The following is a 120,791-nucleotide window of genomic DNA, read 5'->3' as shown; positions in this document are numbered from 1 at the left end:
CTTAAATTCTTTTTTCAATAAAGGCTGTCTAATACCTTTTAAGACTTTATTATATAAATTATTATTTCTTCCTCCTAATATATATGTGTGTGTGTGTGTAAAAATATGTGTCAGTGAGGCAATTTGGCAAAGTACAAGCTGCCTATAAAGATTATTTCACACACTAGCATAACAAATTAAAATTATACAAAGCTAAAAAAATGTAATTAAACAAGCCCACACAAACATGAAACTAAACGAAGAGCCCAATTTCTGTGCAATAGTGCTCATTTTCACAGGTGCACACAAAAACGGAGCAAATGGGAAAATAACAGGCCATCAAGTCAAGGAATAAAGGTGCCCCAACAATTGTCCAATCACCATAAACTTTTAATGTTCCTCCCAACCTGCATCAGAGAGACGTTTACAATCACACATGGACAGCATATGGGTTTTGACCTTTAGGCCAGACGTGCATGTGCACATTTGCACCCAAACTGTGGCACATGTACCTATACTGTGGATGACGGAAGGCTTTCTGGAAACACTGCTCCAGCAGGGAAGCAGACCAGCGACATCATTTGCTAACAAATAAATCAAGTGTACAATGTGCATTAATTAGAAATTCATTAAAAATTCAGACTCACCGGCAGGTGTGCAAATAAAGGATTAGCGAGACAGCAATTACACCACATAAGAGTACCTTTTAATTGCAGCTCCTGGATTGATTTACAGAGGGAGACAATCAGGCTCTGTGCAAGATGCCTGATTGCTCATTTTCTAGAAAAATAATGAGGGAAAAGACCACATACACACACACACGTATCATCCCCAGCTGCAGCATTACCTCACACACACAGGCACACACAGACTGCACGTGTACTTACTGGAGATTTAAAGGTGAAATGTGTGTAATTAAAACTACAGGTGCCTTGTCTGTGCTACAGTGCATTTCCCTGGGCAGATAAAAACACAATATGCTGTATTTTGAATGGTGGCCCAAACCAGCATTAACCAGTACAAGCCAGAATTAGAAATCATGCTGGTCCAACCGGGTCCTTTAAGAAAATATGCTTCCACACAGTATTTAATGATTGCTGGCACAAAGCAATTATCAGTGCACATTACCATTTACTGTTAAATTTTAAACTATACTCAGTAACAAAAAAATAAAATAAAACCGTAAACTGTGGTTGCCAGAGTGTATATATATATATATATATATATATATATATATATATATATATATATATATATATATATATATATATATATATATAGGATTTGCTATTCATACCGTTTTCTCTTCATCAACATAATTATAATAATATTTTTCCCCCCTCAACTGTACATTACTTCCCGATATTCCCAGTTATGTCAAGTTTTAAGCAAAATGATCAAAACAGAGGAAGGCTTTCAACATCAAAGACACAAGTTATTAAAAGTGGTCAGACTGAGACTATGCACTCCATTGTAGAATATGTATAACATATGCTGTATATGAAGCTGACCTGCTTGTGCACCCCTGGGTGAAATTATTCCTGTAACACCCTTCCAAATGGACAGACTGCAGGAGAGGCAAAATAAATGCAGAAATACATAAACTTGCCCCCACAGCATTTTTCTTATTCTATGATCTCATTCTTAAATTAAACCAATTTGCCTAGAAATTGGTTTTAGGGTCTACACAGACTGTTTTGTACTCTAGCCCCTGCACACACACACACACACGCAGAAGAAATTTCAGTCACATTCCCTCCTCTCTCCCCCCTCTGCCTCGCTGCAAATCATGTTTGACTTTGAAGTGCTAATTTTGGAAGTTTAGCCAATTTTTATTTGCTGCTTTGAAATGTATCCTCTAAGCTGCTGCAGCAGCAATGAAATATACAGCCCCTCTACAATGAGGGATAAGTGACCAAAATGAGAAGCGCCTGTTTCTATCCCAGTACATTATATAACTGTGAATAATCTGCACGGTGCACTTTTCCCGCGCCATATGCCGGCTCAATTTATTTCTTCCAACATTAGCCGCTCTCCCTCGTTTTAGCCGTCCTCAGTCCATCTCCTATTTGAGCTAGATGGGTGCTATTTTGAATGCTGATGACACATTTGGGCAAAATACATGGCGAAAAGCAAACACGCATATAAAGTCAAGTTGTAGACGGCACATAGTCCCTTTGATGAGACCATACAGAGACAATACATTTTCAATCCTGTAGGACAAAGATCTGCTCAACCAGACGTCTCGAATCCAAATCCAATAATGAAAAGCTCATGAATAGCAGGGCCGTATCAGTGGACCCTCTACACAAACAATACAATGAAATTATCATTTTTCTATTCCAGTAAATGAGCTCAACAGAATAATATGATACAGCTGTAAATGGGAGACAATTTGTCTCAAAGCACAGGCTAAGACCCTTTGTTCGGAGGGGGCAGGGGACAGGTGAGGCCTATTTATTGGTGCACACTGGCTATGTATTCCAATCAGGCAAACGTCGGGACTGTTGTGGCGGGAAAATGTCATTATTGCAATCAGCCTTGGGTTAGAGAGGACTGCGCTGTATGGAAAGCAGTCAAGAACAATGAGAGAAGGCTTTGGTAATGGAGGAGCCTTGAATTCCACTTCATTTGCTGCTCTAATGGAAGCAGGGCTGACCCTAATCACAAACCCCTCTTTTATTTTCATCAGAAGACAACAGATTCGCAGAAAAGTTAAGCTCATACGGATAAATAAATATACTCGCACACGCGGACATACGCACACGCACGGACACCGGGCCAATAACAACGCAGCAGGCAAAAAGGTAAAAGAGAGAAAAGAAAGACCCCCCCACCCTCCTTCACCCCAAACACATCTCTGCTCTGCTATGGTTTTGGGCTTGGCAATAAATTGCTTTGGTAATCAGCTTTTTGAAAAGCTTATTTACTGCTTGTTCTCTGTTTATTGTGCTCCTCAGAATGAAATATAAAATTGGATTTCATTAGATGTGCAATTTTCTCTTTCTCGTAAAGAAAGGAAGAGAGAGAGAGAAAATCACCTTGTTGGATATAGAGAATGGATTCGGGGTGCACTGTATATATTACTGTTGATTAAGTTTCTCTCCGGGCTGACGTGGTCCTCTATTGCTCTAAGTACTGATACAAGCCAGAGTGCAATGTGAGCTCGGGCAGTTACAGTCAGATATTTCATCCGTTAATCCAGCAAAAGAGTCTTCGCCTAACGTCGGTGCCAAGATTGTGCGTCAGAACCGAACTGGCATTTCAGTTCAATACTTGAATTTGCCACTGGTGTAGCAAACAATATGGCAGCTGCTGTTCGAATTAAAATGAAGTGAAGGGAAGACTTGAATGATGGCTTGATAAAGCTTTGTTTGAAATAATGTGTAAAAGAGTTTAACTTGGCCTTAAAGGTTTACTATCTATATATATATATATATATATATATATATATATATATATATATATATATATATATATTACTAGGGCTGCACAATTAATCAAATGAATAATTGCTATTACAATTACGGATGGCAAAAATATGTAATGATTCAAAGCCGCAATTAATCATTCATAGTGCACTTATGTTATCCTGTGAGCTTAAGAGGTGTTTTTTCTTAGTTTATCTTCAGGGTTTTTCCATTGTTTCCATTTTAATTTTAGTATAACATTATTATATCATTCATATTTTTTTAGAAAGAAACAATGCAATGTATATTTGAGGCTTAATACTATAAAAAAAAGCAACAAAGGTTTTTCAGTTAGAGTGTTTTCATTTTATTTTTTGTTATAATCGTGCAGCTCTAGGCCCTACTGACACAGAATTATAGATAGAACGACAGATCAATAGGTAGAATGACAGATATACAGTAGATTGAACGATATACTATATGTAGACAAAAAAGATATTGATAGAATGATGTAGATAAAATGATATAATGCTACATAGAATGTCGGATATAGGCTAAGCAATAAATATAAAATAGACCATAGATATAGAAAGAACAATGGAAATAGAATGAAAGAGAGAGCAAAGAGCTATAAATATAGATAGAATGATAGAACGCTACAGGTATGTAGATTGACTGAACAAGAGATGATGGATGGATAGACAGAATAAGAGATGATCACAGACAGACTGCAAACAGACAGACAGACAGATAGATGTCATTCTGAATTAACTTCCTGTTGTGTGGCCACTTCAACGGAGTTTATCAATAAACCGTCATTCGTGAAACTGATCCCAGGTGTGGTATTTTCAGCCAAGTGTTTTTTATTGTAAACTGTTTGTAAATTATTTCTCAGCACTGGGGTCATGGCATGCCTCACTCCTGAGCCGGCTGTAATTGCATGTGTTGCTGCTGATTGAGTGAGCTTTGATGCAACATTCATTTAACCACAGCTGTACTTTGCTAATGCACAAACAGTGTACTCAATCACTGCAGTCCTGCAGCTCCTTAATAACACAAGCACTTCTGCTCTCTCCTGCCCTCTGGGGTCTTTAGTTTGTTGATGTTTTCGTCAATATCTGTTTCTATGAAAAAGAATAGCCACATCGTGTTCTGCAAGCTCCCTTTGATGTTGAGCCTTTGTGAACACACGCTACATCTGTGCCTTTAAGAAAACACATTGAAGATATAAAGTAGAAAACGACTGCAAAGCTGTAAACCACTCCTGTTGGTGCAACACAAACTAATGGAGTAGCCGTTTGACTTAACATATCAGCCAGACACACAGTAGACAGAGCTTATTAAGAAGTGCGAACAGTAAGATAGAGTGCAGAATTGAGCACAGGAACTGCATTTCACAGCACCATCCTTTTTAAAACAGCACCATCTGCAGGGTACACGCTGCCTCCAGGAGGGGAGACCGAGGTACAGGGCTCCATAGATCACACGAGATGTCCGGGGATCAGACACATTACTGTTGCATATGTGTCATTTCCATATAGTTGAGCTCAGGCAGCCTTGAACTATAAATCTACTTTATTGAGCTTTGCTGGAATCATGGGTGTGAGACATAAAGAAACCTAGCTCATCGCCACTCTGAATAAAGAGAAATTGTGGTTAGGGTACATTTGTGCGTGAGTGAGAAAAAAAAAAGAGAAAATAAGCAAAAGCAAGCATCTGTTTGCATATTAGCATGTCACACATATCAACATGTCCACTTTTTGACAACTGATGCTTGCATCACCCTGCTAAAATATTTGTATATATTAAGAATGATTTATAAAACTTTGTTGTTATCATTTTATTTGTAATCTGTGGTGTGAATAGGCCTTAAGTTGGTTGGAAACTGGTTTAAACTGGTCTTTCATCCTGGCAAAACTGGTGTAAGCTAGGCGCCTAGCTGGTGTCCCAGCTGAAAAGCGCATAAAACCGCTCTAAAACCAGCAAACAGACCAATTCGAACAGGCTTGGCAACCAGCCAAGACCAGAAGACCAGCTTAGGCTGGTTTAAGATGTTTTCTTCAACAGGGGGCTCCTCGCTCAGAATGACAGGGCCACCATGATGTTAACGTAGGGCAACGGGTCCAGACTCAAAAGCCCACACAGCTGCTGTTTTACAACATATCCATTTCTCTCCCTGCTCCAGGCCTCATGTCCACATTCATTACCCTCAATTTTATAATCCTTTAAACATACTTCATGGTGCTTTCGTGGAAATTTAATTACTTTTACAAGGTGACAAGTCTTTCCAAAGTAGTTTGATTACCTGGACAGCAATATACTGGAGTTGCAGGATAACAAAAACATGGTAGAAACATTGTAGCCATATGACGGACCGCAACAATACCTCTACATTAGCTCCCAATCAGGTCAGACAACTATGAACCAAACATACAAAGCAATAAGACACTTTTAAGAGTTTAAAAGGCATACTCCACTCAAAAAATACAAATTTTATAATTTACTCACCCTGTCCCAGATGTATAAGGCTTTCTTCTGTGGAATAGAGGCAGTGTGTAAATATGATTGTCACAACGTGAGGTGGTAATAATTTTTTACTGTGTGAAAATTTCAGGCAAAACTTTCAGACTCAGTGTGCAGTGGCCTTAAAAGTTGGTTGAGAGCAATGGTTTATAGTTTAAAAGTTTAAAATATTAGTATTTTTTTCTCATGATTGCAGCTGTTTGTTTTGCATGGTTTTTCTCACATAGATGGCTGATGTTTCTAAAAATATTCCTAAAAATCATGTCCATCTGAAGAAAAAATAAGTCATATACTTCTGGGATGGCATGAGGTTGAGTAAGTGACGAGATAATTGTTATTTTTGGGTGGCGTATACCTTTAAAACACTTTTAAAATTTTCTGAAAAAAATTGTAGATTCACCTCTCTTATTACTCAGAAGTCTCCAGATTTAAAAAAGGTTAATATGGAGGGTTTGTGAGATCTTTAAAGGAGTTGACATTTTCCTATTTTCCCTCAAAAATATGGTTCATCAAAAAAGCTCAACAAACCAGAGACGGAAAAGTCTGTTGACAGGCGTTTTTGCATTGATATTCTCGCCGTCAGTGAATTTTACAAGCTAATTATAAAATAATTTTTGCTTTGAAGCAGATACGCCTTTCATTTTTTTCTTACAGAGAGAGACGCACACGTAACGTGCATATCTTCTGTTTTTATATCCCTCAGGTACACGACTAACGGGCCTAAAATGAAATTCAAGCCATACATCTAGGGTAAGCAGCAGCAATGTTCTTCAATGAGAGCCAAGTCAAATGAGAAGCTGTCAGTCAGAGGGGGATAAGGAGGTTCAAAGGCTGCACGCTGCTGCAACTTTTACAATACAGTTTACCAAGCACTAACTACGCTTGGCACTTTTTGCATAAATGAAAGAAGTTTTTAACTGCGGGTCTTTTTTCTGTCGACAAATACCGAGGTACGTCGGGATCCAAATTAGATCTCGGTAGCATTGACATACTTTCCGCTCACAGGTACTGGATGCTTCATATATGATTAATTAATCGAGGCAGGCTGCCATCTGTGTTTTAACTGATTAAATAGTGCACAAAGTGGGATGCACCTTTTGATGTGATCCTTTGGGGAACCTGTGCAGGCTTTGTGTTTCTACCTTGATTAAGCACAATACTTCAGCATCTTCCTCAGCCAGTTCAAAGTCTCTTTAATTTGCCAAGAAAGGGCGCAGAGGCATTAGAGGTGCTTTCAAATCCTGCCCATCTCCATCGGCTCTGGTGGATTCCTTTTATGAGAGCATTTTTCACAAAGAACCAGGGTATTCTTTCACTCGCTCACGCATTCATTCACTCACTCACTCGCTCATTTGTTCCTTCAATTCCTTTTTTGAGCGGGGGCCTCCATCTGGCTGAGTATAAAAAATTGATTCCAGTAAAATCTCACCTGAGATCTGTAATGGGGAAAGGCTTTTAAAGGTCACACGTGTAATAAGTTCCGATGGTCTCACTCACTCAGATAATGGCTCTTTAGTCTATCTTGCATTGCTGCTGTCCTGAAATAATGGAGCAATCTGTGGACCATTCACTACAGTAGTGCTCGAGCTTTAAGGCAGCCAGGCGTACGAGTTAGCTTGTGCTTGGGAAGTAGTAACCCCAGGAGGAAGCAGAGCTCTGGCCCAACACCTCTGTTCCCTCTGCATAGCTATGCCTCACTGACATTCAGTGCCTTTACACAAGCTTCGTTCAGCACCCAGACACAGAGAACTGAATTAGGATAAAGGAGAGAGAAAAAAAGCTTCTGGTACAGAGCTAAATGATGAGCTCCCCGATAATTGTCCTCACTGCAAATTAATTAGCTTTCAATAGGCGCCCAGTATAGTCGTAAACCACGTTCATAATCGAATGGAAATTGCGCCCTGATTGCTCTAAAATAGAATCGCTGTGTGATGATATATTCCATTTTATGTTAATTATGAGGGATAAGCTACCATTCTTGATGAAGTCTGTAATTGAAATGTTAGCCCTAAATCCAAGTGTATTGCATTCATCCCCCTCCCTGGTACAAGGCAATGACAGAGCGACGACTGTGTCGCAATTCCAAATAATATACTTGGATCAAATCATTCACACAGTTACTGTTAAGCTCAATCAACAGAACTGAATGCGTATAACTGCGAAAAGAGTAAGACACTTAGAATGGATAATCCACAAACATTAAAAATGCCATAAAGTTCAGTTTTCAAAGTGAATGTTACTGATGTTTATTATTTTTTGAGCCATTAATTATTTAATCAGCAGCAATAACTTTTTCAATAATCTTCTCTTACTTGGATGTACGTCACAATATGAGTTTCATCTTGTCCCATAATATACAGTACACACAGTTTGAGTAGTCTAGTCACGACTTGTTAACATGATTTTAGCATGAATAGTATTTATTTTCTGTCATCTTTTCTTTATAAAGTTGCATACAATCTTTATATGTTTTTGCCATGACAACACTTAAAACCCTAAAATGACATTAAAAATGACAAAAACAAAAACAGCATAAAAATGTATGTTATAACCTGGGATATAACTTAGAATTTGGGTGCTTTTATAGAATTATAAGTTTCACATTTCCTTTAAATACTGGCCCATTTACTTATATTACTTATATAATATAAGTGCCACGGTCCAGCTTTAAATAAGAAAGAAAGAAAGAAAGAAAGAAAGAAAAGAAAGCTGAAGAATGTTGTGGCAATCAAATGATCCTACATATGCCGTTAACTGAGCATAACTGTACTAAATTTGAAATATTTTTCTTTAACACAAGGCCTTGGAACTGAATCTCTGCATTACTGTCCACTGATTGCATTAAACACATACCAGCTGCTTGAATCAATCCTAAAATTTATTTTAATATAGAATGTTGGTTCATAACTCATACATGGTGAATCATTTCCAGCGTCTAATATTAACCCAAAGGTTGTGCCAGAATGCCGTGGCGTGGTGAAATCAGGAATTTACTGGTCCCAGTAAAACATTTGGCAAGACATTCCTGAGTTCACGTTGCAAATTAGTGGTGGAACGTTCCAATGTCAGCCGACCAGCACAGAGAGCATGAAACTGCCTTATATAGCCTTATATTTGCCTTCAGTATACAGTCATGACCTCAGTCAGATTATGGATGTTTCTTTGAGAGAGCACCAGAGCCACAACAGACATCTTAAAAACAGAACAACACAGTCATTCATTCTGCGTAATGGGACAGAAAAGCCATGCTTTATCCGCATTTCCCCTACTGAGAGGAAATCTAAATTATAATCACAACTTTGAAGCCTACCATAACTACTCCATGTTCCCTATGAATATAGTGTATGATATTTGAAAGAGAGTATGTTTAGCAGACCCGCTTCAGATTACAGAATGCGAAGTACTGACAAAAGAGGGAAATGTATTGTAATTGACTGTTACCAAAGATTACTTTCTGTGAGACAACATGTAATGATTGCAGAACCACATCTGACTGCTGGGAGTTCTGTGGGGAAGAAAGCATCGCTTTTAGCATCACACATTCCCGCTGGCACGCCGCTCGAAAAACAATTATTGCACGTTGCTGTTTTGTCTCCAACTCTTGACTAGCCAAGGTGCAGCTTTGGTTGCTCTTCTTTCTAGATGCATGCTAAAAACTCTCTCCTTGCTCTGGCAATTACTGCCAAATTTTTAGACACCTCTTTCAAGTGATTTCACATCAACAGCAGACGCATGTCATCGCTCTCTCACCATCCGCTCCTCACCACCCAACACAAAGAACTATGACAAACTGTCAAGTACCAAGCAGCCTGCTACATGGAAATGAAGCAATTAAAATAATGCCACATTTCGGGTTTCTACTGAGGACCAGCATCTGGTGCTTAAAGCTTTGATTCTCCTATAGCTTGAGCCAAAATCATTTTTTTATTACTTTAGATAGAATGCAGGAATATATATTATGAATATATTAGTGGTGGAGATTTTTCTGTCTCTCTTTCTGTAGGTTCAGCGATATAACAGTATATAAGTGACTCTAGGGAGTTCGACGAATCTTTCATTCAACAGTACGGATTCATTCAAGAACAAAACAAATGGTGATCTTTATGAGTGAACCATTGAATCATTCACTTGAATGATTAATTCAAAAACACTCATTGATTCAGGAACTTACTTATAACTTATTTACATAACCAAGTGAAAGAAAAATACTTACATTTATTTGAAATACATTTCTTTAGTGATTATTAATTTACTTATACCACGGGGCAGTTGAATGCTTCAATCTGATTGGCTGACGAACATTCTGAGGTGTGCAATTATTTTCAGGGAAACGCACAGCTAACATACTTCCAGGCATCTCTGGAACTCTGCTTCACATCGTGGCTGCATCACCACTTCGGCTGTGCATTATTTTTCTAATAATTCAATGGCCCGGAGTCAATTATTCCTTACATATTGTGTTATGAAATATTCTGCAATTGTAATTGTGGTATACTTAAAGCCTGCTAAATTGGAAGAACTAATTTTGTGCTTAATGTAGGCCTACTTTAATTGTGCGGAAGTGGTGCTGAGGTCAAACTAAAGATATACTGAAGTATTTCTGATTGTGCTGAAATGGAACTATAGCAAGTAACCTTTTAAAGACTGGATATCTTGTATTTATTATACAGAGATCATACAATCCTTATTAATAGTGATATTAAAATACATTTTAGTCATAATATTAGGGATATTATGAATATCCCTTAAATAAAGTTTAATTATAATTGTATATATTTTACATATAACTTAAGTGATGTTTCAGTAAATAAATTTGAAGCATACTTAGTATGAAATAAAAGTATATTAATTAAATAAATTATGGCATTGGTTGTTTTACTAGAGAATATACACAAACAGTCTGCTGTTCAAAATATATTTTTTAAATAATAAAAAACAATACATATTTAATTCAACAAGGACATAAATGATTAATCAAATGTGAGAGACAAAATATTTATAATGTAACAAAAGATTCCTATTTAAAATAAATACTGCTCTTTTAAAAAGTTATATTCATCAAAGAATCCTGAAAAAATAAACGATCAGGGTTTCCACTGAACTTTTAAGCAGTACAACAATTTTCAATATTCATAAGAAGAAGAAATGTTTCTTGAACACCAAATCAGCATGTTAGAATCATTTCTGAAGGATCATGTGACACTGAAGACACTGAAAGTTGAGCTTTGCCACCACAGGAATGAATGTTTTAAAATATATGCAAATAAATAGAAAGCACGTATTTTCGATTGTAATCATTTTACTGTATTTTTGTTCAAATAAAGAGATCATTGGCAAGCATAAGAGACTTCTTTTATAAACATAAAAACTTAGGCCTATGTCTTTTTCTTTTAAGTTATGTGACATACAGCCAAGTATTGTGACCCATACTCAGAATTCGTGCTCTGCATTTAACCCATCCAAAGTGCACACACACAGCAGTGAACACACACAACCATGAACACACACCCGGAGCATTGGGCAGCCATTTATGCTGCAGTGCCCAGGGAGCAGTTGGAGGTTCAGTGCTTTCTCAAGGGCATCTCAGTCATGGTATTGCCGGCCCGAGACTCAAACCCACAAGCTTAGGGTTAGGAGTCAAACTCTAACCTTTAAGCCATGACTTAGAGGTTAGACAAAAAGGGAAGAATTTAAAGTTAAACATAATAGAAAAAAGAACTATAGAGTTAGACACTGATGGGAAAGATGAGGGCTACCACTGCATTTCAGTTCGAACAGAAGAGATGCTAGAAACCCTAATGTCTATGGAAATCGTGAACAATCAGAAAATATTTTTTTTAATCAGCATCTTCTATATGGTTGATTCATCAGAGTCCCCTTTTTTAGAGGAGACATGTGAAGCCACAGGGCTGGCTGCAGCAACTTCTCAGCCTTTTTGGTGACAGGTTTTATGAGCCTAATGCAGTTTGTGATGTATAGCATAATAACCTCTCTGACTGTAGGGCCCGGCTCCTAATATCAGCTGGCTTGTGTATCAGGCAAAATTATTGTAATGAGACCCTATTTCCATATAACAGCGAAATGAGTTCATTATTCTAAGTTATATTGGTGGAGTAACCGAAAGAAATTGATGCTTTTATTTGGGCGGAATTGGATTCTGGGCATAAATAGAATTAAGCAAAGTTGCAGATAGCAAAAAATGCAATAATAATTATATTGTAGTTATCAAAAGGTCATCACCGGCGGCCCCCCCTCCCTCGCACGTCCCTCCAATCTCTCACCACATATTTCAAACGGAGGTGTGCTTGTCAGAACGTCTGCGATTATTCCGGTCGCTATGCCCATACAGTTATTGAAATTCTGTCGCATGTCAGTTTTACCACAAAAAAAAAAAAAGCAATTGTTAGACTGTGTCCTTGCATCGAACACCATTTCAAACATCTTTGAAACACAAAACATTCGCGCGAGTATGCCATCCATCACCGACATGCCGACACGAGCGAGATTTGGTGGATTCCACAGAAGGCTCACCGTCCCCTTTTATCACCCATGTTGATCATTCGCATTCCTAATTGCGTTTATTTCTTTCAAGGTAACCTTTACAGCAACCCGGTGTGTGGCTGCAGCAGCACTATTCAAAGAGCCCGTCGAGAGCAGCGCTGCAGTGTATCCTCTTCATCAGCTGATTATGCTATCTATCAGCCACAGCTGTCAATGCTCATTTAAGAGCCCTGCCAGACCCTCCGAGTGATGCAGTCGAGTGTAACCCCGCTGATTGCTGTTTTGTAATCCAACACCTCACCCTGTTCCTTCCTGGAACAAACATTCTAGCCCCTTTAAATCTAAAAATTCATAGGCCTAAGCTCTGCCGCTGAGGTTGGGGGGCGTGGGGGGTAAAGCCTAATTACAAACACACTGCCATCGAAGAAAACATTGTTTTGTTGTTGTTGTTGTTGGGGAAAGAAACAAACTGAGTGGAGGAGAAGAGAGAGAGCGAGCGAGAGAGGAAAAAACGCAGGTCCAAATTCCATTCTGCATTGCCAAGGCACGCTTGGGATGCTGGCAGCTACAAAGATTCAATTATACAAAGTGCAAAAAATAATTAGAAAAAATAATGGCACTTAAAAAAAACAGGCCCCTCCAGAAATTGCGTAGAACAATAAATCTGTTAATTAGCTCATTAATATTCAATTGGGGTCAGTGGACTTAATGGAACCTTTTTCATGGGCCAAGGAAATGTTTAACACTCCGTTCTTCCTCTGCTGGCTCCTATTATCAACTACGCACAGGCGAGTCTTATCAGCGCTCCAGATGGTGGAGAACAATGCCGACCCATTATCGTCCCGCCGCAGCATGTGTGCCTTGTAACCGGTGTGTGGTTGAGACAGTGAAGTATAGATACTGAGGCATTTAGTGTAATTGATATGTGGTATATATCGTATTGTTTAGGCCCTGTTTGTTTGCTCCGCCGCTATTCCAGGCGAAAAGGGAAGGCGAAGATGGATTCTCGACGCTGCGGTTTCGGGGGTCTCTCTCTACAGGTCACAGATAACTTGTCAACACCGAGGCTGGTGTAAAATGCATCAAAGCTAAAACTCCTGGGCGCAGAAAAAAAAAAAAAAAGGGTGAAAACGCAGACAGAGTAAGGTTTTGTTTGTGCAAAACAGAGAAGCCGCTGTCAGCCATTAGACTGCGCTCAGCCTGATGTTTTATTCAACAAGTGTGATGAGGAAAGTTGTCTAGGCACAGATTGAGCTCCTCAGCGTTGTTGAACTGTTTTAAAGGCTATTATGAGCTTATTGTCTGCCTTCCTCTTAGTCAATCACATTGCGCACCAACGGCAAAAGGTCAAAGGAAACATAATAACAGTGCCGTAGTGACGTGAAGCATTTGAATGCTTCCAAAAGCGAGATTTTTCATACTCTCGGCTTATGAAAGCTCTCCTGATGTCTCCAGCATGGAGACAAATCTTTGAGAAAACGCAAGCTAAATGAATCAATAAAGGCCGAGAGCACAACCGGGTTAGGTGACACATATTAATAGCAACTGGTTATTGGTGTAGGACATAAAAAAGTCAGACTTTCGCATAGCTCAATAAACAGCTAATGTAGTAACAGAGAGCCTCGTTCATTATTTCTGATGTGAGAATATGAATTTTCTTATAAACACTGCAGCTCTCAGCTTGCGAGACTTTCAGTTAGCTCAATTTCTGAGTCAGGACAGAGAGCCGTTTTTATCATCGGCTCTTCAACTTGACACTAAAGAGAGAAGGCACAATCATCAAATCTTCTGTCTTGGCACCAGATAGTAGAGGCAGATAACTAGTCTTTGATGAGGTCACTTTCTGTGTCAGGTGCTCTGAACTCACGAGGACCTTCACTTCACTTTCACTTATTAAGAGCTGACAGACTCACAGCACTTGAAGTGTGTTTGCAGACACCTCTGTGATCCCATTTCATATTGAGCTGGGACTGTGAGCGCCTAATATTTGGTATTCTGTCATGTTTGATTAGACATGTAACCACCTTACACCACTAACTCTATTGCCATTACCTGAATGCATTGAATACAAAGGAACTGTTGTAACATGAGGTGAGTTTTCTTGACTAATTTTGACACATAACATTCTCACATGCTTCTTCTGGACTTCAGTTTATCAAAAACATCAATAGATAGAGAGCGCTACAATGCTGGAAATGGTTAAAAGTTGTGGGTGACGGAGAGGTCATGCTTTATACACAAAAAGAGCATTTTCTTGGCACTCAGTACATTTAAAAAGCCTTTCATGGCTATAAACAAGGCAATAAAAGGGGGTCTAGCAAAAGCTGTATCTGGAATAGTGTGCTATGATACTACTCTTAACATGTACAGTATGCCATTTAAAGATATGACAGAAATAATATTTCAAAACCAGCCTGAAAATAGGTGACACTGATAAATATCAACCCAATCACATGATCACCTTCCAAAGTCTTTGTAAGTAACTAAAGCTAAAACTAAATTTAGTTAAAACTATAAATCTTTTTTTAAATATTAATACAAAATAATAAACAATGATGAGAGCACATAACAAAGTAATGAAAGCTAATTCAAAATATTAACAGATACTATAATAGTATATAATATAATACTAAAATAGCATGGTCAATGTCTAAAATTGGTAAAAATCACCTGAATCATTTGTGGCTAACATGCACAAAAACACACTGTTTGCTCAATGTATTTCTATTATTGTTTCCCATTTAATTTGTTGTTTTAAATGGAGAGTTTTCCTATTTCTTTATCTTTTTTTAATTAACATGTTTCAAATGAAATGAGGGATGGGGTGGTGATCAGAATAGAATAACAATCATTTTGAACAGCACCACAATAAATTCTTGGCAAAAATGAAAGCACCCATGTCTTTAACTATACTTATTAACGGTTGGAATATTGCAAGACCACTACAAATGCACATAAACTGCAATGAAATTAAATAGAAATATAAATAATATATGAATTAAATCATTTGCAGGATCTTTAACTGTCTTTAAATTGAACTAAACTTAAAAAAAAAAGCATTCATCAAAAAAGCATCATAAATACATGAATGCATGTCCATTCCTGCCATGAGATTATAGTTGTCCTGTCGAGTGAATAAACTGTTTGCTCTGTAAGATTAGCATGACGCTCACTCTATTAACTTTCTCTCTCCTCCTTCCCTCACATGTGCAAGATAAATGTCAACCATAAGAAGACATGCCTCTCAAATCCCAAATGGGGTCTCACTTTTGAGAAAAACAAGGTGAAACATAAAAGCAACAACCACTTTACCTCTGTCTCAGCTTGAAGTAAAGACTTTATGGATTTTTCACTGAGATAAAAGCAGAAGCATTTTGTTCTAAGCATGCTTGTTTATTGACACCGTTCAGCATGCACAGTAAGATTATTTCAAACTGTATGATCTTTTTAGTCGCTTGTAAAATTTCAATTTTACTTTGCTTTATCTCTGTGGAGAATATCTATGAGGGTTGCGCGGAGGGTGAAGGACTTAGTGGAGATTTTCACTCACCCTTTTGCTCAGGCAGCTTAGTGAAATGAAATCCAAAAACAACAACAGGGAGTCAGTGGGCATGGCAGTGACCGGCAATGCTGAGGCTTCTCTGAGGAAGATTGAAGCAGCCTGCCATTTCTTTATAACTTAGATATGACGGAGAGATATCGCTCACAAACAAAATGTGTTCAAATTTAGAGTTAGCCCTGAAAAAAAAAAAAAAAAAAAGATTTGACCCAGTCTAGTGAATTAAAATCATATATATTCATTATAGTCATAATAATAATGAACTGGGTATTTGTTATTACGACATTTACCACTAAGTATTTTTTATTTTTTTAATTAAAAAAAAAACTTTTTTCACTAAAGTCACTACATCTGAAATTATTAAAACCATTGCTTTTGTAGAACTTATGTATTGTATGTATGCTTTCAAACACAACCTTTTATTTCGCATAAAGCACACCATGACAGATCTATATTATAGATTTAGATATGACAGTCTATAAGCTCTTTTGTAAAGAGCACCCTAATGAAATTTAAAAACGGCACAGGAAATAAAAATAACTTTGCAAAAACCTTCATTACTATTAAACAGACTTGTCTGCCACCATGTTTCCCCTTCCAACTACAAAACAATATATTTTATTTGTAATAATGTGAGTACACTTGGTCATTCATATGCTTGGAACTCATAAATAGAATATTTTCCTCTCCACTTTAAGTCTGAGTGCATCTCACAATCTGACTTATATCTAGCAATTGCAACTTTCATTCAAGATATCTTATTCATATTTCTTGAATAAAACACAGCCAGACAAGGCACCTCTGGTTGAGCTTATGGAGTGGATCTCATCATTAGATAAGAAGCTGTGTTTTCAGTCGCTCTTCTTCTCCTGGCTCACTTTCACCCCTCTGACAGCAGGGCCATTATCCAATCAATCAACCCTCTAGTGCTCCAACCACCTACATACACTCACGTTTAGGATCCAGACACAAGGGCGACCTCGAGAGCAGAGCTGTAGGCAAAAACGGAGACCCCCTCCTGCTGAGTGCAATTGGGATTTGAGAAAGTTAAACACTTCCCAAGCACAAATTCCAGCCTGGCCAGCATTGTAGAGATCCCATTCTCCTCACAGCACACTTCTGCCTAGCAGAGGTCATCTCCATCAGCAGCACTACTCTCAAACACACACTAATGTATACACTGAGTCCTCCTTGCTTCCCTGCTGGTGTGGTGGTCCTGAGCCCTCAAACACTGCTGTCAACACTTTCACAGCCGCCCTTGACTTTCACAGGACTTACAGATGCTGAAGGAGCTGAAGGACAGAAATGTCAAAATGAAAAGGTGACATCAGACAGAAAACATGAATGGCAGAGAAGGAATCCATGGAGATCTAAAGTAATTCCTTTGGAAATTATTATAATCAGAGGATTTGGGTGATTCCTGCTGCACAGCACATGAGGGTCACTTACATGAATTGTTCATGTCATAATCACTTCGTTTTAAAATCAGACTGAGATGGAAAACAAAGTACAGAAAGTCTGGTGGACAAGAATTGTAGTTGATGAAATAAGTTCAAAAAGTGCATATAAAAATCTCTTGTTTCTAAAAGTCAGGCAGATGCTGGCATGTTTTTCAGATTGAAGTGAGACAGTAGCTGGCTACCTTTACTGTGAAAATGTTAACCTTAACAAGTGGTTTATTGGATTAAGTGGATTATTTAGCCTTTTTGTCTTAAATTTGTTTATAAAAAAATGACCAAAGTCATTCAAGTCAAACTTTCCAAGCGATACATGCAAATCATAAATACACCAAAAATTACATTTATTAAAGTAAGTATTATTACCGCTGCCAAGTCTACAATGACAGATCTCATCATAATTGACTTATTATATCAATCAAGGCACAAGTTCATGCATTAAATCTTAATTGATTAACATCTTCAATGCATTTAAAAAAATACAAATTAAGATACTGGGTTGTGGACTGAGCTCAAAGCTGGTTTGAACTCCAGTGTAAGACTGGATATGATATGTGTCTTCATATAGTACATACTACATATAGCAACACACAAGAGACAAATGTAACAAAAAAAATGATTAATGGATTGGTATGCTTAAGTGTTTCACAGCCAAACTGCGATGAAGTCCTTGATGTTTTCTATAATACATGTAAACCCAGCTGTCACATTCACTTATTTCTTCATATACACTCAACTCATCTGAAAAGTTAATTTATGAATGAAGAGCCCTTGAGAAGAACACTGCAGGATCTTACAACAGGTTCCACATTTTATATTGAATTATCACAATAAGTTTGTACAATGCTTCTTATCAACATGTATAAAATGACGGGGTGTTGATGGCGCAGTGGATAAGACACATACATGTCTTTGGTGTGAGAGACCCGGGTTTGAATCCACTGTGAGACACCAATGTGTCCCTGAGCAAGACACTTAACCCCTAGTTGCTCCAGAGGCGTGTGACCTCTGACATAATTAGCAATTGTAAGTCGCTCTGGATAAAAGCATCAGCTAAATGAATAATGTAATGTAAACATCTAACACATGAAAAAAGAAAAGCATTATGCACTTTTTGCTAGCAAAGATATCAGCAACCAGTTAATTTGTCGTCATTTGATAGTGGACAGAAAAACACCTCACGCTATACTTTGACTTCCATTGTCCGCTAGCCTTAAGCTATCCCCACAGGCAATCTGATCAGGTCTTGCTATAACGTATCACTGTTAGCCCATCACGCCTACATGTGTACAAACCTGTGCTGCTCCAGCAGAAAAATCTACACAGGAAGGGGGTGGCATTACTAAAACAAAGAGAAGCCTGTTTACAAGTGCAAAAACAAGCACATTACATTCAAACAATGCCACATCAGCCCCAATCCCCCTGTCAAGCTCACTCTCCCCAGCACATGCCCCTGGGGGATCCCAGACCTTCCTTCATGTTCAAAGATTATCAGTTAATCCAAAATGTGCCTGAAACACAGCAGCGCAAAAAAAAAAAAAAAAAACACGGAGTGGGCCAAGAATCGGAGGAGGGCTCATGTGGAGACACAGGGTGTTTGGACTTTATTTATTTGTTGGCTTTCATATTAATCCATTGGAACAACACACCATTTTTTCTTTCCCCCATTTTGGGGGGGGGGGGATGTGTGTGTGTAAATGTTTCAGAACCATTAAACGAGAGATGAAAGTTTCAATGGATAGCATGCGAGAGTATTAATTGTAAAGGCCATTATTTGGTGTCCATGAGGCTGAATCAGCTTACCCACTCCATTCCCCCATTTGCATACAAAATGCTTTATTTTGGCAATCAATGAAAGTGCTCCACTGTATGTGTGGCTTATCACATGCTTGCAGGGAATGGATTCCTTCGCCATCTCGTTAAATTCTGTTGATGCAGAACAATTTGAAACATGGCACAGGCTGCAATGACATTTAAAGATGCCTCGGCTTAATTATATTTTGCAAACATTTGGGTTGTTTGTCCTCGGGGATAAAGTGTCTCCACTACAAAGTTAACTTGTTAATAATTGCGTGAAAAAGCGCTCTCTCCTTCTTTCGCTCTCTTTTTTTATGTGTTCTTTGTTTCTTCTTTTTTTATATGGAGCACTAATCATTATCACCTATTAAAGCTGGTTAAGACCATTCGAGGTGCCTGCTGTACACACAAGGGACACGCCGATGACATTCTGTCCTCTCATTTATTTAAACTAAGGGTTCAGATGTCTGGGATCCATCAGCACACAGTTGAAGCAAATAGTCAACTGAATCAGCTCTATATAAAATGTTCCTCTTATGTGGTTTGAATGTTTGTTTTGTATATGATTCACACACTCATCTGACTCATGCGGCAATTCACTTTATGTACGTTGTAAACTTTTAATGCCAAAGCACTCATGTCCTATTCTACATAAAATTAAACATTAAACAGTATGCATCAAGAAATACAGATTTTACATCAGAAAGCCATAAAGTGAGCTTTTATAAAACCATATATTCAAGATAAAATGACTCACTTTTAGCATTTGATTTACATTGCACATTAAAACTGCCTTTGGTTGCTCAGTCAGAAAAATCACTCACATTCTCAGGATAGTTTGTGCAACAAACAATTGTTTGAAATGTTGTGCTTACAGTAAAAATGATATTCCACAAAGACTCAAAAGTAAAGGAATAGCTCAGACAAGATATACAATCTTCACCTGTACAATAAGAGTTTATACTGACCACAGCTCCAAATCGTCAAAACAAAAGTAGACTGATGCTATGGCAGCTTTATCTTAAGGCCAAACTAAAATTTCAGTATTTCCATTTTTATAGTTTTGAACACCGATAAATTAAATGCCATCAATTATTTTATTGGCTACAAAATGGCTATCAGGCTTGATTACTGTGTTAGCTGCACTTGATATGAGGAGAGAGAGTCATTACAACACATCGACAAGTAATGGTAAGAACAAGTCAGCAAACTACTATAACACAGCAGCACAAACTTCCTAAGCATTATTTATAAAAACACAGCAACACATCTGCTGTCACTGTATCCTTTGAAATGTGTATGAGCGATACAAATAAGCAAATAAATATAAAAAAAAGAATCGCTAATACTTACTGATTTTGGCCTGTTGTATTAGCCACCAAAAATGATGTCACTTCCTAGATGATGATGTCATCAAGAACCCAACTTAAAATAAAATTTAGTTTTTTTATTGACAATACAATTTTCTATGAAACAAAAAGCAGTTAATATTGTGTAAATTTTAGAAAGAGTTTGAAAGAGTTTAACATTGTATCCATTATATTAAAGGATATTTATGATGGAAATTATGTGAAAATGCCATGAAATGATCATATTTTTGTTTAAATTCATGGAGTTTTTCAAAAAATGTTTACGTTCATGCTCTTCTGAAATAATGGGGTTGATTACCATTATATGTATAGGTAGGTTACTGTGTGATTATATTATGCTGATGTTATGCTTGTCATTTTTGTGCTGTACAGTGTAAAACTACATAAATATCTAATATAAAATGTATCTCAAGTCTGAATTCTGTTTCGTTTCTCCTAAACTAAATTCATGGCCAGGTATCCACTCCGAGTCAACCCATGTAAAAACAAACAGCTCTCTGTCACACTTGAAGAGTCCACATGTATTTGAAGCATTTACATTCTTCACAGTGAGGCATGTGTGTGCTTGTGATACTGACTCGCCTGTGGGTGGGTTTCTGCTAATATGCTTGTCTGTGTGTTTATGCACAAGTGTGTGTGTCCGGCATTTCAACCATGTGCAACTGAACCTGCAATTTCACAGCGCCTCTCTCGCTGTGCTGCAGTGTCGTGGTGGTGAGCCACCTTAAATAATGTCATTTCCCCCCTGCTGTTTGAGATCAAAGCTTCTATCAGCTAAACCTCTGCGCCTTCTCCACCCTCACAGTGGCCCTCTCCGCCTGCCCACACTCTCTCCACCACATACAGCGACCACAACAAAGATGCAATGCACTGGCAAACAACTCTAGATGTCAAACAAAGCCAATCAATTGCTTGTTTCCTGTGTGAAAACACATCGGTTATGGCTTACCTTTAAAACGATAGGTCGGGCACATGGAATTACCTTGCTGGAAGGAATTTGCACCACTGTTTTAATATACTGACATTTGTGCCATATATGTAGTTAGTCACTAACTGACATTGGCTTCATAAACAACAATTTCAATGCAAATGCAACACTGCTGCGGTAATTAGTATAATTGTTTTCTCCATGAATAATGTTTATAGTGTATGCAGGCATGTCCAAATATCGAAAATTCACAAGGGTGAAATAGGAGAGACCGGGGCTAAATGTCAAAATTTTTATTTTAATGTATGTTTATTAATGCCCTAAAGTCTTATATACACTACATTTCAAAGGTTAGGGGTGAGTAGGTTGTTTTCCGAAATTTAGATTTATACATCATCTGAAAGCTGAATAAATAAGCTTTCCACTGATGTACTGTATGGTTTATTAGTATCGGACAATATACAACTGTTTGAAAAATATAATGAAAATTAAAATTCTCCAAATGAATTCTTAGCAAAGCATATTACTAATCAAAAATTAAGGTTTGATACATTAACAGAAGGAAATGTAAAAAATATCTTCATGGAACATGATCTTTATTTAATATCCTAATTATTAGATAATTTTGAACCATGCTATGTTTTTTTTTTGGCTATTGTTAAAAATATACCCAAGCAACTCAAGACTGGTCATGTGGTCCAGGGTCACACATATACAGTACATAGATACATATATACACTGTACATATGTGTGCACGCACAAAACATACCAAACTATTGTTTTGTCCAACAAATATTGTGATTTTTACTGTGATTAATATCATTCTGCATGTGAACGGCTATACCAAAAAGGCTGAAGAGGACAGACTTTTACCTTTATAACTGTACCAGCTCGGTCCAAGCACTCTTTTGCCATCTTCAAGAAATGGATAAAGACCAACCTCTTTCATCTACACTTGACCCTCTAACACTGGCACTCTCTATTGTGTTTCCATTATATCTACTGGTTTTTATTTAATTCTCTAACTGTCACATCTGGTCAAGGAGGCAAACAGGCAGATTCAAACAAGCAGGTGAGTTTATCAAGGAAACTGAGGAGAACCTAAACTGAAGTGATCAATGAAAGCAGAGAAAGCAGTCTTATCTGAGCTGAAACTTCTAGTCCTTCAATAGATAGCAGAGGCTTCCAGGATCAACATGTAGGCAAGGGAATTTTTTATTTATTTATTTATAATTTTAAAAAACTTGCTTTGTGTACTATGTGTATGTGTTGGACTAACTTGTCAGCGCTTAAATATTGTTGCTCTTTTGTTGGTTTGCTTGTCCTCATTTATAAGTCTCTTCAGAAAAAATGAATCTACTAAATAATTAAAGTATGAGAGCATGGTTCCACCTTCCATTCATTTAATAAAATAAATGAAGCTGGCCTGAAGTGTATGCCAGTTGTTTTATTATGTTCACTTGTTTATCTGAGAGCTATGCAAAAATGTGATGCTTGGAGGATAACATTTAGAAAAAATTATTCTAATACAGTTTATAACTAGGTGTTTGAAAGCAATATACTGTACAAAACATTTGCCAAAAAATCCTTCATGCTTTTTGACCTTTGACCCCTTGAACTCTGGCTGAGTCAGGGGAGCAGCAGCGAGTAATGTGTTGTCTTGTGCTGGTAGGACATAAGTGCTCTCTGGCCGAGGTCCAAGCAGCTTTCCCACACTCACGCCGCAGCTACAGATCAGATTACTATTTACACTGCTTTTCAGCCTTAATCAGGACCCCCATCTGCTGCCTCTCTTCACCGCATAATACATCATCAACACATTCACAACACTGTCCAGTTATGCTTTACGTTTACGCACTCTCTCACACACACACACATGTCCAGCATCACTTCCCCATTCCACAGTATAAAGACAGGTTGAAGGTCTGGCAAGACTCAGATTATTAATCTACATTTGAGCATCCGTCTGATAATATCTCAGGACCCGATTATTCAAAGTCTCATATGTGGCGTCCTGCTCTCCTCGTGGTAAAAAATGCAGTATGACAACTGGCCAGTGTCTCAAGGCCTGGCTCACACATTAATCCAGCACATTCACTCACCATCACTGTCTCTCCTCCATGAATATAAAGGCCCCTGGATTTGTAACAGTATGTCCTTCACGACACTCAAAGCCAGCTTCATTCCCATCAATATTAAATAAAAATTAAAGCACACTCGATATATGGGAGTGTGCATTGATTTAATATTTCACCCCAGAAGTGAAAGAAGCCCTTGCTCCTGCACTCAACTTGCAATTTGGAAATAAATTGACTGATTTAGACAGAGCCAGAAAGAGAGAGAGCAAAAAAGGGTTCGATGCGAACCTGGTCCGCCAGCACAGAGTAAGGTGACATTGCACAACAAATCACTTGCATGAATATAGAGAAAGAAAACGATTGCTATTTCTGAAAGCAATTTTGTTTGGTGAAGGTGTGTTGATTGCCATGTATGTGAATCTATCGCTCACATGACAGGAAGGGGCACAAGCGTTTCATAAGAGTCAATGGCATATTTTGCTTTTAGCATAAACAATATGAGCACTAAGACTTTCATACAAAATCACACATAAAAAGGCAACGATCTGCACAGGCCTAGTGTGTTTCCATGAGGTGTCAGGCACAGTGCGACTGTGGCAGTGCATCCGTCGTACTTTAATTGAGCCTAATGAAGAATAATTAGGTAGTTAAAACGTTGATAACAGAGCAGCTCAGTAAACAGATAAAAGATGAGCTGGCCTAAAGGAAGAGTTTGATCACATGTGTACATTCACATTACATCGCCACCATGCCGAACTTAAGGACCAATTCACTTCTCAATTTTCTCCATTTCTTTGAAAACTGGAAATGTTTTTTCCACGTGCTCATTAAAACTCCATGTGCTCAAATTTAAAACTTTAATTAGGAATTATTGGAAATGCAAATGAATGTGAATAATTATTTAGCTTAGCAACAAGGTATTTTCACACCAAGGTAGACCATGATATGCGCTCAAAGGTTTCAGAGAGGACTGTGAATGGATTTTTTGTTTTATTTTGTTTTTTTAATACAGAAATGGTAATGGCTGTGTAGCCTTTTCATGACTGGTTCAATGTAAATAGTAGAAAAATACTCTGTATAGTGTCTTAAATATCCTATAAATACATTTTACTAAATGTATATAGAACATGGGTTAAGTCAGTTTATTTGTTTGACATACATTAACATTTAAAAATTACCATTATACAAAATAATTTAATAAAATGAACAATAATTTAATAATTCAGTAGTTCATGCACTATGCACAGAGATGCAATATGGTGACATTTAATGCATGACATTAACTCAAGAATGTTGCACTTTAGGTTTTAGGGCTACATTTTATATGGAATCAAATATAAAAATAGTTTTATTAATTCTTTAAATGTTATTGTTGTTTTATTACTTAAATCCTATGGAGACACAAGCTGTCCAAAACGTATACAAAAGTTCTGAGATTCGACTGTAGTGTAGTTGAGATCTCAATAAGCCTTTTAATGAGGCCTCGTGAACGCTATAATCACGACAGCACTGCCATCTACTGGACTAGTAGTTGAATAACAACAACAAGACGACGATCGCAATCATCATAAACATCATCATCAACAGCAAAATACATAATAATAACGATAGCCTATTAATATAAGTGCAGTTGTGATCCCAAACACTGTGTAATGTAAATTAGAAATGTATTATGGATATATGCTTTGTGTTCATGTAAAGGCACCGATAAAGTAAAAGACTAAATTATTTCATAAAACAGGTTAATAACAGGTCACGAATATGATTGATGATTCTGAGTGAGTTGATTTAATGTGTCGTCAGTGTAATGTCAGCAGGAAATCGGATTAATGTTTTCAGTCATTTCAGCTTCAGCGAATCAACTGGAAATTTCATAAAAGTGATGTTGTGATGTTGACGCTTGTCACCGTTTGTTCTACAACATCTCTTATGTCTGTCGTATTGATATGCCTGTTTCAACGTGTCAGAAGATCACCTTCATGACTTGCATCGTCCTCTGCATGTATTTATTCCTACCTAAATTAAAAACCTACATCAATTATTTTTACCCATGAGTGAAGAAAAATGTAATCCCTCGTTTATTGTTTCAATAATGTCAGTGCTGATTTGACCATCCCTGTGATCTCTGTTCTCAGGAATTGACTAGGAATGGCTCTTTTTAGTGCAAATCTCTTATTATATTTAATTATTTTCCTCCCCTTCTACACAGGCATTCATTATCTGAAGATCATGATCACTGGGACACAGACTCTCATTGCATCAAGCATTACAACCCAGAGGCCATTGTCCGAGCCAAAGGTGTTGGCAAGCCAAATCTCCTGGGCGAGGTCATCCCAGTCTATGGCTTTTACATCTTCCTTTATATAATCTACTTGTTCTTTAAAGTGAGTCTTATCAGAAGCTATTTGGAAAGCTGCTCTGTTCAGCACATCTCCTGTTATAATAATTTCCCTTGAGAAAATATCTAACAGGTGCTTTAATACATACAGAAATGTTCTAAAGTTTGGGCTTAATTTGATTTTTAATGTTGTTAAATTAAAAGTTTTAAAATACAGTAAAAACATTAATATTGTTAAATGTTATTACAATTTAAAATAACTGTTTTGTATTAAAACATTTTTTAAACATAATTGATTACTGTGATGCAAAGAATGATTTTATATATACTGTATGTGTGTGTGTGTGTGTGTGTGTGTGTGTGTGTGTGTGTGTGTGTGTGTGTGTGTGTGTGTGTGTGTGTGTGTGTGTGTGCACGCATATGTCTGCTTTCATCAACCACTGATGCTTACTTTGCTCTTTCAGCAGGACAAACCTCATCAACAAGGGTGCAGATTCCCTATACTATAGTCAGAATACACATTTGAAGAGATGGGTGAGTTTGCATAAACATCAACCCTAGTTGTACAACATTATATACCTAATAAAGATGCTTATCTTAATGACACCATATTTTAAAATTGTGACCTTTTTTGAAATCACATTTCTGTTTTACTGTTAGTGCATGCATTCTCTGCACTGCAGTATCTAAATCACATGCAACTCCAGATTACGATCCTGTGCAAGACCTGGCAAGCTTTTTTCTTTGCCTTTTGTTTGACACAGATTAGCAATCAAAAGTAATGTTTTATAAGCCTAGCCAGCTCCTGATACCAATTAACAGCATGTCTTTTGGATCAGTAGTAAGAGGTTTAGCTCTATTCATCAAATGGATGCCAAAGGGTGGAGGGAGCAACTGACAGAGCATCAGCATTGCCCTCAATCCCTGTACAGCATGTGTATAAAAAACTCAAACTTTGATTAAAATGAAACTACAAAGTGTGGCCTCCACGTTTCAATGAATTTGTAATATGATCTGAATCTAATATGATTCTTAACCTCATTCAGTTGTCTCCCTGACAGCTACTTGTCAGCTGGTGCAGATGCAAGCCAGAATGAGTGGAAAAAAAAACAGAGAAAAGTGGATATCTAAAGTTGTCCCCCCATTTGTCAGGTAATCAGATCATATTTCTCTCCTTACACCATCCAGTAACTTACTGATCAAAGAGCCCGTACATAATCTGCATTCTGCTTCAAATGGAATCCAAAAGGAAAAGTGCTAGTGCACAGCATTACATTTCCCAGTAAATGCATAAACTGCTAAAATGCATGTCTGGAATGCTATGCAAGTCGCTTTGGATAAAAGTATCTTCCAAATGCATAAATGTAAATATAAGGAAAGTTGTTTTCCTTTATATTCATATAACATAGATCCATTTTCCTCTAAGAAACTTCCTTTTCTGTTTTTTTTTTCTTTTAATGTAATTTGTAGACCAGTATTTGACCCTGCACAACTCCATTGGTGGTTTTCTTTAGTTAAGCTTTACTAGCTTTATTTTTTGTGACTCTGCATGCGTTTTAAATTTACTTTTAAAATAATGAGCAATAACAGAGGTTTTTTAATGTTTTGCAGCTTCATTATCATCAAGAAATGTATACGTGTTCTAGCAGTGGTTGCAATTTGTTACTTTTATGTAACAAATCACTGTTTCTGTTTTTCTCTTATAAATCACTGTTTCTGACTCACCGCTTGTTCTGACTTCAAGTCACGGAGGTGTGAGGAGAAAAGGCTCAAACAGTTGAAGGAGATCACCCAAATGATGTGGGAGAGACAGTTGTGAGAGGGAGCCTCATTGGAGTAGTAAGCCGAGGAGGCCCCTTACACTGCAGACTGGGAAGGTATACCTCAAGGCTTTGTCTTGGGCCCACTGCTATTTCAGTTTCTTGGTCCTTGAATTTAATTTTAGTTTCCCAAGACTATCCAGAGGAGACCTGCCCAGAGTTTGACATGCCCTCCCACACAGATTTCCTAGTGTTATACTTGAAGAACCAGACCAAGTCATACCCACAGCAGAGGAGCTTGCTGAGAGAATGGAGAAGGAAGGAGGAGGATTAGCCTGGGCCTGGGTCTGATGATGCCTGTCCTAATGAGGAGTTGAAAGAGGAGAATAATTTGGGTGAAAAAGAAGAGGATGACAAAGATGAAAATAAATATGAAGGGGAAGAAGAAGAGGAAGAGAATGAGGAAGATGAGGTTGAGATTGGAGAAGATCAGCCCTGTCTTCCTAAAAGTATTGATGAGGATGATGAGAAACTTGAGTTACCAGGTGAAAAAGTAGAGGAACAGAAACCAAGTAGGAGAAGACAACAAATCACTTTTAGCGATCACAGACATATCTTCCATTATCCAAAGGGTGGAGCTTTTGGCTGAAAGTATGAGGAAGAGGAGGAAAAAGAACACGAAGGAGAAGAAGAGGACGATGATGATGAAGGGAATGAAGAGGAAGAAAATGGTGATGATGAAGACTGTGAAGAAGACGAGGAGGAAGATCAATGTAATGAAGATGGGCCAGGTGAGAGAGAAGGAGGAGGACGATCCCCTAATGGAAGCGGAGAGCCTGGGATTCAATGATGAAGTGGGATGTGATTCTGAGAAACAGGAAGTAGACCTCATTGACTTGACTCATTGACGTACCAACCTGAGTTAACCATCATCTCAAACAAGTCAGAGTCTCCCAAAGCTCAAAGCTCTGGGACTCTTAGAATGTGTCATAAGAAAGAAAGGGTGAAGAAGTGACAAGCTTTTCAAAAACACAATAGTCTGTTCGAATACCCTCTAGTTCAAACATACCTTACTGTGAATCTTTCTTGCTTTGCTTATGGAAATGCTTTCTCTGTAACCATTTAGGCTTTTCTAAGATTTCATTAACATTTTTCCAAGAACAGCTAGAGAATATTTTGTTGAGTATGTTGTGTCAAAAACTGGTACTTGTAAGACCTCTTTTCCAAAGAAAATCTTTGCCAATAAAACATTTCTGAACAGAATTAGCTTTTTATGAACATTATTTAATGAGCACTGAATTACTTAATTACAAATGCAATGATTTCATCTAAAATATTTGGGATGCGAAAATTCACGTTCAGATTTATTTATTTTTTTTCATATCTTGAGTAATGTATACAAACACTGTATATTGACCAATGTACACATTTTACAAAACAGTGTGACATAACAGTTATACATTATCACTTCAACACGATTGGTGAGATTGTTTTTTTCTTTTTTTTTTCAAACAATAAAAAATAACGGTAAAACACATTAATTTTCAGTGTTTTTAACGCTTTAGAGCAAACCCAAAATGTTAGAGCATTACATAAAGTATAGAAAATGCTGGAATGGTTTCACAAGGCAGTTATTAACAAACTGTAATAACTTACACAGATTTCTTAGCAGTTTCGCTAAAGAATTTAATATATACTATTTTCTAAAAAAAAAAAAAACATAATATTAAAAATACTTTTCTGGGGAAAAAAATGCGTTTTAAAACGTAATGTTAAAAGTTAAAACTTATCTATGACGAATATAGTAACAAAAAAAGATAAGCCACTTGCATCAAACTTCATGCCTTTGTCTTGGATGAAGAAAAAACTAACATTCTAAATATTATTTTTAACTTAAAATGCAGTTTTGTGCGATTAATAATGTTCTGCATGATGGAAACAAACATACATTTTTCAAATTAAACCAAAGGGGCTCTCAGTAGGAAACAAAATTATGATAGATTAATTTCTTAAAAACACATTCATTCGACATTAACGTTATAGATTTTAGACAATTACAATATTAAGACTCGCTGTGACATTTGACAAATGAAAAAATAGTATAATAAAAATAAACTGCAAATCATGCTAATGCTCTGCATCTCCACAGAGCAGATCTAGTAAATCTGTGTGGCCATCTGAAGACTTTTACAACACTTTAATAGTTTGGCTTTAAGGTACAGCAGGATTTTGAATTAGGATTTTCCTTTAAGTCAGTCCCTACAAGTCAGGTCGTGACCGACAAATTGTGATCTCGCTTCAAGAGACCAATCTACTTCAAGTCTAAAATGAATGAGCCAATGGACATTGGCATGCAGTGATTGCATCCAGCTGCCGCTGATCACAGTTTGAACATAAAAATGCATACCAGCTTTTTGCTTCAGAGCTGAGCGCTAACATCATTCTGCTCCTACCAATTTTTTCATGGTGACGACGAGTTTAGCACACTCTAGGGAGTTTTTTGTGTTGGCGGACGGCGCTTCAACTGTGGTCATTCCTGTGTCAAGTGGGTTGCATACTTCAGGCTGTATTATGACCTGTCATGCTGCAAGAGGCAAATTCACCTGTGCATCTCAACATGTAAAAGAGCATTTCCTGAAAGAGCCTATTAGTCTAAAAGAGTACACGAGTACGTTTTTGTAAAGATGACAGGTCATCATTTAAAGATGTTTTTTCCCCTGTGTATTTCTGGATGCGTTCGTTACCTGGCACCGGGTGATGGCCACAATCACTGCCTCACATGTCTGGGAATTAAACATGCATAAGTAGCATTCTTGTATGAGTCATGTTACCATTGCAGGAAGATAACCATCGGGAACTGCGGACCAGGCTCTGTTACTTCCAGGGGAGCAGAGCTCTGTTGCCTCTGCCATGATCTAGGGTTCCTCCAGGCAGCAGCCTGGTGAGGACTACTTCTCAGGCGGTATGAGGGTTAAAGTGGTAGCAAACCCCTACTCACCCCACAACTCCTCCAGCACTTTGCAACCAGTTGAGCAGCCAAAGAACAAGCTGGGCCCTATTCGAAGAACGTACCTGCGGTATTCTTCGATGCTCCTCTCGACGACCGGATGTTGATTACTGCACCAGAGGGAGAGCTCTCTGGAGAGGAAGATTCAGCTGTGTTGCTGCCCTCCGGGATTGTGGCAATGCCTGAAATCAGTCCAGAGATGTTAGCTATGCTTTCACGGGCTGCCGAGAGGGTAGGGCTCAAGTGGCAACCTTCACTGTGTCCCCAGGCCTCGAGGTTGGACGATTGTTTTCTCTGGGTTGCTCGCACCGGTGCTCATCACCCCGCCTGGGTGCTTTTTTTTTTTCCTGGAGGTGCATGAGTAGCTCACTAGTCATGAACAGCATCTTTTACTGCCGGAAACTGGTTCTTCTTCCCTCACCACCCTCGACGGGGGTATAGCTAGGGGGTATATGCCGATCCCCCCGTTGGAACGGTCGGTAGCGATGCAGTTGCGACCTAAGACCCCACCCCTCCAGGCCCCCCTGTCAAACCTGGTAGTAAGCGGAAGATCACACGGCCCTGAGGCCACCCAGAGATGGAGGGAACTGCTCTTTGGAAGATGGTGACCGCACCACTCCCTCCCCTGTAGGAGGGCTGGGAGAAGGATCTTTTGTTTTGTTTTGCCCCACCGTTGGCTGCATAGTCAATGGCACCTGAATTCTCAACATCTCTTGGTCCCAGGAGGGCACAGAGAGTCACAAACGGATCAATACCGGACCACACTAATTCTCCTCTGTCACCAGCAGGCAGCAGCGGGCAATTTGAGAGCGTCAACAATGGCCCTACTCTTGCCCCCTCTGCCAAACAGTGGAACTAGGTGAGCATCGCACCGCACACTCAGAACCCTTTTCAGTCCAGTGTGGATGGGGTTTTACACTCAGTAATTCACCTTACCCAAGAAAGGCAGTGGGTAACTAACGTCTTGAACAAGGCCCTTCACCGGTTACTGTTCAAGATGTTGATGCAGAAACACATCTTCGGGTGCATCCTTCCATCCCAACTGCACTGGCATACCAATTGCCTAGAGTAGTTTGTTGTGGGCCTTTGCCTTGAACTGTCTCAAAGGGCGCTTACAAGGCAAACATGTTCTGGTCCTAACGGACAACAAAGTGACTTTTGTGTACATAAACCGATAAGATGGTCTTGTTGCTAGCCACATCTTCCTTTCCACCATCACTCTGGTGAGAGCACCTTGAAGTGGAATCTGTTGACGGAGTTGTGCTCTTCTCATTGACAAGACCCCTAGAAACGCCTGACCAAGGCTTTCCTTTTTGCAGCAAGGGTTAGAGCGAAGGCTGTCTCCCTCCACCCTTAAAGTCTATGTCACTGTGATTGCTGCTAACCATGACCCCTCGGAAGGTAAATCGGTAGGGAAGCATGACCTGTTCATCAGATTCCTTAAGGGGGCCAGACGGTTAAATCCTGCCTGACCCCCATCTTGGGACCTGTCTCTATTGCTCAAAGCACTACAAGAGGGGCCAATTTGAGCCTTTGGAATTAGTTGAGCTGAAGTTTCGATCAATAAAAACTCTATTCCTGCTTGCACTGAAATGCCATCTCTAAGCAGAGGATGGCCAACTGGATAGTGGATGCCATCACCCTGGTCTATCAGGCACAAGGTGTGCCCTGCCCGTTCAGATTGCGAGCTCACTTTACTAGAAGTGTTTCATCCTCCTGGGCGCTGGCTTGTGGCACCTTGCTGGCAGATATTTGTAAAGCTGCAGAATGGGCAACCCCCAACAAGTTCGCTAGATGGTACAGACTTCGCGTGGAGCCGGTTTCCTCCTGTGTTCTCACAGGATGAATCCATGAGATCCAGTAGAGGGCTGGGTTCCATATGCAGAGACCTAAGCGGATCCCATATGTGTTAAGTCCACAGTATAGCCCGTGTTTCCCCAGCAGACTCTCAGCCATTTTCTAAGAGGGTTACAATCACCTTTATTGTTCCATATACATCTAAACTGTTGTTCATATGTGTAAGTGCTTCTGAAACCTCCTTCGGGAAGGATGGGGCTTTCTCAAGTTCCTGTTCCAAGTGGAAAAGGTAAGTTTTCCCAGTGTTATCCAATATCACTGAGTGGGTAGTGCTAAGAACAAAGGTGAATGGTCTTCTTGTTGTGAGCCCCTGCCTACACCAAAAAGTGGCACAGGAGGCTCGCACAGGACAATGGAAGGGGCAGCATCCATGGCGCTTTGATAGGGATCCCAATTCATCAGTCATGACATGACTCATAGTGACTGACTGAAAGGGAACTTCTCGGTTACGTATGTAACCCTTGTTCCCTGAAGGAGGGAATGGAGATGTCACGCCACATCACCACAGCTGCTGAACTGTTGAGCGGCTGGGTTCCCAGTTTGCCTCCACAGCGAAAACCTGGTATGCTTTGCACCGGCTGCCTTTTTATGCTGATGCTGTGATCAGCAGCAGCTGGATGCAATCATCGCATTCCAATGTCCATTGGCTCTTTAAGTTTACATTCAAATTAGATTTGTCTCTCAAAGTGAGATCCCAATTTGTCGGTCATAATGTGACATCTCCATTCCCTCCTTCAGGGAACAAGGGTTACATACGTATCCAAGACTATTTATTTCTTATTAGATTGCCACACTGATAATACAACTTCCCTTATTTCCTTTTTTTCATTAATCAGCACTGTTTAGCAAAGACAGAAGTCTACAAGCTTCAGTACAGTTAAAGATGATGATTTGAGTTTTGTGTAAATTCCACTCTGACACTTTGTTTCATCCACATTTTCACAACTACCCTCATGCAGCAGATTTCATAGATGATTGAACAAACTGTGTTGCTCACTATGTTTACATGGACAGTTATAATCAAGCTTAAATAACTTTATCAAGTTCTAGTAGTCAAACTTTGCAACATCTAACCAGTTCAATTTGAATTGGACTGAAGTGTTTCCATGACAAATTATTAATGTAGCCAGAAATAGAAAAATGTAAAAGTGCATGTAAACCATGCTTAATCGCTTCATTGTAAATGTAGTTGACTCTGTTCTGGAAAATCAGCTACTCCACAAGCAGGCAACTAAAGCTGATCTTTCTGGTAAGCTACAACCCAGTATTCTGGAAATGTACAGGTTGTTTTCAAGAACAAAGACAGAAGCTTAAAATTACCTGTATGACAAACAACACTGGCTGAATAAAACAATGTAGCATCTTACCAACTTCAAGCATCACAAGTGTTTCATCCCAAGGCACGATATTTACAGCTTTCCACCATTAATCTTTGAATAAAGTGCTCAGTACATTCCCCTACACATGTAGTGGGTCAGTATGAGATGATAATGTACTTACCCTGATATTGACCCTTATTACACACTTCTTCCACCATGCAGGACTTCAGGTGCTATCACACTAGTGCTACTGGTGTGGACCTGTATATGGCAAACCATTAATTTTGGTTTGTTCAAGTGATATAAAAAGCATTTTTGGATCTCATGTTTTCTTAAATATGTATGTAAACCATCCAGGAGTACATAAAGTCATAAATAATTATATCTATTTTTTGTGGAATTGTCACACATTCATCAGTTGAATTTTAAGAAATTTGCACCAAAAGCTTGAATGTGAAGGTACCTTGGTCAAGCTTTGTGCTTGAAACACGGTGAATTATGGGGTAAGACAAGCAGCAGATGGTATGAAAATCTATAAATTCATAAATAGTGGTTAAATATGTCAGACTGTCATACTTCATACTGGCTTTGGAGTCCTTGTGAAGCATGATTTGATACGTTACATATTTAAGTGGCATGTTGAATGACACAAGTGACGTATAACTGAAGAAATGTCACATGTAAAAGTCATTTACAAAAGTCCATTAAATCAAATACCCAAACTGTTATATCACAGCTACATGTTATATTTCTTGTGAAATCTCATAATTGATAGGTTAGTGAACATTAATTCTTTTAGAATTATGACCATGGAAAAATTATTTTTGTTTTTAATCTTAGGGACAAAAATACTACTGTAAAATATCCTTCTTTTAACATTAGCAAAATGTTAGTTTTACCTTGACAATTAAGTAAAGAAAGCGAGTAGGAGATTTTTGACTGTTGACTCAAATGAATGCATCCTCTTCTTATTAATCTTCCAAGTTAGAGCTTTGAAGTCTTTGTGCTTTCCCCCAACTTTCTTTTTATAAAGCGGAAATGCCACTTTGCTCACGCACATTCACACAAGAAGACACAAACTCGATACGCATTCATGCCTCCAATGGAGCATCTTGAGAGAGGGACCCTGCTGCTTTGGAGTTCACTGCAGCCCTTTACTCAGTGATTGGGATTGTAAAGCAGTCTGTCTGGGTCCTTTCGAGCTTGTGGCTGGCAGAGAGAGATAGTTACTCACAGGCTAGCTTGCTGTCAAAACTGGACAGAGCAATAGCAAACGCCTGCAGGGCACACATGGGGTAGTTGTAGTCCATTGTGAAGACGTCCTCTGCAACACGACCAAACTGCATCACAATGTAATCCGCTGCATACATGAAATAGAAAATACAGGGATGAGAGTACAGACAAAACAAACTATTTCTAAAATAAAAATAGCATTTTTTTTCAGAACTAACACATTTTCTAGATCACTTTTTCTATTATTGCTAACCATCGGGTCTAAAGGTAATTTCACATAGATGTATGATGTCAGTAACCCTTGTGTTCAAGGGATATTTCAGTGAACAATGAAATTGTTTTCATCATTTACTACTTTCATCATCCTTATGTCATTGCTGTATGAGTTTCTCTCTTATGTTGAACATAAAAGAAGATATTTCAAATGATGCTGGTAATCAAAAAGCTAAAAGACCAAGAACACCAACAGTTTGATTTTTCAAGACTCTTTTTTCATATATATTTTTCTATATATATTTTCAACAGAATGAAACTTATACAGGCTGACATAGGTTATAGATTTACTTAAACAGTTAAATGATGACAAAAAAATTTATTTCTGGGTGAACTATTCCTGTCACACTAGCAGAATAACCAGTGGCTGTAGTTCCTCAAAATAACATGTTCCACAATGTTAACAATCAGATGTTTTTTACTCTATTTTAAACAATATATTAATTTGTTTATATATTTAAAGTTAACAGACTTTATTTACATTTAAAAGTGTTTTTATGTTTTATTTCTTTGAAATAAATTACACTTGTTTATATACACATTATTTAATGGACTAAATTAATAAAAATTAAAACTTTAATAATTGTAAAAAATAATTGAAATAAAAGCTAAAAATCTAATGTTATATATCCATTTAAATAACATTTTAAACCAATATATATTCCATTACAGATTGATTTTAATTTCTTAATTTTAAACATTGATATTGTTCCGAAATAAAAATTTTTCCTTGAATTCACAAGGCAAACCAAATACTACTCACGGTCATTGTCATGAATGATTTGAAAATTTTTGACAGATGCTTGGGTGACCCTGCCATGGAAGTTAAGCACATATGATTGCGTATCATCGTTCCACACAGGTGTCTTGTTGTGAAGCTCTATCACACTCTCAGTGCTTTTGTTCTGCCATCGAGCCAGTAGAGACTCATGGTCCTGCACAACAACAGACAGATGTGGGGGATTAGCTTTCCATTAGAGCAACATTTGTATATAAAATATAGGACAAGGGATATTCGTTGCCTCATATTAATGCTTTACATAAGACATACATTACCTAGTATTTTACTGCTCATGTATCACAAATTACACGTAAATTAACAAACTGAAAAGATTTATATAAAAAGTAGTTTAAAAACATCTATATGATATCATATGCACATTTGAACAGCTTCTTCTATATTATTTTGAGAACTACAATTACAATTTTGATATTCTAGCTAATTACAACCTATGTATGCACAAACAGGCCTGCATGCTGGATTTATGCTATCCTAAACAGTCTTGCACTCACATTTCGAGGCCTTATTGAGACTCTTTCATGGTCCATGTTCATTCCAGGAATAATGACACTCATCTTTCGCGGCCCCTTGAACCCTAAAACATTAGTTTCCTGCACAACAGAACACAAAAATCTGAATTACTCACACATCAACTTACTGAAGAGGAATTCTTAGAAACCATTCATCTACACAAGCATTTCATTTCCTGTTTTTCCTTCATCAGTGGTATTGCTATGTATAAAAACCACCAGCAGAGGTCAGGCTTGGCTCACGGTGCTAGTGGTTTTAAGAGGTAGTGCCCTTAGGGCTGGGTGCTGGCTCTGCTGGCCATTGACTGAGATCATGCCTACGAACTCACGTAGCAGATTGCGGCAAGCTCCTGTCGTAGATTCCCTGCTTCTAGGCTGGAGGTGGTCTTGACTGGGTTCACACCGCTGTCATATACCGTAAACTTGGTACCCATAAGGTTCGATCTGTGAGGATGACATTGGATAAAATGGAATATGTGCAAGCCATAGCTATTTCACACCAAAATCAAAAGAAGAAAAATGAATGAGTAGTAAAAATAAAAATGTAACACATATAATATAAAAAAATAGTCTTTAAATATGCTGTAATGAGATTCAGACATCAGCCTGCACACAGTTGCTCTCTCCTCATAATGAATGAAGACACTCCATTACACAGGCAATGAACCCAATTACAGTTTTAAATGGGTTCAGCAGTGCACACATGCACACAAACCCATTAAAGATCCCTCTAGAATGTTTAGAAAGAGACACATGCCTGTTGTCTGTAAGAACAGCACTGATTTACATTACACTTCCTTATGAAACACAGGACACAATGAATCATTTTTAAGTATACCTCAGTTTGCCAATAAAGCTCTCGCCGCCCCGTGATAGGTCAGTAGGGTCGATGGAGATGAGGTAATTGGATGTTTTGCTCTTCTTTCTCTTCCTCCCGGCTAAAAGGAAAACCTAATGTATAACAGAATTTAATTGGGTGCTGAACAGCTGCGAAAAAACGCATCAAAAACATCTAACAGAGATTGTGACATAAACAAACAATCAGAGACAGTGTTTCCATGTTTCCATAAACAACTATTATTAGAACACTAGTATTTTCACCAGCTAAAAAAATGGTTTGTAGTCAGCTATTTCTATATTTTGCTGTAGTGTCAGTAGGAAACATCAGTTGACATTTCCAAACATTCATTTTGCCATTAATTGTAAGAATCCGGTGAAATTTTTGTCTGACAACAGCCAGTGCTGCACACAGAGATTTGATCTCATCATCATCAGTGTGTCTGGAATGACATGAAGAAACAGAACAAACTGAGACAGACTCAAGCCAGAAGAACTGTGGCAATGTCTCCAAGATGCTTCAAGAAACCTACCTGCAAAGCTAAAGTACTGTTAAACGTTTTAGGTACCTGTGTAAAAATGCTGAAAAATTAGGATGCTGTCAAAAATAATGTGTTTTCTTTTTTCAATTAACCTCCAGTAACTAAATGAAATAAAATTTTGGTGTGACTATTGTTTGTGTTTAAAGCAGCTTTTGCCCTGTAGGGGCATAGTTTCCCAGGTAGCTTTGCAGGTACCGTATTTTCTGGACTGTAAGTCACACTTTTTTTCATAGTTTGGCTGGTCCTGCGACTTACAGTCAGGTGCGACTTATTTATCAAAATTAATTTGACATGAACCGAGAGAAATGAACCAATAGAAAACAATACCATCTCCAGCTGCTCAGTGCTCCTGTAGTCTACACTGAAAACACAGAGCGCCCTCTCGGAGACGGTAATGTTTTATCGTGGTTCTAAATAAATGCGACTTATAGTCCAGTGCGACTTATATATGTTTTTTCCCTCATCATGACGTATTTTTGGACTGATGCGACTTATACTCAGGTGCGACTTATAGTCCGAAAAATATGGTAGGTTTCTTGAAGCATCTTGGAGATGTTGCCATAGTTCATCTGGATTTTGTCCGTCTCAGTTTATACATGCTATGCTTCTTCATGTCACTCCAGACATGCTGACAACTGGCTGTTGTCAGATTAAAATCTCACTGCATTATTAATTATGTAAACTAAAATTTTCTCCTGACACACTACAGCAAAAGATAAAAATAACTGACTTAAAACCATTTTTTTTTTTTCAGTGTGTGTGTGTGTTTAATAGTTGTTTATGGGAATTATTGTTCATGGGAAAATATAACTTGGAAGTTGGCTATATGCTATATTTCCTATTCTATTTGGTAAATAAGATGGCTATAAGACATTGTTTTTAAAATATGATTTAAGAATAAGTCCTGATATTTTTAGGAAAAGCAGCAATATTATAATTAACTGTCATTTAGCTAAATCTCCCTTCGGGCTAAATGTGGCCCATTTCATCAGAATCAATCATTTCAAGCCTTTTGGCAAATTAAGAGGAATGGAGTGTCACTGATTGGGCTTGATTGCTAGGACACAACAATCATGACTTCCAAATAAACCAAAACTCTTTAGAAAAACTGGAAATAATCATTGTTTCGTTGTTCCTGACCTTCTTGCCATCCTCTCTCTCCAGATGGAGGTAGTAAGTGGGGTACATGCCCCTGTCCATGCCCTTCTTATCCCGTGTGATCCGGCATTTCACAGTCACCCCTTGTGGTGCGGGTCTGAGAATGAACTCCTCCAGGTCATCCACATCGATGGATGGCTCATTGGCCAATGGGGTGGAAGCTGAGGTCGCCTCCTGTCACATTGATTAGGCAGATAGAGATGGATCCCAGTCAATTATAAATTCACACGGAGGAAGAAATGTACATTTGTACATTATTGAAGATACACAATCATATTCATGTATATGTATTTTTATTTAAACCTGGAAAAAAAATATACATTTTGTAAAACAAAGTAACTGTAAAATGAGGTAAAAATGTAAAATATATAAATACAGAACCTTTTTGTTCATTAATTTATTTATTTTTTAGCCCTAAAAAGTCAAATCCAGGTACAATGTCAAGTGAGGGTAACTCCACTGTGCAGACGGTCAAATGTCCTTGCTTTTATTCAGTGATAGAAAATGTATAATAGAAGTATTTGAGCACTACTGTTTGGACCCAGAATAAATGAATCCAATGTCACTGTGGTCTCAAATGTAAGCAGCTGCGATTAAAACTGAAATGGTAAAGAGCAACAAAGCAGCCCAGTGACGTTAATAGGGTCAGACTCAAGATACATCGATGAGCCACTACACAGCCAAATAAATATACAGCTAGATTTAGACTCCATGACTATAGTTTACTGGAATAACTTGGAGAACTAACAGATAACATGTACAAGGTTTTTTTTTTCATGCAAAAGTGAAGATTATGAGATAAAGATATAAGTGGTAGATTTTAGTTTAATGCATTTCTCTTTGCATTTTTTTTTCTGCAGTGTGACAAATAAATAAATCTTTAAAATGTCCATGTAGTACCTCAATTTATAAAAGCATAAACATTATTAAGAAAAAAAGTATTTCAACATAAATGTAGATTCAATATTACAGTCATACTACGGGTATTCTGCCTATTGAATTATTCTACTAATGCATTTTTATTCTCTACAAATCACAGTACATTGTGATCACCAGTGAGATGGTGGTAAGATCAGGGGTTTCAAACAGGCACGGTTTCCATCAAGTTATTTTAAGAAAGTAATCATTTCACTGTTGCCATAGGAAACAACAGGACTATGACCTTCCATTTCCAGCACTGCAGGCTTTGTGCCGAGATAGACACAAGAGTATAAATCCTAGCATGACAATACACAGACTGGTTTTGTCAGCACTGTACAGGTACAGTAACACAACTGGACACTGAGGAGATCACATTTGGAGCTAACACACAAAGACCACTCAAAATAGCAGTTAACCTTCAATTTTAACATCTTAGCATAGACAGGAATGGACAAGAAGTGACCTTTACCAGCAAAACTGCTAGCTTGGGAATCAACTAAAGATACAGTCAACAATTAATCATTTTCTGTAGGTTTGGTTGGTAAGTCAGAATCTTATTGGTGCAGAAATGCATCTAATCCAATGATCTTTTAGCATTTGCAGGCCAAGGACCCTCTGAGGTATGGAACAGTGACCAGTATAGGGAGTAACTGATTACTTTTGTGCTGTAATGCAGTACAGTAAGGCATTACTAATACATTTTCAGTAATATTTTCAGCACGTGTTCAGTAACACTTGTGTTAAAACACACTTTTAGTCCAAAATTTAATCGTTCAAAGAAAAACAAAAGAAAGAAGAAGAAAACAGCTAGGCCGCGAGACATTAACGAATCAAAAATACGGCAAGTTCTATTTCCTTTTTGTGGTCAATCAATAGCAGCGTGTGGTGTCCAAGTTTGTACATAAAGATTAAACGAAAGCTTCTGATATAAGAAATAAATATTTAGAGATTTATTTCATTCATCTCCCTCTTACTGGTAGAACTTTGTATTGTGTAATGTAGTCCAGTGAAGGGGTGTTTAGGGCGTGTTTTACAGGAGTGTCAAGAGGCTACCGGCCCAACAGTGAAAAAGCTGCTTGATTTCGGCCTCTGTGCTCAAGGTCCAAGGCTATTAGCGTTGCCCGGCTCGCATTAAGCCCTTGCTTTCACTGGCCAGTGAAAAAGCGGAAGACTGTAGGCAGAAGACTGTACATGCATGAGATGGACATCTGCGCATCTTGTCATGGCATTAGAGTTTACATATAGTCTTGCTGTGTCTAATATGAATAGACCCAAGCTATTCACAGATATTGCCATATAATCACTTTACCTCTACCATATTTTTAACAGATTTGGATTGTTTGTGATTCTGGTTGTCATCCTTTCTTGCATTGTCTTGAGACTTCACTTTGCCAAGTATAATCTATACTGTTAGTAGTCTGGATAAGCCAGAGTCATTGTGCTACACCATATGCTCTGCAGTACATTTTGTAATTTTAGAACATCTTTTGTTACGCATGTAACCCTCGTTCCCTGAAGGAGGGAATGGAGACCGACGAATTGGGATCTCTCTTCAAGAGACCAATCTACATTGAGTGTAAACTAAATTAAATCAATGCACTTTGGCATGCAATTATTGCATACAGCTGCAGCTGATCACAGCGTGTGCATTAAATGGCAGCAGGTGCAATGCATACCAGGTTTTAGCTGAGGGGCCGAGCTGGTGACCCAGCTATGTTACCTTTCAGTCGGTCACTCTTGACGTCACATTGTGACTGACGAACTGGGATCCTCTACCACAGCAGCATGGATGATGGCCCCTTCCAGTGCCCTGTGCGAGCAGCCTGCGCCCCTTTTTGGTCTAGGCTGGTGCTCACAACAAGAAGACCACTCACCATTGTCGTATCACTAACCACCCAGTGAGACTGGATAACACTGGAAAAACGTACTCGTTATACTTGAAACAGGGATGCTGTGGAAGCCCCATCCTTCCTGAATGAGGTCTTGGGAGCAAATACGCATATGAACATCCGTTTAGGTGCATATGGAAAATTGGAAGTTATTGTAAACCTCTTGGAAATGGCAGAAGTTTGATGGGGAAACACGGGCTTTGAGACTATACCGTGGACTTTACACATATGGGATCCACTTAGGTCTCACATATGGAACCCGGCCTTCTACTGGTTCTCAAGGATTCAATCAGTGAAGGCCTGATGTCGGACGTTCTGCCACGTCTGGCTGTCGAGGGGTACAGACACTCTGGAGTAATTTTATCAAGACTACACTAACCACTTGAGGTGAGAACACAGGAAGATAGCAGCTCCACACAAAGGCTACAGAAGCTAACGAACGTGTTGGGGGTCGCCAAGCCTGCAGCTCTACAAATATCTGTCAGCGAAGTGCCACGAGCCAGCGCCCAGGACAATGCAACACTCCTAGTAGAGTGAGCTCACAACCTTAATGGACAGGGCACACCCTGTGCATGATAAGCCAGGGTGATGGCATCCACAATCCAGTGGGCCATCCTTTGCTTAAAGATGGCCTTCCCCTTCTGCCAGCCTCCGAAACAGACAAAGAGCTGGAACTGAAGTCCTAAAGCTCTTTGTCTGGCCAACGTACCATCTCAATGCCTGGATAGGATGGAGCAAAGTTAGGGCTGGGTCTACTTATTCCGGGGAGCAGCACTTGCAGGCTTACTACCTGATTCCTGAAGGGAGCAGTGGGAACCATGGGCGCATAGCCAGGCCAGGGCCTCAGGATCATGTGGGAGTCAGCCGGCCCAAACTCTAGGCATGAAATGTCGATCGCCTACCCTCTTGATTGAGGCCAGTGCAAGTAGGAGCAGAATATTTAATGAAAGAAACTTTAGCACGACTGAGTGCAAAAGCTCTTAAGTGTGTCTTGTAGATGGTGGTCTTGCCAAAGTGTTGGTGTTCACTTCCTCTTTGGGTAGGTCACCAATAACCTTTGCATCCTGTCCAGGGACCAGACATGAAGTTTCAAGAGGTCAGGATGCCCCATCTCTGAGTCAGTAGATCCTTCCTCAGAGGAATCCGCCAGGGAGGGGCTGTCGCAAGGAGCACTAGTTCGGGGAACCAGGTCCGAGTGGGCCAATACAGTGCCACAAGAAAGACCAGCTCCTTGTCCTCCCTGTCCTTGCACAGCATCTGTGCGAGAAGAATCACTGGGGAAGCACATACTTTCCAATTCCCAATTCCCAATCCCAATTCGTCAGTCTATATGACATTGAGAGTGAATGACTGAAAGGAAATGTTAAGTTCTACTTCTGAAGATATTTTAGTGAAAGTAACTCAAAAGTAATATTGGAGCCATGCAACACATTAACAATTCTGAGACACTAATATTGTAAGGTAATGAATTACTTGTAAATAACAGTACCAAGTAATCTATAACAAATTACAGTTTGGAAGTAATTTGCACAACACTGACAGTGACCCTTTTACACCCTCTGTTAGACTGCCTATCACAACTTGAATATTGTACCATTATAACTGCCTTACATATGTTATGATGCTTACATTGCAACCCCATTAAAATAATAATTTTAAAATGTGTATATATATATATATATATATATATATATATATATGTACAGACATGGAATCATGTCCTGTATATGTGAATTGCAATTTAATTTTACTTCAATTGAATGGATCTTAAAGGATTTAATGCTGTAAAAGTCTAATGTTGTAGGGAAAATTAAATGTTTCTCTGAATTTTACTTTCTTATCTTCAGCTATATTTAAACTTTTTATTTATATATATTAGATATTTTACTATATATTTTTATTTGATACATATTTTGTACAAAATACAAAACACTAATTTCCCCCAACAATTACAAAATACACTAATATTTAATATGTGGCTCATCAAAGCCACATTTATTGATTTATTCAAAAATATGAAAAAAATAAAACTCTGAAATATTATTACAATTGAATAAAACTTGGACCATTTTAAATGCAACCTCTCTGTGATGGTAAAGATGAATTTTCAGCAGCAATTACTCTAGTTTTCTGTGTCACATTATACTTTTGTAAATCTAATATGCTGGTTTGGTGTTTAAGAAACATTTCTTATTATCAACATTGAAATAATTTGCAACACTGTAAAAGTCTTTTCTGTCATCAATTTAATGCATCCTTGCTAAATAACTTCTTGAAAAAAAAAATCTGACACCAAACTTTTGAATGGTATATTAAATACAGTATTTCTCTTCAATCTCCCCATAGCAACGAATAAGTAACAATGGTAACCATGATCTGTTTCCATCCATCCTGTCTGCACCTATAACCCACACTGTGTAAAAGTGAAATATCAACTTAATTAGAAAAAGTAGTCAACCTTGCTGGACTTTTTGCTGGTGGCAGATCCAGGCCTTGTGTTGCTGTTGAGCTGAGATGAACTAGAGCTGACCATATCATCTTCATCATCGTCTTCATCAAAGTTCATGCTACTGGAGATTCCTTTGAACAAGAAAAATATTAAGGTTCTTATCAAATAGTGTGTCAATAGCAGAACATGAGGAGAACAGCAGCAGGCATAAAGGAAATATAGAGGCATTATGTAGTGCAGATAACACTGCAAATAACTGCACTCTGATGCCAAAAGAGCATACGGCAGGAAATTTAGCGTAAGCAACAAACTAAGTACATTTGGATAAAAAAAAGAAAAAAAAACTTCAATCTTTTAATCTGTTCAACAAATAAGAAGAAAAAGGGATGCACAAGACAAAATGATTATCCACAGTCCAGATTGTCTCAAACCAGCTCAAATAAGTCATGCAGACAGTAAAGACATGATCCAATCCAAATATGTCACAGAAGGAGGAGAGAGAGGCAGACACTGAATCTGAATGCTATAGCATGTAGGTAGATTTCAAAGTGTTAGTCACCAGATGATGATACTGTACATGATGTTGTTTTGCATGTTAGGCGATCAGTAATACTGAAGAACAATCTGCAAATCTGAATGGCTTAATCAGCAAGATCGTAGGGGTCTTTCCATCTGTCTCTCTCTCCACTCTCGTTTGCTGGTGTACCTTTCTTCAGCATGGTGACCCGTAGGTCCTGTTTGCCCTGTGATTGTGTGCTGCCCACTGCCTCACCCTGGCCCTCTGCCTCGCTCTCCTGGGCAGGTGAGTGGCCCACTGTCAGGATCTGAATCTGGTTGCCCAGCTCTTGACCCTCATCCTGGAAGGCAGCAGGCCCATCAATTCCTGTGGTACCACCACAACACAGTAACACTGTTAACTCCACTATGTCAACCAGCCTGCATCCACGTTGGTATCACAGAATAATGACGTTTCATGGAAATATGGAGACAGACATTCAATGAATGAATGAATCCCTCTGCAGTATAAAAGACTTGATGGTCCTTTTTGTGACATAAACACTACCGAATATAAATTATGTAGATTTATTTTTAATGTTTTCTAAAGTTTCTTATGCTCACCAAGGCTGCATTTATTTGTTTTAAACTTTGTGAAAATATTCTACAATGTAATGTATTCCTGTGGCAGCAAGTCACTTTACTGTATGCAATATATAATCTTCTCAATGAACTTTGCATGTGCTGTTGCTTTTAAGCGCCCTTGGGGTTTCAAGAATTTGTTGTTGTCTATTTACAGATCCTCTTTATGTCAGCCTGGGTTTTGTATTTCATCCAATTAGTCACTATCAGCGAAAGAACACGTTGTTCCAGACAAACACAGCTACATGCAACTGTCCAGATTATACTGTAGCTACCCTGCATCCATGCATCCAACCAGACCAAATCAAGTCATTATAGCTATCGAGACCCTTTGTCCCCCTCCAGGGATTCATCTGCTGAACAATGTCAGAGAATTAGCTCTGACTAGATGGTCGAGAGGCATTAGTGCTCGTGATTGCACAAAAATCAGCATTACATTTAAACTATGATTGTCCCTGAAATTAAAGTGACCTGTGCTGGGGCTCCTTAACAAGGTAAGTAATCATCAGAGAAAAAGCCAGAGACATAATATTGATCGATCAAGAATAGTCTCCATAAAATGAGCAAGATGTTTGCATCAGCTTATCCTTTCAAAGCTTTGGGTCCAGATATAACATGTCTGATTTGAAATTCTCATTTGTGAGTCATAGAACAGTTTTTATTGATTATGTCATGTATACAGCACTCTAACCTGTTTCGTGGGCCACTACACGAGTATAGGGGAGATAATGATTGTTCAGTAGTCGCAGGCTCAGAAGACGACTAGCAGCACCGTAATAAAGTGAAGAAATAGCAGCTTTCAGACATGCAGCAAAAAATTTTTTTTAGGCATATCCATACTTGTTTCCAGCCAAATGTTTTGGTTGTAAAATCACATTTGTAAAACAAAAGAAAGCGGCCGTCAAACTTAGCTTGATAAAGTCAAAACTACACTGAACAAAGTGCATATGTTTTTTTATTAGAATATTTTATACTTGATCCAATGTAAATAATTTACCTTTCTGTACTGTTTTGAGCTAAAGTTAACTGTTTAGTTAACTGATAGTAAAAGTTTAATTTAAATTATATGTTTCATGTGTATACTACTGTACATCTTATTTTAATTATTTATCTTTCTCAAAATCTTTCACAGCAGGAAAAACAGACACTTTGGAGAAGGTGTTAAGTTCTGCAAGGACAAGAAAAGACAGCCTTTCTTGGCAGAAAAATAAACTCTTTTTTTCTTTATTTGTTTGTTTCTACAGATTGACAGAGACTTCAAGAGTAAGGTTCACCCACAAATGAATTTTGTTCCAAATCCATAAGACTTTGGTTCATTTCTTAAACACAAATGGAGATTTTTTTTATTTTTTTTTTATAAGGAAACCTGATATATTTCTGTCCATCCATTGAAAGTTCAGGTAACCAAAACTTAGAATGACCTAGAATGTTGTGAAGATGAAAGTATTACATATGAATCGAGTTGTTTTGTTTGTTTGTGTTGTATATTAAGAGATATTATCACTTTATATGATGCTTTTATACACACATAAACATATTTTACATGGATTCCTATGATGCCTTTATGCCTTTTTTGGATTTTTTGGATAAGTTTTGGTTACATGGACTGTCACTGGATGGAAAGAAAGTTTTCAGGTTTCCAAAGTCTGATTGTTTTGAACTACAAACGGTAAATTAACATGATTTTCTTGAAAAATTAAGCTACAGATGACGTTTTTCCAGTAAATGTATGTTTTTAAAAAGCACTAAATATCAGGACAATTGTTACAAAATGTATTGAAATCTCTAAGGAGTTTATAATTTTTACCTTGCATTCTAATGTATTTTTCAAATGTATCCAAATGTGAGAGATTGACTTTTTTCTTTTCTTTTCTTTAGTTAATGCAAGTTCATCTGAAATATAATATGAGTGACTTTTTCAATGGCACATGGACGTTAGATTCTTGAAACAATGTTGTATTCTAGAATGTTATGCTTTTATTAAGCCAATACAGATTTAAAGTAGTTTTTACCTATTAATTGTTGTAAATTATTCCTCAAATTGGAGTAGAAATTATTTCAATGAGTGTTGAAGATTTCACTTGACTCTCAAGAGTGTAAAAAGCTTAAAACAGTAATTCGACAAACATTTAACACCGAGATAAAGTAATCTGATTAACAAGTTAAAGCAACTTTTTGACTTTGATCCAACAAACATAATAAAATAATTCAGTGTTCCAAAAAAACTTTTTTTATTATTAATGTAAGCTAGTTTATATCCATGTCAGCTACTCCACTAAAAGTCATACCTTCAGCAAACGAAAAGCAAGAAATTAATGTTTTCCCTTGTGTGAATCATTATGGTGCTGACGTTGAGCTAAAAGCATCACTATTGACACATCTGATGGATGGAGCCCATACGTCTATATTTCATGAATGTTTGTGTCTTGTATCGATGAAGGCTGCAGTAGGTCATCTCAGCGCTGCTCTTGGCAGGCAGACAGCAGCTGCTCCTAAGCAGTATTAAGAGGAGATTTCACTATTCCTTGAGAAAAGATTGGCAGTAGAACAGCGGTTTGGTTCCTCTCCAGGGGCACGTTCATTAATGCCCTGTGCCACACTGTCATTGACAGAGAAAGAGGTGAAAATCCTCAACGCTCTCACAGGAAGATGGATTTAGATGAGTGGAAATTAAATACAAAAACACAGTATGGAGAACATGAAGACATGGAAAGATTGAATATAGCTGTAGTAGTTTAAGCAAGCACACCACAGGAGAGATGGAAAATTACAGTAGCTGCTGTTTGACTTAAATTATATGCTTTTTATTGATTTACTTTTATCCACTTAGAAAGCAAATTTACTTTGTTTTAAAGCTGTAGGACTCTCTTTCTTATGCTGAACACAAAATAACATACATAAAGAAAGAGAAAGTGTTTTACAGAAGTCTTACAGGTATGGAATGACATCAGGGTAAGTAAATGATGACAACCTTTTTTAGTTTTGGGTAAACTATGTTTTTAAGGCATTAAGCAATGCTAAAAAATAATAAAAATGCTAACTGATATTGTTGTCTTGCATGGTAATGTACATGGCAAAAAGGCAGTTGTGAAATCAATTTAAAAACCATGGAAAAAAATACACAACCATTTAAATGTTTTGAAAGAAGTCTCTTATGCTCAATAAGGCTGCATTTATTTGATCAAAAATACAGTAAAAAAAAAAAAAAGTGAAAAATTTTACAATTTAAAATAATACTTACTACTAATGCCGTTTACAATTTTTTGGAATCCATAAAACCACATTTTTTGTCAGGATTTTTTAATAAACAAAGTTCCAAAGAACAGTATTTATTTGATATTTGATGTGCATATGTGTGTGTGTGTGTGTGTGTGTTAACCATGGTAGTCTTTACTGTCACATTTGATCAGATTTGTAAATAAATAAAAAAAATTAATATTTAAATAAGTAAATAAATAAATCAATCTTACTGATCCTAAACTTTTGAACAGTAGTGTACATTCACACAGGAACAAATCTTTTTGCATGCTGAAGTGACATATGTGAACATCCTCAATCTTTTCTTCTGTACAGCGCAGGAAATGCTGATCATGACACAAACGGAATCACTGGATGACACAAATGTCCTTTACGCACACAGATACACTCACACACACACATTTTCGTGCACATGCTGGGCCTGATGGTTAACAGGTTGCTCAGCTGACCTTTGTGCTTTCCTTTTTTCTCCTTCTTGGCGCTGCCAGTCTGAGGAGTGGAGGTAGGCGGCTTGGTTTTTTTAGCCGAGCGAGGGGCCTGAACCTCTGCTACGGCTTTAACTTCTTCCTGTTCTGCTTCTTGTACTAAACAAATGCGGGATGAGCCAACAGGAGCAGAGAATATAGTGTAAGAGAATACAAAAACAAAAACAAGAGGAAAATAAAGAAAAGGGTTAAAGTGAATGAAGAGAAGAACAAGAGTTAGCAAAGAGACAAAGCAGAAACAAAGCTTGTGTTTTTAGCATACACACAGACGACGGCTACAAGCACACACACACACACAAAAATAAATATCCCACTGCTCCCTGGATCCAATTTTAATTACCTTTATTCAGTGGCTGTCAGAACAACTGTGAAATAAAAAAAAAAAACAATTTCTTCTCTGCTTCTTCTCTGCTTTTTTTAAACTGTCCTTCAAGGCCTTGACTGCTGTGCTTTCTTAAACAACAGTTCTGGGAGGATTCATCTGTCTATACACTCATGAAAGTGCCTATAACTGTCGGTTTGACACTTGTTGATAGCTACAGTACGTCACTAACACTAAAAGACATAAAGAGACGAGCCTGTCAGAATGAGAGAAAGGTGATCAATGGTTTAGTTATGGAAAGAAACCACAGAGACACTGACTTGCTTTTTGAAAAGAGAGAGTGATGGAGAGTTAAACAATGGAGTTATAATGCTCTCTTTAGGCTCTGTGTCTGTCTCGATTCTGAGTTAAGACGCAATACTACAATGAAAATTCGCAAACATTGATGTTGTCATTTCAATTATAGGGCCTAATTATCGAATTAGAATTTACAATTAAAACACTGCCAAAACTTATGGAAGGCAGTTTTTTCAAAGATTATAGACATAAAATGTGAGACAGTTGATCAAAAATACAAAATGATTATTATATCATTAAATTAAAATGATCCATACAAATGATCAAACCTGATAATTACAAAAAGGGTCTGTTATTTAGCTTTCCTGGAACTGAATATAACAAATTTATGACATTTTAATCAATGTAATTATAATTTCAGTCTATATATATATATATATGTTAGGGGTGTAACGGTTCACAAAATTCACGGTTCGGTTCGATACGATACACTGATGTCACGGTTCGGTTCGGTTCGGTTCGATACGTTTTAGATACAGCAAAATGTAAAAACATCTCAACTTTTCAGAATGCCGCAAGCGCACCGCGGGTCATGTGACAAGAACCAACCAATCAGCTTCATCCTTTCCCGTAACAACGTTGAGAGCTCAGCCAAGATGAAGGAACAGCTGATCATAGTTGTATATGGATTGCAATTTTGAAATAAATTCAGTAGCAGAGCTACTGCAAGCGATTTTTAGAGCTGCAAATCCATTTATCCTTCGCTGAAATTTCCGCGTCTCATGGAGAGAGCACGTCATTGTTGCTTAGCAAAGACAGACGCCTCAGGAGAAAGACGCGCTTAGCGTTTTCCATGCGTTTTTAGGAGCGATATGTGAACGGCCCCTAAGGCGCTCGCTCACTCAGCACGCGCTGAAGGCTCGTTGCAAAATGTCTAATGCATTTAACAGACCAGAAATATAAGATCCTAAAATAACCAACAGGTCTGGTGTTTGGGTTGGATTCCCTGTAAGCTATAGTGTCTAAATGCTGCAGGGATAGTTTGCTGCGTGCATGTTTCTCCTTTTTTTCGTCTTTTCCCAGATAGTACTGAAGCATATATCCCAGATATTCCCGCTGTTTTTTTTTTTTTTTTTTTTGTAATCCCGCTGGTGTACCCTGTCATGTTGCAGATGCGACATACCGTTGTTTTTTTATCCACCACTCTCTTGCCATCACCATTATAGCTTAAAGGGAATCCAAAGTGCACCCAAACACCAGACCTGTTGGTTATTGGGGGATCTTCTCATTTCTAGTCTGTTAAACGCATTGGCTATTTTGCAACGAGCCTTCAGCGCGTACTGAGTGAGCGAGCGCCTGCTGAGTAGCCTAACATAAACATATAAGATGGTGTTTTTTTCTTCTTCGGGAGTGTCAGGGGCGTTGCCTGTTACGTTGTTTGGGTTATTGGGCTACCTTGTTGAACGCATATCATTATATTTCTTTCTCTCTCTCTTTTTTTTTTTTTTTCAAATATAATTAATTACTCCAACGAACCGTTCGGTATACATAATGCGTACCGCGTACCGAACCGAAAGCGTCGTACCGAACGGTTCAATACGAATACGCGTATCGTTACACCCCTAATATATATATATATATATATACACACACACACACACACAAACACACACAATTTCATCTCATTCAATTATAATTTTATGCAATAACATCTAGTGCATTTATGCACTTTTGTGCAGCTATGTAAATATTCTGTGCAAATGTACCTTGAGATACAGTATATATGCCAAACATATAATCCACTAGGGTTGACAAATACAAACGTACAAAGAAGGAAATAACATGCATGGCATAATCAACTACAGTTACAATTCACTGCAGCTCATGCTGGATGAGAGCCAAAAGGTGCTCTCTTGTTGATGAGACAGCACAACACTGAGGGAAACAGGGTAAATTATTCATAATACTGTATACCGCTAGTATCAACAGACATTCCTCTCTTTCATAACACAACACAAGCCTGTGAGGAAAATAACAGTCCCAAAGCACCTGTGTCAGATCATCAGCATCAACTGAATGATGATTTATGAGAATGTTCTGGTTCCAGTACCAGTTAAACTTTATTGACAGTATTTGTGGCATTGTGAAAACTGAAAAAATTTAAGATGTCCCTCAGTTTGTAAATAACTAAGGACAAACTAATTTATCTTTAGATGTAGGATCAGGAATTTGACTCTAAATTTCTGAGTCAGAACTTCGCCAAAGGCATCAGTAAGCAATGGCATAATAAGCATTCAACGACTGCTTACAGCAAAGCTGTGCTGTTACTGTTAAGACTAAAACTATTAAAAAATGGTTTTCAGTAATTTAAATAAAGCTGAAATAAAAGCCTTGACAACTAACTGAAATAACAAGGTTTAAGCTGTATTCCATCAAGTATTAAAATTACAAAAACTGAAATAATTCAAGCTAAACAAAAATATACTTCAATATATCAACTAAAACCGATCATATAAAATATTAGAATTAAAAGCTTATTCAAAGTATTAATAAACTCCGCAATAGTATTATATAAACAATACTAAAATAAGATGGAAAGGGCTTTAAAGGGGCTCTAAACTAACAAGGTACATGAGAAGTCATTAAACACTATAATGTAGATCTATAACACACTTCTATTTCATTGTCTCCAGCTTAGCCATAATGCCAAACAGAAACATTGCATGACAATGCAGCACAAACAGCTAAAAATAAATGTTAGCTCACAAATAAAAAGGCTTCTCATAGCTCAGAGGAAAGACCCCTGACACTAGCAAATGTTTTAATATAGATGATTGAGGTCTGCATTGACATTGTAGGAAGGGTTTATCTAACACTGAGCAGTCTGGGACAGAGATCAATAGAGTAACTCAAGCCAGTACCGCTGGCACTGTGAAGAATGGCAGTATTGTTTGCCGAACAATCATTTCAAACATGCATTTCCATTTTCAATCACCAGTCTTTGTGAGCCTCTCTGTTTGAGCAGCCTGGGTCGATATTGGCATGTCAGCAAAATGACTGCTTGGAATAACGTCTCATGCCCTCGACAGTGAACGTGACCTTAGAGTCTCTGTGGCATTATGGTTATTTGATATATTAGGAGAGAGTGGCTTTGAACTGTATTCTGTACCGTGGTAGATGATGCTGCTGTTGCCGCTGAGGTAGCTCTCCACAAGGGGAGCCTGTTCCTCCGACTGCCGGGTCCGCCGCACTCGAGAGCGCCCATCCAGATTAGACTGCACCATCAGGGGCTCCTGACGTTTCTTTTTCTGCTTCTGTTCCAGTAAAGCTCGCTACAAACACACATTAACAGATACATGCATGTGATCTTTAGTGTGCAGTAAGTGTACATTACAGTGCAGTATTTCAAAGCAGATTTGAGATTTATAGTACTTTTATAATGGTTCTCTATGAAATATACAATTAAACAACAATAATGTTCCATAACTCAAGAGAATATCAATCAATGACTACACAAAATGTCATCCATTTTTTCTTGTCTGACATGAAAGAAATACTAAAATAAAATGTTGGAACAAATAGTTGGAACAAAATATATTTATTTCTGAGAGAAATCCCTCTAGTAGTTATGTGATTTTAAATCACATCTTGCAACAACAACAAAAAAAAAACTATCCCCAAGGCATAACAAAAAGCTGCCAACAAAAAAAACTGCTACTGCGGTATTACAGCTACTGTTTTCATTACTGAATGTTCTTCATTGTACATGGAACTGTGTCTGTATTTCTGTGCATCTGCCACAGTTTATTTTAATCTTCTGAAGAGTTTATTTGCAAAAAACATGAAGGACAGAGATGAGGACAAGATGCACTGCATGTTTTAACCTGTGCATTTTACCTTGCATTGTGCATTTATCTTTGTAATGTTTCTATATAGTAACACAAATATTTCAATATCAAAAACTTAACCACAGAAACATAATGCTGTGCATGGATGTGAAAAGCATCTGCAGCATGTTCTGAAAACCTAAACAACTAATAAGCTGAATAAATCTTACTAATAATCATACTGAATGCTTGAGTAATTAATTTGATATAATATCACTCCTTATGTAAATCACAATATTCTGTATTATAGTAATTCATTTGAATATCCATTATATACAAAATAAAAGAAGGATTAGTTGCATGCATATGAAATAAAAATGTGTACCACACACGTCTTTAAAGCTGATCAAAAGTGACAGTAAAGACCATTAAAATGAGACAAAAGATTTAAAAATGGTATGGAAATTTCTACTCAACACTGAATATTATGTAACTGGTTTTTAACACTGATAATAATAAGAAAATTTACTTAAAGAGATACTCCACCCCAAAATGAACATTTTGTCATTTATCACGTTTCTGCCAAGAAAAATACACTGTTAAGGTCCAGAAAAGTATGAAAAGCATCGTCAGAATAGTCCATCTCCCATCAGCGCAGTGCTGCATGATTAATCGAATGCGATTGTCATGTGCATTTTGTTAGTAAAGCCGGTTCTGTAATCAGCAGTAAATATGTATAGTAAACTGCATTATAAATATACTTTATTTTAATATGAAATAATAATAATAATAATAATAATAGATCTCAGATAAACCATATATTATAGTCGTGTGTTTATTAGTCACGCTGAATCAATGAAAGCAGTTAAATCTTCTGTTTATTCAGCTGTAGCGATATGCATTTCCTGGGTTTCTTCTTCGGGACATATTTGTATTTTCAGCCCTCTGGCCTTCGGATAGCTATTTACTGCTGATCAAAAAACGGGCTTCTCTGAAACATACGCATGACAAATCACAGCTTCTGTCGAATCACGATGTCTATTTCATTTCAATTAATCGTACAGCCCTACATCAGTGGTTTAACCGTAACATTACGTAACCTTAACAAGATAACAAAAATAAAAGGTCTCATTCATGAAACATTCATAAATATACGAGTAAATATGTGAATGATTTGCACGTAAAGAGACCTTCCCGAAAACTCTTCTCCTGATTCACAAATAATTTGTAAATTTCAGAGGTGATAGTGAAATGTGTGTGTGTTTATGAATTCCAATCAGTCGTAAATCGGATGCGCATGCACGCTCATTCTCAATTTCCATAAATCCCGCCCATTAAATCCGACTGACAACTATATATGGGCATCATATTATGACACCAACTGAAGGATTTCACCAAGAAGTGGTCAGGGTAGCCTGAAAAGTCTAATTAACAAGTCATCATTCTCGGGAATTAAGTCTGCGCAGTCTCTGAAAATATTCCTTTTACGCAGCCTTCTATCTGCCAAATCTAGAAAAAGAACTATATCAGCAATCGTAAATGTTTCTTGTTTTCCCTGATTTTGGCCATTTTATAAGAAAGAATTTACGTAACAATTACGGGGCTACTAGTTTGCCCAGCCCTATTGAAAGCAATTTATTATTTGATTAAAGTGTTCCTTTGCAGACACTAGGGGTGCTCCGATCACGATCGGCCGATCGTTATGCGCATCTCGTCAGTAAAGCCGGTTTTCTAATGAGCCGTTAATTCCATCAGGTGCGTGATTTCACATAGAGCAGCTGTTACTACACAGAGCCGTTGTTAATAGAGAAGATGCGCAAATCCACTTCATTTTCAGCGTTTTTTGGTGCATCTTCTCTATTAACAACGGCTCTGTGTAGTAACAGCTGCTCTATGTGAAACCACGCACCTGATGCAATTAACCGCTGATGCAATTAACCACGGCTTTACTGATGAGATGAGCATTAACGATCGGCCGATCGTGATCGGAGCACCCCTAGCAGACACTATTACTAGCTCTCATAATAAAAGTAAAAAGAAAAACCATATGTAATTGTTATATATTTTTTCAAAATGATGTAAATATGTACCCGATTAAGGTGAATTAAAATGCAGCCTTATTAATTAGCAAAACGTTCGGATGTTAAACACTATTTACGCGTGGCTGGGAGCAGGTTTAGATTTCTTTCGTACCAACTAACATTTGGAAAATATGAACATTTGAACGAATATGAAAATTTATGGCAGAACCACTTTACACAGGATTTACACAAAAATTCGTTCTGCTCGTGTTTCATGAATGAGACCCAATGTCTTTATTCTACTCGTCTTTTCTGTCTCTCCCCACATCACCATTGCGGATGTTGCGTACACTTTTCTGTGTCAGCAGCACTACAAGGATTCTATGTGTATTTACGCACTGATTTAAAAAGGAAACAGCACATTCTTTTGGCACTGCTGACAATCACATTCAGCAGAGAGCAAAAAACACAGTTCACTCCAGTCTATTATTCACAATTATTCACAAGCCTCCCGGTTTTCATCTGAAATAGCTTAAATTGTCTTCTGAAGACAAAGCTTTTACGTGATTAATGACAAAATGCTCATATTGGGGAGGAGTATCCCTTTAAGGAATCAAATCATATAGAAATGTCTGCAGCTTTGCCATCACAGGAATAAATTGCATTTTAAAATATATATTCTAATATTAAAAGTTACTTTAAATTGTAATAATATTTCACAATATTACTGTTCAAGTAAATGAAACCTCAGAGAACATAAGAGACATAATGTTACAAAAACATTAACATATCTAAGTAGGGCAACTGAATACGTGATCTTTCTCAACCCCTCAGCTCCATGACTCACAACATTTCCATTCTATAATTTTCCCTTGAGAAATCTCTGACGAGCTCTAACTGACCCCAAGTAGACTGACAAGTCACTCTAAAACATTTGCTCTAATGAAGACTTTCAATTCTTTAAGCACTGGTTCTCCTCTCCACCAATGAATGAGGTTCATCAAAGTCAGAAGATGACGACGAGCACTAAAATGATGTTTAAACCTTGAAAACTTTTAAGCTTCAACAACAATGGAATAGAGCCACATAAAGAACCACTTGGGGTGCACAGACTGTGTTGCCTCTTCATAAAACTTTCAGCGTCCTAGAGCTAAAACCAGCCTTTACAACACGCCTTCCCTTCACACACGACTGCATGTTCATCCCAGCATAGGTTTCCCCACACAACATTCTTCTTTCGCACCAACCTGACGTTATGTACAGCAATAGCCAAAAGTTCTGGGGAGATCCCTGTGCTGGAGTCTATCAAACATTAAAGGAATCCTTGCGCATGTAGTGGGCTTGAGACCAGCTCTGTCCAGTCAGGCAGAAAAACACCCTCCCCTGTGCTAGCTGGTGGGTGAGCAAATGGAAAATCCTTAAGTCAAAAGGAACCTATTATCACGGATTATGCAAGCAGAAACACACCATTAGCTGCTATAAAAATACATGTATTAAGCCTTTTCTTAATTTCCATTAGGGCTGTGTCAACAATATTGACATATCGATTTTTTGATGAACCAATATACATTTTCTAAATTCCAAAAACTGTTTTGTCTGTTTTGTTGTCTGTGAATGCATTAAAAAAAAAACTGTGTCCACCATCCAATTATCACAAAAAACTACTTTTGAAAAGGAAACAAAGTCACAGCTTTCACATTATGTTAATTTGATGACAAACTACAATGAAATTGTAGTGAAATTGAAACTTCAGGAAACCTATTCCATGTCTATTGCTCATTAATGAAATAGAAAAAATACACTAAATAAGAAATAACTAATAATAAATAACTAGTTTGATCAATAAAAACACTGAATGCATTAAACATTCTTTCGATTTTTACTTGTTAGTAATGTCTGATTTATTGTTTAGTGAAAAAATCAGTGTAGAAACATTTCACTCAGAAATTGGAAGCAATGTTAAGTTTGAATTAATTAGTGTTATTTGCAACTTTGAAAAAAATAATTGTTAGCTAAAACTCATGAAAATGAGCTAAAATGTACATTGTAGAATGTTGAAACAATTATATAATTTAAAAAGTTTATATAAAACTGGACTATATGCAATTTAAATGACTCATTTTATTGGAGTGCTTTAACTAAAATAAATAGCCTCTTTTCCTTTAACATTATAGTAATACACAGCAATGAGAAAGATTTTTTTCATTAAGAAAAACGGATATGCACTGTACCTGATAATTGCAAACAAATCAAAACCACATCGCAATCTATGTCAATACACAGTCCTTTTCATAATATCACAGAGATATCATTAAAACAAAAGAGTTCAAATCCTTTGATTTGACACACCCTGTAATTTGGTTTGGCTCTAAAATTGTTCATTTTTACAGAGACAATGAATTCATGCGTTTTTAATAATGCTTGATGTTCCTACACAATTTCATCTCCCTCAGGGGTTTCTACACAAAGCTTGTTCTATTGGCGGTACCTTGTTCCTTGGGGAAACATGCCTTTGTGCAGTGCACACAGATCTCCATTTTGATGTTCTAATAAAAGTTGTTTATCTGCGAACACATTGCCTAAACACGTCGCCGTCTGTGCTCGCCTCTGTTCTCAGAGCTAATGCTAAACAGCTCTGCCAAATAAGCCATAACATTTTCAGTATCATCGAAACAGATCGTTCGGAACACGCACTCATGCAGCACCTTAAAATTCAATGAAATCCAGTGGTCAAAGACATCTGAGGCCACGTAGAGCACAAAGACGATGGCTAAGGTGATGCTCAACAATTTCAGACTCAGCTCCTCCAAAGTTATTATGCAGACAGGCAATAAACATGGTAATTTGGTCTCATGGTCTTTTGAAGAGTGTGGGAGGTACATTAAAGAGCAGCCGAGCACTGTGAGCTAAACCTATTGGCTTGAGTCAAGATTTGGAGCAAATTATGCTTGTCTCCCTATCCAGCTGTAGGAACCACTGGTGTTTACAGCACAACAGCATGCAAAGCACCCTCGAGGAGATATCCACCAAACCCCCTCAATGCAGAGGCGAGGAAGGTTGAGGCTTGCGTTCCTAATGTTTGCAGTTCATTAAAAAATCCTATCTCCCATCTACAGCCAACGTCTAGACATTATGGACAGTTAAAGAGAGGAAGGTCTTTGACAGACAACATTTTCTGAGATGTCAGTTTTCTCAAAAAATAAATAAATAAAAAGCTTCAATGGTGAAACAGATGCTCTTTCTATCTCCTCTAACACCCTAAATCTGTCCCAGCTCTGTAGTTCTGATACTTTGAGAATGCGTCACTGAATCTTTTTATATCAGTCTGAAAATTGAGAATTAACCAATCAAATCTGTAAGAATAACCCTGACACCTTGATCTCGATACTGCTGGTTGCAAGTATTTCAGTGGATGTCACAAGTTTTCAAGATTGATTTAGAATAATGTTAAATTATTTTTGCCATTTTTGCCTTATGATAGTACCGATCAGAACTGACAGGAAGCAAAGTGGGAGAGAGATAGGGGTGGGATCGAGAAAGGTCCTCGTGTCGGGATTCAAACTCACGACACCTGTAGCACAAAGCGGCTGCCTGAAAGGCTATCTACGCTGACAAAAAAAAAAAAAAAATGTAAACACTGGAAAATGACAGTAAATGTTTCTTTAGAACCAAATCAGCATATTATATTTTTTTCTAAAGGATCACATGACACGGAAGACTGGCATAATGGAGTTATTTTAAATTGCAAACAATATTTCACAATATTACTTTACTTTTAAAAATTATAAAAGAAACATCTTTCAAAACATTAAAAAAAATCGTACTCACCCAAAACGTATGAAAGTTAGTGTATGTAGTAAGAATAAAAAAATATTATTGCAGTATTGTTGCAGTGTTTGTTTTGTTGCTAGGCTTTCTTCTACTGTATGTTGTAATGGACTATTTTTCTTATTATTCAAACTAATACAGATATTACAGTACTTTCAACTTTAATAAAAATGTTATGTCCAAGTATTTATTTATTTTGCTTAATATCTGTAAAGGTGTATAATAATGAGCAGGATCATGTACAAACAGCCAGTCATTACTGCAAAATAAATACCTTAATGGGGTTTCACAATAACTCTGGTCAGCGTTTACAACTCTCTGTACATGATGCTTTATTATGTTCATCATGCCTTTTCTCACATTTTGTCAAAAAAAAAAAAATAATAATCTAAAGAAATTAGTGAAAAATTACATGCTTGTTACAAAAGAATAACTACCTCGCAGATTAACTAACATGGACTGCCCAAAACTTTGTGAGGAACCCAAGGAACCCATCTGTTGTTCTTAGTGTCTACTGCACAATGCACAAATAACACAGCATTATCAGCATATCCAGTGCAAACCACAAGACTAACAAAGGCCACAGAGGAACTAGTCTGGCTAACTGAAACAACCAATCTTAGCATACGTTTTCAAAACTACAGTATCTGGGGCAAGTCTATGGAAGCAGATTATACTAATTCACGTAAAAAAGGCACAATGCACACATGGGTATCCCAATTCACATTCATGAAACCCAATTCATGTGCACAAAAAAAAAATATACAGGTGCATCTCAATGAATTAGAATGTTCAAATTAGAATAGAAAAATTCATTTGTTTCAGTAATTCAACTCAAATTGTGAAACTTGTGTATTAAATAAATTCAATGCACAAAGACTGAAGTAGTTTAATTCTTTGGTTCTTTTAATTATAATAATAATTTTGGCTCACAACAACAAAAACCCACCAATTCCCACCAATTATAATACTTAAGTATTATATATATATATATATATTCCATAATGGATACAAACAATACTGTCCCTGAAGAAATGTAACGTAAACAAAGGAATTACCATCCATATTACAACATTATTGATTCACTGGACTAAAAGTGCTCTATGGGATGTCTTCAGTGGACCCTTACCTTTCTAACTAAACTGGGATTTACAGCTATGGATCTATTTATGACTCGTTAAAGGAAAACTCCACTATTTTTGAAAATAGGCTGATTTTTCAACTCCTGTAGAGTTAAACAGTTGTGTTTGACCTTTTTTTAATCTATTCAGCCAATCTCCGGGTCTGGCGGTAGCACTTTTAGCTTAGCTTAGCATAGATCATTGAATCTGATTAGACCATTAGCATCTCACTCAAAAAAGTTGTGATTTAATAGGATGATATGTCTAGGAACTATACTCTCATTCAAGCGTAATAATTTCAGTGATATTATGCAGCGCCTGAAAATAGACCCCAGCTAGTTTGTGTAGCTGCAGCAATAGCAGAGTTGCTGGGGACCATTTTCAGGTGCTGTGTAATATCACTGCACCTGCTGCACCCATGGTACGGCAGCAAAGTTCCTTGATTATTACACCAGAATTAGAGTATAGTTTCTAGCCATACCAGCCTAGAAAATAGTTACATACAGTCATACAGTTTCTGCTTGATGTCGACAGAAACAAATTTTTTTAAAACTCTGTGCACGCCAAAGGGCTGTGGGATGTCGGTCTGTTCCACATGGCTTCACCATCAACGACCCCCACTACTGCCTCACGCCCACAATGGAGGCGCCACAATTGGGGTGAGAGGAAGCAGAAAAAGGGTAAGCATGGCTAACCCACCATCGTACTGGCTAACGTATGCTCTTTGGACAATAAACTGGACTACATCCGATTACCATGCTCAACTCAGAGGACTGTAAGAGACTGCTGTGTTTTTATGTTCACGAAAACATGGCTCAGCAAAATCATTCCAGACTGCGCTATTCAGCCTGATCAGCTGACATGCTATCAAGTGGACAGAGTCCTCGTCGCGAGAGGTAATTAACGTGTTTACATCAATGTGTGGTGCCCGCGATGTGTGGCGTGATCTGCAAACACTGAATTTATGATTATAAAGTGCCGGCCATTCTATCTACTGAGGGAATATTCAGCCATACTGCTCGTGGCTGTATACATCTCTCCCTGCTCCAACAACAACAACAGGAATGAGGCACTAAATTAACTGTACCAGCACATCAGTGAGCAGCAGACAGCCCACCCTGATCCTTTTCTCATCTTAGCTGGGGATTTCAACCATGCAGACTTAAGGAGTGTGTTTCCAAAAATACACCAACACATGAACTTTTCCAACACGAGATAAAAACACTTTGGACTTTGTTTACACCACACAGAGAGGAGCTTACAAAACCCTCCCCGACCTTGGTGCCTCAGACCACATCACTGTCATGCAAATGACTGCACACAGGCCGCTTGTTAAAATCGGCAAACCAGTTCACAAACAAATACAAGGGTTGCCGGAAGGGTCATCAGGGACTGTTTTGACACCACTGACTTCAATATGTTTAAGCAGGCTGCCACATAAAATAACACCACAGACCTCCAAGAGTACTCCGAAACTGTCACTGCCTACATCAACAAGTGTAGTGATGATGTAACAGTCACAAAGACCATCAATGTCAGGGTCAACCAGAAGCTGTGGATGACAGTGGAGGTCTACAGACTCCTGAAGACGTGTAACACTGCTGTTCGGAGATGAGGTGGGCCTGAAGACAGCTAGAGCCAACCTATCCCGCGGCATCAGAGAGGCTAAGAGACAGTACTCCAGGAGGATAGCCCATCAATTCAGCGACTGCAGAGACACTTGTATCCTGTGGCAGGGGATAAGTCAAGTCAAGTCTGCTTTATTGTGAATTCTTCCACATGTACATTACATACATACAGAGAATTGAAATGGCGTTACTCTCAGACCCTTTATGTGTACTGCTTAAATTTAGCAAATACATTCTTTATAAGCTTTCCATTGAAAAACAGTGATCTATTGTTGGTGCTTGAGGCTTAGATCTTTAGAATGATATATAGTTTTTTCATTTAATCCATTCATAAACATTGACACATGCAGACAAAGAGCAATCCATGCACTGGCGTCCAGGTATGGGTTAACATGTTAAATAAACATAAAAATCTATCAATATTAAATCATAACACACTAAACAGAACAGAACTAAATACAAGCCGCTGACTTACACTGGTCACGTTAACAAGTGTGTCTAAATGACCGATTTTACATGCAAAGATAAAACAAAACACCTTTACAAGGCTAGTTAACTGAAATGAAACGGCCAACTGCACAAACCTCTACTCTGCTGAACTTGAACTGTGGTCTCACGCAGATGATAAAACATCCAGGTAAGCATGCCCACAGGGGGTTATGATTGGTCGATCGACACGCTCAAATCTGATATGCTAAAGAAAGTCTCAGTGAAAGTGAAAGTGACGTGACATACAGCCAAGTATGGTGACCCATACTCAGAATTTGTGCTCTGCATTTAACCCATCCGAAATCGCACACACACCGTGAACCCACACCCGGAGCAGTGGGCAGCCATTTATGCTGTGATGCCCGCAGAGCATTTGGGGGTTCAATGCCTTGCTCAAGGGCACCTCAGTCATGGTTTTGCAGGCTTGAGATTCCTACCCACAACCTTAGAGTTAGGAGTTAAACTCTCTAACCACTAGGCCACGACTTCCCCAAAATACGCACACAAATCCAAGGCGATTCACAGTCCATGATGAACTTGTGAATTTTAAACATTCAAAAATGTTGTACACAGTTATACATCTGTCATTTGTGTTTTGCATTTCTGAAACATACTTTATGAACAATTATTTTTATTTTGTGCACATGAATTGGTTTTTATGAAAAAAAAAATTTCATGCACGTGAATTGGGTTTCATGCATGTGAATTGGGATACACGTGTGCATCGTGTTTTTTGCCTGTATTATTGAGTCTAATCTGTTTCCATACAGTTCTTTTGAAGTAACAGCTCATAACGTAAGGCAAAGGGACTGCTGGCATATGAAATCTTAGCAAAGACATTTTCTTTAAACTATCTTGAGAATATGTTTCGGTGATGCGACTCCTCAATGAATGGTTTCTCTCTCATTGTTCTGTTTCTGCCTGTTTTTTTCTTTTGTTCATTCTATTTAATTTATCCCATTTCCTTTGAGCAGAACCATCTGTACACAGTGCTGAAACGAAACCAAAGAAAGACTCACCTGTCTATCCAGCTTCTGTTGTCGCAGGTTCGTGCCCTCATCATCCAAGGTGCTGCAGGAGGACAAAACAAGATTAATGGGGAAACCTCACAAAAAACATGCGCAACAGTCGTCGCTCTCTATTTACTGGTCACTAAATTTAAAATATGAGCAAAACTGTATATAAATAGTGCATATATGCATCAGACAGTGCTGCTGTGTTGATCATGTCTATGACTCATTGTGCTCTTTCAGGTCCTGTGAGGGGGGAGGTCTTTGGTAAAGTCTTTGTGCTCTGCCTGTCCCTCCTCTCGTTCCCTTTAATCAGCTATGACACATTCACTAAAGACCTCCTTATGCATTTCTGCCACCTGTTTTTGTGGAGCCGAAAGCTGTGTTAATTAAATGGCAATAGAGGGCTTCCTCTGTGGCTGGTGGGTCATGCGGAGAGAAGAAAAGTGACAGATCAAGGGTGGTGTGGAAAAGGATTTGTGCTCTGTAATCTGTAAAGCACAAACAGAGTGTTGGCTTTAACATCTGATAGGAACACATTTTACAATCAATCAGAGTATTGGGATTACAAACAGTTACAAACACCATAAAGAAATCAAGAATGCTTCCATCCATGTTGATTTGGCTAATCTCTGGATGTTATCAGACAAACAAAGAAAACGTTAATTTTATAATTGTATTTTTTTTTTACAGCAGTTTAGGTTCACAACACCACAGGCATTCACTGATTTCCTTGAAGACATTATGAAACACAAACAAACATAATCAGATGCTTGCATTTTCATAAATATTTAGACAAATGGATAAAATGTCATACAGAGCAATAGATAATGATAGAAAAAAAAAAAAAAATATATATATATATATATATAAAACAAAAAATATAGATGGGTTTTGACAGAATGTTCATATACATTGTTTGTGTATATTAGGGGTGTGCCCTAAGCCGAATACCTTATTCAGAAAGGCACGAATAATGGCTTCAAAAATAATAACGGATAGCGAATAATTCTGCCGAATATTTGGCTGAGGCTGCAGCACAGTCTGGTGTTTACTAGATTTACAGATGAGCCAGGGGATCAGCACAATATTTTACACAAACCTCCGAATTCACTCAATGAGTGTGAAGTGAATGAACGTAAACTTTATGAATGAAAAGAGCGCAAATCAAATACCACATTGCTGTTGCCACACCGTACATCACTCAGAAATCAGAGCTTGGCAAGAGTAGGGCTGATATTACCTAAAATATTACATCATACACGTTCTACTATTTGTTCTACTATTTAAACCTATGGTATGATGTATGGTATGATACACGAATAAGCACAACGTGATTGCCAATCAAACAGCTGCGTTGCCGTCTCTGCGCGTCTCCATCTCTCAAAAACCAAACGAGCTCTCTGTCAAGAGTATAGGCTAATAATCAACTTAAATACAGATACATTACAGATACAGATACACAGAAATAGTTCTCCACACTCTGTTCTCTTTATTTTCCCCATAGTTTTTCCAGACCTGCAAATTACTTAAGTAAAATACTTTTTAAACTCAGCAGGAACCGAGCCAAAAGAATTCATGTTGTTTTAAATAATACTCTAAAATTACAATGCAGTAACAAGCATGCAAAGTAGCTAAATGAGTTTATGAACGAAATAAGCACAAATAAAATAGCAGTGTTGCAGTTGCCTTTTTTCATGCATTTCCTGGAAATTACTTAAATACATTTCCATATTTATAAATTGCGTAGGAACCCTTACTGTTTTAATTTAGATACTTAAATATCTATTTATTTATTGGATCGCGAAAGGTCCCCAAGCTGGGACTCGAACTCACATTGCTCGAAGCACAACCGCACTACATCTCGAAGAATAAAGATACAGATCCGAATAATTTTGTGATTGATACAGATAAAAATACAGAAACAAATCGTCGCTGCACACCCCTAGTGTATGTAGCTATATATATCATATGTATATTATATATATATATATATATATATATATAAACATTTGAAATTATTCACAAAAATATAATTTGTATAAAGGAGTCACTGAGTGAGTTTACATGTCAATATTAATTAATAATAATATTAAACTTTACCTCATGTAAATGCAATACTTCGCAATACTTCGATCCAAATAATGTGATTAAGCTCATCATTGTAGCAAACAATCGTATTAAAATGTTTGTGCCGTATTCAATTAATGGGTATGACAGTACACACCTTAAATACATCATAACTGCTCTAACCAAAGTGCAGATGTGAATAATGCATTGTTATGATCTGACTATCAAAGGTTTGCTATATTAAGTCTTTGGCTTAATGCCTACTTCATATCGCAAGCAAAAGCGGAGTGTGAACAGTGCATAGTTTGTAGGGGTATAAAGATTCACTCGTTTTCTCGATGCATTGATTACAGACCCTGATGATTCATATGCATCGATCTTAAAAACATGATTTTTGAATCGTGAATCACTGATCACGGACAGTTATCGATTTAAAACTCAAGGTAATAAAGGGCTCCATTACCTTCTATGTTACATTATGGCCCCGTAGAAACAATTTTTGTAAAAATAGGTTAACGATTGCGTCATAACCACTCAACTCTCTGTCGCATTACCCTACAGACAGGAGGAGAAGCTCTCAGGCAATTAACTTAATATGGCGTCTATCAAGCTTAGTTTGAGTCTGCGCGTCAGAAACGGAAGTGCTAAAAATTGCTGAAAATGGCCTTCACTTGTCTCAACTGAGGTCCAATGGGGTCGCTGTGTCCATTTCTTTTACTGTCTATGATTTCTCCTCAGGACTCTTGGCCAGTAATACTAATATAAGTAGTTTTACGTTTCTGTAGTTTGTCAATGGCTCTCTGCTTCTAACCAACGCAATTACCTGAGCAGTCGAAAGCTGCATATTTATTTAATGGACGGAGCAGAAATGTAAGTGTCTAAATAATATGCACAGTTCCATTGAATGATAAATGTGTTTTAACAATGTGTTTTAACAATGCTGATGAACTGAATGCACGAAGGAAATTGTTAAAATAACCACAGCATTAACAACGACCTTGAAATAAGAGCGCAAGGTTTATCTTATAATCAGATGCATGAAATTAGCATTCATTGCTTTAGCAAACAGACAACGGGTGCGTTTTCTCTCAGAATCATCATTCGTCGATGGAGAGGAAAAGTTAAATAGCTACTATAGCATTTATTTTTATGAAAATGAGATGAAGAAATGTTCACACTGAAAGAGAAGTGATCTCGCTCTCATAGACGTGCCAGTCTTTATGTGCAGCTAAACCCAATAAAAGCAGAATGAAATGATGAAACACTAAGAAAAAAAACCCACAATAAATAAATATTATTTATGAATGATGAAGTGCTAATTGACATCTTTTATTACAGTACATAAACTATAAAGTATATTTTCTACCTTATTCTGTGCAGAATATTACAATAAAAGCTATTATTATATACAACAAGAAAAGACAAGACAGACAGACACAGCACAGAAATTCATGTTGCTCTAAGCTTGTCTTTTTGGGAGGATTATACTAGTGTCTCTTTCTCCCTCTCTCGCTCGGTTGGATATTCCAGTGCCTAGCTGCAAAGAACTCAGAATCTCTACTTTTCCTATTTAAACCTGCGAAATCTCACAGTGTGGACTGACAACACTGACACCATTTTTATCACACATGCACATGGGCATGAAGATACAAGCCCACAAACACACACTCATTCAGAAATACAGACACCTATTTGGTAACTCACACACTTACTCAAACCTCAGGATACAGAAAAAGCATTGCTTATTTGCACACATTCGTGAATTCCCTTCTAAAGCTAAAATACATAAATGCACACTAGCACAAAGCGAAGTGCCTAATGTTAGCAGTCAAGGGTGTCAGTTCCCATCAGATTGGCAGATAATGACATAAACAGAGTGGTTATAATGAGGGTCAACAAGGAATGAGAGAGAAATTGATATGTTCTGACAGCTGTCTGCAATGTGCGGTAGAATTTCTCTCCTTCACCATCAAGCTTCACTGATGACAGTGACAAATCACTTTATGTGTCATTGTGTGTGTGTGTATGCATGTGGGAGTTTAACTTTATGTGTGTAATGGAATCTGAAATTAACATTTTCTGATTTGCATGCTGTACTTTTACCTGCAAATCTTCATTCATCAAAACAAAATACAAAGCAAAAATGTTGGAAAATATCTTAAAATAGGATTTACTCAAGAAGCAAAATTGCATAAGTAATTGGACAAGGCCTGTTTTTTTGACAATATACCTTAAATTAAGTTGACCTTTCTTCTGCTTCTTTTATATTGCATGGAGAATTTTGTGATAACAGAATACTTTTTTTTTTCTTTACGCAATAGGGATGATTCCATATTCTTTACACTACTCTACTGCACAGATCAAGAATGAAGGTCATTCACACTTTCGAGATAGATTTAAAGAATTTCTATAGCATTATGGAAGTCTTTTCTTCTTAGTGCCAAATGTTTTTTCCAAGCTTAACAAAAAAACAAAAAAACATTTTAGAGGACATTTGACTGATCAGGGCCAAATTCATATCAGGACAAAAACAGCATGCATTGCCGTTTATGCACGTGCACACTAGCATGACAGTGGAAAACAGATTCAGAACAAAACAAATTGAAAACAGGCAATGGTACTCATCTTTCCATGTTTGTGGATAACAAGGTCCTTAACCCCCAATGAGCTCTACGTATGTGTGCATGTCTCCATGTAGAGTCTGTGAACTACCAGAGCACACTGGCTCTCTAATAAACTGGCCAAGGCTGTGAAATTAGTGTTTTTAATGCAGGAGATCTAGCTGAAGCAACCTCAGATATACCAGCGTGATCTCAAAGATCAATACATTTTTCATAGCAAGCCCATCTGCAAGGGAGGATATGCTCATCAAACAAGGAAAAAAAGCCATGAAGGGCCCAACAGCGCTGCTGACTGAGAGAGACATGAGGGAAGGACACATTCACTCCCTATGCTCATTCACTGCTGTCTGTTTCCCTAGTCCTTTATTACTGTAGGGGTTGTCAAACATAAGAATATTGCCTACCATCACGAAGGCAGGGATCCAGATCTCACTGCATTACCAGTATGCCTGAAAGCAAGAAACTTAATAGCAAATCACCAACTGCTGCTTCTCTAATTATTGACCTACTTTCTTTTTTGGATGGAAATCATTGCCTGAATTCCACATACGAGTAATTCAACTGTTCAACCACAACACTACGTACAATACTACAGTACATAACTATGTGCAAAAGTGCAGTGTGTTATTTATGAGATCAGCCTTTTACCAGGCAAATCTCTACCCAATTCCTATCTACATAAATACTAAAAAGATTGGTCATCAGTATTACAGGAAAATAACTATCAAAAATACTTTCATAGACCTAAAGAAAAGCAAGTAACAAAAGACGTTTGCAGAGGATAAAGCTATTGCTCATAGGTTGCCCTTTCATAGCCAAGGATAATTGAGTTGCTAGTTTTATTTTTCTGTACACACACACACATTGTGTACACACACACATCTATTTTCTGTGGAACACTGAAGATGATATCTGCACCACAGTGATAACATTGGACGGCATGGCTTTCACTGAATGAAAATATTGGTAACACTTTACTTATACCCTTTAATAACTCTTTATAATGCTTAAAGGCTTTAACACATTTATTATAATTCATAATATAGTATGATAAATCTTGTCGTAGATAATTATAACCAAATTTAAAATAGTGTAACAATGAATTGATAAGTCATAATATATTAACTGGGGTTACAATTACTCATGAGACTGTACAGTCCATTATAAGGTGCATTACAATGCATAATTAATTAAACCTTCTTTTATAATGCATTACACCAGTACATAAAGGCTTAGAGATTTTGACAGTAAATTATGGAAGAATTTTCTCCTTTTAATGCCTCTACTTACTACTACAAACAAGTGAGAGATATAATTTATTATTTTCTTTTCTACAGGTTTAGTTAAAACACATGACTCATGTATGCCTCTCTTTCCATTACGGTTCCCTTGAGCTCCTCTATTGCCGAAGCTTGTTAGATTTCTCAGATCCAATCAGGTCACAATCACAGACCTCACACACAGGAAACTGGGGTGTGGGAGAGGGCAGATCTTCACAATCAAAACACACTCCCATAGAGACAGTCTAAGATCCTCCAGGGTAGGTCGAGCGGTACCTTTAGCTCTTTGCAACAGGCGGCAAGTACTCCCTGATGTAATTTTTTAAAGAAAGAGTGGAGGAAACTAGGCTCGTAGCTTATAGCAACCAAGAGCCAATGAGAGAGCAGAGGCAGTGGATTCATGGCAATGAGGCTCCTCTGAGAGGCAGCAGCAGTTATGCCTCCGACAGCAAACATACTAATATAGCCATGCTTTTGATTTATTTACACTGATAATCACTGATCTTACCACACGTAAATTACAAGTAATTAAACATATAAAGCAAAAAATAACTTAAAGAGCATTCTGAAAAAAATATTAAAGAAATACTAAAATAATAAAATAAATGAGACACGAGCATGGGTTATATTAAAGGAAAACTATTACTTGTCAAATTTGACATCACATTTTAATAAGAAATGTAACAAAGCAAATCAGCAGAAATTCATCAGGAAATACAAATACTCATTCAAACTGCAGTTGTATCTGCAATATGTGCGGATAAAAATTAATACTTTTATTCAGACTACAAAAACAGTAAAGACATTTATAATGTTACAAAATATTTATATAAAAAAAAACTATATTATCAGAGAATGAGAAACTGAAAATAATTGACCATGGTTTCCACACAAATATTAAGCAGAACAGCTTTAATGAGTTCTGAAGGAAATCATTAATTCTGAAGGATTTCCCAGTAACTGCTGTTCAGTTTTTGCCATCACAGGAATAAGCTATAATCTATTTAAAGAAATATTAAAATATAGTTTTTTTTATTTATTTTAATAATATTTACAACAATTTGTAATAATGTTTGTTATAATTATTGATCAAATAAATGCAGCAGCATTTATTACTACCAGATAAATCTGAATAAATGTAGTGCAAAACTCATACTTCAAAAACATTCACAAATTATCCTAATGATCTTAAAGGGGTCATTGGATGCCGAATTCACTTTACATGTTGTTTGAACATAAATGTGTGTTGGAAGTGTGAGTTAATTTTAACATCCCCTTTCTCAAAACAGGCTGTTCTGAGATTCCTGTCAGAATGACGTAGTTCTGCACAGGCCGCTGCCACGATAGTTGATTGACAATGCCGTCTTACTCATCCTTAGTGTGGCTGTATGCACCTGACAAGTTATGATTGCAATCCGCCATTAAACAAAAAAACGACTCCAGTGCAGGGGAAGACAAGAATGTCTCCGATTTAACGATGGAGGTGTTTTGTTGTTGGATGTAATTATGAACATTAGGGCTGCACGATGTGTCGTTTAAGCATCGATATCGCGATGTACGAATCCACGATAGTCACATCGCAGGATGTGCGATGTAGGCTGTCGTAGTGATTCCGTTATTCATTAACTGTACGGGTCAGCTGCTCCCCGGCCCATGACGAATCTGATTCACGGATTAATTGCACAGCTTAACTATCATAGAGTGAAAGTTTTGACAGGGAAGAGAGAGAGAGAGAGATAGAGAGAGATAGAGAGCGCATGCGAGAGAAAGAGAGAGAGATAGAGAGAGCGCGCGCGAGAGAAAGAGAGTGCGTGAGAGAGAGAGAGAGAGAGAGAGAGAGAGGGAGGGAGAGAGACAGAGGGAGAGACAGAGGGAGAGAGAGAGCGCAAGAGCGAGCGCGCCAGCGAACCCCGGCCGGCGGCTGCACGCTCACCGTCTTCAAACAACACGAGCGCTGTCTTGCTCTCTCTCCCTCACGCATATTAATCAATTGACACGATGGTGTTGATGTTTAAATCATTTAAAATGAGAACGTAAGTGTGCTCACCCCATTTTTGTTTGTAAGAAAAAATTTCATATCGCAATATATATATCGCAGAAAAATAAAATATCACAATGTCATTTTTTCCCAATATCATGCAGCCCTTATGAACATAGCAGTCGTCATTTACACCCGAAATCCGAGCCGCTGAAGATGCAGAGGATTAAGGTTACTTTCAATTTTGACAGGAATACGCTGATCCCCAATCTGCCTAAATGCATTTATGTTCACATGAATCATTTGTGATCCAGCTTCAAAACAGAAGTAATTAAGTGACTGTGAATCTTTGCAAATCACCTTTCCTAATATGTGCTAGTTAGCAAGTTTCGCGGCTGTAGTTTACAGTCTACTCGTCACCCCACAGAAGAGAGGGGCGGGGTGAGCAATGCTGATTAGCATTTAAAGCAACATGGACTAAAATAGGTTACTGAAAACAGAGCTGATTTTGACTGGGTAAAAATTTTATTTTTTTACACTACGATTAAGAAATTTTATCCAAAGTATGTTATAGACTTTTCATTAAGACCCCAAAGATCATATCAACTTGTGGAAAATGGGCATCTGATGACCCCTTTAACAAAATATCATCTATTGTAGCCCGCTAGAGTTCTAAAAGTTCTGAAAGCATAAAAAAAAAAACAAGATCAACATAGACAAGGTATACGGACAATGCAGCAGTGACAGTTACGTCAGCTGGCTCCAGTAGGGCCATCTTTATTGCTGAACCTTGTAATAAATTGTGTGTCAGACCATCTGATATAAACAAAACCTCAGCAGCAACTACACAACCGGACACTCACAATCTAGCTCTGAACCCTCAACTAGCAGCACGAGAAACCCAAGAGTATAGACAAGGACAAGGGAATCACCTTTGTCCCCTTTTGCAGCCCTGTGTGCAAGCCACTCATTATCAATTCATCATCCTCTTTCCTATATCAAAGACACCTATCCTCTCAAAACCAAACACACAAGCTAACTCTCTCACCAACAAACACATGTACCTGTAAGGGATCCAGTCAGACGAGTGTTTCGAGCTCATATCTGTGTGTGTTGAAGGGGTTCAGAGCGCAGGGGGAAGGGTAGCGGCAACAGAGTAGGACAGCAGCAGCGATGCCAACAGCAGAGCCCATGCAGCCCAACCATCCCCTGTACTTCTGTCTCCGCTATCTACAGATCTACAGTCTCTTCCATTCACACAGCTCCTGCCTGCGGTCCACAGCAGATCCTTTTCATCGTGAGCCAGGCTCAGCTGCCTCGCTGGGACTCCTGTTCCCTCGGCATGTGCTGTTTTCTTTCTGTTTGTTCACAATCCCTCGTGCTTTATTCTTCCGTTCACCTTCACTGTGCGTCTCTCGTCATCGTCTTTTACGCTGCTCTGTGTACTGTGGCTCTCACTCACTGCGCCTCGTACCGACTGCCTCCTTCCCTCCCTTCCCTCTCTCTCTCTCCTTCCCTCGCTTGCTCTCTCTCTTTCAGACCACTGTCATTATAACCTTACACAGCCCTAAGAAGGGAGAACATATAAGAGTGAATCGCTTTTGTCTAGCTGCTTTGATGTTTGTCGCGATGCTCTGCTGGTCCATCAACACACACACACAGATACACACGAGGCTCTGAAAAGCGGGAGCCTCAAATGAGTTTTCTAAGCCATGATTTATTCATCCTTTCATTCAGCGCTGGGCTCATTAACATGGGACAGAGCAGCGCAGTTGTAATTGTCTTTGATTTAACATGCTGAATCTAAACTCAGCACACCATTTTGTCTTTGTTTATTGGCCTTCCGCATTTTTTCTTTGGTCCCTCTGGTGCTTCACTCCGCTAAATAAGGATCTGTCTTCATATACATATTTTAATATCAGCATTATCAGACTGCCTTCATTAGCCACCGCAGAGAACAAAGCTAAATGAACTCATCTCCTCTGTGGATGTTGTATTTTAATGCTAAAATCATATTCAGAATTGAAAAAAAAAATACATGACTTCTGCTGTAGCTTGTAAGCAATGTGTATTCTCATTTTTAACAAACATGATGCAGTGGTGTCTTTAATCTAAATGAAAAACAATGTTCCTCAGTTACCTGTATGGTTTTAAATTATTTCTCCTTCCATATTTGTCTCAAGTGCACTCCTTTTGATTTAGTGCATGGCCCAGACGCACACTCTTCCCGGAACAGTAAAACTTGGCGCTTTGTAAAACTACAGCACATTACTTTAGGAATTAACCATGCATTAAACAAGTCTCCTGTCGTAGCACCTTTGACTAACCGGCAGCTTATTCTAGACAAGAACAGCCTGCTGAATTACACAAAGCGATCAGTTGTGGTTTGTTTATGGTACAGTACATGTTACAGTATGTGCTGTATAGTGCCAGCTTTATCGGTGTCAGATATGTAAAAAAGTGGCAGTCTTGTGAATGGTTCTACTGAAAACAGCTGACTAGAGCATAGCTGAGTAGAGCGGAGTATGTTCATCCATATCCCCTAAACACATGTTATTGATCTTGATGTGAACGATACGTGTAATTTTTGCCTGTAAAAATGACAGACTTCCCTAGTGCGACATATGATGGACTTTTCCAGTCATTTAGCCCACTTAAACCTCACCTAGACTATATATTTACAGACTATATTTCAAAAAAGATATACTTCTGCTTGTGAATATCTAATTAACTTGCTGGCAAATGGCTCAAAAGTGTTTTATAGAAAGCTGAATATCTTTGAAGAGATTTAACCTTTTCAGTGGTGAGTTTAAAATATTCTAGCAGTCCCCCCAGAGTGAGTTTTTTTAAGGTGACCGTTATTTTAGAACGTTTCCCCTTACTGTTTCCATGGCGACACATCATGCTTGTCACATGACACAGCGAGGCCGCAATAACAATATGACAGATGATCTCTTTTATCTTGTTCTTCTTTTATATAAAATATTCACAATCTTGCATACCATCTGATATTACGGTTCACAAATGTGTGTAATACTTGTTTTTTTCATTTAAAAACCTTTCTAAATGATATTGAGTGCGATATGTGACATGGGTGCCGCCATGTTTGTCCCCTCTGCAGTTGAGAGAGTCCTGTCAGTCGGATTTACAGCATGTGAATTCATCAGTTTCTCCCGAAATACAAGTAATAAGTTGCCAGTGAACTATGAGAAGAATAGAGTTAATTTTACAGTTACTTCCACTATGTGTATCTGATATGAATAAAACACATCGGCAAATTATATTTGAATGGATTGTTAATGTAAATAAAAAATTATATTAATTAATTTAATTTAATTTAATTTAGCTTCCATAGACATGTGAGTGTATTTTAACTCTAAGTGTATTGTTTTACTAGTACTTATGTGTATTTAAATCTGAAACCTAAAGTAAAAATTATGTGGTTAAAAACACTGCATAGTTGTGATAATGAGTCAAGCGCAGTGCACATCTCTCTCTGGCTCAGCACCAGCTAAAGCGCGAAAGCACAGTTTAAATTTGACAGTTATGCAACATCACCGAATGTTCTGAATCCATATGTGGGACTGTATTCCCAAGATCACAGAAATAAAAATCCTATACGTGGGACTGTACCACTCAAAGGGTTAATGACACTAAAACTGTAAAAGTATTCCCACCAGGTGAAAAATAAATATACTAAAATGAATTTGAAATACATTTACTTCATGCCAAGTATACTACAAATACGATTACATATTTATCTACTACTTAAAAATGCCCTGTACTTTTGATATACTAATATGGTACACAAAGTCTGCTAAACTGATACAACTTAATTTGTGCTTAATGTACTTACTTTGTGCAGAAGTAATGCTGAGGTCCAACTAAACATTACACTGAAGTACATTTGATTGTGCTACAGTGGAACTATTGCAAGTATCCTTCAGTTACACTTTAAATATCTTGCATTTAAAGACCAATATTATAAAAAATAATAAGAAGAAGAAACACAATCAATCCTCGTCAATAATGACATTAAAACACATTTTAGGCTTAATATTAAGAAAGATGCAATGTGCACAAGTAGTACTCCATATAAAGTTTAATTAAAATATTAAACTAAGTATCAAGTAATATATCAGTACATATGTTAATAGATTTGAACTATACTTAGTATGAAATAAATGTATTTTAAATATAGGTATTTTTGACTAGGGCATACCGACATACATACATTAATGTTTTATAAAATGATGGTGTCAGTTTAGAGCTGGATATGGCAAACTACCATACGTAAGCATGTGTTAAAGATCTAAATGTTACAATTCAGTATGTCACAGAGAGAGAGAGAGAGAGAGAGAGAGAGAGAGAGAGAGAGTGAATCTATGGTGTCAGTTTTAATCTCTTGTGCGGTTTACTTCTCATAGGAGCTTCTGACCTCACAGAAGAACAACAATTTCCCAAAGGCATCTTTGTATTCTTTGTTATCAGAGTAACCATCAACACTTACACAAATATATCTAATTTCAAACATTTAACTCAAATAATGAACTCGAATCAAAGCAATTATTTTTTATTATGTCAGCAGCATATTAAAATAAGACTCTGAAAGAGTGAAAGCCACTGCTAGATTTGCTTTCAGACAAAAGAACCGAAGGCAAAGATCAGCCAGACATCTGACCTGCTTTTATCTGGTGCTCAAAAAAAGAAACTTGATACAACCAAGTCCCATTTGGTGGCCAAAACCATTCGTCAGAGATCTGCAAACTGTCCCTGCCGGGGGGCAGAGGTCAACATTTGTCCTAGTAGAGGTCAAAAACAGCGAACATGGTGGGATGTTGCTGGATCATACGCACTCCGCTAGGCTCCAGCAGAGGGAGAGCAGGTGGATAAGCAGCATGGCTAGTAAATATTTGATGGTGCTGCAAGCCGTTTGAAGTCACACTATTCTGAGCCTGGGCAGATCCATTAGTGAAACCTACGGCCACCTTGCCTAAAATTATGTAGCCCACCATCAAGCTGTGCTAACAGCACACACACGCTGCTAACTTGATTGGCTGAGTCCCAAAAAGAGTCAAAGTATAACACTGGCACAAAGGCTTAGTAGATATTGGATGTTTTGATGCACTGTAGCGCTTCAGTTCTGAGAAGCGCTATGACAGGGGGTCTCTGTGTAGTATGGGGCTAGCTAACATTGCCAAGGCCGGCATGTGGGCAGCTGCAGAGCCAGAGTATGAAGAGCTTTGTTAATAATGCAGAGACTCCATCAGCCATGCAGGACACGAGGTGCCAACGGTCGCTGATGAATGAACATAAATCCACACTGCTTTGTGTGTGAGTGAGTGTGTAAGATCTTTCTTTCTTATTCTGATTAAATTACACTGTCAGTGACAAGTAAGTATCTGGCATAAAATGGCAATAAATAAATTAAATCACAATTCACCTCTTTTGTGCTATGTGAAAAACAAATATACTCAAATGTATATGAAATACATTTGTTTAATGGTCAGTATACAACAAATACATGTATGCATTAGGCTACTTAATAAAAATACCCCACAACTGTAATTTTAGTGTACTAAACTGGTCTGCTTAGCTGGAACAACTTATTTAGTACTTAATGCATTTTACTTGTGCAGAGGTTGTGCTGAAGTCCAATATAGTAAAGTATATTTGGACTATTTTCAAATATACCTCTTGTATTTGAAGACCGATATTATTTAGCGTTCATACATTCCTCATCAATAATGACATTAAAATGCATTTAAGGCTTAATATTAAGAATTATGCATTGTGCATAAGTAGTACTCCAAATAAAGTTGAATTATAATTTTTATATCAGTAAGGCTGGAGTGATACATCAGTAAATATGTTAATAGATTCGAACTACCGTATTTTTCGGACTATAAGTCGCACCTAAGTATAAGTCGCCTCCGTCCAAAAAATATATCATGATGAGGAAAAAAACATATATAAGAACCAATAGAGCATCACAGTCCCGTCGACGGCCCGAGAGAGCTTTGGTGTCGGTAGTAAATTTTCAATTAATTTCTCCTATTGACTTTCGGAAAAATCTGTATCTAAAGAGTTTTAGAGCATGTCTGAGGATAACCAGCTATGACTGAACTCATATAACATATAATTTCAAGTGAAAAAATTAAGAGAAAATCCAAAAAAAGTCAAAGGTACTAGACTGTGTACATATTTTAATTTCGAGTGAAAGAGCTACTCATCCCATAAACCACCGCGCCTCACTGAAGTCGACTGAAGCCACAACCGCAAACTAGCCTTTTGAGCGACTTCCAAATCTGACGACAGCCATGCAAACTTTTTCCTCCAGTGAATTTTATTTTATATAGTGAATGTGCAGTAAAAGCAGTTCTTTCAATATTAATCTTGTAAATAGTGTTTTATATAGGTATTTTGTATTGATTTTTATATTTATCATCGTGTATTTTATATATTGTGTGCGTGTGTGAAAGCGGTAACGATAACGTCAGCAACATGGTCGTCAACACGTCGTTGCCATTACACAAATGTTCAGTAAATGCACAAAAAGGTATGCCTAGGCTAAATATTGTTTTGACAGTGGCATTATAAAATGCTTGATATGACTCATACCATATGGAGGCTACAGTAGCCTAGCTAAAGTGGACGATAATGCTAACTAACGTTACCAACCCCCCTGCTAAACTGTGTAGGTCTTGTCCCTCATGCTGGCCCTTACAAAACCCACAAGCTGACCCTCGGACACGCTACACTCAACCAACGTCACATGACCCTATCTGAAGTGGTTTTCACCCCTTTGAACACTTTTGTTTTCCTCCTTGAAAAAAGCCATAATGGCAGCCAAGGAGATCGTGATTGCACTGATAAGTCTACCGTGCAAAAACACAACAAAGGTTTTTATTTTATTTTTATTTTTTTATTAATGATCTTCAGTCTTCACGCGGCTGTAAACGGTAATGTTTTTCTCTTGGTTAATTTCTCTTGGTTCATGTCAAATTAATTTTGATAAATAAGTCACACCTGACTATGAGTCGCAGGACCAGCCAAACTATGAAAAAAGTGCAACTTATAGTCCGGAAAATACGGTATGCTTAGTATAAATGTATGAAATAGTATGAAATGTATTTTCAATATATATATTTTCAGCAACATTTAGTACTGATTTTGGGATTTTGATTTTAAGTGCCCAGTTTGTTTAAAATTAGCATAAATATTGCTTTTGAGCTGCTGTAGAAGTCATAAATTCTTTATTATAATGTTCCTGTGGCTCAAATGGTAGAGCATTGTGTTAGCAGCGCAAGGTTGTGGGTTTGATTCCCAGGGAACACGTTAGATAAAAACTGTCGCTTTGGAAAAGCGTCTGCTAAATACATTAATTTAATTTTAATTGTATTATTATTTATTCAATTTAAATGGTTTACTTTCATCTTTGAATTTGGTTTTGCAGAAAGTTTCTTTTTTTAGGAAAGGGCAACATTTAAAATGTAAAAAAAAAAACATTAAAAGACAGGGACTGATCTAATATTTCAAAAGTTTTGACATGTAAAGGAAGGCTTAAAAGGAAAGGTCTGTGATTTTTCACAAATGTGGTTCTGCTAGTAAAAGAAGTTCTTGGACTTTTGGACCTATGACTTAAAATAAGACAGTTATTGTGCTAAAGGACAGAAGATATATGGGAGACATAGGGAGGTAAAAGAGTATCTCGTGCTCATATTGAGTGCTAGTGAAGTGACTTTGTAGGCAGCACAACTGACTACACAACCTGACGTCCTTTTTGATTACATTATATATTCCTGCTTCTGCCAGCTATTCTAAACCAATCGCAAGGTTTTCCATTTTAATTGGAGGATCAGTTGATGTTCCAGTCATTCCAAGCCTGCTTTTTAAATAAGCTCAGAGACGTAGGTTCACAAAATTACATTAAAATCACAAGAAACCACCACAAAAACTTAAACTCCATAATACTCTTCAAGGCTTTCTGTCTCCTCTTTTTTATCTCAAAAAATCTTTTTTTATCTTGTGCAGAGGCACAAGCGATTTCAAGCTCATCAGTTCTAATTTAAAACCATCTGATGACCTCTTCATTAAAAACCAGTGAGACGGCTCTCAATGAGATACAGACCTTTTGTGATTACGGCCACAGTTGTGAAGATAAATATTTACTGACATCTAATTGAAATTGCATTAGCAGTGGCTAGAAATCCCAGATGGGCAACTGGGCAGATGGTAGAGGAGTGTCTATACAAACAGAGGAGTCTTTATTCCAAATTTTCATCTGGTGAAGAGGAGAAAGAGGGGGGAAAAGCAAAGAGGAAGTACGAGAAATGTTGGCTGATGGTCTGCATCGATTCCCAATGATGGAAATAACAGTTCATGCCTGAAAAGACCCTTCTATAGGCTGACATTTAGATTTCATTCACAGATTACTCACCATAAAAGAGGCAAAGGGAAGAAAAATACATAACACTTAAAGAGGATAGACAGTCCTTCACTCCAATTGTTCTGCACCCTATCTGGACTAAATTACTAATTCATGTCCACAGGGTCAAGGTTTGGTTAGCATGGCTGCATTAGCTTCTGCTGGTAGAAAGTGTAACCACATCATTCTAACAGCAAAAACAGAACATCTTTCTACATTGGCTACTCAAAATTATTAGTGTCTTCTGCTTATTTGCAAGGAACACTTGAATATTTAATTATATTATAGCCTAGTAGATATTTTTCTAAGTCCAAGACAAATCTCAAATTCCTTTTGTCAACAATTTTCTATAAGCTATAGTGGAGAATTAAAAAATCTTCTGGAGGGCAGTTCATTCCTTTAAAAATGTATTATTTAACGGAATTTGATCACTCAAGTAAACCTATTCAAAAGAAAATATGAGGTTTTGCTTGAATAAAAATCTTAATATCTTATCTTTAATAACATTTATTATTAAAATTAATAACAGCCACACAGCAGTAACTGAAATGAATGAGAATGCTAACAGACACTTCAAGTAGAATGAAATATATTAACTTAAGACAGAAATGTCTTACAAAGGAACATCACTACATCTTCCTGACAATAAAAAATATTAATTGTACTTCAGTTATTAGGCCTCTTGGCTTTGTTCTTACTTTCTTTACCCACAAACTGTCAGATATTTATGGAGAAATTTAAAACCAAAATCAATTTAATATCAAAAACAGTCTTCTCCCTGTAGGTCCACACTGTATTACACAAATGCTCAGGTGAGATTTGTATATTTATAGAACTGCGCTACTGCATTTAACATGTGCTGTGTACAATATAGCTATTTTGTTAACACTGTATTATTTTCTGTTAGACTGGTGATAATTTAACAAGATTTCTACATTAGATCTCTTAATGAGGTCAAGACTTTATTCCAAATCACTTGCTCCCTCATTCAATTCATTTAGTGGAGCAGAGCTTCAGGTTAATAAGCTGAGATTAGAAGCAAGCTTCACCTCTAGAGAGAGCTATGACATGGCTAATAAGTAAGATGTTCCTTGGGGAACCGAGTATGAACAGACTGTTCACTACTGCATTTAAAAGATTCATGTAAATTCTGTAATCATTCAGTCTCAGTCATGAGGTTCCAAGCCTGTATGGCCAATAAACTTACCTTCCACTGTGGCTCTCACATCTCATTCGCATTGACATGCAAAAGTAAAACTGACCTCAATATTGGACAAACATGAAAAAGCAAAATTCTCAGCAGCCTTTTAGGCCACCTCATGTCATCGGTCATCAGTGTCACACGATTCATCAGAAATCATTCTAATATTTAATTTAAGGTTGAACTAACCTGTTAAGAAACGTCTAACATCTGCCAACACATGCTGGCTCTATCTGTGATCTCTCGGTTTAGTAACAGTGCACAATTGCCAAGAGGCACGACACTCTGAATGTTGGAAAGGGTCATTGGTACCATTTGTTCTGAGCTAACTGAGTTTCAAAAAAGGTCAATGAGATTTCAGGTGAAGACCCAATGAAATGGATTAATGTCAAGCTAAAGCTGTGCCAGGATCCTCCGAGGCAAGTAATATGAAAATTCACAAACCCAAATATTTCAGTGCAGTAGTTCAGACAAGGGGATGAGAGGCACACGGACGGCTGGAACCTCAGGGTTAATGACTGCGCACAAGCACTCGCCCCAGTTCTGAAACAGAACTTACATAACGTATGGATGAGTGTTTACGCTTGAAGGAAATATGATGCCGTGAACTCTCATGGTCAGATATCCTTTCATGCTAATGAGGGGTGAAGCAATAATGGGGCATCTCACGTCTGTGCCCTGTACCGCAGAATATTCTCACACTGGTAACTGTATGTAGATCAGCTGCATAGATAATTCCAGACCTCCATCATACTCTACCTATAAGCACACACAAAAGAAGAAAAAAAATCCTTCTAGATAAAATTAGGTTAAATAGAGAGGAAATATAGACTTTGCCTTAATTGTCTTGTTTCTCAGCTATTTGATGCTACAGGCCCCCAAATGTTCTCTGGAATCTTTTCTAACATTATTAATTACTTTGCCATCATTTCTTATCAATTGCAGAATAAAATTATTAATTTCAAAATAAACTTTATTGATCCCAAATCTTTGAACAGTAGTGTATTTTTATGTAGAGACCCATTTATATTATAAAAAAATACAAAAGTATACTTTAAAATTGTACTATTAAAAAATCTAGTAAATGTGTAAATATTTCCTGCAAAATAAGACAATAAGATTGTTTTCCTTTCTTTTTTTAAACCCAGTATTACTGTTACTGATCTACAAACCAGAAAATCTGGAAACGATGAACACTTCTGCTGTAGAGTTTCAAAAGAATATCACAAACTGCTCAGATTTTCAATTACACCAAATGTTGCAGTCTTACATGAAGTCTCATTCTCATGAAATGTGAATAACATTCCACGTCAGAATCTTCCAATAACAATATGTTCTGTACAATCCACATTAATCCCATTATTTCATTTGTGTCGATTTTTGTTTCTTCTAGAACCTCTAGAACAACTGAGACAAAGCTGACACTAACATTAAAAGAAACATAACCAGGAGCTTAATTAAGTCTCCTGAGGCATGAATGTGTAATTTCTGAGCAATAAAATGTTGCTCTCGGTACAACTGGGTAGTAGTCTGATTCAATTTATTTTAGTCACAGCTGCTATCCTATTTCTAGTAACTAAAAAAAAAGTCAACCAGAAGAATAACAGTACTAGGCTTCTTCTATTCTTCTATTCTTGGCTGAATGTCACGTCACTTCACTTCTACCAGTGTCCAGAACGCTCAGCGTAAAACTTCATTTCCATTTCATCAAAGGAGCAGGGTAACACACACCAGCTGCGGTGGTCATGTAAAGCACAGGTGCGGAAACTAGAGGGCACAAGGTGATTCTTGTCTCCCATTGCATCACTACTCTTTGCACTCTTGAGCAATACAGCAGCACTGCAACCCACAATTCCCCAGCTTCACTCCAGCACCTGAGTGAAATATGCGCATGCATTGAAAATGATGTGGGGTTGAAAATGTCAGCACGGTCAAGCCACTGGTGCAGTAGACCAGGAGAGATCCCATCTGTCTTTTTCATAACAGTAGCTGCAGATGACTAAACAATGTGGATCCAAATGTGTCCTATATACAAGATTTTTTCTTAAAGGTATAGTTCACCAAATGAAAATTTGCTAAAATAACAATTACTCACCCTTGGGTCTTCCAAGATGTAGATGAGGGTTTTTTCTTCAGTGGAACAGACTTCCCCCTCAGTCCGTTCACAATAGAGTTTGGGTCACCCTCAGTCTGTTTGCCGCAGGGCCTGGTGCGACCGCACCAGTTGCATTGCCCAAAGGACAGGCCTACTTATGATTTCCACAATGTGGAAAACAAGGACGAAATCATGGAATCCAGTCATAAAAATAGAACTTACTGTATAATGCAGAATGTCACAGAATTGGCCAAATTTTAGATTAATGAATCAAAACCAAATCACAACATGGACTAGTGTCTGTGAATACAAAGCCGCAAATGACTATTTAAATATGAATCCTGCATGTTCTGCACATCTCTGTGTGAATAAATGGCAAAGACGCACGGTTTTGTTTACTACTCATATCTTACTGAAGTGCCTGTGATACTCACTGTGATAATGCGTTTTCAGACAGAATTGATTTACCAGATAAACGTAAAAACACTACACAAAGTATTTCTGATAATAAATAAAAAAATACATTAAAACAATAAATTATTTTTTTAAATAAATTATTTAGAAATGTTTTTGATCATCACAACTGAATGAAACAATTAAAATGGAATCCAGAAAATTAATAGAAAACAACTATTTTTTACAAATAAAAATAAATTGGAGAAGAAAAAAAGTATTTTATAGGCTTATAAAAACATTTTTTTTACTTTTAATAAATTGTGTAAGTTTCCTGATTTTAAATAATTAGACATACTTTTTGATTTACATAATTTAATTTGACCATTAAAACGTAGTCTAATGAGGAAAAAAAAATTAAACAGAATTTGGTGAAAAATAAAACTGCTTTCTTAAGGCTCTACAGTTGATGAAATGGGACAATGTTTTTTTTTTCAGTCCTTTGGATATATTGGACTGTATATTTGTATATACTCTTATGGCACCCTTTCACTGCAGAGGATCTATTGGTGAGCGCGTGATGAAGTGCTAAATCCTGAATGGCCTGAGGGTGAGTCAATTTTCATTTTCACACTTCTTTTTCTTTTTGGGTTAATTTCTTTAGGGATCTGCAGTGGCTCAGTGTTTCATTGTCAGTTAAAAAAGCAAAAAATGTTCAGAATAACAATAATCCCTACTTCTAGATACACAGCTAAAGATTGTGTTTGTAGGGTGGAGTGATGGGCATTGCACCATGCATCACTCCTGACATCTTTAGTTTCGGAAAACTCTCAGAAAACGCTTTAAATCTGAATCTAGCATAGTGATTTCATCCGACAGCTCCAATACAGCCATAGAGCTCCTTAATGTTTTTCATTGTCAGTTCAAAACACACAGACTGCACTGCAGTTGGATTTCATTTTAGGTATTTTTAGATTATTTAAGACCTTAAACCTCATGAAGAATCTCATTAATGAGCGATACAGTGAGGTGATGACTACTGACCTAAATAACTTGTGCTAAAAATTTCCAAGTCAAAATCCAAAAGAGGAAGTAGGTTTTTATTGCACTTATTGTCATCGTTGCTCAATGCAAAGGTCAGGTATCAGTATGAGAACATGTGATGACTGAAATGTTCTTATAATCAATAACTAATTGTGACACTTTCAGTTTACCATAGATGATGCATTTAATTCTGGAAAACATGTAAATGTGTACATAACATATAAATGGATATGTACGCATCATTACCTTTGCTTTTGTACCTTGATGAACTTAATCTTTTTTTGACTTGGCAAGTACAAAGAAGAGCCACTCCAAGGTGCAGCTAATTTTAGTTACCATGGTAACATCTATGGGTGCATGGTTGTCAAGGTAATGTCATTGCATCAAACAAAGTATGTGCTGAAGACCAAAAAGAACAACCAGAAAGATGTGTGTTACTGTATATATATATATATATATTTAACTATTAAGTGTGAAGTTCATGATAAAGATTTTAATTTTCACTTTGATAACACTATCATTATTACTACTTAAATTTTTAAAAAATTTTGATTTTAAATTTTTCATTTTCACAAACACTACATCATATTACCTTGTGTCTTCCCTTAAGAGAACTTACATGTGAAAACATTTCTAGCACACCATGGGGGACAGTAAACTCTGTTACACCCCAGCTTTACTAGTTAAAAAAAAATACTGATGTCACTATTATTGTAGTATTATTTACTAAAATTAGTATTAAATAAATAAATAAATAAATAAAAAAAAAATAAAAAAAATAATAATAATTATAATATAAATTAAAGCTGCAAGCAGCCTTTCTGGGGCCAAGCCCTTATTGCTCTTTGGCTTTTAAGGTTTTTTCAAGCAACTTTTTCAGCACTTTTTACAGAACAGATAGATTCAGAATTACAGATAAGGTGAAATCAGAAGGTCTGATGAGAACGAACGCAGAATGAAGTTACAAAAACACACTTATTTTTGATCCCATTTTAAGAAACTTTAGTACAGCTCTTAACCATGTAATAAAGGAATTGAAATGACAACTTTATTCCCAATTTTAAATTTTTCCCATACAGGTTTCGAACCCACAACCTCACAGGTTCAGAACCAACGCCTTAGCTAAGTGCGCCACATTAGTTGACACACAATTTACATGGCACAGAAGAGAGGTCAAGGTGTGAGAATGATCTCTCACAAGCCCGAAATAGCATTTTAGCCAGATTAGCATGCTACGCTAAAAAATGCTAACATTGTCAAAGTTAACCAGATTGCTCAAGAGACCCATTAGAGTGAATAGAAAAGTGTTAGCATTTTAGTTAATTAGCATGCTAAGCTAATTAGCATAAATCAACAAACACAGGCACGGTCAACTTCGGAGCTGTACATCTCTGGAACGGGAACGAATATCAAAAATCCGTTCTGTCATTTCTGTCAGGCCCGTTCTGAAGTTCATCTGATAAAACTTTTAACAAAATTGAACAAGATTTCAGGGAGGAGTAGTGAAAAAACTGTATTTCATTCCATTCAATATGGCGGACAGACGCCATGTTGGAAAATGACAATTGAGACATCCTCAGAATCGGCATAACCAAAGGAATAAAATGACATAAAAATAACAAAAATCGATCAACATTTACAGTAGTTATAAGGGGTTTTGCAAGAATCGTTATATCTCTTGAACACTAGGTGGCGCTGTCTTCCAACTTCCGGGGTACTTCCGGCACATGGTGTTGATGATGCCTATCGATTTTTGTGAAGATTTGTATAGTAGTTCAAAAGTTAGAGCAATTTTTGACAAATTTCAAAATGGCGGACGGGTGGTCCAGGTGGTCTTGACAAAATTGACATCCACAGATTCGAAATGATCTACAGAAACCATAGACATCAAGATCATAATTTTCTGATGAATTGTTCAGAAGTTATAAGCTACAAAGTGCATTTTTGGTATCTCAACACCCATAGGTGGCGCTGTTCCCAAATTTAGCATGGACCCCCAGATCATGGTGTAGATGAAGTGTACCAAGATTGGTATCGATTGATCAAAGTTTGGCCGAGATACAGCATCTCTACCGATTTGAGGTCAACCTCAGTAAGTTCACAGCATCATAACTTTTTTTTTCACTAGTGTTCAAAAAATTCTGTTGAGTCATTTCTGTGCGGCTCAGTCCAAAGAACATCTGAGCCAAATTTCAGAAGAATTGGACCAATTTTGAAGGAGGAGTAGTGTTTAGACTGAATACTGTACTTTTCAAAATGGCCGCTACTGTAATGGGAGGAGTCTTAATGTAAGATATGGAATGGAATCTCCATGAAGAGACAAAACAGATGTACTAAGTTTTATTTTCATAGAATTAGTGGTTCAAGAGTTATTAACGTTTGAATGTTGAATTTTTGAACTGGTGGTGGCGCTGTAGAGTTGGTCCTAGAGACCCCAAAGTTGGTCAGATCACTAATAATGGTCATCTCTACAAGTGTGCCAAATTTCATCATTTTCCCATGTTCCCTTCATAGGGCTGCCATAGACTCCCATTGGACGAAAATAATAATAATAATAATAAAACGTACAGATACAATAGGGGCTACAGCCCTCTGGGCTTGGCCCCTAATAATATATAATTATAATATATATATATATATATAATAAAACTAATTGAAATAAATTATATTTGATAAATCATAAATAAACGATTAAACAGAAATAAAAAAACACTTCCAAAATTAAAATGAAAACTAAAAATATTAAAATTAGCTAATATTATATTTTAAGTTTTAATTTAAATTTTTAAGTTTTAGTAATTTTGTTATGTACTTTTCTTTTCTACTTCAACTGTACATAGCTTTATTTTTTAAGTTTTAGTTATAATTTTAGAATTTAATCTCAAACATTTTTTTCAGTTAGTTAATAAGTCGAATATTTTAATCATTTAAATGAGCAGGATGCGTCACCCTTTATTTCCAAGATAATTAAAACCAAGTCCAAATTCATATTTTTCAAAACATGCTATTTCTGTGTTTCTGTTAACACGTCATAATCCTTAATTACCGGACCAATATACCACATCTAATCCTCCTTAAATATCACTGAATTAGAGCTTTAAACTATAAGAATCCCAATTACTACACCACTGCATTATTACAGGTTACTTTTTGACATTTCTTAGCAATGATTACGCACGCTTGTCTGTGAGTATGTCTGCATTTCACACAGCTATAGTACTAATGAGATGACGTCTTTGCCACGTCTGGCTGCCTCATCTAACACAAGCACCGCAACTCTGTATCCCACAACCATAGCAACAAGCCACTAATTACTCACCCCCCCCCCCCCCCCCCCATATACACACACACAAAAAAGAGCCAGAACAAAATGGATCACAGTGTCAGTCTATGGAGCACTCTGCTCTGCTACTGTAGCCATACTCACATACACCGATGATTTATGAATGGAGATGACTTATCACTACACTGAAGCGAGGAAACATAAGAGCACAGAGAGATGAGCAATGCAGAGCAACATAAAAAACAAACAAACAAAGTTTGCTAACTAAACATTCGGAACAAATTCCATATAAAAATATATAATCAAATATAGATATATATAAAAAAAAAAATCTATTTTGGAAAGCATCCACTTGGTGTACCTTAATTAAACAAGCCACTGCCTATGCAGTTTAATAAAAGGATCTCCACTGACATCTAGTGGGACATAATATAAAATGGCCTCATGCATGATCAGTTCGGGTTTTGGCAACGGCCCAGGCCGGGATTCAGGCGAATTTTCATGTCATGGCCTTGGTCCGGTTTTAGGCTTCTCTTTATTTTTATATTTTAGACTTCCATCAATTAATGATGAAAACAATTGCTGTGCTGGTGGGAACAACACAAGGCCGAGCTTCCAGTATTCTCAAGAGTGCCTTGATGGTGTTAAGGCCCAATCCCAGTTCTACCCTTCAGCCCTTCCCCTTTCGCGCTTTCACAGGAAGATTCTCTAGATTCTCTTTTGGGTGGAGGGGTAGGGGGAAGGGGAAGGGCCAGATAGCCCTTCAAACGAAGATTTTTCAGGACCACACTTCAAACGAAAGGGTATGAATTATCTCGGCAACATGGCTGCTACAGCGAACAAAAATATACATAAATGTAAGCTTTTTTGGCATTAATAAAATTTTAATGAAAAGTAATCATTTGTTTTATGCTACATTCAATTGTGAGTTCATATTAACGGTCATGTTACTCAAAGAAATGTTTGCAAAAAAATCGCTAATATTTGCTAACGTGGTATCATTACAGACTGCATGATAGTGCCACAGCAGTCTGATCAGGGCGATAACTGCCGTAGACATTGATGGAAATTAGAAATCGCTAAACCATTTTCTCAAATATTGCCTATTTGAGAGAGAGAGAGAGAGAGAGAGAGAAATGGAGGTTGCGTGTATTCGCGTCTGTGCGTTTATCTTTTTAGAGTGAGTTTACTTAAAAACAGCGATTGTATCCTCTCGTCGCTGGAAAATAAAATGTAGCCTAGCAATTCAGTATTTAAACTGTATTTAATAAAAGTCGTGGATAATAACAAGTTTATTTTCTCCTGGATGTGTGAGCTGCGCGATTTCCGATATGTGTGTGTGCCAGTAAGCAGCTCATTAATACAGAACGATAATTAAAGGCTCTAATGCACATCAGCACACCAGTATATGTGTGTACTGTAAGAGCTAGACGACGAACGCTGATGACGTGTGACATCATGGTAGTGGTGTCCCAATCCTTAGGGGAATATCTTCTCCCCTACCCCTTGGCACTCTGGTTTAAGGCAAAAGGGGAAGGCGGAGAGGTAGGGGAAGGGGAAGGGGTATAAAATAGAATTGGGATTGGGCCTAAGTGTCCCGCAGCAGCAGCAGCAGCAGCAGCAGCATGTATGGTGTGTGCCGTCATCACAGCTGAACAATTCTGCATTCAAATGCACGCAATAGGCTTAAAGGGATAGTTGAATATGAAAATTTGAAGTTTATCTGCTTATCCCCAGGGCATCCAAGATGTAGTTGACTTTGTTTCTTCAGTAGAACACAAACAGAGATTTATAACTCAAACTGTTGCAGTCTGACATTAATATAAGAAGATCCGTCACGTGCCAGCTGAAGAAGATGATGTGAATGCGCTCAGGACATTTCGGACATTGCGGTGAATCGGAGGTAAAAAAAAAAAAAAACACCTAAATAAATACTGTTCAGTTTCTTGAACACACCGATCGTTTCGTGTCTTTACAAGTCAATGCATCGTCATGAGCTGCAGTATTTAATTTGGTTTTGTTTATGTTTTATTTTTGACTCTCAACCATGATTCCCATTCACTTCCATTATATGACTGACAGACTGCAACGGCAACTGAATCTTTGTTTGTGTTCTACTGAAGAAACAAAATCACCTACATATTGGATGACCTGGGGTTAACTAGATAGACATCAAATTTTCTTTTTTGGGTGAACTTTCCGTTTAAGCTTCCTGCAAAGCATAGACAAAAGTAATTGCCATAAATGTGTCAGGGGACAACATTAAGGAGATATTTGAATTGTTTATTAATAAATAGTGTTTTATGAGTCTGTGTCGCAAAGATGAAGTTGCCGATACTGACTCGCCACCTCTTCATTAGATGTGCCTTTAGAGAGCAGTGCATCTTTATGGATTATGATTATACTGAAAGAGTTTTTAATACATTTTATATTTGTTAATGGTGCAATGTGTAATATTTACAACGATCTATTTACAGAAATGCAATATATAACATGTTTTCAGATGAGTATAAAGACCTTACTTAATGAACCGTTATGTTGGACACAGGCTCGGCTAGGGCCTGAACATCTCGGGCCAGGACCTAAATTTGAGGCCCGCACAGGGCTCTGGCTAAAATGTCAGTTTTACATGGTTTTTCATTAGACATTTCATGCAATTTAGAAATACCACCCAGGGCATGTCCAGGAAAAGAGGACATATGGTCACTTTTAGTATTATACTCCTTATGTACCCTGACATATCAAATCCAAGACAATGAAGTATAAGTGAAAATGTGGGTGTCCATATATATGAAATATACACACACATTTTCACATACTTATATTTCAGTGTCAAGATTTGACATTTCATAAAAGAATTATGAGTAAATTAGTAAAAACTATAAAATAATATAATATACAATGATGTTACAACTAACCAGGTATTAATAAATCATATATCCATATCATGTGTTTGTGCCAAGGGGTTTTGCAATACCTAGATAAAGTGAGCAATCAACATCCACATTAATCTAAAATGTCTGTCGTCTTGGAAATATGTAAATTCTGCCATTTTTGTTTATGGGCCACTGGCAAAGAACGTAGTGACATGTTGACAGTGCTGATTTGGTGATTTCAGCACAAGTCGCAAGCAACAATACTGAGCTGTGACATGACCAGAGCAGACAAGCTAAAAAATGTTGCACTGAAAAAAAAAAAAAAATCAAACATGGTAACCATGGCCTACTGATTCAAGCTACTATACATAGCCACAAGGTGGAGCACTAGTCTTAAATAAAGGTTTCAGGAGTTTCACCACAATGTGGCACCATAAAAACATTGTTTTCATCTTCTCATTCTGATATAAATATAAATAGGCTATACTACTATAACAACAACAATAACATAAAAATTATTTATTTTAGTACAATTTTATGAGAGTAATAATAAGTAATCAGAATCTCTTCCACACAGCCACAAGCTGAACTAAGCACTATTTACATACTTAATGCCACAACATCCTGACAGGCACAAAAGATTATAGTAAAAACATTTTTTTGTTGTTGTTGTTGTTGTATTTTTTTTTTTGTACTCAGCAAGCCTGTTGACCCACTTCCATCCTACAGTTTTACTCCATCAACATCCACTAATCGCTCACTCCTCCATGCCTTCACACATATATATGCAGGAAGCCTTCCACCATACCGCACCTGTGGAGCTGCTTCATTTATATTCATGGGGATGTGTGCCGGACTATAAGCTGCTCTGCACTTAGTACAGAATGTACAAGTAAGCTACAGGAAACTGCCCTCAGCTCTCTCCATTTCCTGTGAACATCCATACGGCGGGTTTCTTTGTTGTAAAATAGTAAATCTTCTAAAGGTGTATGTAGTGTCATAATCAAAGCATGTTCTCTAAACTCAGTATGGATCTCTGAATAAGGCCTCTGTGAGGGGCAGTGCTTTAAATGATAGTGTGTTCAAAAAGCAAGCAAATTCTTTGGGCATCTATATTCAACTTACATAGCTGAGTGGATAGGAATATAAGTATTCCAAATATAATAATTAAATTAATTTACAAAACATAACTATGTGTTCATAAATTATGTTCATGAAATAATCAAACATATGCTTAGTAAACGGTTAAGTTACTAGCTAATATATTATTATTATTATCTTTTCTGACATGGATAATTTATTACGCTGTGAGATTATAGTACAATGTTGACATATCAATGATTTATAAGTGATTTATAATAATATATTAACTAGTAACTCAACTAGTAACTATATGGCAAAAAAATGCATTAAATTTACAAAATAAAAATAAAAATTAAGATAAGGGGTTGCAATCAATTTATTTATCTACATTTAAATAAATTTAGTTGAATAACTTTCAACATTTTTTTTTAAATGTGGCTAAAATATATTGTTTGCAACCACTTATCTTAAAAAATGCAATCAAGTCTATTTATATTTTCAAGTCTGTATATTTTTTTCAGTGTTTTAACCTTTTACCAAGTATCTGTTTGATTATTTCATGATGGTATTTTTTTAGACAACTTACGAGATTTGTAAATCCTTATCATAATACATAATAATCATTTTTGAATGTATATTCATGTTTTGTAAATGATTAGTTAATCATCACTTGTCGTAGTTAATAGTGAATAAGTGTTCCCTATTCTAAAGTATTACCATAGATATACACAAACATGACAATTCGGTACGTACCTCAGTTCTGATGTCTCAGTTTGGTATGGTTTTGGTAATGTATCTATACAGTTTATGGGCTTAAAGTGAACTGCTATTACATATTTGACAAAAATGTGTGTGTTTGTGTGTGTGCTTCACTCCCTTTCCTGAGTGCTATAAAGCTAATTTGCTATTAAGCAAATTCTTTATAGCATTTGCTGTACATTCAGTGCTGTACTGTAAAACAAATGTTAAATGCCTAAAAAATGAGGAGTTTTGCTGCCTTCTCCTAAGCAACAGAGTAAACATCTTTTGGCTTGATGACACAAATGAACCACTGTTCGGACCCAAATAAAATAATATGAACGCAGTCCAGCAGGGGCAGGGGGAGTGGGGAGCAACTGAACTGGTTCGGACCAGGCAAGTGAACCAAGTGTTCAATGCAGCACCCTAAGTGTGCCATTTTCATTTAGAAGCTGTTGCTTTGAACCCACATTCTGTGGTCAAAGGAGCTCTCCATGTAGGTGAAATAGACAGTTGTTATGCTCCAAAATGAAAACAAATCCATCAGAGAAACAGCAGGAACATTAAGATTTGCCAAATAAAGTGTTTGGTAGATTCTGAGAAAAAGAAAATGCTGGTGAGCTCAGCAACATAAAAAGGCCTTGATGGGCACAGATGACAACAGCGGTGCATGATCAGAGTATCCTCTCCATGGTAAAGAAAAACCCTTTCACAACATCCAGCCAAGAGAATAACACTCTATAGGAGGTAGACCTGTCACTGTCAGAATCTACAATCAAGAGAAGTCTTCACGGAAGCAAATACAGAGGGTTCACCACAAGGTGCAAACAAGGCCAGATTAGACTTTGCCAAAAAACATCTAAAAAAGCCAGACCACTTTTGGAAAAGCCAAATCTACCAGAATGATAGGGTAAAAACAAACAATAACAACTAAATTTAGCTGCAGCAAAAACCTGGCGAAGCATCACAAAGGAGCAAACAGAATCTTTGGTGATGTCTATGAGACCCAGACTTAAGTCAATTATTGCCTGCAAAGGATTCTCAACAAAGTATAAAAAATTAACAATTAACTGATGATTACATATTTGTATGTCCAATTACATTTGATCCCCTGAACAGGGACACTGGACTGGGGATAAAACCACTACTGATTACCAGGGCCCCAAAGGAAGAGAGGGCCCTTGAAAAGTCTGGAATATATATTTTCAAGGGGAGGGGGGCCCCATTAGGACTGCCTATGCATAGGGCCCGGGATCTTGTGCAGCACCTCTGCCCCTGAAAATGGGGGGACGGTGTATAAAAATGGAGGTAATTCCTAAGCATTTTATGTTACATTTGTTCAACCCTTTGAAAAGTTCAACCCCTTGAAAATTAAAGCTTAAAGTTTGCAATTCAATTTCTTCTTGATTGTTTCATTTTAATTTTATTCTGGTGGCATACAGAGCCAAAATTATGAAAATTGTTTCAGTGTAAAAATATATACAGTATGGACCTATGGAATAAGGCTGAGAACATCCCTGAAGAACGAAGCTGGCTTCATGAGCGCTAAATGGCCGTTGACACCCTTGAGCTGAAATCTCCAAAAACCTCAAAAAAAAAAATTCAAATAGGCTATATCTTTATTAAAAAACTGCATATTTGAAGTTTAAACAACTACATTCTGTGACACAACAATGGTAGTATTTGTAAAATTCCAGTGGGTTTGGTCCTCCGCCATGATGCTCACTGAGAAATTGGCTACTGCAAGCAGAGTTATACAAACGGTGAAAAGGTTCCCAAGGTGATGCTGGTAGAATATATCATGGCTAGAAAGACCCCCAGACAATCAGATATTAGAACCAGAAGTACAATATTTGGCCAAGTTACAACTATTTTACTGAAATCTGAGTGCAAAAAATAATTGAGAAAATCATACTAAGTAAACAAAACTTTTTCTTTTGGATGCGATTGTTTGACGGCATATTTGGCTCTTTACAACAGCCTTCATGATTTTGCATGTTTCCTTTTGGAATATCTGTTTCTCTAGTGTAATGCATGCATACAGCCTATATCATTAAAGGTCCCCTTCTTCGTGATCCCATGTTTTAAACTTTAGCGAGTGTGTAATGTTGTTGTTAGGGTATAAATAATATCTGTAAAATTCTAAAGCTCAAAGTTCAATGCCAAGCGAGATATTTTATTTAACAGAATTCACCTAATAAAAAACGACCCGTTTGGACTACAGCCCTCTAGTTCTTGCAGCAATGACATCACTAAAGGCGGGCGTGCACGGTGCGAATTCGGATGGTCGGGAGATCGTATGTCCACACACACGGCACGAGTGAGTATATCTGAAAATCGTACAGACAAGATGATATACGACACGATTTCACAACCTGCGAATTCCAGAAGCAAATCGCACAAAGTTGATAGACGCGTTCAACTTGAAGCACCGCTGCACGCACAGAAGGATCACTGTATGACATTAAAGTACTGCGAGAGCGATAAGAGAGCACACATATCCAATGCATTCGAATCGTGGTACTTTGATGTCATACAGGTGATCATTCTGTGTAGCGCTGCTTCAAGTGGAACGCACCTAATATAACTGCTCTCCCTCTCTCATAACTGCATATAAAATATTGATATGAGCCGTGACTGTTTCCTACACGTACAGGTTATCTTTCAGCAATAGGAAACCGGGACGTTTGGTTACCCTGTGTGTGTTCTTGTATATGGTTTATAAATATCTGAAATAGGTATTACAATGTAAACATGGTTTGTGAGGACATTTCCTGTGCCCTCGTAAACCAAATGGTTTTAAAAAAATACTTTACGGTGTTTGATGGAAATTTTAAACATGCATTTTCCATGATTGATAGAGGTAGTGTATGGGGATATACAGTATAGAATACCGTAACGTTTATGGAGAGTCCCTGTAAACTACATATGCGTGTATGAGAGAAAGAGCGAGAGAGAACTAAAAAGGCATTGGAACACGTTGCTAGAAACCTCATACAGCGCTCGCGGTTCCTGTCAGACTTCAGCGAGTTTATCCTCCTGGTTCGCCGTGGCGCTGCCGTCTTCGTCTTTCCTCTTCTATGGTTTTTCTAGTTAGTGATTGGTCAACTTCAGATAAATCAACAAATTGACTCGTTCAACCACACAAATGGCACGAATTCAAACCGATAGCTCACAAACTTTTTAGACAGGTTTAAAAATGATCGGGAGGTCGGGAAGTGCTCGTAAGCCACTCTGCTCGGCTCATCGCAAATGATACGAGCCACGACCATACGAGCATACGCGATTTCCACACGATTGAGAAAAAAAAATTGCATGCAAACTCGTAACGACAGCAAAAATCGCACCGTGTATGCCCACCTTAAAACAGTTTCTTGACTAACCTCCGCCCGCATGAATACACAAAAAGGGGGGTGTGGTCTTGTTGCACTCCAATGGAGAAGGAAGAGCTGTGTTTGTGTTTGCCATGTCGTTGAAATGCTGTTATTTTCATCTTGGAGTCCAATCATCTTTGTTTGGGCTTCCCAGAGACGCTGTACTTGGAGATTAATGGTTACAATTTATGTTTAACTCGGTTCCCGAAAATTATAATCCACATGTAAAACTATGTGAAGCACATTTTGCTGAGGACAGCTTGCTGAGGACAACTTCCTCAATCTCAATCAGTTTAATGCCGGATTCACAAAAAGATTAATCTGAAAGATGGAGCAGTTCCCTCTTTTTCTGGAGAAGGCGTTGTTTATGGACCACAACCGGTAAGTGCATTTTATTATTTAAGTTGGTGCGTTTAACAGTTTCTGTAACTTACTACACAAAGGACAAAGCTGTTTAGCTTTGTTAACTAGATGTTAGGGCTGTGCAAAAAAACGAATTTGATTTTCATGCGCATCTTGTCAGTAAAAACGCTTCTGTAATTATAAGTTCATTTCCAGCACATGCTCGTGCCCACTTGCTTCTCAAGACTACTCCAAAAATTGCCCAATCACGTTACCAGGAGGGCCGCGTGCTCTAAGCTGCGGTCGAATCACAACACAGGTACCGCTAGCACAATCAGAACTCGTTACGTATTTCTGAAGTAGGGACTTCATAGAACAAGGAAGTCATCAGCCGTTTTTGTGACAGTGAAAACAGCGGTATACAGTTAGGTCAATTGTGTGCAAAAATACTGTGTTTTTTTACTCGCGAAACATGAACACGTTATATTGCACACTGTAAACACAATCAAAGTTTAAAAAAAGCGCGAAAAACGGGACCTTTAAGTGAACTATTTACACAGTATTGCAGTCTTAAGCTAACATATAAAGCTGTCACAATGTGTCCCTTTATACACCACAGTGTTCAGAGTGGATTCTAATTACTGAGGCAGTCTCATTGCCCACAGCCGTGCTTTCTCCTGTCAACTCCTATCTACACCATGATTGTTCACCATAGCAACAAGCCACATGGGTTCCTCATGTGGGCCAGAGCTGGTGAGACCCAAGAATGCAGTTCTCATGTTAACCATTACAAATGGCAACCACTTCTCAGACCTCTCTGATTCATCATCAGAGCAGTGATAAAATGGCACTGCCACCTACAACACTCATTTCAGGAGTCCTGTCAAGACATGGAGAGCAGTGAAAAGGGGGTGTAACTGCGGAGGTTTTGCAGACAAAAGACATCTAATCAGTGCCCAGGGAAGCAGACCGGCCAGGAAAATTGACCTTTGAAACAAGAGCTTCAGCCTTTAATTAGACCGACCCTTCATGTACTGTCAAGCTACGTGCTGGTGCAATGTGCTTACTAAAATCCAAAATGTCAGAAATGCTTTGTGCTTTGGCAAACAAACGGTGGGGAGCATGTGTTTATATTTTTTTCCTCTGTTTTTTTTTTTTTTTTTTATAGTATTTTAGAGTATTTTTAGAGAAATTGGTCTGTGCAATTTATCTATTCTAAAAATGCATTATCATGCTTTGCAGAGAAGCTCAGAAAGAAAGAGCACCTTTTTGTTCTCTACAGGATGGCCTTATATCATAAAAAGAACAATAGAACAAAATAGAACAGAATATAATAAAAACATTTTTGTCTCTACATACTGTACAGTCCTTACTTCAGTCTGAATAATAAAATAAAATAAAAAATGTAATGGGTGCAATAAATAGAAAATGTGTGATGTCTCTATAGTTCAAGCTCAAGTTGAAATTTATTACAGGACTACGGTGCTACATAAATACAGACATACAACAATGTAGTAAGCAGTATGAACCTATGCACAAACCAACCTACTGACATATTTTGACTGAAAATATATTATATATATAAAGGTTTGCCTATACATAAACCATAAAAAGAATACAGACTAAACAAATGCTTCACATGATACTTTACATGTGCAAAGAGAAATATCGTAAGTCAAGCTGCTGGCTGGGGAACGGTGCAAGATGATTTGTAGTGCATGAGCATGTAAACATACACATATCACAGAGTCTTTTTGGGGATTATGTACACAGCAGTGTATGAAATGTGTCTAGTGCACATAGAGCACAGTGTGGTTTGTATACAGATCCCCTGTAAAGACCTTGTCTCAGAGGACCACCAGGACAAGACCACAGGAAACAGATAATTCTTCTGCACAATCTGACTTTGCTGCAGCCTGGAATTGAACTACTGGTTTCGTCTGGTCAGAGGAGAACTGGCCCCCCAACTGAGCCTGGTTTCTCCCAAGGTTTTTTTCTCCATTCTGTCACCGATGGAGTTTCGGTTCCTTGCCGCTGTCGCCTCTGGCTTGCTTAGTTGGGGTCACTTCATCTACAGCGATATCATTGACTTGATTGCAAATAAATGCACAGACACCATTTAACTGAACAGAGATGACATCACTGAATTCAATGATGAACTGCCTTAACTATCATTTTGCATTATTGAGACACTGTTTTCCAAATGAATGTTGTTCAGTGCTTTGACGCATTTTGTTTAAAGCACTATATAAATAAAAGTGATTGATTGATTGATTGTACATGCCCACTCACCTGTGTGTAGCACACTTAAAAAAAAAAAAAAAAAAATACATACAGTTTCATACAGTTTTTCTGTGACGGGGTAAGGTTGGGGGGTGCAGAAGTGAGATGGTTCATGTTACAGGAGGTAGGGGGTTTGTGTGGGGTTTCAGAGGCAGGCTGGGTGATTTGAGTTCAGGGCTCTCAAAGCCTAGGGGAAAAAGCTGTTGAGCAGTCTGCTGGAGCGGGCTCTGATGCTCCGGTACCGTCTTACTGATGGCAAGAGCTGGAAGAGACTGTGGGAGGGATTGGTGGGGTCCTTCACGATACTTTTGGTTTTACTGGAGAATCGTGTAAGGAAAATGTCCAGGATGGAGGGGAGAGGGGCACTGATGATCCTGTACCAGTTCCTGTACCAAGCAGTGATGCAGCTGGTTAGCATGCTCTCTATGGTACCCCTGTATAATATGATGAGGATAAGGGGAGGGAGACTTGCTCTGTTCAGCTGGTTCTGATCTCCCTGTGTCATGGTCCAGTCTTTGAACTGCCATAAATTCACCAGACAGACTTTCACACTATATAGTATACCCTGGACTACATTTCCCGTGATCCACTGCACCAATTACAAGTTCACCTGGTAACTAATGGTAACACACTACACCTGGTTCCCATCAGTGACACTATAAATGTTGCACTCATCCACACACACATTGCTGATTATCAGACCAATAGTAAAAGTTTAACTGTCAATCATATCCAGTCTTTTTCAATTAATATCCCACATACAGCAGTTTCTAAATTTGTACTTTTGAAATGGATCTATGACATACATAAGTGCAGCCTTCTGCATTTCAATGCAGTAAAAGTCATCCAAACTGTTGTCAGAGTTTACATCAAGTAATACACTTTTATATTGACAACATGACTAAGCATTTTGCCGATCTTGTTTGTAAACAATGACACAAGGACATTAGGCAAGCGAGAGGATTTTACCCCCGCTGCCTGGCTGAGGTCTTTGATGAATTGAAAAAGTACAGATGATTTGATGGGGAGTGAAACTCTGATGCGCTCAGTCAGTGTTCAGCGAGTGAAAATATATCTGTGCTAATCTTATAATAGCCTCAAAAACACACACTGGCAAGTAAAATCTAAGAATTTATTAGCCAATGGCTAACGATAGACATCATTTAGTCACCCAAAGTAAAATTTAGTCGCATATGAGACGCAAAGCATTAAAAATACTGGATAAAAAACCATACCACTACCACCACTCTAGTATTCTGAGGAAATATCAGTTACTTACCTGGGAAAATCTAATTAAATTCAAAAATATTTGTTTAATTTATAAAATTAGTTATGGCTTAGCACCTCCTCCACTATGTGATTTAATACATTTTAGATCCAGTGAGGTTAGTGTAACTAGAGGGGCAGTGAGAGAAGACTGCATCATACCCCGGAGAAAAACAGTTTTTGGTCAGGCCGTCTTCTCCGTAGAGGCAGTTCAGCAATGGAACACAGTGCCGGCAACCATTAGAGCGTCCTTGTCGTTCTTTTCATACAAAAAGAATGCAAAAAAAAAAATGGCTTGTAGAGAACCAAACTTGTGGGCACTAATGCTTTTATGTGTGTATTTAAATATTATATCATTTTTATATGAATTGTATTTATTAACCATTATGTGTTATATGCAATTTTTTTTTTTTTTTTGGATTTTGTACTTGTTATTATTTTTAAAGATTGCCTTGTTTAAATCTGGCTGGGGGACTACCGATGAAAATTAGCACTTTTGAGCTAACTCAGGTACCCTTTCAAATAAAGAAATAACTTGTAATGTAAAGGGTTGTGTACAGTATATCTAAAGTCTTGGGAGTTTATTTAACCTATAATTGATATTCTGTGAAAAATCTGTACACTATATGAGGTAAAATAAACATGCACGTGAGTAGATATTCTATTGATTTGTGCTTATTGGTATAAAAGCGTTATAGACTAAACATTCTGTTTATAGTTTCTCTCGATTGCTTAAACACATTTCTTGAAAATATACCTGATATTCTCAAAACAGTAAACACAAATCCATAACATCTCACCCACTTCCCCAAACAAACTATTTTTAGGTCAAAATGAAGCTCTATACTCAAAACCACTCACTCTTGCTGAAAAAACAAACTTTGCCCTCAGACAATACACACAAGCCCTCAAAAACACACACACTTCAACATAGTCTAACACACTGGTGAGATTCATTCAAAACAATACTACAAAAACCAGTAATAAGTTGTGTTGCTTGTGGTTCTCCCCCTCAAGGAACTTTTCACATGATGAACACATGTATACATTTGCACATTTTCTATTCCTTAATGTACTGTACAGTACAATACACCAAACAACAACAAAACAATATTCTACTCCAGCATCACATCTTTGGTCTGGGTCAGACCAGAGAATCTTGTCAACATCACAGGCTATAGTGGCCCTAGCCAGGCAGCAGAGGTAAAATTCTTTTGCATGACTGATCCATCCCTGTCACACATCACCTGAATGTATTTATGATTGAGGCGACGGTGAAGAAGCTTAAGTTTGGCTGAACTCATTGCCCAGCCTCCCTCATAGTCATACCATGGACAGGGACATTGTCAACTAGTGGCACAAATTTCATCTGAGACTCCTTGTCTCCTTGCCCCTCATCCTCCTCCTCTTCCTCTTCATTCACCTCTTCCTCCACTCCTTAGTGCTCTTGCTCATCCTCTTCCTCTTCCTGCTCCTCTTTGGTGTCCTCGACTTTTTCCAATCACGTCTCTCTGGATCCATTGTTCCAAGACTGAATGAACTGACTGGGGCACTTTTATCTATCTGTTGAAGGTTCTGATTGGTTTGTGATAAACTTTGACTCTTAGTGTTTCCACTTAGTTAATTGTGTGATATTTGAGTTTAAATTGTGCAGACTTGAGTGAACAATATTGAATGCTAGTGCTTTCTAAATGACTACATGGTGTAAGCACTGAGAAATGTAGGGATTTGTATGTAGAGTTTTGCAGTAACAGTTCACCAAATCTGACTCATGTGTTAAAGCAGGGGAATAGTGTTTACAGTTTATAGTTTGAAAATGGGTGTTCTTTGTCAAAACTGGCTGTATGGTTTAGAAATTTTAGTTTAAAATCCTGGTTAGTGTTTTAGCAATCAAGAAAAACTAACATGTTTTAGTATTTTCGAAGACACAGCACATTTGACTTTTTGCCATCCTGGATTTTTTTTTATGCTTGTCACGTTGCATTTTGCATTCTCCATGAAATAAAAACTAAAATAAATATATCCTTCATAGAATTTGTATAAAAACGGAGAAAACATTTTCACTCAAAACATATCTGCTTGTATTGCCTATTCATCAGAATTTCATACAGAAACTAAAATGCCTAATTGGTGCATCTGAACTAGCATTAAGACTCAATATGTTTCACAACCAAATACATTCAACTACTGTGTGTCTTCAGAAACAACAAATTATTCAAGTATCCATTTGTTGTCGTGATATTCTTGATATTTGTGTGGTATACTGCACCATTTGTCAACAAGTAAAGCTACAAGTGCTTTATTTGAGGGAAAAAAACAACAAAAACCATGTTGTCTATGCAAGTATATTCCAACACCTGGCACAGACCTTTAACCCCTTAATTTAACCCCTCTGCACATCATTTTCAAACATATCTAGCCCTATGAGATGGCTGCCCACCATGTTTAACAGCTGCTGACATCGTGCGTTGAAGGCATACTTTGTCTTTCTGCTAACATAAACTGCTCTAGATGTAGAAGATTGATGTTTGATAGATGACTCATCAGACCATATATGAGTCTATTGCCCAGGGGTCCAGGTTTTGTTCTTCTCACACCAGGTCATACATCGGGCCTAATGCGAGCAGTTTCTAAATTTTCTAAAATAATTATTTTAGAAGCCATATTTTTATTGCCATTTCTCAGCTATCTGTATCTCTTCTTATGAACACTGTTCATCTTTACCAGTTTGTTTGAGCATGTTATGTAATAATAATAATTTCTGACTTCTGAGGCTGTTCCTATTGACACAATGCATTATTGTGTAACTACAGCACACACAACTCAGTAACCACATAATGTGATCTTGCTGCTAACTGTGATTCAGATGATTTTCTGTTCAAATCATTGTGCATGTGGTGTTTCCATGATTTCTCCTACCAATTCTACCAATTAAATAATAGATATGACAACAGATACTTGACCATACCTAGACAGAATTAATGTTTTTTTGTTTGTTTGTTTGTTTTTTGCAGGTTTAACATTATGCCAAGTGACTGTCTTCATGAGTTGGTCATTAATTATCCATTCAAATGATGTTTAAAAACACAGATTAATTCAAGAGTGTAACAAGTGACATATCTTTATGAATTAGTCATTGAACCACTCAATCAATACATTCCAAAACACGGATTCATTTGGCAATAAAACAACAAATAATGTGTTGCAACAATCCTGCTGTGGCTGTGTTTGTGGGGGAAGCAAATGTGGTAATAATATTGTGTCTAAAATTTAAGTTACTAAATTTTAATTTTACTGAACTGTTGTATAAAAGCAATATCATATAATCATAGGGCTGGATGATTATGGCCTAAAATCAAAATCTCGATTAATTGAAAATTTTACCTCAATTACGATTAATGAACAATTATTTTGTTTCGGTTTTGTTTTTTTGCCTTCGTAGTTCAATGACAAGGTTTGTACTGTAAATATCATTGACTAGGGGTGCTCCGATCACGATCGGCTGATCGTTAATGCGCATCTCGTCAGTAAAGCCAGTTATCTAATCAGCGGTTAATTCCATCAGGTGCCTGATTTCACATAGAGCAGCTGTTACTACACAGAGCCGTTGTTAACTGAGAAGATGCGCCAAAAAACGCTGAAAATGAAGTGGATTTGCGCAACTTCTCTATTAACAACGGCCATGTGTAGTAACAGCTGCTCTATGTGAAATCACGCACCTGATGGAATTATCCGCTGATTAGAGAACCGGCTTTACTGACGTTACGGGCTGAGCGGCCACACCTGCGGATCATCAAGAGCTGCCTATTTATGCACAGCAAACGAACACAGAGATGAGAGATGTCTCCAGGAGAGCCAGCTAATCCTAATTGTCTGTCTTGCTTTCAGAGAGCAGTGTGTGACCGCCAGCCCCGCCGCATACGGGAGAGCACAACGGACCCACACCGCCACAGCACACAGATCACAGCACACAGATCACAGCACACCGGACCACCTCACCTCACCGCCTTCTGCCACACTATTTATTAATAAAATCCACCCTTTGTATGGCTGCCGGCGCACGTGTCCAGGCCACGCAGCTGCTGCCGAGGATGACATCCCAAGATGACGTTATCACATACCTCCAGGTGTTTGAGACCGTGGCCAGGAGGCGTGGCCCAAAGTGAAGTGGGCCCGGATCATCGCCCCGCTGCTGACCCCCCCCCCCCCCCCTCCAGAGCTCAACAAGTCTTACGAGGAGTGGAAAAAAGAAATCCTGGGCCGGATGGGGGTCTCACCGATCAGCGCCGCTCAGCTCTTCAATGAGTGGGCCTTTGATCCACGACAGCCGGCCCAAGCTCAGGCGGCCAATCTCTCCCATTTCGCACAGCACTGGCTACTGGCCGGGGGTCCCAATGCACACCAGGTAACGGAGCGTGTCGTCATGCTTTGCCTCCTGTGGGCCCTTCCCCACCCGCTACGTCTGGCAGCCGGCATGCGGAACCCAGTGAACTCCCCAGCGAGCTGTTGGAGGCCATCGAGCTGGCGGAGGCCACCCAACACAGGGAGGTTGGGGAGAGAATGCCGCCGTTTCCCCAAAGGGTGGTCTAGGAGTGGCACACGCCGGAGGGCACCCAGCGAACAGTGAGCAGGCCGGCGGTTCCCGGCCCTAGAGATGAGCCTATGCCCACCAAAGCACCCTGCATTCCGCCACAACCTTGGCTGGCAGGCTGCAAAGTGCACACTGAGAACGCGTCGCGGGCGGAGGTTCACCTAAACAGTCGCCCCTAACTTGCTTTTCTGGACTCAGGCAGTGCGGTCAGCCTTGTGAATATGGCAGTGTTCGGGAGATCCCTCAGGCCTCCACCGGCTTCACACCATTTTCAGTTGCTCTTCGGTCACCAGCTCCGTGGTCTGCTCGACGTTGCCCGAGAGGCCTGGGAACAACAACCGGACGTACACTGTACGTCCCGTGGACCCCCGAGACGGAGGCGGTGTGACACGTGTCCTGAGCTCTCATCAGCGTCGCCCTGGAAACAGAGCAGTCACACCTGCTCCTGCTCGTCACAGACTGAGCGGCCACACCTGCGGATCATCAAGAACTGCCTATTAAAGCACAGCAAACTAACAGAGGTGAGAGATGTCTCCAGGAGAGCCAGCTAATCCTAACTGTCTGTCTTGCTTTCAGAGAGCAGTGTGTGACCGCCAGCCCCACCGCATACGGGGGAGCACAACGGACCCACACCGCCACAGCACACAGATCACAGAGGAAGCCAAGCACCCCGCACCAGACCACCTCACCTCACCGTCTTCTGCCACACTATTTATTAATAAAATCCACCCTTCGGGGAACTCACCTGTACTTACTCATTGTGTCCTTCACCCCACCACACTATATATATATATATATATATATATATATATAATAAATTTGGTTTTGACAGACAACCCAGAAATCAAACAGCCCACCAGAAAGTTCAAGTACTCCTTAACCGTCCATCACAAGGCTAGGGGAGTTACATTGAATTGCTTAAATGTTTCATCAACCTCTTCCTGAATGTGATTTATAAGAGCTTCACCATATAGTGATCTCTAATGATTGATGTTAACAGTAACACAACCAATAAGCAGAGAGATGAAGAGCATCAATCACTAAGGATGACATCAAACTAGGGGTGTGCCGGTTTCAGAATTGGTGATGACGGTTATGACGTGAGTCAAATGTGACGGTTCATAACATAACCGTCGGGGGGGGGGGGGGGGGATAGCGTGTTTCATTTTGTTTCATATTGTCTCGCCACCATGCTAGTGGATCTGCCGTAGAGTCAATTGGTTGATCTTGGAGATAGCGGGTTAAGCTCTGATCGGTAAAGGGGCAGAGATTTCAGACCTCCGTTTATTAAGGATATCTGTCACAAAACTCATCATCCGCGCCAAAGTTTTTTGAGCAAATTTCAAAGCCGCACCCGCCCGCCATCCTCTAATTGTTATGCCGTCTATGCTTTGCTGATGCGAGCTGCAAAAAAAAAAAAAAAAAGCCATTGTCTGTTCTAGAAAGGATGCAGCAAAGATATTTAATGCTAGAGTATGAGGCATAGGCCTACGCTGAGTTTCATTTACAATGAGATGCGCTCTAGTTCACAGTGCAGTGCAAGTGAACGCGGCGCGCTGGTGCTTCCATGTCACGGTTATCATTGTCTGCTATATTTGCTTTTTATTTATTAAAATACATGCAATTGGTTGATGAAACATCTATTAAAATGAAGATAAAATGTTCAAAACAAAATTCGTTTTTAAGAAAGGTTTTCTACAAAGCAAAATTTAATGAAGTGGTAAATATCATGTCTGACGATTTACAAAACTTCATTAAGTGGTAAAAACCATGTCTCCCGATATATTGCACATCTGATGATCCTATCTAAAAAATGAAAATAATTTTTGATAAAAAATGTTTGTAAAAAATATTTTAGTGACACGGTTTTGGCGGTTATAGAGTTCTAATGACGTGTTCAACTATAACCGCCGGTCTCACGGTTATATACTAACCGTCACACCCCTACATCAAACCACATCATCCTGTACAATAATATAAGTTTTCTCAAAAAAATAAAAACGTTGCCATGGAATACACATTTACACATCCACCCCCCTTCACTTTCTAAGACTAATGCATCATCAACAGAGAGAGAAGAGAATATGTGTGTGTGTGCATGTAGAATATACATGTTCTCTATGCAGTTATGTAGTTTTTATTATTAGTTTTACTGCTACTGTATATTTACAAAGCTAAGCTCGAAAACATGACTGAGTCACCAGCATATTGTTAATGCTGAAAGATCTTGAAAAGCATTTAAATGACATTCAAAAGACTAATGGCCTTGGCCATTGTGACTCAGTAAAAATTAACTTAAAAAATGTACAAGGTCAGATAAACATGAAAGATGTAGCAGTATACTTTAATTCAAATTTAGCCTTATCTTCAAGACCACCTACATATATAAGGGTGAAATGTGTTATTTTTTTGTACATTTCTTCCTTTGGAACAACATCAGGGGGAGTAAATGATGACAGTAGGATTTTTTCTATCACTTTTATTCTTCATGTTTGTGTTTGTGTGTCTGTATTCACACCAGCAGCATGGGTAGAAGCCACTGGCAACTTCTGGAGTGTGGAAACACACCAGGGGTCTCATTTATAAAACTTCATCCTAAAAGTGTACGTTTGAACAACAACTAGATTTTTTGTTCGCACAAAAGTTTTCAGATTTATAAATGTGTATGCCAGAACCTGCATAAAAAAATCCCTTTATAGATCCCATATTATCATCCCACACAGCGCTCACACTTGCTCTCTTCTTCGTCGTTAACAGTTCTGTCTAATATGGATAGAAGGCTGTCTAATAATCAGATAGAACGGTTAAACAAAGGAGTTAATGTATACAGAAAGTATTATAACGATTGCTTTTGTAAGGCCTACCGTATTTTTCGGACTATAATTCGCACCTGAGTATAAGTCGCATCAGTCCAAAAATACATTATGACGAGGAAAAAAACATATAAGTCGCACTGGATTATAAGTAGCATTTATTTCAAACCAAGAACCAAGAGAAAACATTACCATCTACAGCCGCAAGATGGCGCTCTATGTCTTCAGTGTAGACTAGAGGAGCACTGAGCAGCATAGAGCGCCCTCTCGTGGCTGTAGACGGTAATGTTTTCTATTGGTTAATTTCTCTCGGTCCATGTCAAATTAATTTTGATACATAAGTCGCACCTGACTGTAAGTCACAGAACCAGCCAAACTATGAAAGAAAGTGTGACTTATGGTCCGGAAAATACGGTAATAGTAATAGAAGGGCAAACATTATAATACGTATTTATATAATTTAAACAAATCTTTGAATGACTAATCAACATTTCACAAACCTTGCAAACTTGTCGAATCCAGCTGAGAGATCTTGTGTGTATGTGTATCCAGCATGAATGCATGTGCTCTGTGTGATGGTCAGTCTGTGTGAATTGAATGCTTTACACTTTAAACTCGTGATTTCAAATTATGCTGTGCTTCATGCAATTTCTACTCCTATTTTGTGCCTATGCAACGTTTATAACGGAGACCCCTGGTGATCACTGTTGTCATGTTATCTGGAGTATTAGTGCATCCACATCCACAGTCTGACATTTCACACACTGCACGTCACCACAGTGAATACTTAAAATACCTTTCAGTTACTTCTTCTCAGCAGACGCTTCCAAAACATTTTACAACTATTCTTTTGTGGAAACAGTCTATGAAAAGTTAGGTAAGGTGTCTTATCATTGAGCACAATGATGACAGAGCAAAGTTTGAGAGCTCATTATATGTCATACCTAATTGAACCTGCTACACGTGTTCTAATACTCTAGATGACCACCATAGTCCACTTCTTAAATATGGGCACATTATAAGTCTGTTTTCTTGAAAATGGTTTATGAAATGGCTAAATGCATTCAGATGAATTGTGAAATGGTTACTGGCAAGTTAGAGGTCACAGATTAAAGAGACTGATAATGACATTAAATACTAATGTCATTAATCTCCCATATAAATTGGATGATTGATTGGTAAACAGTAAACACCCATGAGACTTATGTGAGCAATTTTGCTAAACTAAATGTATGGCTCTCTCTCTCTCCTTTGACAAGATCAGAAGATGCAATAATCCTTTCAGTGTCTCCCATTTGCAGACTACTTACCTGGCTTTTTCTCCTGCAGCAAAATGACTCAGCAGCTAGCAAGCTTGAATTGCTAGAAAAATGGCAACTTTTTTTTTTCATCCAATAAAAGCTTTTAAAATGTGCCTCGTTTTACTCAAGGTTTATCTTAAGGAATGTCTAATGGAGTCTAAAGGAAATTAAATCCTCAAATTAAAAGGAGTGCTAGAGAAAATATGAGAAAGCACTTTCACCTTGTTCTCAATATCTCAGAGATGTTTTTTTTGTTGTTGTTGTTGTTAAATTGACAGTGGCATGTTACATCTCAACTGCTCAACAATTTTTAAGTCTGACAGTACTGCATTCATATCTACAGCTAGTGAAATGTAGTTATGAGGTATGAAAAATCAACTACACAATAATACAATAAGACACATGAAGTGATTTTATCATCATGTTTTAACTGGCTTACGGTCCACTTTTCATTAACAATAACAAAAAAATAATAATTCTACTGCCAAGTATAGAGATCATTAGGATAACTATTTGCATTTTACAGTAACCAAAAGACATTGTAACTTGTAGCATTACTATAGAATTTAAGTGATGTGAGGTCACAGATATTAACTCCGTTCCTAGAGTAAGTTATTTTCTTAAGGTGCCAACTCTGTGAGTGTCTAAACGGCACAAAATGCACACACAAATATTAGGTAAAAATGGCATAATCTTTCTTGCTGTACTTTTTTAAACAGTCATTATGTTAGGAATGGGACTTAAAATGCTGTCTATATAGGCAGCTCACCAGATGATTTCAGATCCATTGTCTATTGACTAGTGCATTGATTTTGGCTTTCTTTTAAATAATTAATTTTCTAACGCTAATGCTTATAATGTCAACCGAATGCCTTTTTATTATAAAAAGCTTCTGGGTTTAAATAATTTACACCCACACAACTGACTACCCTTCATCACAAAATTAATTAGGGCCCTCAGATTTCACGGGGCAGAAAGGCTCCGAGGTGAACTGAAAGAATAAAAAAATAAGTAAACAATTAACACCACTCAGCATGTCTTCAGCCACTTTGGGCTTAATTAACATCTATTTTTTTTGCCCCATCTTATGAGAAACTGTCCGTAATTAAATCAAAACCAGAGTATTTATAATTAAGTGTCATTTCAGAAGCATTCAGACAATTAGAACTGATTTTGAAGAGGTGGAGAGAGGTAGACGTGTGTCTCGTGTTTTGTGCTATGGACGTTAGGGAGATCTTCTCTCTCCCTCTCTGCTGCTTTAACCAATTCTGTTTTAACATATACCAGCCTGGAGCCTGCGACTCCATTTCCCTGGTGAACTCCACATCTCTGACTCTGAGACAGTAATTAGAGCAGTACAGCAGTTTCTGTTCTGTGCCCCTCATCTGTTCTTTTAGGAGAAAGGGCTTCTGCTCACAGCATATGTTGCTTTAATGTGTTTTCCACAAGATACACTTTAATTATTTCATTAAAATGGATTGTATTGATAAGGTATAAAAAGATTACTCAGAATAAATTTTGTCTCTTGCAAATTTACACAATTTGACAAGTAGAGTTATCAGCTGCTTAATTTGTAGCAAGTAAATATGGAAAGATTAAAGTACTGTTTAGAAGTTTAGGGTTATGTTTTTGCAATACATCTTATTTCTCACCAAGGCTGCATTTTTTAAAATCCAAATTACATTAAAACTGTAATATTATGAAATATTATTACAATTTAAAATAACTATCCTTTTAATACCTATATTTTAAGATTTAATTTATTTATGTGATGGCAAAGCACTTGACTCCTTGACATATAGGTTTTAAAAAGGTACAGAACCTGCTCAAAATATATTTCTTTCTAGTTTTTATATATTCTTTCAAAAATGCAATTATAAAAAATACCTAACATCATAAACAAAAGGCACAAAGTTTGAAATTTGAATAGTGAGCTAATAATAAAAACCCAACCATGACTATGGTTACCATTATAAACTCATTAGCAAAGGCTTAAACCAGCTCCATGAGAAAAAGAACTGGAGCATCTTCACGCTGCAGTAGAGGAGAGGTTTACTGTAGATTCAGTCACAGGTGAATGGTTACCACAGAAACGGGTCCCAAATTATTCATAAGGCTGAGTTTATGTCAGGGGTCACAGCTCCAGGGGCCAGACCTGAAGGACACCACTTATGTCCCATATGAGACAAGACAACAGATTTGAACACACACATACATATGCAGCCGTGTGCTCTTCTTTCAGTAGATTAGTAGTGCATTGTTGTTCAAATCTACAGAAAGCATTTTAAATCTGTTCCCCTGTGCCACACTAAGGTCTCTAAGATCCAAAACGTCGATAGGAGGCGAGACCGCTTATTTACTTAGCCTCACATAAATTGCTTTGTTTAGACGTCTATCTGCAGAGATTGCCTGGCATGGACATCTTCTAATTAACCTGATATAGGATGAAGAACAAAATAAAAAAGGTACTATAGTGTTGTCCAAGGATTTCAACCACAGGTAACATTTTCTATCATATTCTCAGCAGATGTGCATCAATCAGCAATATATATATATATATATATATATATATATATATATATATTAGGGATGCACGATATTGGATTTTGGCCGATATTCGATATGCCGATATTTTCAAAATAATTTTGGCCGATGCCGATACCGATATATATAAACATTTTCGCCTGATATATTTAAACTTTAATTTTACTGAAGAGAAATCCATGTATCTCTTCTGTACTGATTCTACCATAAATTTATTATTTTACAAATGTAGACAGACATTCACACCTGAAAAACAGGTCAATTATTTCACTTGGAGAATATCGGTTTGGCTCATCGGCAGAAATATTCATATCGGCCGATACCGATGATGGTCATTTTAAGCTTTGTTGTACCGATGTTGTGCCGATATTATCGTGCATCCCTAATATATATATTAGGGATGCACGATATTGGATTTTGGCCGATATTCGATATGCCGATATTTTCAAAATAATTTTGGCCGATACCGATACCGATACGATATATATAAACATTTTCGCCTGATATATTTAAACTTTAATTTTACTGAAGAGAAATCCATGTATCTCTTCTGTACTGATTCTACCATAAATGTATTATTTTACCATTGTAGACAGACATTCACACCTGAAAAACAGGTCAATTAATTCACTTGGAGAATATCGGTTTGGCTCATCGGCAGAAATATTCATATCGGCCGATACCGATGATGGTCATTTTAAGCTTTTATCGGCCGATACCGATGTTGTGCCGATATTATCGTGCATCCCTAATATATATACTTATATATTTTTTTTTTGGGGGGGGGGGGGGGGTTGTGATAATAACCTCAGCAGGTAATAACAAATCACTATGATTGGAGTGCCATCAGTCCAACCCATTTATCGATTAAGTGGAGGCTAATAAACCTCCAACCAGGTGATCACAAAAAAGGCTAGTTAGCATCACTTGCTCAGCGCTTGCTGGTGGATGCCAGAATTACACTGTAAAAAAGGAAAAGAAAAAAAAGAGAAGCATTTTTGCCTTCTATGGGGTATGCAAAAGGTATAATATATATATATTTTATTCAAATGTAGAAGACATTTTTTCTTTGAATGATTTCCTACAGCCAAACAAACACCCATGAGCAAAGATGGAAGCCTCCATCCAGGTCACATACTCCTTAGGGTTCATGCACAAGTCACCCAACTGCCACAAAGATGAATGAAATGCTAACGGATAGCTCTCTCTGCAGGTAATACAGACCTTCAGTCGAGAAATTGAGATGTCTTCTAATGGAGACCTCTTTCCCCACCAAGCTATCTTAACAAACTTACTGAGTCTGAAATACAAAATTAATCCCACAAATCAAGCATCTGCCATAGAGAGAGTGTGTCTTTATATAAATGTCTTACAATGGTTCCACTTATCTGTCAGAACACAGTAGATGTTCTGTGTAATTCATGCAGTGGTTCAACTCCTATTGGAATTCAGTCCATGAGCTGCAGTGAATGATGTGAAAAGTCTGTGCTTCGCAATGATTTTTCACCATCACACTTCTCATATTTTTCACTATAGTAAGAAGTGTGAAATAAGGTATGAAAAACATATATAACCTTGCTTTAATTAAATAACTGAGCCTTTGCTAAGCCCTGCCTTAACAACTGTTGCCATCTGACATGTTCTCAAATAAGCTTCTTTATAATGTAACTAAGCTCATGAAGGAACTGTGTGTTTGTAGTTGTTCCTCTTTTCATGTTGTTATTGCTTTAAAAAACAAAAAAACCTATTAACATTTTTTTCACTGAAATTATGCTGGAATAAAATATAAATGTTAGATGAAAAACGTAAATTATTAGGAATAAAAAAACTGAAATGCCGAAGCAAGACATTAAAAAGGCAACTTCCAAAGTATAAAAACTAATAAAAATAAATAAATCCAAATCTCACAATTTATTTCAGTCCAATTAAGAATAATATCCATTCAATCAATCTTTACCCCTCTCTGAGCACTGAAAATCAAACTGGCTGTATGTGAAATAACATACTCTCCAAGTCGATACTACAATTCCCAACTTCTCTCTGCCTATAGTATAATGAATACAATGAATTCAAACTTTCTACTCTTTTCACATTGTTTTTATTTTTTATTTTTTTGCCTTCTGTGTATGTATATTTGGATGCATGCAGCGATGATTCATCTGGGATGTTCAGTGAAACTAGTCAAGAGTTAGCAACAGTAACCAAGCAGGCTAAGCTTAGCAAAGGGTCAATTAAGTGCACTGATTATATGCTCCTTTGAGAAAAAAAAAAAGAAAAGAAAAAAAAAAGCAGGAATTAATTATAAACAGGTCTGTCTAATGGTCATTGTGAGACACCTTATCTGCCTCCTAATGAGATCACTTGACATTTATTTGGATAATTGGGCAGATTCCCCCCTCTTTGACACAAATGTGAAAATGCTTAACTACTTCCATTGAAGTTGCCTGTGCTGAAAACTCTCTCTTCTCTTTCAGCTGTGCTAATGGGGACACCGGCTTGTTGATTAGACCGCCTGAGAGCCGCTCCAGACCTGATGAGGATGGCTGTCGATTGTAATACCAGCATGAGCTGTGCACGTATGAATCTGCAATCAGCACCGGTTCCATTAAATCCTGAACTAGCTCAAGGCATGATTCTGGAGCTGATCTAACCGCAGGTAGTGGCTGAATTAAATAGGTGAGGGAAATGTTCTTACTGCAGTGCTGGTTATAGTTAAAAGGATTACAATCAGTTGAACAAAATATTGTGGTGCTTTGTCTCCATCACACCCGCCTCTGTATTCACTGCACATCATAGATAGAACTATGATCTGGGATGTACTCGAGCCTGATGTGCTGGCAGGCATTGTCTCTTTTATCCATTCATCAGAGATGGTATACTCAGCAATGAATAGTATTCCCTTTGTTTGGAAGAGAAGCACCAGCTGTTCTCTGAAGCACTGTCTTTGCCATACGAACACATCCTCCATTTACCTCTGTGCCCTATCACCCACATGCATCCCCCAACACTGAACTAGCCAGAAGGGTCTCAGAGGAGAGAGACAGAGGGAAAGATGCTGCATCCAGAATGCATACCCCTCGACTACTGATGAAGAGTGTTTTTCAGCTATGCAATATAAAAACAATCTCAATACTACACCTGCCGTTAGAACTGTCCTTTGACCTTAGATGTACTGATAATAGAAGTACATTATGCTGAATCTATTAATCAGGTGAAAATAATAATCAGGTGAAAAAGTACAGTTTACCATAAGGCTCAAATTATCAGTATATCATTCAGTATTCAGATTATTTATAGAAAATATACTTTAGATATCTTAAATCATAATATATAGAAAGAGAGAGATATACAGATTAAGAAAGAATTAATTATTTATAGATAAATTTTACTCAAAGTATGCATTAAAAATGTATCATGGATGTGTATACAATTCACTCATTTTTATACAGAGCAAGTAGTTATGATTTTGTAGCATTTTTAGAAAAATAGTATAGAACTTTCTACAATGATATTACATATTTATTAATCTGATGACTGCAGTCCCATGGTACTGGGATAGCAAAATGTCTTTTTGCACACTTTGGCAAATGTAGAACATCATTTGATTATTGTTTTTTCTATGGTTTCATAAATACTACATGTTTAGACCATCTCGTTTAATAAAACACTTTTTTATTTTAGTTAAGTGTGCATATTCAGACAGTTTGATGAGATGGTTGGCTTCTTACATATATTATCCCTGCTTCATTGTAATATGCCCCATGAAGAAATGCTACAGTATGAGGTATCAAGACTACTGTATTCCCTCTGGGGAGCAGTGAGAGTGCAGTCACAGCATACCAATCACATCCTGGGTTTTGACTGAAATTTCAAATGTGTCACCTACAGCAGACATGATGAACTCCAGCATCTTCTGGTTCATAGGCAGGATGATGCCCGTAGAGAATTGGGATGCTGACAGTGGAGCTGAGAGGATGCTGAAACCAGGCTAATCAACACAGCAGAGATGCGCTGCAAAGAGCACGTGTTGAAACAGAACGGTGACGTTTCGCTCTGAAAAAGCTGTGTTGATACGCAGTAACCGTTATCTCAAAACAAAAATGACCCGTTATCTGCTGTTTGATTGAGCCTAATGTCTGTCTTTGTTACAAACGCCTTTGCGAACACTATATCAGCGAAAAACAGCATTAGGTTTGCGAAATGCCCTTCGTTTGTACTAAAAGATGCCATTTGTTCCATCTCAAACGAATTACGAACTTTATACACAACTTCGGTCGTTAAAATCAGCGTGTTCGGTCACCGTCATGAGCCGTTGGGTTGGTGTGTTCGATACATTTCTCTTCGCTATTTACTTTGAGCACATGCATTATTTAACTCGTACAAAATCTGATTTTACAGTGTGTACAGAATAACGGCATGCTTACCTGTCATAACTCCATCGACTGTATGACATGCTCTTATTGTTGCTCAGTCCGTCCATGGCCATCTGTTAACGCAAATGCTCGTTTTATGCAGCGACGGCGAGGTATAATATTGTTGGCGTCTTGTGTTAAATCCTCCGTCTTCACCACGGTGGATGTCTTCAGCTGTTTCTAGTGGAGAGCTGGGAAGCCAGAAAACCGTTTGGTTGAGGGGTTTAAAATAGGTGGACTAAACCACTGGCTGCGAGAGGGGAAATGTCTGTTAAATTCACCATGCTCCTACACGTTTGGATTAAGATTTTCTTCAAGAAAATAACGTAGACAGCAGTTTTGTTGTTGCAGAAGTTACAGTGGAAACCTTTTGCGTGTGTGTAATATATATAAAAAAATCCCCTCTATTGCAGAACAGAAGGTAAAAAGGGTAGCCTAAATTTTGTTTCGAGCATCGATAGATGCAAACTGTATATTGGTAATTCCTGAGCCTACATGTTTTTCAACTACACGTGATTCAACTTCTAAACACCCCGCATCATTAGGTAAATATCAGGCATCACGTCTTATTTTATGGAAGCATATGTGTAGCATTATTCAATTTGGGATGTAATATGCAAAATGACAATGCAATATGTAAAATGGCAATGCATTTCTGTATTTACATTTACATTTTCCAATACATTTGTGCAACGTTTGGTGCAAAATGAAAATGAAAATTAAATTACATAATTTTAATTTGCCATTTACTACACCAGTTTTAAAATGTAAAATGAATATTAATTTTAACGCTTTATAAGTTGCAAAATTAAAATGAAAATGTATTACAGGAATGATTAGATATGTCTAACATGTTAAAGCAAAAACTGTGGCAAAATGATCATTTAAATGCTATTTTTCTTAATTGCATTAACACTCACAGTCAAGACACTTACGATTGCATTTTCATTCGGTGTCCCGCAATGAATGTAGCAAAACTCAATGTGCACATTGAAAATGCATTCCGAGCCGATCACGTGTCCCCGCCCTCGCGCCACGTCAATCATTGTGTGAACAAGGCGGGGCTTACAGAAGGTCAGAGACTCAAGTCTCAAGAAGAGGATTCAATCAAGTGAGACAACATGGACAAGACAGTTGGTCCGTGTATGTTTTGATCATTTCGGTTTATGGCTTCAATATTTCATTCGGATTTGTGGGCGGAGCTGAAACGCTGCTTTCATCTGATTGGTCGAATCGGATCGGTTTTCATCTGACAGCCTTCAGCTCGGTCTTGTCATTCTTTCAGGCAAAATAAGAGTCAGTGCGAGTGAAGCACTGAAATGTCTGAAACTACGCTCACTGTTAATTAGCATAATATTTGAATCAGATGTCGCTGGGCAAATTCGTGCTGCTGAGACCTGCAAATTATTTCTAGGTTGTAGTATTGTATGAATATTGTCCCACTGATAAATACAGTGCAAATAGTTCTGTCCCTTTGGATAACAGTGAAGTGGAAATTAAAATCAATAATAGACTGAACAGTTCCATGTCTGTAACATTTACCACTCTCATCTTTTAAGTCATAAGGCACTAGGTATGTGTGTGTGTGTGTGTGTGTGTGTGTGTGTGACATTAATAAATAATTGTAAAAATGAATATAGTTACATTTCTAAATAAAAATAGTAAAATTAGCTCTATGCTGCTCAGTGCTCCTGTAGCCTACCCCAGAGCGCCCTCTCGCGGCTGTAGACGGTAATGTTTTCTCTTGGTCTTGAATAAATGTGACATATAGTCCAGTGCGACTTATATATGTTTTTTTCCTCGTCATGACTTATTTTTGGACTGATGCAACTTATACCGAAAAATACAGTTAATATTATTATTATTATTATTATTTATTATGAGAGTAATTGACACAGACTAGAACTTTAATGTTTCACCCAATTCAGCTCATATCTTTAGACTCGTCCGACTCGTGTTGCTTGTATAACTGGCAAAACTTACCTTCCCAAAAAATCCTATTTAATTTTATTTCATAAATTTAACTATATTTATTTCCACTTTACTGTTATCCAAAGGGACAGAACTATTTGCACTGTTTTTATCAGTGGGACAATATTCATACAATACTACAACCTAGAAATAATTTGCAGGTCTCAGCAGCAGGAATTATGTGCCCAGCTACATCTGATTCAAATATTATGCTAATTAACAGTGAGTGTAGTTTCAGACATTTCAGCTGAAGGCTGTCAGATGACAACCGATCCGATTCGACCAATCAGATGAAAGCAGCGTTTCAGCTCCGCCCACAAGTCCGAATGAAATATTGAAGCCATAAACCGAAATGATCAAAACATACACAGACCAACTGTCTTGTCCATGTTGTCTCACTTGATTGAATCCTCTTCTTGAGACTTGAGTCTCTGACCTTCTGTAAGCCCCGCCTTCTTCACACAATGATTGACGTGGCGCGAGGGCGGGGACACGTGATCGGCTCGGAATGCATTTTCAATGTGCACATTGAGTTTTGCTACATTCATTGCGGGACACCGAATGAAAATGCAATCGTAAGTGTCTTGACTGTGAGTGTTAATGCAATTAAGAAAAATAGCATTTAAATGATCATTTTGCCACAGTTTTTGCTTTAACATGTTAGACATATCTAATCATTTCTGTAATACATTTTCATTTTAATTTTGCAACTTATAAAGCGTTAAAATTAATATTCATTTTACATATTAAAACTGGTGTAGTAAATGGCAAATTAAAATTATGTAATTTAATTTTCATTTTCATTTTGCACCAAACGTTGCACAAATGTATTGGAAAATGTAAATGTAAATACAGAAATGCATTGCCATTTTACATATTGCATTGTCATTTTGCATATTACATCCCAAATTGAATAATGCTACCCATATGCTTCCATATTATTTTTCCACCTTTGGGATTTTTGACATTTTTTTCTCAACCCCGTTACGGACACAATGTAATTGGTTTAAAAAGGATTTTACACAGAAATTGTTATAAAACAAATGTATAGCCTAGCTATTGCTCATGTCATGTGTCCCTGATAACAAATGTAAGATTTATCATAATTCTCACATTTTTATAGGACTGAAGCTAAAAACACATAATTTGTGTGTCTATGGTCTCTTTATATTTGTAAAAAAATATTTTTTATTAAAATCTTTAACTAAAACCACAGTTTTATTGTTTTAGTCCTTAATGTGTCATATAGTAGCCTACACAGCAAGAAATACTTTTGTTCTCATATATATATATATATATATATATATATATATATATATATATATATATATATATATATATATATATATATATACACTGAAACCATTAAACTATTTTATATCTTTTCATTTAAAATATTAATAAATGAAGCAAATAACCCGTCACAAGTTTACAACCCGTAACAATGAGAAATAAATTTATTTATGACGGGGATGAGATGTTGAAATGTTGAAAAAGTAATAATTTTCCATCTTATATTTATGTGATGGGGTTGAGTTGTTAAGTGTCACAGTACCCTCCGTGACTATAACATGACTCAAAAATATGAATAAAAAGTATGATTCTACAAACCATTTTCTGCACCACTATTAAAGATACCTGACTGATGTAATTTCTGGGAAATTATGTCACATATGAGTGGAGTCTAAATTTTTATCGGGTAGAATGGTTAGTGTGACGGTTGAGTTCAGACTGAGAGACATAACTTAAAAGTATGTTTTTATCAAAATCATCAAAATACACACCATGAATTATCACTAATGCTCATTTATCATTTATCATATATATATATATATATATATATATATATATATATATATATATATATATATATATATATATATATATATATATTTATATATATATTACGCACACACACACACACACACACACACACAGTAAAGATTACAATTAAGCCTAGTTTCTTGAGGATGATTGCACCCTAAAGAAAACTGAGCATTAGTGATAATGCATGGTGTGCATTTTGATTATGCATCATCCAAGATATTATGTAGAGAAGTATTTAGGAAAATAAATGTAGGCTAATATGAAAAATGTGCAACCTCTGACACAAAGGCCTCTGAGGTAAACTAATGTCAGTCATCTATTTTTACAGAATAGATATAACATACAATTGATAGTTTTAATTATTTTAAAAGCTATCAATGTTGAATAGTAAATGAAATGCGTCATGTAAAAAGATGTATCTTGACAATAATTTAATAATAAATGTTATTGAAAATTTATATAATAACAGAACCCCAGACAAAAGTAAACACTTGCAGCAATAATGATACCACATTATTTAAAAATACAAAATAATAATAATAAAAATAATAATTGTATTACGCAAATCTACATTTACAAAAAATGTAAATGATTTCCAAAAATATGAAATGGTATAATTTACCAGTTTCTTGCATTAGCTCGGTCTATTTTCTGGAGTACCTTTTAAAAGGCAAATATACATCTATTAATAGAGTGAAAGAGAGAGTAATGGGGATCAGTTAGTGAGTTGCCTACGTAAGTTTTGCACTCCTTGACTGGATCACAACATGAATGGGCTGGGGGATGGGGGGTTGAGGCGGGAAATCTTGGAGAGTCCAATATCATTCAATAAACAAAGAAACTGATAATGTGGCCAAAATTACTAATCAAAAATGATACTGTAGGGAAGAAAAATAGCATAAAATAATGACTAAAACCATGGCACATTCAAATATTTGAAGTCTGGACAAATATGTGCAAGATGGACAAGATCAGAATTCAATATGCAAAGAAATACAAGAACAAAGACCAATTACAATTCAGTTATCAAACAATGATTTCACCACTGTTGATTAAAT

The 120,791-nt window shown here is 37.5% G+C and overlaps 1 protein-coding gene across 3 annotated transcripts; it reads right to left on the bottom strand.

Moving 5' to 3' along the window:
* Nucleotides 1-28,963: 28,963 nt before the first annotated feature.
* On the bottom strand, nucleotides 28,964-116,502 carry tub (TUB bipartite transcription factor). 3 transcript variants are annotated; one of them, XM_052562183.1, is made up of 12 exons: nucleotides 115,948-116,502; nucleotides 63,929-63,980; nucleotides 53,165-53,327; nucleotides 49,341-49,475; nucleotides 45,203-45,379; nucleotides 44,506-44,627; nucleotides 39,220-39,411; nucleotides 37,539-37,651; nucleotides 37,030-37,144; nucleotides 36,683-36,781; nucleotides 36,153-36,324; nucleotides 28,964-35,243 (listed from the first exon to the last, which is right to left on the bottom strand). In XM_052562183.1, exons 1-12 carry the CDS (start codon nucleotides 116,007-116,009, stop codon nucleotides 35,110-35,112), a joined length of 1,536 nt encoding a protein of 511 aa, XP_052418143.1. In that variant the 5' UTR covers nucleotides 116,010-116,502; the 3' UTR covers nucleotides 28,964-35,109. The 3 variants fall into 3 exon arrangements, with proteins under 3 accessions (XP_052418143.1, XP_052418145.1, XP_052418144.1); XM_052562185.1 differs by having other exon boundaries at nucleotides 45,269-45,379; XM_052562184.1 differs by lacking the exon at nucleotides 115,948-116,502 and adding an exon at nucleotides 72,933-73,314.
* Nucleotides 116,503-120,791: the final 4,289 nt, after the last annotated feature.

Source organism: Carassius gibelio, chromosome B7, assembly GCF_023724105.1.
Source record: "Carassius gibelio isolate Cgi1373 ecotype wild population from Czech Republic chromosome B7, carGib1.2-hapl.c, whole genome shotgun sequence".
NCBI lineage: Eukaryota > Metazoa > Chordata > Actinopteri > Cypriniformes > Cyprinidae > Carassius > Carassius gibelio.
This window is presented reverse-complemented; position numbering and strand designations above follow the sequence as displayed.

What these genes read in the sequence shown, in the direction of transcription:
- tub (XM_052562183.1), bottom strand. Translation starts at nt 116,009, where the DNA reads ATGGCCATGGACGGACTGAGCAACAATAAGAGCATGTCATACAGTCGA. An exon ending in CAGCAGCATCATCTACCACG is followed by an intron (nt 49,476 to 53,164) that starts GTACAGAATACA and finishes GCATTTGTTTAG; the next exon opens with TACAAGAAGCAGAACAGGAA. An exon ending in AGAGAGAGGATGGCAAGAAG is followed by an intron (nt 37,652 to 39,219) that starts GTCAGGAACAAC and finishes GTTATACATTAG; the next exon opens with GTTTTCCTTTTAGCCGGGAG.